Genomic DNA, 104,017 nt, shown 5'->3' with positions numbered 1-104,017 from the left:
GCTCATGTCACTGACCTCTTTGTGTCACTATTGACTAAAGCATCTACAGCACACTTTCTAGCATTAAAGATGCTATAAATAATCGTAGGAATAAGTAAAAAACATTGTCAGTTATAACAGCACCAGATTATGACCCTCTGGTTTCTTTTTGGTGTTTAGGAGAAATGTTTAGGGTTTCAAAAAAACAAGAGCTGTATGTTAGGAATGTTCCAATTTGGGCTTTAAAGGTAAATAATTATAAGATTTAAGACTTAGAATGGCTCTGTATAATGGCACTTGCTGCTTACTGTAGGAGTAAATAATGTTTTACACTGTTATAAACTAATATTTTTCATTTTAATTTGCACATTCACAAACTTCCAAATATTTAATGTGCACTGTGAAATCCATTCAAAAATTGTATAGGCTTTAAACCTTTATAGACTAAATTTATGTCATTGTACAACCATACAGTTTGGGTCTAACAGGACTTAATCAGTCATACACTGTCGTGCCCATTTAAAACAAAAGTACCACAGTCTCAATCATATGTCCAGTATGTGTAGGGTTACTGTAAGTCAGACATTTAGGTTACAGTCCAAGTCCAAATCAGCTTATTGGGACAACTGGGGTACCCAGGTACCCTCCACAGCAGATCCTAATTAGTATTGACAAGGATGCAGCCCAAACCTTCCTAATCCCAATGGATTGATGGTTCAGTTTAGGGAAAGCAGGGTTTATCTGAAAATCTTGATGAGGTCAGTTTTAATCTCTCCCGGTTTCTGACGATAGGCGTTTTCTTTTCTTTTCTTTTTTTGTTTGTGAGTCATCTGCTTCTCAATCTATTGTGGCAAAGTGGAGCAGGAAGAAGTGAACAGACCAAACCAGGACGGGGATGGAGCCAACGCCAAGACAAAAGCAGTCTGTAAACTTTTTTATTCTATTCCTTTTTAAGAATGGTAAATAATTGTAATGCTATGTATGTATGTTTGAACAGTGTCATCTTTTAATACTTCATTTTAAAAAGGGAAGCTAATTCAAATAAATTATTTTAGATTGTTGGAAATATGCTTTCTTGGGATTGACTGTTTTTTATTATCGCTATTAAAATGCCAATCCCAGATACAGTAAGTTGTAGTCGGAAAGGATGGTTTCCAGAAACAGATGGATGAGAAAGTTTCAACACTCAGTCAGTCGTATGCCTGGAATTCCGCTAGTTCTGAACTATTCGTGATTGGCAAAAGTTCACTACTAGCAGAACTCGGATATACAACTGAATTCTCAACGACAGCTCAAGATAGTAGCACGGTTTTGTCTCTCACGACCTGCCAATGGACAAGCGCTATTATCACGGTATTTAGCACTGAATGCTTATTTAACAATTATAAAGTTGAAATGGAAAAAATGGAATTATTCCATTAAATAGATGTCAATCTAACATGGGCAAACCTTTGCTTTGACTGCTCATTGTTTCGTTGACATCGTTTGTGGTTTAATTTCTACCAAGTTGATCTTGATTTGATTGTGTTAGGATGACACACTAATATCACATTCTCTCTCTGCCCTTTTTTATTGTTTTGGAAGTGAACAACCCATGAAATGAAATACATGAACAAGTAAAGGTGAGTAAGAATGCATGTGAGCAAAGACATTCAAATCAATTTTCCTTATTATTAGGTAATTAAGAAAATGTTCATGCAACCAATTTATGTATATATATATATATATATATATATATATATATATATATATATATAGTTGAAGTCCGAATTATTAGCCCCCCTTTGAATTTTTTTTTCTTTTTTAAATATTTCCCAAATTATGTTTAACAGAGCAAGGAAATTTTCACAGTATGTCTGATAATATTTTTTCTTCTGGAGAAAGTCTTATTTGTTTTATTTCGGCTAGAATAAAAGCAATTTTTAAATTTTTATGAACCATTTTAAGGCCAAAATTATTAGCCCCTTTAAGCTATATATTTTTTCGATAGTCTACAGAAAAAACCATCATTATACAATAATGCGTAATTATTGCCTAATTACCCTATCCTGCCTAGTTAACCTAATTAACCTAGTTAAACCTTTAAATGTCACTTTAAGCTGCATAGAAGTCTAAACAAAATATCTAGTCAAATATTATTTACTGTCATCATGGCAAAGATAAAATAAATCAGTTATTAGAAATGAGTTATTAAAACTATTATGTTTAGAAATGTGTTGAAAAAAATCATCTCTCCGTTAAACAGAAATTGGGGGGAAAAATAAACAGTCGAGCTAATAGTTCTGACTTCAACTGTGTGTATATATATATATATATATATATATATATATATATATATATATATATATATATATATATATATATATATATGTATGTATGTATATAAAAGAAATATGTTTGTGTGTGTAAATGTTGCTTTCTTTTCAGACTATCCCTTATTCAGATTTATTCAGGCCTCCAATGATATATATGTTGCTTTCTTTTCAGACTGGATATGCTACTCAGAACTGAAGAGCAATGGACTTCATCGTGATATGAGATACTTTCATGTTCTACTTGTTGTCCATTTGTAACAGGATGCAATAATTCATATATTTAATACAAACTATTGTACTGTGTGAGGCAACTCTGAATAATGTAACAACACAATTCTTTCTTTCTTTGCATTTATTGTACATTTTAATATGATAATAATGATCTACTCATTCTACATGTTCAGCAAGCCAAGACCAAGTTACAAAAATGTTGACATTAAAAGCAAAAACTTCTATAGGGTCTACGTTTTTTTATTTACAGTTGTAAAATCATTTGGTCACTGCTAGAGTGGTTCGGTCCGCAGAATGAGGTTACATGAAGAATGTGTTTATTTCTCTGGCGCAACAGAGGAGACCTGGGTGACCTGAGATGAAGAAGAAGCCTCATCTTCCTCAATATTCTTGTTGAAGACCATCTTCATCATACAGGAGCGGAACTGTTGTTTAAAAAAAAAAAGTCGTTAGCAAATGTTATGTGATTTTCTATGCTTAATAAACAAGCTATTTGATTCAGCTTAACATAGAGATGCCACAAATCACACTATACCTGTTTGTTCATTAAGACGTATATGACAGGATTGTACACGGTAGAGGCTTTACAAAGGCAGGAAGGAATGGTTGCCAGTCTCAGGTCAAAGGGTGCACCGCGGTTGGAAACCACCCAGATAGCAAAGAGAGCATATGGTCCCCAGCATAACAAGAAGCCAAACACCATTACCACCACCATCTTTGTCACCTCCTTCTCGGCCTTCTGGGTGGAGGCTGAATCAGCTTGAGCTTTGGCTGCCTGGTAGGACAAACAAGGGATTTTAGAGCAACTGGCAACGTGACTTCGCTAAGCCATATAATTAGTCTCCCTCTAGTGGATAGGGAGTGTATTCCATTGCATTAAAGAGAGAATGGCTGGACAATTTAATAAATAAATGATCAGTTGTGTTAGGGTTCTGAAATAAAATCAAAAGTCAAATAAAGAACGCGAATCAGCATAATACGCTAAATAATATGCCTTTGTGTTTTTGAACTAAACTTTGTAACGCTTTACACTAAGGTTACATTAGTTAATGTTAGTATATTTACTAATAATGAACTAAGTATTAATAATGCTAGTACAGCATTTATAAATCATAATCCAAATTCATGCATGTTAACATTAGTCAACGCATCATGTTAACATGAAGTAACAATAAACAACTTTATTGCCATTAATTAACATTAACACAGATGGATAAATACTTTATTAAATGATTTGTTCGTTGTTTGTTCATGTTAGTGAATACATTAACTTACATTATCTAATATAACCTTATTGTAAAGTGTTAGCCATTATTGTAAAATGTATAATTCCAAATATTAATATGTATAATAATAATAGCAGTTTTCCCAGTGATGGGTTGCGGTTGGAAGGGCATCCGCAGCGTAAAACATATGCTGGAGAAGTTGGCCAGATTAATAAAGGGACTAAGCCGAAAAGAAAATGAATGAATGAATGAATGAATGAATGAATAATTGCGGTTTTCAAGTGAAAATTGTACTCACTAATTTAAGAGTGATGAGCAGCTGACCATAACAGAATACAATAGTGCTGAAAGGAACAGCAAAGCAAAAGCAGAAGAGGAACATGACGTAGGATTCATTGTTGAATTTGTTGTTAGTTGTATACCAGTCAGGTCCACAAGAGCACTGCAAGCCCTCAGGTATATACCTGTAAAACAGATTTCAGTCATGGATTTAGCAAAACAAACAGGTGTTAAGCAACAGATGAAAATGTTGCATTGTCAGTGTGTTACGAGCAGTGGCTACTTAAGTTCCACTTCAGACATTCTGTTGACTACAATAGTCTGCTTAATATCTGCAAGCAATTTATTTTGATGGTCTCCAAACAGACATTTCAGTGACTATAAAGAACTCTGTCAGCTTATTCTTCTAACGCTTACCCTTGCTGTCGACTGATAGTTGCAAAGGCAACAGAAGGCCTATGGGACCATCAAAATAAAATGTAACCATGGGACTTACCGGCTCCAGCCCAAAAGTGGAGGGAGTCCAGCAGCCAATGCCATACACCAAGGAAGTATGCAGCCTGCAATGGCGTGAGGGGTCTTGAAGGTAAAGTTCCCAAGGGGTTTGCAAATGACCAGCCACCTTTCAAGCGCCACCACAGCAAGAGACCACAAACTCACCATTCCTGCAAAAACACAGAAAGACGTCTGTTGAAACCATCGTAGTCCAGTAGCAGAATGTGAGGGTTAGTTATAAACCACAGTGATCTAGTAAGCATTACAACAATGTATACAACACTATACCTCCAATTGTTGAAGTGAAGCCCTCAATTTTGCATCCTATTGGCCCAAAGACAAAGTACTTTTTGTAGAAGGCGTAGAACGCTACCGAGGAACCAAAAACGGACACCCACAAGTTGGAAACGGCAAGGTTCACAAGGATATAGTTCAGGTGAGATCTGAGTTTCTTGTATTGAATTGTGCAAACTATGGTAAGGACGTTGATGGCAGTTCCTGCGATAAAAAGGAAGAGCATAAAAGCGGACATGCCCATGAATACGCCACTGTGTCCCAGGTGGTCCTGAGGGACCAGGAAAGGGCTGTAAGCTGAGAGGTTGGCGACGTCTAAAGTGACGGGCATGTGGAAGTCTTCGAAAAATTCTGGCGTTGGCTGTTGTTGCTTCATCTTGCTTGTAATTGGTGCCCACTCCACAGAGAAATGCTGTAATAAATGGTTTGATTTCTTCTGCAGATTACTGCAGCATTCCTTGATTGATGTCAAATCTCTCTTCACTGGTCACGAGATGAAGACTCCCTCAAATTATTGGCATGCAATCCCTCTTATATAGAGATCCAAAAGATATCATTTTGCTCCTCCCAATTGGTCTTAAGTGCCGGATTTGAGGTTTGTTGTCATCAGCTACACACAAAGTTTCCTGAGCGCACACACACACACACACACATGCTACAGAACTACATCTGCACAGTGCAAGACACAATTCACCTAATCTCATTTCCAACACCAAAACCTGGCTAATTCGGATGATCCCTTTCACCCTTCAGTGTGGTTCTGTGTTAGCGATGGCATTTAATCTGCCGGCCAATGCAGATAAAGCAGCTAATCACTGGCAGTTAACTCCTCTTTAATCTGCTTCCCATCGTATTATCTCCAGCTTTGAGCCTGGAATCACGGCCTTCGTGAAGAGCCTTAAATACTTGAGAGTTGGATTGTCCTTGACATTCGTCTGTATAGACTGTTATTGTGTGAGAGCTGAGAAAGGTGCCGTTCGAAGGAGAAAGGCTTGAGAAAGTCCACAGTTTAGAGATGTCATATTTTTGTTCAAACAGCTAATAAGCATAACGATAACTTGGGGTTATTAAATGATGTTGTCATGCGATTTAATTTGTACTTTCAGAAAAAATTAGGTCAATCTTCAATAGTTTGAGAACAAATCACATTTAGCCATACAGCACATAATAATTACAAATTTCACAGACTTTACAGTTTAAGTGGAAATTTGATTGTACAGAAGATGTGTATTCATCTGCATGTTTTCAACACCGGAACTACATTTACAGAAAAGTCATGAATGTTATTGGTTCTGTGTTTTAATTGGACTGCCATGGAAAGCTATGTGAAAGTTGAAAAACTTATTATTATTATTTTACCAATTTAAGTACATTAAACATAAAACAATTACGTTGTCCAAAAAAAAAACCCCCAAGGATTGTGTTGTTTCAGCTCATTTTAAATAAGTGGTTTAAACAAATAACAAACATAATTTTTAAGTGTAGTTAATTGAATGTTAATTAAATTATTAAATCAACGACTAATTAAATAAAGACAAAAGCTCACCAATAAATAAATAAATAAAACACAGTAGCCCAAGAAGATGAAATTTCTCAATTTAACTTAGAAAAAAACTTTATGGGTGTCTGAATCTTCACTGAAGAGATTCTTATGTTTCTGGCTTCACTGAAAATAATGATTCATTGGATTCACTTTTTTTGCAAACAATTTACTGTTTATGGGCTGAATTTGAACAAACATTAAGCTGAACATTACTAAATTTAATATGTTTGTTTAGGTTCAGCCCATGTAAATTGTTTGCAACCACTTACCTTTAAAAAAATTTGTAAATCCAATGAATCTTTTTTTTTAGTGTTCTTAGACATTTGGCAACAACACTTTTACCCCAATTGATCCAACATGTTGCTTTTAAACAACCATGTCAGAAGAGGTATCCCATAGCATTTGTCTAGGATGATAATTAGATTAGATTAGATTCAATTTATTGTCATCACACATGTACAAGTACAAGGCAACGAAATGCAGGATAATGCCAAGTTTTGTTGGAAGAAGCCTTAATTTTCACACAAGGGTTGGCACCAATTGACATTAAAAATTCGGTCATCATTTTACTCACCCTTCACTTGTTCCAAACCTGTTTGATTTTTTTTTGAGGAAAGCTAGAAACCTGCAACCATCGACTAACACAATGTTTCCTACGATGGAAGTCTAAGGTTACAGCTTTCCAACATTCTTCAAAATATCTTCCTCTGTGTTCAACAGAATAAAGAAACTTAATACAGTACAACGTTTTAAACACACACCAAAACAAAATACAGAGCAAAACCTAGAAAGGAAATAAAGCTTGAGAATGAATGAATGAATGAATGAATGAATGAATGAATGAATGAATGAATGAATGGATGAGCGATTGGCAAAATATGATTAAACCATCCCAATATGGTACTGAACAGTCTGAAGAAGCTGGTTATTTCCCCAAACCAGGAGTGTAATAAATTTTATTACAACCAGGAGGCTGCCCAAAGTGCTTTACAGTATTAAAAACAAAATTAAACATTAAAACACAGTAAGAACATTACAACATGGTAAGAACACAAGTGTCAATAAAACAGCATTTGTACTAATGAATATCAAAAGAAAGTCTAAATAAATAGGTTTTAAGATAAGCTTTAAACAGTACCACGTCTGTAATGATGCGAAGTTCTAAAGGAAGTTTATTTCAGTTTTGGACCTGCCACTGAAAATGAACGATCACCCTATCGTTTATACAGTACCTGGATCTGGGGACCACCAGCAACAACTGGCCTGCTGATCGTAGGACCCTGTTTGGTTTGTGAACCTTTAAAACCTCACATAAATATGAAGGTGCAAGACCATTAACTGAATTAAAAACAAACAACAGTAGTTTAAAATCACAGGGAGCCAGTGAAGGGAGGAAAGGACAGGTGTGATGTGCTCATGTTTCCGACTATTCGTCAGCATGTGAGCAGCAGCATTTGGGCAGATGTAATAATTCTGTTCAAATTTTAAACAATTTAGACCCTCACCGTACAAAATATGATAACAATGTTATATATAATTTATAGGCATCATTTTTACTTATACAGTAGGTATTTATTTGGGGGCCCTCAGATTTCCTGGGGCCCTAAGCGGCCACTTACCTTGCTTGTTGGTTAAATCCGCCCCTGCACATAGGGCAGGTTTGAGTTGCCAAAAACAATACATTCTGTATTCACTCATTCATTCATTTTCTTTTTGGCTTAGTCCCTTTATTAATCCAGGGTCCCCACACCGGAATGAACCGCCAATCTGAAGGTGAGCCTAATGTTGCCCATGTGGAAAATGGTCAATTTGGCCCAAATGATGGAGGACAAATGTGGGCCACAGTTGGCAAAAATGTGGCATAGTGATTTAAGGGTAATCTGGGTCTAAACATAAAGTGGCTCACATGTGTAGGTGCAAATGTGGCCCAGTTATCTTAAGACATATGTGTGACATATGGGCAAATATTCGGCACAGTTAGCTCTGGCTAATGCGGCTGTTAGCCTATAGTGGGCCAGAAAAGATTTGGAAAATGTGGCCCAGTTATCTTAAAACATATGTGGGCTAATTTAGGCAAATATTTGGCATCATAAGCTATAGCCAATAAGGATTTGAGCCTATAATGGCCCAGAGAAGATATGGCAAATGTGGCCCAGTTATCCTAAAACAAATGTGTGCCAAATTTGCCAAATATTTGGCACAGATAGCTCTGGTTAATGTGGCTGTGAGCCTAAAGCGGCCTAGAGAAGATATAGCAAATGTGGCCCAGTTATCTTAAAACATACGTGGACCACATAGACTAAGGTCGCCATCATGAAGAAAAGTGTTTGCTTTAGTTGGGCTCAAAAAACAATAAAAGGAAGTGAGGCACAACCTGTGATGAAATAATATAATTCACTAATGTTAACCAATGTTTAATCCATTATTAAAAGTAACGTAATAACATGCTTGCACATGCCACAGAATTATGAAGGTTTATAAGCTGAAAACATTCAATGGTTCAACTTCTGCTGACAGAGATCAATAATCAGTATATGAACCTCAACAATGGTGACAATTAACAAAATGAATAAAACTTACAAACATCACAAACAGGACTAAAGGTGATAAAATCAACAACGTCGACATAAACAGCAGAATCAAAAGCAAATAATGAAAACTGTAGCATCAATAAGCTATACAATGCATTCATACTGCAATGCATGCTGGGATTTTTGTACTTTGCCACACCTAGCAAGTGCAGGTGTAGGCCAGATCTGGGCCAGAATAAAAGCAAATTGTGGCCCAGAATATGGTCAGTTCTGGTTCATTTGGTTGAATTCTGTCTGACATGTGGTATTGCTTTGGCTTATTTGGGGCCCAGATCTGACAAACAGGAGCGGACTGCCCTAGAGCCATCATTCCATTCAGTTTGTGGTCCAGATGGTGTTGTCTGGTGTGGGTCGAATCTGGACCAGAATAAAAGCAAACTGTGGCCCAGAATAGGGTCAGTTCTGGTTTATTTGGTTGAATTCTGGCTGATATGTGATATCGCTATGGCTTAATTGTGGCCCAGATCTGGCAAAAAGGAGCGAACCGCCCAAGTGCCATCATTCCATGCGGTATGTGGGCTGGATGTAAGTGTCTAGTGTGGGCCGGATTTGAGCCACGAGAATTTTGCTAGCTGGGTATAGAACCTTACTGAACCTTTTTTTTATTTTATTAAAGTGTGATTACACTTTTGCAACATTCTTCAAAATATATTCTTTAGAGTTCAACAGAATAAGGAAACTTAGTACAGTACAATTTTTTAAATACAACTCAAAAACAAAATATAGAGCAAAACCTAGGAAGGAAATAAGGCGTGAGATGAAATTTTAATTCAGAAATACTGAATGAGTGACAATATGAAACATATGAACAAAGAGAAGATATGCAATAATGTGAAATTATCTGCAGAACTAAATCCTTGCCAAATATCTTGGAATTTTAAAGCAAAAACTTAAAATACATTCAGTGTTTAAATATATAATTGCCAAGAGCAACTGAAATGTTTGAAGTATTTTCGGAACATTTACAAAAACCCCATTCTAAAAAAAACCCAATAATGTTTAATCAAGCACAGTCATCGCTTTAGAATTAAAGAGGGATTTAAATGAAAGTCTTCCGGCTCATAATACTGCATAAGACGCCTCGGCTAATCACTCTCTGAACAACAAACAGCAGATTTACATTAAAGACTTGCATCCTCCATCTTGTATTTAATGTTGACTCATTTTGCTTCAGTATTTGCCAAGCTTGCATGAAATACATTAGGAAGAATACGTCAGGATTTCCTCAGTAGCATAAACTTGACCAACAGAAAACAATGAATAGAAACAAATTGGAGTACTAGCATAGAAAATAAAATATCCTTATCATAAAATAATCTTAAGTTTCCTATCACCAAGATTACTGCAGATGACCCTCATTATCTGCCCTTTTATCACCGTATGTGGACAAAGCTCCATCCCCTCCTTCCTCTTCTGTTTTAATCTTTGGTCTTCCTCACTTGTATGACCCATATGATGATCTGTTTAGTGGCTTAGGACTAATTATTGGACTTGTGCTAAGACTCTTAACTACCACATTCAGTGTAGAGCAGTTAAGAGGGCTGTCTGAGGTAAAGACACCTGTAAGTGCGTCACATCACTATATCTCCGGCCTATTAACCTGCTTCAGTAAAGAGTTTGTGTCAGTATGCCTGCAGTCAACTTTAATAGTATATAATATAAAGTCTTGATATATATTTTATGTTTATTAGTCTTATTTACATGAAAAAGTGAAAGTAATGAACACAATATAAGTGAACATACTGTTCTGCATGTAAACGAATATGTTTCAAAAGCTTTTGATGAAATGATTTGCGATTAACGATTAAAGATTAAGGAAAGCATTTGTGAGCAAAAAAGTTAAAGTATCAGAGCAAAGCAAATCTTGAGAAAGAGAAGATGAAATGAGTTCTGCTGTACAATATTTCTGCATATAAGTTTAAAGTAAAGCTTTCCAATCAACATTATAACACTGAATATAAGATTGATTGAAGTATGAAATACAATCATTTATCTTGTATTTCATACCTAAATCAATCTTATATTCAGTGTTTTAATGTTGACGGCAAAGCTTTACTTTACACTACGGATACTAGATATCAATATTAGATTTTTTTGCTAAACCTTTCTAACTTTTTGTTTTATATCAGTTTAATGTGATTTTAAAATTAAATTGGATTAATTTGATTTAACTTGAAAAAAGTAAGGAAGCGTTTTTTTTATAGGAAGGGTTGGAGTATTATAAATAGAAATTACAGAGTTCTTCAATAAAAATGTAGGACAACACTTTAAAATAATGGTCTATTTATTAATGTGTGTTAATGTATATTCACTGACATTAACAAACAAAGAACAACACGTTTGTTAGAGTGTTTATTCATCTCAACATTAGCTAAAATAACTAATGTAATAACAAGCACTTTGGATTTTAATAATGCATTAGCAAATGTTAAACTCTTTTCATAAAGCCTACTCAAGGTTGTTCATACTAGTTCATGTTAAATATATTAACAAATGGAGTTTTATTTTAATGTGTTGCCAAATGTAAAGTCTTGCTAATTTGGGCTTGAAAATAAAGCAGTTCTAAAATAACACCGGATGAAAATAGCATTTACAGAAGGTTTTTCATCTCTTTTCCACCACAGTCTGTATCTGAGTGTGTGCTAAAGCAGTTGTTGCCAAAGTGGGGGTCGCAGGGCAATGAGGGGGAGGTTGCTTGGTGATTTCCAAAAATCTAATTCATTTTATTAAACTATTATAATTACCATATTTAACCATAACCTACAGAAAAAAAGAGTAGTTAATCGGTACATTAAAAAAACAACATACAAAGAAAAAGCCATCAGCCTTTCGATTTTTTGCGACCCCTGGAGTGATTATGTTATGTTAAAGACACTGCACATTGATTTTATGGCACCAGGTTAATCTTTCTGACACCTTTACCGCACTCACGTACATTAAAAATAAATACAGGCTACGACTGAACATAGAGAATGCTCTAAAATTGGCGTTTTTCAAAATTAAATGATGAGTAGACTTGGACCTATTGGTGTGTGTGCAAGGTTTATATATTTATAACCACCTCAGAGGTTATTGGGGATCACGAGTCATTGGCATTATTATTTTGGGGGTCGTGGGTTGAAAAGTTTGGGAACCCCTATATGCTAAAGCACCACATGATGTCTTAATAGGTTAATCTAATCAACACAAACACTTAATTTCACTGTTTCAGTTCAACAGATTCCATAATTTAAGTATAAACACATTTAGTTGAAAAAAAAAAAACCTTTTTGGTTTACATTAGTTAAGTAGTTGACAATAATAATAATCACTTCTTCTTTATTAATATATTTTAACCTCAAATTCTATATCTGTAAACATAAATCCGCTGTTTATCAGCTAACATTAAATTGCTTTACTGTAAGTTCATGTTAGCCAATGAATGAAATAATACATTAAGTAAAATAGGAAAGTTTGTTTCAATACAATATCAAATCTTTAACTGAGAAAGTTAAACTTAAAACTAGTGGACAGAGCTGTTTGACAGACCATCTTTGCTAGCAAAACTGCAAGTGTAAGAATGCAAAATGCAAAGGCAGAAGCTTACAATATTTAAAAACAATATTTACCAAACTATGCAATTTTCTACAAATCTTTTAAGTTTTTTTGTGTAAAAGTGTTTTTTTATTAAACGTAAATATGAAACATGCAATACAGATAGTTTTTAACATTTTATTATTATTTTTTTAGACAACAAACAAAAACAAAACTTATCGCAAATATACATTTAGCTTCCGTAAAAATATATGTATAATAAAACCTTTTTTATTAATTTTAACTGTAAACTGCTTACAGATAATGGCCTGCTTAGATTCTCTGAAAAATGCATCAGTAAAAATTGAATGAGCCTAAAATTGTCATCGTACACTGTAAAAAATGCAGGTTTCACATAATTCATTTATAATGTCCAAGCACAAATCGATTAAGTTAACTTAACAAAATTAAGTGGATTGAACATAAAACAATTAAGTTGTCTCAACAAAATCTCAAGAATTGTGTTAAGCTAATTTTACATAAGTAGTCTGAACAAGCAGCAAACAAATTTTTTTAAGTGTACACTGTAAAAAAATGCTAGGTTCCACACAATTCCTTCAAGTTGTCCCGACACAAATTTATTAAGTTAACTTAATGGTTTTTACAAATTTAACTATTATACATAAAACAATTAAAGTGTCCCTAATAAAACTCAAGATTTGTGTTGACTCATTTTAAATAAGTAGTTTGAACAAGCAGAAAAAAACTTTTTTTTTACGTGTAGGCAAACATCAAATTTTCCATGACTTGTGTAATGGATTTGTAAAAAAAATAAAGACAGGTCAAAGACAGACGGAAGGATCATAGTGATTAACAGGTCCGGAAGAGGGAGGAGACTAACACAAGTTAATAATCACACGCCTGTTTATAAGACATCAGAAACACAGTTGTATTTCCAGCACAGCCTTAAGTAATGCAAACACGGTGTACTGAATTGGGGTTGTGGTTATATTTTAACGGTAAAATAATAATAAAAAAGGAAACACTATGGTCTCAACTGTTCTGTCACTTCAAAGTTCTGTCAGAAGTGTTCCATTTTCTGCATTGAATTCAGGAAATATTTTGGATGAAAGATTAGTTTCAGAGCACATTTATTCTTCTGTGTGCTTGATCAGGTTTCATTCATCTTCAAATGTACTTCAGTAGAATTTGACTGGGATGCATACTTACAATTTGAGCTTATTTGCTGACATGTTAAGGATTGCAGATGTATTCTGAATCTGTTGCCTGTAGAAAGAAAAAGACACAAAAGAGATCACTTTAATATCTCAGTTAAGAAAAAGAATCGTTCACATTTACAGCAATGAGATTAAATATTTTAACTGCAGGGAAATTAGGTTAAGAACCAAGGAGAGACCAACAACTTCAGTGAAGACAAGGAGTCAAAGTCACAAACGGTGTATCAATTTGTAATATGTATTTATTTATGATCATTACATCAAATGTATATTTAATTAATGATATATTTAAATGCTTATTTGCCTATACTGCCTGATAATTAGATTTATTATTTCCCCTGTAAACAATAGTTCAGGGAAATTCAATAATATATAAGCTGGCATTAAATAAGACACATCTTCAGAATCACTGTAAAAAAATACTTTTCTGTATTTTGTGATTCTTTTCTTTCATTTATGTATGCGATGAATTGCATTATGGGAACTCAATTTTTCCTCTTTTCTCTGTTGTTGAAAAGTTTTTAAAGATTGACTATTTATTGAGTTTTAATAATTTGAACTGATACTATTGTCGGGTTGGTGCTGTTAATTATTGTACAAAAACCTGGTAATAAACTGCCAGTATTTTATGTTATTTTATTTTATATTATCTCTATATTATTTCTGTTACAACATATATCAGTTGAAGTATCAGTAAAGAGGTAAAAACACCAGTTCTGGTATCGACATTGCAGGAAAAGACTGAAGTATGCTACAGTGCCATCTAGCATGCAAGTCAGAAAGGACCCAGAGATAGAATCTAATGTAATGCAGTCACTGACTTGCTGGTGTAAACAGATTCATCAAAAATATAGAAATATACAAAATAATAAAGCATATTTTAGTCATCAGCAGTCTAACCAACTAAAATGAAACAAACAATAAATTAAATATAAGGGAATTATTCTGTACTGAATGCATGACATCAGGTATGTTTGAAATAAACATCATTTATGTTAAACATTCATTCATTTTCCTTCAGATTAGTCTCTATTTCAGAGGTCGCCACAGTGGAATGAACCGCCAACTATTCCAGCATGTTTTACACAGCGGATGTTCTTCCAGCTGCAACCCAGTACTGGGAAACACCCATAAGCACACACTATACAGACAATTTAGTTTATTCAGTTCACATATACCGCATGTCTTTGGACTGTGGGGGAAATCGGAGCACCTGGAGGAACCCCATGCGAACACGCGGAGAACATGTAAACTCCAGAAATGCCAACCCAGCTGGGACTCGAATCAGCAACCTTCTTGCTGTGATAATTTGCTGAGAGGCACCAGTGCTAACCACTGAGCCACTGTGCCGCCCCTTGTGGCAAAGGTATCATTGCAACAATTTCTATACTTACATTATTTTTAACAAGTACTAATATTGTAAATAAAGGTTTTATTTAATGCATGCAAAGACTTTTCAAGCAACAAATATACATCTTAATTTAATAATTAAGATTCCAATAATTAATTTAAAAAATGACATAAAATGATTATATACATTTACCATAACTTACAGAAGTCACCCACTGATATCATTTAGTTCCAATAAATCATTTGATGACGAATTAAAATCTTTTTTTTACTCTCAAACCCCTATTTTTTAACATTTTTCAGCAAAAAGATTTTATTAATTTCCAAAAGAATAAAATTCAGAATCACATTTTTTATTTCATTTATATATTTTAATAACTCCAGGTGAGTTTTTGGAGTGAACTATTCCTTTAATATGCTTTCTACATATATAAAACCACATTTCTACGTTTGATATATTGTTGACTGTAACATTTGTAATTACTGTTTGTTAAACTGTAAATAATCCTGACACATTTGTGCAATTTAAAAAAATGAACTTAATGATAAGTATATTTATGGCTTTCACATTAAAGGGAAGTTTGCAAAATTGTATCAATATAGCATAAAGCAAAACTATTTTGGATGGAACTATGTCTCTCAGAAAAGACAAATGTTTAAATTTGTTTTAATACATCTGACAATTTTCTCTTATTACAACTCTAAATCTTGCATTCAGTACATTGTTTTATTATTATTATTATTGATTTATCATTTTACAATAAAACGAACAGTACAATTGACAAAAAGAATATTCAGCATTAAGTAGCATCAGAGTATACAAATATAAAAACATGCACATCAACAAATCCAGTTTATGTTACTAATTAAAACAGGAATCAAATAACAGCTTGTGAATGGCCAGTGTGATAACAATGGGTATTACGTAGGCCCAGGTCAAAGGGTTCATAAAGGGTCCATAAAAATATTCCAGGTTTCTAAAAATATGTGTTTTGTTTTTTAAGCTATATGTTAAATATTCCAAATGCAGTGTCATTTATGAATAATTCCAATGCTGGAGGGAGTTCCGGGTTCCAGATTAACAGAATACATTTCCTAGATACATAAGAAATTAGACCTATCTTTTTGGAAAAAAAGGCTCTGTTACCTCATTCAAGTCCACCCCAAAATGATAAAATAAAGGAGTCTTGTGATATTTTTTTCTCAGGACCATCAAAGAGAACTCATGTACATAATCCCAAAACTCATTTAGTTTTTTACAGTTCCAAAAAACATAAAGGCATTGCACCGAGATGTTTCCAACTAAGGCTAACTGGGGTCAAATATATTCCTTTTTATAAATTTGTAGTTTTGTTCAATTATTTTGTTACTTGAAAATGAAAACGATATACATTTGTAATGTATACAACATCCCACTGATCATCATCAAAATTACAACCAAGGTCTTTTTCCCATACGTTTTTAAATTAGATTAAAGAAGAATCAGCTTGGTCTCTTAAGATTGCTTACATCTCAGATATCTTTCCCTTCAACATTGAAGTATTCTCTTAAATGTCTTATAATTTAGTTAATTCCAGTAAAATACGACCCTTTGCAAGGAAATCATTTATCAGGTGTCTAGGTTGTAGGTACATGTAAAAATATTTATTGTCAATATCAAATTCTCTTTTTATTACAGAAAAAAAGATTTTAGTGTGCCCTCTTTAAAAACATGCCTAAAAGAGACAACGCCTTGCGCTTTTCACTTAATGAATACTGTTCTTCATATAGAGGATGGTAAATCTGGATTATAAGACAGAGGTGACAAAATAGAAATTTTTGAATGCAAACTACAGAATCTTTTAATTTCTTGCCAGGTTTTTAGTATATTATAAATAACAAATGTATTTGTGCAGTTATTTACCTGCTTGATGTTATAAATGTAGGACAATGATGTTAATGATACTGGATAAATGCCCTGTTTCTCAATATCAGTCCATTGTGCATTTTCTTGAGGGTGTACCCAGCTTATAATATTTTTTGTTTGTGCTGCCCAATAGTATAATTGAAAATCTGGGAGTCTTAACCACCATTTTCTTTAGGTTTGCACAAAGTTTTAAGAGCAATCCTTGGTGGATGGTTATTCCACATAAAAGTGCTAATTTTCCTATTTACAGATTTGAAAAAATGATTTATTTAAATAGCAGGGAAGAGACTGAAATAAATAACTATAGTGTGGCAATACATTCAATTTGACCACATTTATTCTTCCCAGGAGAGTTATGGGAAGTAAAGACCAATATTCTAAATCATCCTTTATTTATTTATTTTTTATTTAATGGGAGATAATTATTGCTAAACAGATCCTCAAGGTCAGGAGATATCACCACTCCATCTGTCTCCAAGTGAAAGGTGATATTCAGTACATTGTTAATCTTTTTATTATAATTGGTAAGTTATTTTATTCACAAGTGTAAATTTTTGGAAAACACTCAAATTCTGAATAGTTTTAATTGACTATAAGTCATATATTTTGTCTTTAATGGGCATAAAAAAGCAAATAATATTTTAAAAGTCAAAACGGCTTTCAATGTATAACCTTGTATAATTTCCCCTCTGGTCTCTGTTTTTTATTTACTTTATTTAATTTATATGTTTTAATTTTCTCTCTCTCTCTTCTTTAAATGTATTATGCAGATTGTAACACCATCTCTGTATTTTTTCCAATGTTCTAAGATTCTGCAATCTCTTGTTAACTGTTTTGGAAACCAATATTAAAAAATAGAGTATTATTCAGCGTGAGGTTAAATTGCGGAGCGCCATCACTGGTAGAATTCCACTGATGTGGGCGTTACTTTGAGAAAACAGAAGCCCTGTGTGTTCATTCATCCATCCATTCATAGTCAACTTACAAATTCAGCTTTCCCACAAGAGCAATAATTATCAGCTCAGACTAATCTGTCGATTCCTTCCATGAAAATGTGTATCGGGTGAATAAAATAAAACAATAACGTTCGACTTAAGTCGCCATCTTTAGTGTGGGACAATACGCCCTAAACATATAACGCATAAAAACTGTTTCAAATGTAAAGATGCTTTCAAAACATCTTAAATAAATTCCAATATTGTATAGCAATCATAAAACTGACACTAAATAATTGCAGGACGGGTTATCTGAACGGAAATAGAGTTTGACAAAAAAATCCACAGAAAAAGGACGTGGTAAATCAGCCATATTTGTTGAGGGTGGCTGCAGGAGCGGCTGTACATTGTCAAGAACATGGCGGCTTCCAGGCAGGCATGAGAGTGGATACTTCTTAACAAATTTGGGTGATTCTGGGCAACCATCTCAAAAATAGACCAGCAAAACACTTCCCTGGATACCGCGACACGAATCTCGTAAGTATGACTCGTGGAGAAGAGTTCGCATGGAGCCGAAATGTGTATATTTGTACGGCGAACATAAACTTAGCCGCCATTTTTCTTGTGGGAGCTGCTAGTGGGCTGATTTGACGACAAGATGGCTGCGTACACCGGGGCGGCATGAATTAAATAAAAAATAAGCAATCTAAGAGTTCAGCTTGAAGAAGACTTCGGTGGACGTATTATCTGATAGTGTGTATTAAGATCTGTTTGTGTTCGCTTGTTTATTTGAAAAAACAAGGCTAGCTGTGTGTTTAGCTACGCTTCTAGCAACCGCATTCCGCTGCACGAATTAATGCACGCGCAAAAGTGTAATATAAATGCTCAGACTGCGTGGAAACTGCAGTAGTAGGTTGATGGTTAAAGTTTGTTTAGCATTAGAATGAAACGGTACAGTTAAAATGTAGTATTGTTGCTATTTTGAGTGGCTGACAAGATGGCGACTCCCAGAGAGGCATGAAAATAGCTTTCTGCAGCAAAAGGGGACTGGTTTCCTAGTGTTAGTTTCTGAATTTGAATGCTCCTGTGGTTCGGCTGGGTTTTGCCGAAGCGAATTTTATTGATTCTCATTTTTTCAATTCGTAGAGAGTTTGTTTACTCCTACTTGCTGTGAAGTTGACTGAAATTAATTGTTTTTATTTGCCGCTCCGCCATTTTTCAGACTGGCGGAGGCTTGTTTCAAGATGGCGACTTCCATGGATTGATACTCTTTCTGGATCGGGGACATTTAACTAGATAATGTAATTTTGCGGTGTGGCTTTTAACACTGTAACTTGGTATGATGTGCGATTTATTTAAGCGATTGTCGATGCTTAAGTAGCTGCGTGTGGTATTTCACACTAGTTGACCGGCTTTTTGGCTCATCTGCAAGCGCCAAAATGGCGGCACTCCTGAATTAATCAAACTTCTGAATATGCCATGTTGTATATAATTTTGTTGTACTGTTATAACACTAGCTACATTAAATCAAAACGATTTATTTAATATATAAAAGTGATTTCATGTATTATGTGCATTACTGTCGCTCACAAAAACAAGTTGTATTGTAACGTTACGTTAGCTAAGAGTCCCTAAAGTGCATTCCCTATTTTTTCAGTAAAAGGACATGACGTCCCCCGGTGTGCCTGGAACCACCGGAGCTCCGCTGCAGCCGCGATGGAAGCGGGTTCTGGGTTGGTCTGGTCCGGTACCTCGACCCAGACACGGGCACCGAGCCGTAGCCATCAAGGAACTGATGGTCGTTTTCGGCGGAGGAAACGAAGGAATCGTTGACGAGCTGCACGTTTATAACACTGGTGAGTATCATAAAAGTTTATACATGCTTACCAGCTAAGTAATATTTGCAGATAAATAAAAAATGGGTGTTTTCTTACAAGGTCTTTTATCTATTAACGCTTATCGATCTCGCCTAGTTCATTGAGGGAATTACAAATGCAATACAAACACCTGTAATATTATATTAGCTGGTTATGAAAGTGTTCGCTGTTTGTGTAAGTTGAGCGCCGCATCTCACTCTGCTCCGTCGACTGTTATGAGGGGGAAAAAGGCGCCAGAAAAACAAAAATGGACGTTGTCCTCCGGCGCCGCGTCACGCGCACGCCCCCTCCTGCACGTGCACCAATGCGCCTTTTTGTTGTTTATCTTTCTGGTCAAGTAAAATTGATATTAATGTTATGGGATATATTTGGCAGTACTAGACAATATCTTTCTTTACATGCACCTGTTTTCTTTGTAACATTGTTTCATTGCTCATGTCTTTTGTTTTTATTTAAGCTTTTACAGATTATCACTGAAATATTGAGTTTAACAATGGAATATCTTTTATGTCATTTTTCTCACAGCAACAAATCAGTGGTTCATACCAGCTGTTCGTGGGGACATCCCTCCAGGCTGTGCAGCTTATGGTTTTGTATGTGATGGCACACGTCTGTTAGTCTTTGGTGGAATGGTCGAATATGGAAAATACAGCAATGACCTTTATGAGTTACAGGTAAGAAAGTTCTTTAATATCATTTTTTTAGGCAAATAAAGGCTGAATACACTAAACAGTCAGTGGTAGCTGGATGCATGGATGGTCTGCTGATGTTTGGCCAGCTGAAGCTAATATTTCACAGTGCCTCTGTATTTTAGGCACAAACCTAAAAAAAAAAAATCTTGAACTAGGCATGGGCAGGTGTAAGATTTTGACGGTATGATAACGTTGGATAAAATATATTATGGTATGTGATTACTGCTATAAAATATGTCCTATTTTTTAATGTTGGGGAAAAAAAACACAACTTTTTTCCCCATTAAACACAATATATTTCATTTTAATAAAAAAAAAAGTAAAATATTTTTGAACAGTGAACATGTCAGGCTAAAGGCTGATACTTCTGCGTCAAACACATGCATATGCTCTGGCGCAGCCCACAGTTGGATGCATAGCCCTCGCCGTGGCCGTCGGCAACACTGACGCCTACCTAATACCTATCATAAATGTAACTACACGTCGCAACGACACGTAGCCCAAGCTCTGTGATTGGTCGGCTTGGCGCTGACCAATGGAGCGAGTGTTTACAAGTGTGGAGTCCCATGAAGGAGCTCTAGATAGAAACTGTTGTTTTGTGTCACCTTATGATTAAAGTTGTTGCATGTCCGCCGGTTCCCACCTCAAAATGAGTGTTTGACCCACTTGTACATTAAGGTAGCTTTCAGAAAAAACAAAACACCAGCAAAGAAACTCGAAACAGGAACATAAACACCTACTGCCAGCTAGCGTTTCGGAAGTGATATTGCAGAGCAACAGAAACAGCATGCAGAGGTATAAATGCACGGCAATGCGCAGGACGTGCCGTGGGTCATGCTGATAAGTAGTCATAAAAGTGCATTAAAAACTTAAAAATACCATAGGAATGATTTAACAGAATTTTGGCGGTTTTAAAACCTTGACTTCTCCAAACGGCGGTAAACCGGTTATCGTGCCATGCCTATTTCCAACCAGTTTTTTTTTTTTTCCCCTTCCCGATAATACTTCAAGTAAACTGGTGAGATGTTATTTCACACAAGATCAGACTAAAGCTTTTTTTTGTTTTGTTTAGATGTAGTTTTAGAAATTTGAACAGCTTGACAAAGCAAAATTTCTCTAAACTTTGCTGGGTTTGTCTCTTAGTATATAAGGGCTTCATCGTTTTACAAAGTCATCAGTATTGGTTCAGTTTGTTCCCCATTACGTCAGTATCGGACCTAGTTAAAACTACAGGCAGTCAGGCAGCATAATACAGAGAGTCAATCATTACTGACGTAATGGGGGCGGGTACTTTCTTTTTTCACTACTACAGCCTCTCTCCTCTGCTCGTGTTCAAACTAATATCGGCGTGGTGTTTCTTAGGGCAGGTTTTATCCTTCATACATGTTGAGAGATCAAGTTGATCGACTTGATAAGGGAATATGTGTTGACATAATCCACAAAGAAATGACTTAGTAAAGCGTGAAGTCATGTATCATTTTATTCTTGCATTAGTCGGAATGTAAATCCCCTCGTCAGGCAGCGCTGGAGCAGCATGAGAAAGTGGACCACAGCACATCAAACAAAAAGTATTAACAAAAGAAAAATACAAAACTTAAGACACTTAAATGCTTGTATTTGCAGAATCTCTGTGATGCTCGTCCACAACTTCATGCATTGGGTTAAATTAGGCTGTCCAGTCTCTGTGTTCAGTCAGTTACAATTATGGTTGAAACCCATACGGGCAGTCAGGCAGATTAATACAGAGAGTAGAGCAAAGCACATCAAATGATTGGTAAATAAAAGGGAAAAAAGAAAAATAGAATAAATATATATACTTTTATATTAGACAGACATCTGATGCTTGTATTTGCACCAGCTTCATGTCCACAACTTCACACATCCGGTTAAATTAGGCTGTTTAGTCTCCGTTTTCAGTCCATTACTTCCATTGTATCTGTTCAGCTGAGGGAACGGAACCAACCCTGTGACGTCAGACACAGCGACATTCCAGGATAGCGACGCCCTAGGTCTAAAATCTATAGTAAAACATGCCGTTTTTACATTAATTGAGTTTGTTTAATATGTTTTCGTTAAAGTGGAATCCAATGTACAAAATAAGGTAAACTTGACTGAGTGCTTCATTTCCCCTTTAAAACAATTATATTTGATTTACCAAAGTCACAAGTGCACAAGTGCCAATTTCACATCGGTCCCATACATAATGAAGCTTTTTCCTCATAAATGCAAAAATGTGAAATAAAATAACATCAATCATTTTTGTTCTATAGAGAGCAACCTCTTATCCTTTTGATTAGCATTTATGTATTTATATTATTTTGGGTTGTGCAGTTTAATTCACAGAATTTCTACAAAGTATGTTGTAGATTGTAAACTCGCAGACTTTTTTGGTTACATCCATGATGCATGTTTATTTTCCTCATTTATTTCCTCATAAAATAAAATTAAAAAATGTTTACAGGTTTTTTTCAGATCTCATAACTCTGTGGTTAGTTGTTTTGGGAAATATGAACAGATGTTTCAGTATAATGTTAACATATACTTTTTAACACATAGTTTTTACTTAAAATGTCTGGTCCATAATGCTGGAATTGCTCTTGTGTGCTTTTTTCAGGCTATTATTTGACTGTATCTGTGAAGAAATGTAATGATCTCGCGATGTTTACTGTTATCAGGCAAGCAGGTGGGAATGGAAAAAATTAAAGCCAAAAGCCCCTAAAAATGGAGTGCCACCATGTCCTCGTCTGGGCCACAGTTTTTCACTTGTGGGCAACAAGTGTTATCTTTTTGGAGGACTTGCCAATGACAGCGAAGACCCCAAGAACAACATTCCCAGGTATTCATACTATACAATAATCTGGTAATTAAAATATGCATTTAAATCATGTGCTTCATAATCTCACTCATGTGTGCTTCCAGATATTTGAATGATCTTTATACCCTTGAGCTGCGTCCGGGGTCCAGCGTTGCAGGGTGGGATGTACCGGTCACATATGGAGTATTGCCACCTCCAAGAGAGAGCCACACTGCTGTAATCTATACCGAAAAAGTTACTAAGAAGTCCCGTCTTGTTATATACGGAGGAATGAGTGGCTGTCGTTTGGGTGATCTTTGGACATTAGATATTGGTATGAAGATTATGCTGTTTGCACTGCTGTGTTTGTCACAAATCGGTCATTAATTCAACCAGACATGTAGGTTAAGCAATAATTAGGTCACTCTTTGCTTTACAGATACACTGACCTGGAACAAGCCTGCAATAAGCGGCGCTGCTCCCCTCCCCCGAAGCCTCCACTCGGCCACCACTATTACAAACAAGTGAGTTTTAGTTGCATCACTGCAGGCATTCCCTAAATGCACACAATGGCATTACTGACCTTTAATCTGTTGTATCTGTAGAATGTATGTTTTCGGTGGCTGGGTTCCTTTGGTGATGGATGACGTGAAGGTGGCCACACATGAAAAGGAGTGGAAGTGTACAAACACACTGGCCTGCCTGAACCTGGGTATGTTGTAGTCGAAAAATACATGTGATGTTTAAAAGTAAAGTAAATTTGATGCTTTTATTCACCAAAGACGAATCTGGTAAATAATTTTTTTTTTTTTTTTTTCGATTTATTATTCCTTTAAAAATGGTCTTTTATTCACTCCAAGGCTGGAATAATTATTGGAATAATGTTGACTTGATGTGGAACAATAAAACTAAATCTGTTTGGAACTTCTTTAAATGTAACGTAATTCAGGAATTCATCAGTTTTCAGTGCAATATGATATCTTATGCATTTTTGGTCAATTAAAAGTATAAATGTCTTAAAAAGAGACTGACCTTAAACATTTTAATACCAGTGTAACTGTAATGCTGAAGCAGAAAGCATTAGAATGATACTAGCGACTGAATATTCAGACCTCCTATTTTTTTATTTTTGCAATCCCACAAAATAATCATAAAAATGTAAATAATCTCATATAACATCCAATTCCAAACCATAAAATTAAATTATATTTATTTCAGTTTAAAATTAGTTGTTTTACATGAGTTCTGGACGTTACATTCCCAGCACACGTGATGTATTTGAGTGTCTCTCGAAAAAGGACATCTCACCTGCGCTCTCACAATCCTAACATTACGAGAGGGTGGGGGAGAATGTTTTGCAGCCTGTGCAGTAAGCGGACGCAGAGGAAGCGAGAGTGATTTATATGTGAAGTCAGTGCAAAGATTGGATTAGACATCCTGTGCGGCGAATTGGGCACTTTGTGTGTTTGATGCGCTTAAGACTGCAAAAAAAAGTTGGAGCTATCATCTAACAAATGGAGCAATGGAACAAACAGAGTAGCAAAGCAAGAGAACAAAGCAAGCAACTTACAATGATGGAGGTTGATTCAAGGATGACGGCCGCTGGACGTGACTAAAATGAAGGACATTATTTGTGCTTTACGTGTATGGCTGGTATTATGGTGTGCATAAAATCGATAAATGTTTAAATCGTTTAACTCTTTTCCTGCAGTTAACGAGAGAAACCGCTTTCTTGCCATTGACGGGTTTTACGGCAATCTGTGTTTTAGGTGTATTATGGTAGGGGAAGCCCGAACGCGTGTCCTGAGTAAGGTACATGTCAGATGCTCCGGGGAGTGAAATCTGAGAAGGAAGTAAGATCGTGGATAAAAATAAGAGTTATGCAACATTCCTTTGGCTTAATCGCTACTGTTTTAGGTCCTTTTTAGATCTTGACGAGACCAAAATAAAGCTTTATTTTTATGGACAAAAAAATGATGATTTATGATTGCACACCTAACATAGTAGGCTACTTAATATTGTGTTTATATATATATTTTTTTTTAATCACAAAATTGTCTGCAAATTTCTTGGAATTACCACACCAAAATCAGTTATTTTTATCACAAAAATCATGAAAAACTAGGGGTCTGAATATTACTGTTATATTAAATTTTGAAAAATTACATTGACGTGATGTATAAAAAAATATAATACCATAACAATCCTATTTGTGAAATGTCAGCTTTTTGGCTGAACCCAAGATGACTAATGCATATTTTTTATATTTTGCCATATCTTTTAAATTAAATACGAGCTTCTTTTTGTAGACACTTTAGCATGGGAGACTGTTTTGATGGACACTTTGGAGGACAACATCCCACGTGCTCGAGCAGGACATTGCGCTGTCGCTATTAACAACAGACTTTATATCTGGAGTGGACGCGATGGGTATCGCAAAGCTTGGAACAATCAAGTGTGCTGCAAAGACCTATGGTACCTTGAGACAGGTGAGGGCATCAGTAAAGAGGATACATTCAAACTTTTACACATCTAGCATTATCAGACAGTTGAATGCATTGCAGGATGCAGAATTGGTTATTAAAATTTTTGTTTCTTTCACAGAACGACCTAACCCACCTTCAAGGGTGCAGCTTGTCCGAGCCAACACAAATTCTTTGGAGGTTAGCTGGGGAGCGGTTTCTACAGCAGACACGTACCTGCTTCAGCTTCAGAAATATGATATCCCATCAGCCACTGCTGCCACATCACCAGCTCTCAATGCAGCTCCCTCCCTCCCTGGAAACTCTCCTAAGAGTCCAGCGCCGGCTGCAGCTGCTCCATCTGCTCAGAGTCTGCCGCATAGTGGCATCACTCAAGTACCCCAGGCTGCTTCTCCCACAGCCTCGATTTTACCTGGCACACCTGCAAGTCCTCTGGCTGCATCAATGGCACGTGGCCCAGGTACCGTTTAACAGTATTTACAATTTACTCCTTCATGGTTGTTATGGCTTTCATCACCTCCAGCAGGTCATTCTGACCACATCTACATGCTTGGATTATTTGCTGCAAAATGATAGGCAGATTAGATGTTTGCATTTATCAACAGTAGGGCTGTAAATCGAAACTCGTCATGATACTATATGATGTCAATACTCTTAAGCAGAAATATGTTTGTAATTCTTCACAAAATACTGTGATTCTATTCAGTGGAATATTGATGGATTTTGTTAAATTTACAGAACCAGTTACATTTTATATTTACTCACTATTGGAAGCAAACTATAATAATAACTTTAAACTGCACATTCTGTATAATACAAAAAAATGCACTTTGGGTGTTTTTTTTAATTATGTAGACAAGTTCTACATAAGTTATTTGTTTTTTGTTTTTTTTATTTAAGTTTAACATTGTACATAACATAACATTGTATGCTTATATTTCAGCTATTCTAAAAGTTGCAGCCCCTCAGTCAGGAACAGGGACATCGATTGTCACCGTACGCCAAGCGTCCCAGGTCGGAAAATCCCCAGTCACTGTGGCATCACTTCCTGCAGGTGTTCGCATGGTAGTGCCATCACAGACCGCTCAAGGAACGGTAAGAATTGAAAAGATAACATTGGCATCTACAATGTACGAGTAGACTACATAGAGGGTCATTGCACAAAAAGAGATGAATTTCTACTGACCCAAATTTAAAGGGCACCTATGATGAAAATCATCTTTTGGAAGCTGTTTAGACAGAACTGTGTATCCAGTAATATTGGAGTGATAGAAAACACAATAAGTCTTTTAAATTTCCTGATGTTAAAATAGGAGCCAAATCCCTCCTGTTTTGAGGTTGACTGTAACGTGACATAGGAGTGCGGTTTCCCAACCCACCGAATTAATCATATCGCGTATAATCATATCAACAAGCAACTGAGATTAAAAAGATCTGTTCAGCTCTCTGTCATCAATCATCATCATCATCATCATCATCATCATCAAATGTGATCAAGAATGAGTTTCACAAGTTTAAAACATTTTTAAAACAGTGCATGTTTGTAATGAATTACAGCTATATTTATTATCTTTACTTTATTACTGCAGCGGCATGTCAGTACAATTATTAAAGAAGATACTTCAATACAAGTTTGTGGACGTTAAATCAGGTGTATTTTCAATTTATTTTTTTGTATAGCGCTTTTACAATGTAGATTGTGTCAAAGCAGCTTCACATAGAAGATTATAGTGAATTGAAACAGTGTGAGTTCAGTTTCCAGAATTTAGCTTTAGTTCAGTTCTGTGTGTTTTAATATTCACTGTTGAGTGTCCAAAAACTGAAGAGTAATCCATTGATGCGAAGCTTTTTTATTTTGTACATTAACATAATAGATGTCCATACAGCAGTGGATATTAATGTGCATCCTGTTACATTTGCTGTGCAAAAACAGTGCAAAGTTAAATGCTCACTGTGTGTGCGCCTGTAAACATTGTAATGACATTGTGTGTGACTCATCGTTGCAGAAAGTCTTGAATTAACTCCACAACAAATATATCAATTAATAATCAGGAAAGTTCTTACTGTAGTATTTCTCACAAATGTGAGATCTGCTTCCTTTATGTCTGTCACTGTGCTGTTTATCTGACACAGCCAAAGATTGAGGCATACTCTGACAGGTACGTGGGAACGGTGGGCAGGGAGAACTAACATTAAAAGCACAGGCAACAGCTACATGTGTACAGCGCAGAAAATTCCAATATTCTGAAAGGTGTAATAATGTGATGGGTGCTTTGAACTAAAACTTTACAGACACATTCTGAAGACACAAAAGACTCATCTTAGATCTTGAAAAAGGGATAAAATGGTGCCCTTTAACAGAAAATTAATGTCAGACAAAAAACATCTACCAAGTAATCCAGAGTGATTGACCTAATCTGCATGTTTTTTTTCCCGTTTGGTTTGAACTCATTATAAACTGCAATTTTATTCCAATGCATTTTTTATTTCAGCCCATCGGCAGCAGCCCTCAGATGAGTGGAATGGCAGCTCTTGCTGCAGCTGCGGCAGCTACACAGAAAATCCCTCCATCCCCTGGAGCCACTGTTCTCAACATGCCAGCAGGGGCCACAATTGTCAAAACGGTAGCTGTGACTCCAGGGGCCTCCACACTCCCCACCACAGTTAAAGTGGCATCACCTCTCATGGTAATTATCTTAAAATTATTAACTGTGGCAGCATCCTGAAATGTAGGCAGTTAAATCATGACACTATGATGTTTTATTGCAGGTAAGCAACCCTGCCACTCGCATGTTGAAGACCGCTGCTGCCCAGGTGGGCACCCCGACAGTGTCCAGTCCCACTACAGGTGCTCGGCCCATCATCACGGTGCACAAATCGGGCACAGTTACCGTAGCCCAACAGGCTCAGGTTGTGACCACTGTTGTTGGTGGAGTCACAAAGACCATCACTCTTGTTAAGAGCCCACTTTCTATGGGAGGCAACTTGGTACAGTATATTAGAACTTCTGTCATAGGAAAAAATTTGTGAAAACTATTATTTAGTAATTATTTATTATCTTTATTCATTCTTTTTAGATATCCAACTTGGGCAAGGTAGTATCAGTGGTACAAAACAAACCAGTGCAGTCAGCCACCGTGACTGGACAGGCCTCTAACCCACTCGCACAGATTTTACAGGTTTGTTTAACATGTATTACTGGATTAAAAAGAATTGTAACGTAATTTATTTTGCATAAATTTAATTTCAACGTTGTTATGATTTTGTAGACAAAGGGTCCCCTTCCACCAGGCACCATTCTAAAGCTGGTAACATCTGCAGATGGAAAACCAACCACCATAATTACTACCAGTCAAGCAGGTGGCACAGGCAACAAGCCCACTATCTTGGGCATCAGTGGCATGTCCCCCACTTCCACCAGCAAACCAGGCACCACCACTATCATTAAAACAATCCCCATGTCTGCTGTTCAGCAAGGAGCTGCAGGTAAAGAATTTAGGAATATTGTCAAAAATTGTTCTTTTTTTATTTTATATATAATAATAATAATAATAATAATTTATTATTATATATAAATATAATTTACTATCATTAACCACAATAATAATTCTAATAGTTCGAGGTTGCTGTACAGTTTCTAGGTTGCTTTGCTTGGACTCAGTGAGTGTGTGTTTTCTCTTGTAGGTGTAACAAGTACTACAGGAGTAAAAAGCCCCATTACCATCATCACCACAAAGGTCATGACCTCTGGAACTCCTGGTAAAATCATCACAGCAATGCCTAAGATTGGTACTGCGGCAGGCCAACAGGGTCTAACACAGGTATTGGGCTTAAAAGAGTTGGTGTTATGAGGGAGCACTGTTTATTTTTCTTACCTTACTTAATTATCTTCTCATCAGGTTGTCCTAAAAGGAGCTCCTGGTCAACCGGGCACTATTCTCCGCACTGTGCCGATGGGAGGAGTACGCCTTGTGTCTCCAGTATCTGGGGTCAAGCCAACTGTAACCACCCTGGTTGTCAAAGGAACAACTGGTAAGTTGTTGAAGTCAGAAGTCAATGTTTTTTGTTGACTGTGTGAGTGTGTGTGCCAAATAACATTCAGCAACCTCTATTAGTAATGCTTTGAATGTTTCCCCTCTGTGTCTGTCCTCTTTCCAAGGAGTAACAACTCTTGGCACAGTCACAGGAACAGTTTCATCAAGCTTAGCTGGAGGAAGCCTAGCCAGTGCCAATGCCACCCTGGCAACCCCCATCACCACTCTGGGCACAATCGCCACCCTCGCCAGCCAGGTCATTAATGCCACCAATGTGACGGCTGCTCAGAGCAACCTGACCACTGTCACCTCCACCATGCAGGTTAGAAACAGATCTTCGATTCTGATAGTGTTGATTTTTTTCATATAAAGAATTTTTTTTTTTACCCTATGAGCCACCTTTTGTCTTGTCAACTGATATGATTGTAAAACAGGTTTGTGGCTATATACAGTTGAAGTCAGAATTATTAGCCCCCCTGAATTATTAGTTCATTTTTTTTCTCCAATTTCTGTTTAATAGAAAGATTTTTTCATCACATTTCTAAACATAATAGTTTTACTAACTCATCTCTAATAACTGATTTATTTTATCTTTGTCATGATGACAGTAAATAATATTTGACTAGATATTTTTCAAGACACTTCTTTACAGCTTAAAGTGACATTTAAAGGCTTAACTAGGTTAATTAGGTTAACTAGGCAGGTTAGGGTAATTAGGCAAGTTATTGTATAATGATGGTTCTGTAGACTATCGGAAAAAAATTGCTTAAAGGGGCTAATAACCCTAAAATGGATAAAAAAACTGCTTTTATTTTAGCCGAAATAAAACAAATAAGACTTTCTCCAGAAGAAAAAATATTATCAGACATACTGTGAAAATTGCCTTGCTCTGTTAAACATAATTTGGGAAATATTTAAAAAAGAAAAGAAAAAATTCATAGGGGGGGCTAATAATTCTGACTTCAACATATACACACACACACACATACACACAAATAAATAAATAAATACATTTATTTATTAATTCATTTATAATTACCAATGAAGTCAGTAATCTTGTCATCTTTTCTTCAGCCCACTCAGGTGACCCTCATAACTACGCCTAGTGGAGTGGAGGCTCAGCCTGGCCAAGATCTGCCTGTTTCATTTCTAGCATCTCCCACCTCCGAGCAGCCCACTTCTACTGATTCTGGCACAGGAGACGCTTCTGGCAGCGTTACTCTCGTATGCTCTAACCCACCCTGCGAGACGCATGAGACGGGCACTACTAACACGGCCACCACAGCGACCTCAAACATGGGCGCTGGGCCAGCTGGCACAGTACAGAGAGTCTGCTCAAACCCGCCATGCGAAACACATGAAACGGGTACAACAAACACTGCCACCACAGCATCTGCCAACATGGGCGCTGTTCAAAGGGTTTGCTCGAACCCACCATGTGAAACCCACGAAACGGGCACCACCAGCACGACAACCACTGCATCTTCAAATATGGGCACTGCCCCTACTGAGACAGTGCAGAGGATTTGCTCAAACCCACCCTGTGAAACACACGAGACGGGCACCACAAACACAGCAACCACAGCTTCATCAAACATGGGTGGAAACCAGCCTGGAGCAGTGCAAAGGGTCTGTTCAAACCCACCTTGTGAGACCCACGAGACAGGCACCACCAACACAGCAACCACGGCTTCATCAAGTATGGGTGGAGGGCAAGAGGGAACAGTGCAGAGGGTTTGCTCAAACCCACCCTGCGAGACCCATGAGACGGGCACCACCAACACAGCAACCACATCCTCATCTAACATGGGTGGAGATCAAGCTGGAGCAGTGCAAAGGGTCTGCTCAAACCCACCCTGTGAGACTCACGAGACGGGCACCACCAACACGGCCACCACCGCCACCTGCAATATGGAGACCGATGAAGGAACAGGTACTGCTGTGTGCATGGTTTAACCGCGCTCACTCAAGACTTTAAGTATTCAAAAATGCAGCACTGCTAACATGAGCCATTCCACCATGTTTAACTTTTTTTCGTATTGAGAGGTAAAATTTTGATCTTCTGTTTCTTTCATACATTCATGTGATGTGAATCAGCAGGGCTGAAAATGTGACCTCCAGAGAACTGTAGCAGGCTCCGAAATGAGACGCAGATTCAGAGTTGTAAAAATCTACAATAAGCTGGTTTTTATTAACGAATGTTACAACTTGCATGTGTCTAGTTGTCGAAGGAGGGGCCTGGTGGGGAAAAAAATGCTTCCGTTATTTTGAATTTGGGCTACAATACCATGTTCAACCACTAGGTCAATCCTGCATGCTACACCTTTAAACTGCTATGCAGTGAAATATTCTTGCCTTTTAAGTCAAGTGTCAGACTCATTGCAGTTATGATGCGATTTCAGTTGTCTTATTTATTGCAAAATTTATTAACGCCACATTTTATTAGAATTAGGTTTTATTGTTATGGAGCTTAAAGGGATGGTTCATCTAAAGATTAATCTGGAAATGCCTTTGATCATTTTGTCCCAATACAAGTTATTCGAATGTGGTCAAGCAGAAAGTTTCTGATTACATCAATTTAAATAAAAAAATACTACAATTTAAAATAGACATTTCAGTGTTGAGATAATATTATATATTATGCATACAATAATTGATTTTATATAATATATATTTTAAGATGAAATATATCTCTTTTTGTATATTTAGCCCAACAGAGCAGTGAAGCATCAGAATCGAGCACAAGCACAGAGAGCCTGCCGTCGACTGCAGCGGCCCAAAGCAGAGCCATTACCACAGTCACACAAGCCACACCGCTGCCAGGACCTGCTGTTCCAGTGAGTGACATGTATTCTAATAAATATCCTCAAAAACATCCGTAATTCTGCACTAAATATTAAGATAACAGCCATCCACATTCAGCTCATTATTCACTTGAATATAAGTTGTGGCACTTTTATGTATCTTTTTATGCCATTGTAGAGGTTTGCACAAACTCTTCAATTCTGAGGAGCTTGCATATAAATATCAAATACTTAGATTTTCTTTTTGACTAAGCCTTACTAGACTTTTTCTGATATATTAAGTTTTTATATAATTATTACTATGGTTTATTTTTCATTTAATTGTGTGTATTTTGAGTGTTTTATCTGCAATCTTTTTAAGACTGTTTAAGTTTATAGCCATCGCTGCTGACTTGGTGTTAAATCTTAAATCAATTCTACATGCTTTGCTAATCAATCTAGAAAGTTTGGGAAAGTTTCTATATTCTAAGTTTCTTATTGAGGTACATATTGAATTAAAGACCGTTTCAATGTGGTCATGTCCATTGGCCTATGAACATTTCCTGCTTGTTATCAAACTATTTCTTGACTGTAACTAAAGGCAATTCAATTATAATTTGATGTTAAAACCGCTATCATAACATTTGTCAATATGTGGGTCTTTTTATTCTCGAATGAAATTAAAAACCTAAAACAGTAAATACACTGAGACCATTGTTGTTGTTTACATCCCTCAAAATGGTCTAGTTAAATGAGAGCATGGAAATAAAGTGCTTTCCTTTTGTTCTTCAGTCTATTTCTTCAATCACGGAGTCGTCCTCAGAGGCAGGAGCTGAGCCGGTGGTGATGGAGAGTTCAGAGGCAGAGTCTTTACAGACCGAAGGCCAGGCTGAAGCAGAGGCCGTCGCCATGCAGGCAGAGTTTCAGACAGAGGCAGGAGCTGTCGCTTTACCCACTGACTTCCAGGAGGACGCAGCCGCCTTGCCAGCTGATTTCCAGGGAGAAGCGGTGGCAGTGGCCATGCAGGCGGAGAGCCAGGCGGATCCAGTGCCCATGGAGCAGGATGTTTCTGGCATGGCAGAGGGAGAAGCCGCTCAAGAACAGCTTCCAACTTCAGAGGTACAATAATATTTTTGATTTGATGTATTTTTGCTAATTAAGACCAATTTTACTTTATAAGATTTGTGTTGATTTATTTTAGGAGTTATTTGTAAAATGAAAAAATAATAATTTATCAAGGAGATAAATTGTAGGGTTTTTTAGCAGATAATTTGTCATCATCATGATTAGTAGAAATTGTTATTTAATAACTAATTAATGTGTGGTAACTGAAAATTTTTAGCTGTATTTACTCATTTAACATTGTCCTAAACGTTTAGTTTAGTGGTCATGAGTGACTGGAGTTAGATTACTGGCTAAAGGAATGCCAATCCTGTTCCCCTTTATTATTACCCCATGCTTTCCATTTCTGTTCACTTTCCTATCAAAATCATAGGTGTAAACCCCCCTAAAACATAACTTTTTAAACAATTAAATGATGTTTGATTTAAATCTTGATGTCAAGTTTAAGTAACTAACATATTATTTAACTTAAACTTTTATATTGTATTTTATTTAAACATAATACCTGTATATGTTAAGAGAATTTTCAATGAATTTGATTTAATTTCTTTGTTAGGAGATATAAATATATTATGAGTTAAGATTTTTAAAGAAATAAGGTGCGTCCCAAATCGCATACTTATGCAGTACTCTATGCCGTTTTGTAGTATAAATAGTGTAAGTAGCGCATTCACATAGAAAACTCTAGGAAGAATAAGTGCACTTTAAATACCTGGATGTTGCACCTATTCAACTGTTAAAATGAAGTGTGCAATGTTGCACACTTCACGCACTCAACAGCTGCTGCTTTGCTCACATAGAGGAAGGGGTGGAGCTTTCAGGCAGATGCTGGATTGCTTTATTTATTTTGCATTGTGAAAGCAAAGTTTTCCAGTGATAGTAATTATACCACCTCCTGGAGGTGAATGCGGTTATACTCATTGATGGGTATTTGGTAGTTTGGTCATTCATTTCACAAATTTTCCAACCGTCAAACTTTATCTGGAAAACGGTTTGAATTTCCACTTAGTAAAAGCCATTAGTGTTCCATTTGGTTTGACACTACATTCATATACTATGCTGTTGAGTGTGTAAGTGCTTAATGTATAGTGTGCCATTTGGGATGCAGCTAATGTCATTATTTGTTGAGTCGCTTGAAAATTGCACAAAATCTAAGATATTTGATAGTTTTTAGAACATATCAATTTAAACCCCTTATTGTCTAATTGGGTGACTATTGTCCTCTTTCTTTTGGTAGATGGAAGATGTAGATGCAGCGTCAGCATCACAGGCTGCAGTGCTGGCTTTGCCACCAGAGCTGATGTCGGATGGTCAGTCCACAACGCTGATGGTGACTGGTCTGACTCCAGAAGAGCTGGCTGTCACTGCAGCTGCAGAGGCAGCGGCACAAGCAGCAGCCACAGAGGAGGCTCAGGCCCTCGCCATCCAGGCCGTACTACAAGCAGCACAGCAGGCCGTCATGAGTGAGTCACCATCATTAATCCACAAAAACACAACCCACGTCCTGCATATCTTCAAACAGAGTCTAAAATGTGGTTTTCTTTGAAGGTGATTCGGGAGGAGGCGACCAGCAGACCCACACCATACCCATCGTTCTGACCCAGCAGGAGCTCGCAGCTTTGGTTCAGCAGCAGCAGCAGCTCCAGGCAGCACAACAGCAGGCTGCAGCTCAGGCTGCGCTGCCCACAGAGGGCCTGGCACCAGCCGACAGCCTCAATGATCCCTTATCTGAAAGCAACGGGCACAACGAGATGGCAGCCGCTGCCACAAGTGCAGTAGTCACGCTGCTGCCTCGCACCACTGCAGAAAGTATGTGTGAAGCGTTGACTTTGTTGGATTTTTAAAATCATTTTAAAAGTGTAGCAATACGTTTGTTGACTTTTTTTCAATTGTGTTCCATGTGTTTTGGTAATGAAGGCCACTTGGCCACTTAAAAACTTTACACTCAAATTAAGTCTGATTAAATATTTAGGTTTTTTCCCAAATGAAGGCAAGGCAAGTTTATTTTTATAGCACATTTCATACACAATGATAATCCAAAGAGCTTTACATAAACAGGAATAAAAGAAATATGTATAAAAAAAAAAATAAAAACAACATTATAAAAATGATTAAAAACAGAATAAAATGTGTTCGAACAGGTTTTAAAGGACTGGAAAAGAAAAGGCATAATAGTGCGATCTGTCGGACGTTGCACAGTGATCATTCAGTAAAGGCACAGCTAAACAGATGTGTTAAGTCTGGATTTGAGCGTGCCTGATGTTGGAGCATTTGTGGAAGCTGATTCCAGCAGTGAGGGTGTAGTAGCTGATAATAAATTTAAAGTGCTAATTATGTTGGCATCCACACAAATGTACAAAAACATGTTATCATGAATACAAACCATATTTATGACACATTGCTGGTTCAAATACTCAAGCTCTTTAAAGCAGAATGGATTCTGATTGGCTGTTAATGGTAAATGTTAACAGTAGGCTGAAATGGAAAAAAATATGTGTTTAAAAAGCATTTCCAACAGTATCATAGGGCTGAGAGATTAATCAAAATGAAATTACAAACACAAATGAGCAAAGATGTGATCGTCATGCACGTCTTGTTAGGAAAAAATGCAAAAAAAAAAAAAAGTCAAAAATTTCACAAAGAAGAAACCCAGGAAATCCCCTTACTCTTGCATTATAAATCAGATTTAACCGCCTTCTGTGATCCAGCGCAACGTATAAATACATGATTTCAGAATCATCTCACAGAAGGATCTGGAGTAAAAACTCGACTATAGATATGAAGCAAGTCTGGATTAAAAACATGTTATTGCATGTGGCATTTACTACACAGAGCAGTAGTTCAGTGCAAACATCTGTCATTATCACAGAATGATTTTTATCGGATAACATTGACATTGATTTTGATTGTGATTTTTGCAAAGCTCATCTGAAAGCTTGTGCTGTAGGTTTATGTGAACCAGCTTTTCTGTATGTTTTTATCAGAAAGTTATATGTATATATGCCATTAATCGTTTTATTTTATTTTCACAGCCTTGGCTCCATCCAGCACATTAGCACCTATAGTAGTAGCCAGTCCAGCAAAGATGCAGGCAGCGGCTGCTCTCACTGAAGTGGCCAATGGCATTGAGGCTGGGGTGAGTTTTATGGGACAACCGCCATGGACACCGACAATGGCCATGGATCATAAGAATGGTTTTTAAATCCTGTTTTCTTTTTCTCCACAGAAACAAAATCCTCCCACTGTTACTGTCAAGCCTCAAGTGAAGAAAGAGAACCAGTGGTTTGATGTTGGCATTGTTAAAGTGACCAATATGGTGGTAACTCATTTCTACATGCCCACAGACGACTCTGCTTATGTTGAGGTTTGCCACAATGAGATTCTTCGGTTTCAAATATTGTGTGGCGTTGCTTGATTGTGGAAATAAGTAATGCTGACAAAGCTTATGTGTTATGTTGCAGAATGATTCTGGCACAGCCCCAGACTACAGCCAGATGAAGAGGGTGGAGCTTCAGCCTGGCACCGCCTACAAGTTCCGTGTGGCGGGTATAAATACATGTGGCCGAGGAACCTTTTCTGAAATATCTGCATTTAAGACGTGTTTACCAGGCTTCCCAGGTGCACCGTGTGCCATAAAGATCAGCAAGGTAGCTTTCACAAGGGTTGCTTGTGTATGTGTATCTGTCTGTCTGCATCTGACCTGATCCAGATCGTCACTTTAATAATTCTAATTCTTTGTTTTAAGCATGATGATAAGTCAGCGTGGATTGTTCGTTATTAACAGCAGTAATACGCTAATCTTAGACTGTTTTAAATGAGCATTTAATTATAAAAGTTTGTCTTTTGTTGACAACATTTTCAAATAGATACACAAGGTAAAATTAAGAACTTTTTAACTTTTACAGATACAGGAAAAAGATAACAAAAGGTGCCACTTCAGCTTAAACACCAGCTATGTTATGCTTTCGATTCAGCACACATAATGTTTCATAGTTGAGGTACCAGTCTTGTGGCTTTCATATATATACAGCGCTTCACAGTCGTTGCATATTACATTCCCAGTACGTGATTCATCCTTGTTAACCATTTTACTAAAACGCTTCCACACAGCACTTAAGTTTCTCTCAGATCTATTTCGCCTTCATTTCTGCTTTAACAAATAGACCTTTACCACATGTATTTTTAAAAATGTATTTCCTTTTTTTAGTTCGTGTTCTGCAATTAATCATTATGTATTTTTTATTTACCTGACCGACGGATATAACCGCCATCTGCGCATAACTAGCATGTATCTGTTTATTTATTTATACTTTTATCTATTTCTTATTTTTTGTTATTTAATTTTGATCATTTGTTTAATTATGAATTTATTTCATTTATTTGAAATCATTTATAAATTATAATTTATATGTGCCGATTATTATATCCATTGATTTCCTTTTTTTATTAGGAATTTTGCCTTTTGTGTCTTAATTTTCCCCGTAACAATAAAACAACACTTTAAAATGTATATATATTTTTTTTACATATTGTTTTATGTAAGGAGAATTTAAATTGATATAAAGTCCTTCATAACAATAAAATTGGATCAGCAGAAAAAGTAATAAATGCCACATGGAAAAAAATGAGTATCACGCATATATAAGATCCTGTTTTCTGCTTGCTTGCTTCAGAGTCCAGATGGTGCTCATCTGACATGGGAGCCTCCGTCTGTAACATCAGGAAAGATCACAGAGTACTCTGTGTATTTGGCCATCCAGAGCAGTCAGACCACCGAAGCCAAGCCCTCAGCTCCAGCTCAGCTGGCCTTCATGCGGGTTTACTGTGGACCAAACCCCTCGTGCCTGGTCCAGTCCTCCAGCCTGTCCAACGCTCACATTGACTACACCACCAAACCCGCCATTATCTTCCGCATCGCCGCTCGCAACGAAAAGGGCTACGGCCCCGCCACACAAGTGCGATGGCTGCAAGGTAAACCTCATCTTTAGTGGGAAGTTTTTGTTTTGGGCTGTGACAAGGTGGACTTTACAATTGCTTTTTTGGTTTGCAGAGTCTAGCAAAGATGGCCTCTCTGCAAAGCCTGCCCCGAAAAGAGCAGTTTCATCACCAGATACGTGAGTGCTCAAGTCTCCATTGTTACAGAAGTGCAGTTTGTAAAAAAAAAAGTAATGCTGTTAAAAAAAAAGAGAGAGAAGTTATGATTTTAAGTAGCCCAAGTTTTTTTGTGTTATGTTTTATGTTGTAATGTATTTATGTGAAGGGCTGTATTTTTATCAGCAATTTCCAGTGTTACATAACACAATGCTTAAAATCATTTTTATATGAAGTTTACTTTATTATTAAAATTGTTACAAATATTGATATAGAGCTCAAGTTTCAAAATTACAAATAAGAATATCAACATTTAGAGCAGTAATTTGCTGAAAATTGGTCAATATAAAATTTGTTCATGTTTTTCGACCTTAAATGTGGAAAAAGGTATAATATATAAAATGTAACTGTTAATTATCACACACTTTGCCAGGCATTCTGTAATCACATTCTCGCATCGTGTCCTAACAACACTCAGTGCAGCGCTGTGATATGATAAAAGCATCTTTTCCAGGTTAAAAGGAGTTTTGTCTTAACCCAGGAGTGTCCAAACTCAGTCCTGGAGGACCAGTGTCCTGCTGAGTTTAGCTTCAACTTGCTTCAACACACTTGCCAGGAATAAATCTATTAAGAGCTTTATTAGCTGGTTTATGTGTGTTTGATTAGGGTTAGGGCTAAACTCTCCAGGACCGAGTTTGGACACTCGTGATGTGCCATGCTTAGATTCTACTTGATAAACTTTTCTATTTCTGCGACACCATGGCTGAACAACAGCAGAGACCGCTGACAATGATCAGTCTGGAGCCCATAATGTGCTTTATTCTGTGTTAAATGTTACCAGTGGTATTCCAAATACCATTTTACATCACATTTACTGCCACACTGAAAGTGCCAGCAGACAGAGAACACTCAGATCTTGAAAATAAAACAATTAGCATATATATAGTTTACACATGAAGGATGAAACTGTGCAGACCAACATCACTCACTCAGCGAGCAACACTTTCAAACAATTGTTAATAAGGTTTAATATTTATAAACTGTGTAGTAAGTCTGTCCATATTAATTGGGAGTGCAGTGCATTTATTCTGCTCTTCTAAATGGCTCCGATATTTAAATGTTTCTGTCATGTTGCGTCTCGTGCGTTCAGGCAAATTGTGTCTGGAATTTTTTTTTCCTGTCACTTGTTGTTTGGACAACTGTTTCAAGTGCCAATCCAAAACAATGAATCTAAAGCTTCATACAGACTAAATTTATCTTAACACTCCAAGTTTTTGGAGGTACATTATGAAATGCCCATCTTTATCTGCACAGCATATCAGTATATTTCAATATCAGGCTAATGTTTACATTGTGCTCTAATCTTTTACCATGAAGAATTTTAGGTTATTAAATATTGAATTAAAAAAAAACATTTAATTTAATTATACTGCGTAGGTCTCAAACTCAAGTCCTGGAGGGCTGCAGCTCAGCACAGTTTTGCTCCAACCCTATCAAAAACAGCTGAAACAAATAATTGAGGTGTTCAGAGTCATGAACGCCTTCATTAGTTGGGTCAGCTGTGTTTGATCAGGGTTAGAGCAAAACTGTACAGAGCTGCGGCCCTCCAGGAATTGAGTTTGAGACCTATGGTTTACAGTTTTTGTAATTTATTTGTTGATTTTTGAAACGGTTTATCATTTACTTGTTTATTGTTTCGGTCATCAGTAGGGTTGGGTATCGTTTGGGGTTATTTAGATACCGGTGCTAAATCGATTCTTTTAAAATAGCACTGGTGCCTAACCCGATATTTTGAGCCACAAATTTATGGTGGATGACTCTAGAAACATCTTTTATTTGTTGATTTTTGAAACGGTGTATGTTTTTATTGTTTTGGTTTTTTCTTTATTTATATATTTGTTTGTATATCATACAAATATGACATTGTTCTTGTCATGAAATGTTTTGTATATTTATCTTGCCAAGAAATACCCATGAGCTGCTGATATGGCAATAAATCTAAAGCTTAAGCATTAAAGCACTTTTCTGTTATTACAGGAAAGGGATTGGTCAGAAGAAAGCAAGAATGGACCAGTAACCTGTTCTCTGCATTTATCCTCCAAAACCATCCAGACTTTCACTACTCCTACTGCTCCATCCGGATTTAACCCAACTCTGACTGTAACCCTCCATCAAAACAGCACAAAAAAGAGGAAATCCAGTTTCTAGCTTTTTGTTAATAGTATGAATGGAGAAAAGCACATTGCGAGTATTTTTCAACATACTTGGAGTGGGAGGGGAAAACAAAAACAAGCTTTTTCCATTGTAGTGTCTTCCTTTCTGCTCTCCCCACATTTCTTTCATGTATTTTTGCTTCAGTAATTCAAAAGCAGTTTTAAGATATTTGTAACGTTTGTTCTGTCAGCTGGGTTCTATGAAGTTTTGTTTTTTGCAATGGACTTCTGGGTGAAGTTTGAGTTCATGTTTAATATGTGGACAATGTGAGATGAGTGATAATGGGAGACAGAAAACAAACAAACATACAGAAATGGGGAAAACAAACCAAGCACTTGTCCTCCGACATGAGGGGATATTTTTCAGCTCTGCGTGAGGATTGGTTCTGGACTCTGTGCACTTTGGCATTGAGCAGAAATAAAAGCAGAACTGCGGATTAAGAAACGGCCATGGAAGAAAGTACATTACCAGCAGAGACTTTGCTAGAACTGAGATTTGCCATACAAACAAACAAAAAAAAGTAAACAAAAACAACCAAAAAAAAGAGAAAAAATGCAAAACTTTCCAAAAAATTAGCGAGCGACGACGGAGAACTTTTGTGTAGTTTATTTTTGTATTTTAAAGCTTTTCTCCTGTGTGTATGTCTGTGTGCTTTTTTTTTTAACTCACTACTTTTATTTTAAGTTTTTTGTTTTAATAATTCTTGGCCATTCCCATTGGTTTAAGGATTTGTGGTAAGAAGGGCTTTTGAAGACGAGGAAATGCGTTGTGTTTGTGCTCAAGCCGAGTGTTGATGTAAACAAGTAGTAACATCTGAAGGGCTTTTACTTTGTTTACGGTGTGTGTCCACTTTGTGTTTGTGTATGCCAAACCTCGAGATGTAAAAATCGTAATTTTATTATTATTTTTACTTGATTCTTCACCTTACCAATTCGTCACTTATAATTAGTAAACACTTTTTCCCCTTCCTCTGCCTCGTCCTCTTAACTTTTTCACAAGATAACTTTGTAGAAATTTTCTCTGGCCTAGTTTGTGAAGGAAGTTGTCCATGTGAAGATGAATTTCTACTTCCTTTTTTTTTTTTTTGATTATCTGAAAGGTATGCAGAGTAAATGTTCAGTGTATACCTGTGTGTCTCCATGTGGCGAGAATGGCTTGTCATTCTTGATGATTCGAGCCAAGTTCGGATTCGATTGTAATATAGTTCATTCATACTGCAGGAATTGAAGATGATACCCTGGCCTTTTATATATTTACCTGTACAACGTTTTTACATGTTGGTCATCTCCTGATTGCCTTTTTTTGTCTTGACTTATAAAAGAAACAGAAATATCTAAGTCGGCTCCTTCATTAATTGATTTATTTTCTCTTTTGATGCAGCATATACTGAGAGCGCATTTCACCACACATTGTGAATTGGAGGAGCTTAGTTTGATCAAATGTTTCTCAGAAAGCTGAATGGATTAAAGATGGTTAACTCGTTTGTATTAACCATGTAGATATTTCTGCTGAAGTGAAAAAAGGATGGTAAACCAGTGTAGTATTTATATGAAGTAGCTCGTTTTTTTACATGTTTATGAAGCTAAATCAATATATTTAAGAAATTTCTTTGTTTTTAATACTTAAGATCTTCTCACAAATCTTGACTTAGTTTTTTATCACCATTTTTTCTTATACAAAAACAGTTTGAATACAACAGCTAGCTTTTCTTTTAATAGCATTTTAGTCATTTTAGTGTTAACATTTTACGCAATCGTTTAAACATGAATAAATAGTACTAATATAAATATCAAGTCTTTCGAAAACCTGTATTGTAAAAAAGTTATGTCATTAAGGGTACTCAGAAGCAAATAATAATAATAAAAATGATACAATTGTTATGTGGTGTACTTTATAGTTAGTGACCAATTTAACTGTCGCTATTATGCAAACATTCCCCTCAGTTTCATTATCGCTAATTTAATAAAACTTTGCTCGTACACATTTTGTTCACAAAATTATTAATGCTATAATCGTCAGCTATAAACTACATAACACCAACAAACAATAACTGTTGTGTACATTATAATATCACAATACAGTTCTGTCACTTTAAATGCTCAAGCTTGGTGGATTCTGATTCTGGCTGTTTGTATGTTTGTTACTTTCCAGCTGGGATAAACTCCAGCGCTTTAGATAATCTGTCGGTTTATTTGATATTGATGTCTTCTGGCTATTCTCTTCAATTGTTGTAATACTGTTAGTAGAGAACAGTAGTGCAGGAGTTGTTGCTTCAACAATAGCATTTTTTAGTTCTTGGCTTCTTGTCCTGTTGTGTGTGTGTAATCTGGACGTCTCCTCCATTCTCCACATGGTGACTTTTAAGCTGTAAAGAGAAGTAAAACAAACAAAATCATTCTGCTTTTTTGCTCAGATTTTCAGTTTCAAATCCAGAATTTAAAGTAATGCCAAATTAAGGCCTGTTCATACCAAGAATCAGAACTATAAATGTAATTGTGGGGTTTAGTAGTGCCACATACATGTTTTTTATCTTTTGTGTTTAGTGATGCTAAATTCAGAAGTATTTTTCCTAAGACTTTTTTTCAAGACAATCTAAAATTTGATGCATTATTATTATTATTATTATTATGTTCAGGAAAAACAAAAATAATCTCTAAATCTCATAATACACATACAAAGCAAGTTATAATAAACAGGGCAAAAAAGTGATCTAATCTACAGACCATACCTGAAGAAAAAAACATGCCAAAATATTAAAACTTTTACATGTTTTTTTTTCTTTTTAAATGTACCATTTTGATACCTTGCCTACAAAATGGAAGACTTTTAACAAAGCAGGTATGACTCTTTGCTTAAACAGCACTGGCTGGAAATCTTGTTTAAATGGGGACGTTTTTCTCCTGAAGGACCTGAGAAGAAATAAAATTTTGTACCTACACTCAGAAATAAAGGTACGTGAGTTGTCACTGGGGTGGTACCTTTTCAAAAGGTACAAATTTGTACCTAAAAGGTCCATATTAATACCTCAAGAGTACATATTAGTACCTAAAAAGTACAAAAGTGTTCCTCTTATAATTTGTAGGTACTAATATGTACCAATATGGACCCTTCAAGTACAAATGTGTATCTTTTGAAAAGGTACCACCCCAGTGACAACTCGTGTACCCTTATTTTTTGACAGTGTAGTGTAAAAATCTTGTGACTTATGAAAGAAATTAATTACTTAATATTCAAATGTCTATATAAATACACCTTTTTTTGTCAAAATGAATGTCGTTTTGATTAACAACAAATAACCACAAAAAATGTTACAAACCAACCAATCATTCCCACATGAAAAAAATACTATAGTAATTTCTATAGTCTTTGATACTGCGGTAAAGTGTATTGTACTGTATATAATATAGTATTTCTATTATAGTAAGTCTTTGTTAAAGAATGCTACAGCATATATATATATATATTAACTATAGTGAACTGACAAACTGTATTAAATACTCTACTATAATTTAGTTTTTACTACATTAAACTGTGTTGTATTGTAGAATAATATACCCTATAGTTGTAGAAAACTACAGTATTGGGTAATTTGCTTATAATACTAACAGATTCATTCTTTACTATAATATATATCAGTGTTTCCCAACCCTGTTCCTGAAGGCACACTAACAGTACACATTTTCAACCTCTCCCTAATCAAATACACCTAAATCAACTTATCAGAACATCAGAAGAGACTCCAACACCTGAAGTTAATGGGTTAGAAAAGGGAGACATCCAAAATATGTACTGTTGGTGTGCCTCCAGGAACAGGGTTGATATATATAGTACTGATATATATATAGTACGGTTCAAAAAGACTGTAGTATTAGGGTACTATAGTATTATTTCCATATGGGTTGTACAAAACATTATTTTACAACTTAATTATTTGCTCAAAGAACTTTACGAAAAGTTGGACAAAATGAGTTTTACTTGGCTTTAATGAGAGAAGAGTTCAGAATGAAAGAGTTCAGATGCAAAAGCCTCAAAGTGCCGTCTGTAATTTTCTTCTAGAATAAGCATTTTTCTCAGCCTCGTATGCTTATGTTCTGTTTTTTCACTTTAAAGACAATGAAAAGAACCTGTTCATCACTATATAAGAAAGATTACACACAGGAGACTAAGAAAAACATGCTATTTTTAAAAGAAGTGTCAATTTCGTCTGACATCAGCTGTTTTTTTTTCATTATCATAGTTCTCATCCTTGGTCAACAGGCCTTATGCAGTACAATCAGCTTGAACTCACATACTGCAGGGCTGCCCGTGCTGCGCTGTGGAAGGTTTTATCCACACCAATGTCTTCCTTGGCGCTGCTTTCAAAATATTCAGCTCCGATTTCACCACACCACTTCTGAGCTTTGTTTGTTGACACCTGTCAATCGATTCAGCCATGAGCAAAGTGACAAATGAGCATGACAAAACCAGTCTTGTGTTGGACTGGTGCTGCTATAATTTAGTTAATAACCAAAAACACATTGTATGGATCAAAATAATCTTATTTTGGTTTTGTTTTTTGGCCAAAAATCATTAGGATATTAAGTAAAAAAGCATTCATTCATTCATTTTCTTTTCAGCTTAGTCCCTTTATTAATCTGGGGTCGCCACAGCAGAATAAATGCCCTTCCAACTGCAACCCATCACTGGAAAAACATCCATACACACTCATTCACTACGGACAATTTAGCCTACCCAATTCACCTATAGCACATGTCTTTGGACTTGTGGGGGAAACGGAGCACCTGGAGGAAACCCACATGAATACAGGGAGAACATGCAAACTCCACACAGAAACCAAGGCTTGAACCAGTGACCTTCTTTCTGTGAGGCGAACGTGCTACCCACTGTGCCACTGTGCAGCCCAGCGTGAAGCAATTTCCATGAATATATGCATACATTTCCTTCCGTAAATGTATCAAAACATCATTTGAGATTAGTAATGTGCTTTGCTAAGAAAGCAGTTTCCTCAATATTTTGATTTTCTTTAGTCCTCAGATTCTAGATTTTCATATCTTAGCCAAATATTGTCTAACAAACCATAAATCAATGTAAAGCTTATTTATTCTGATTTCAGATGATGTAAGAATTGACATTTGGTTTGTGATCCTGGGTCACATGTTAGCTTACAATTCAATCTAACCTGACGATGATCCAAGTCGATTTTATTGCCAAGCACAATGAAAGGGAACGCAGCCGGGTCTGAAGGACATGCCTGCACCAGGAACTCTTTCTTCCAAACATCCAGTGCTTCAAACGACGCGGACGAGGTCACATCAAACACTAGGAGGCAGCAGTGAGCTCCGCGGTATAGTGAACTACCCAGGGAATGAAACCTCTCTGTGCCTGCAGTGTCCCAGATCTGCTGCGAAAACAGCGGAGCGTTGCATGACTTGGTTGTTTCTGAAGTTTCAGTAAGTTGAGATGGACTTAACCTCAAAATTAAAATGTATCATTCATTCACCCTGCATATTTACCAATTAGTTTGATTTTCTTTCTTCTGCTGAACACAAAAGTGGATATTTTGGTAATACTTTACATTAAGGTTGTATTAGCTAATGTATTTGCTAGCATAAACAAACAATGAACAATACATTTATTACAGTATTTATTCATATTTGTTAACATAATGAAAATATAGGTAGTTTATGTTAACTCACGGTGTGTTAACTAATGTTAATAAAAGCATGGACTGTGATTAATAAATGCTACTAGTGTTGTTCATTATTAATTCATGATGGTAAAAACATGAAGTAACATTCTTCAAAACATCTTACTTTGTGTACAACAGAAAAAAAGAAACTCGTGAAGGTTTAGAATTAGTTTGAGGGTGATAAAAATATAATGTATATTTTGTAAATGTATATTTTTTAGATGAGCTGTTTATTTAAATGTGGCTTTGAAATGAGCATAAATGTTTCTCACTTGAAGAATCACTGGTCTTTTATCAATAGTGATTTCTTTAGTTAGGAAATCTACCCCAATTGTGGCACGATACAAATTAGTAAAGCGATGGTCAACGAATCGGGTCATGAATGAAGATTTTCCCACTCTGTTCAGACAAGAAAAATTAGGAAAAATTAATTACAAGAGAATTACCTTGTAAATAATGCTGTTAACAATATGAGAAAGCAGTAGTATTGAATGCACTCAAACTTTTAGAAACACAAACAGCTGTTGAGGTTTGATAAGCACTGAGAAGAATTTGGGAATTTTCACTTGATAATTGGTCTATTAGTTTTATTTGTTTGTAATTAAACTTCCTACAGTAGGCTGAAACCGACTTCATAGGTTGTCTGTAAACTGAAAACAAACACTAAAGTAATGTTTAATATGATGTGTCATTAAGAGAAATTGATTAATTCAAACTGTAATATTACAGAGCTGGATTTTTAGTCTCAAAGCTTCTGCAAACATATGCCTATTACAATCAGATGCTTTCTTTTCTTAACTGTTATGTACAACTTTTTATGAACATTATTGAGCATGACTGGGGTAAGATGAAGGAGGCATTGAAGATGAATCCAAAGAATCTTGATGAACTCTGGGAGTCCTACAAGAACGCTTTCTTTGCCATTCCAGATGACTTTATTAATGTTATTTGAGTCATTGCAGAGATGTATGGATGCAGTCGTCCAAGCTCATGGGAGTCATACACAATATTAATTCTTTTCCACTGCACTACAACTTTATATTCATTACATTAAATAATTTCTGTTAAGTGACAAGACTTTTGTCTAAGCAAAGTCAGACCTTACTGTCCTAAATAAATAATTAAAAATTATTTATCAAGGTATGATCATATTTTATTTTGGTGAAATAAGCATAATCTAGAGCCCTTTGCGTTTCATATAAGCCACTTCTGATACCAAATGATCAACTAGAAGGCAAGTTACTATTTGTTGTTGCTAAAACTTAGATAGGCACTTTGGTACTTAAAAAGCTTACAGACACAACCTACTAAAACACAACTCTTAATTAGAAAATAAAATATGAACAGTATTTTTAAATAATTGAATAAAAGTGTCACATTTTTTATGAAACATATTTTTTTATTAAAACGTATTGGTGTCATTAATGTATTGCAAATGCAATGTGCAAAAACTCATGCAGATGTGGCTACTGTGATATAGAGAAAAAAACATTTATGTAAAATGCATGCAGGTCCACATGTACAAGCTTCACTAAAAAAGTTTAAGACAAAACTCACCCAGAGTTTCCGATAAGAATCAGTTTCAAGTGTGGTGTGTTCCACTCTGTCATGATAAAAATAACCAAAGCTGTCTTCAGAAAAAGGAGCTCATCTCAATCAACACTTCTCCTTGCTGCATTTCAGCCTCCAATGTCCTGTTCGTATCACTCAACTATAGGAAAACACGACTAAATAGCTAATGGTTAACCATCTTGCAGTGTAAGGTAAATAAACGCCTTGCTAAACAGGTGGCGAAGGCTTAAAAAACGTGTGACGTGTTTTAAATACCATGATCTGGTATTTAAGAACGTATGGTCAACATAATAGCATCTACTCTTCATTCTCTGCTCTTCATTCTCTTACAGTAGGCCAAAAGTGACAAAGTTTGGAAATATTATTTCAGCAATATCAAGTCCATTAGTATCAACTATAAACTTCTTGCAGCTAACAACCTGATGCAGCTAACAAGTTCTATTATGATTATGTCTGGCGTCAAGACATATCGATTTATGATAATGGAAGATTTTGAAAACATGGCTGGCTGTCTGCTGGCTGGCTGAAAACTGGTCTTTTGAACTTTGTCTTCGTATTGTTTTCTTATTAGTCAAAGCACTCACATATAACCATTATACAACTAATGGAACGAATGGTTGAAAAATGTGTGCATGTCCAGAGAGCTTGAAATGTCACAATAACAAAAACAGTAAAAAAAACACCAGTTTTTAAATGTCCTGTGAAGTGCTTTAAAGTGTGCAGTTTTGTTCAATGTTTGACGTAATCTCAAATGAGGGTGGGACATGGTGTAGCCCCTCCCATTTTTGAGCTCAACGCATCAAATAATAAGCAAATGATAAGGTCTTGAAGGGGGCAGGGCATGTCAGGTATTAGCATTTGATTGGCCAAGATTTAATGACAAACTCGAGTTACATAGGCAAAAGTGAAAAAATGTATGCTTTAGATGTTTATATCTTCTAAACGCGACTATTGTCACTGTGTTGGCACACTAGCAATATATATTAACATACTGATACTAACATCTGAAAAACAATATTTTAATTTCACAAGACCTTTAATACACCAGTTTTAAAATGGAAACATAATGAAAATGCAGCCTCAAAAATAAGATATAGTAACTAAAGAATAAGTACTATTAATTAATGGAAAATTAAATATTGGCTTGCCATGTTCAGGTACAACACACAAAAACCTTCTCAAACATTTTATATTGGTTGAATTTTCAAACTGTGGCAATTAAGAACTTTTATTTGATCACAATAATCTCCTTATAATTCTTTTAAATATGTAAATAATTTAGTTTCATGCAATTGACAATAATTCAGTACCATAAATATGCCTATGTCACTGTACCCATATGAAAAAGTTTACAGCACTGTTTTGGCAGAGCAGCTTTTCATGATTGCTTTTATATTCAGAATATACAATGAAATACAAAATATGAAGGCAAAGTATTGGGCAGAAGCGTTGATTCAATGTCCTCATATGGGAGGCGTCTTGTGTGTCAGTTAAGGGTGTGGAGGCCAAAACTGTAAGTTGTAACAGTGAACATTAAGAGCAAGTCTTCTCAACTGAAGCGTGGTTTTGACCAACTTACATCGCAAAAACACAGACAAACTTAGCCAGTACCTTTGAGTCACACTGTATTACTTATGGGAGCTGTGGCTTTGAGGTCAGGTACACATCCTCTTCAAGTCTTCAATTTCACCTTTGTGCAAACTTTCATTTTATGCATCAGACTGTCTATGAATTCAACCAATGTTTGGGTTAAAGATGTTTCAGTCATCAGGTTAAACAGCAATCAAAATTGTCACATTCCACTTGTTCTAAAGCTGTTTGAATGTCTTTCATCTGTAGAAAAACACAGGAAGATATTCTGAAGAATGTTGCCATTGATTTCCATAGTATTTTTGTTCCTGCTATGGATGTCAATGGCTGCTTGTTTGCATCATTTAGAATATATTGTTTTGAGTTCAACTTGAATGTAAGTAAATGGTAAGTAAATTTTAATTTTGGGGTGAACTGTCCCTTTAGGCATATTTTAATTGGTATTTATACACATAGAAAGCCTATTGAGAGCAAATAAAATAATTTGGGTCAAATATATTGTTTTGTTATTCAGCATAACAGACCGTGTTATTTCAAAAAGCTTTTTAACACTACAACACTTTAATTTAATTTAATTTAATTTAATTTAATTTAATTTAATTTTATTTTATTTTATTTTATTTTATTTTATTTTATTTTATTTTATTTTATTTTATTTTATTTTATTTTATTTTGATTTATTTCACTCACTCGCTCCTTCCAGCTAAAATAAACCTCTCTAACACTTCAGTTGAAAATAGTCATTTTACAAGCAATCTACTCTATTTGTTACAATATTTTTTGAAAACGGAGGTATGATTATTTAGAATGTGTGTTTTTCAGTGTAGATCACAGTGTTTGTGTGAGAGCATCAGAACTGAGGATTCACCACCCTTCCAAATATGGTCAAAACTAAGCTTTTAATTTGTTCATTCATTTTCTTTCGGCTTAGTCCCTTATTTATCAGAGGTCACCACAGCAGAATGAATTGCCAACTACTTCAGCATAGGTTTTACACAGCTGATGCCCTTCCAGCTGCAACCCAGTACTGGGAAACACCCATAAACTCTCACATTCACACACTCATACACTAGGCCAATTTAGTTCACTTAGTTTATGAATAATTTAGATTATTTAATTCACTTATAGAATGTCATGTCTTTGGTCTGTGAGAAAAACCGGAGCACCCGGAGGAAACCCACGCTAACACAGGGAGAACATGCAAACTTCACACAGAAAAGCCAACTGGCCCAGCCGTGACTCAAACCAGCGACCTTCTTGCTGTGAGGTTTCAGTGCTAACCACTGAGCCACCATGTCGCCCCAATTTTTTCATTCTAGGGTAATTCCTGTGGTTGTAAATGAGTATATAAAACTGTTTCTGGAGAATTCTTGAATGAACCTAAGCCACAAACCTACTGAGTAGATATCAGAGAATATCTCTGATTATCATATTTAATCGGTGCAGCTCTAGCACCTTTAAAATCAAAAGGCAGTTCTAACATTAACAAATGCTATTTTCACTATTGATGTTAGTTAATAGATTATTTACGTTTATATTGCGACCTTACTGTAAAGTCTCCCCTATTCAACTTCATCGTAATTTTGTAATTAAATTAGTATGAAATATTTGTTTACTCCAGTTCTATAAATATACACAAATGTTGTTCTATCTGTCATTATAGCTTGTTAAAGTAGCTTTTTTTAATCTTGTGTCAATAGCGTGATAACACAAAAGCTTCAACAATTATTGCAACCAGACAAATGTATATTGTCATATGAGTGAACAGTTTTATTTAACATGTATTCACTAAATATACCAGTAGTGGGAGGAGAAACAGTCTGACAATTATTTCAGCCCGATATACATAAGGCATCTTACAGTCTGCAACCCATAGACAAGAAGTATTCAGTGTTCCCTCACTCACACTTATCTTCGGGATAAGACCTTTGACTGGAAATGATTTTACAGTTTTGAGGATGAGATGCGCAATTATTTGGGAATAAAGCTAAAATAATTACTAGCTATCACACTGTTATGTGGACAACCTGAAACAAATTCATCGCACCTTTGGAAATTAAACAGAATAATCCATCAAGGCGGACAGAAAGGCGGTTCTTTGAGCTGTTCGCTTATGACACCATGTGCTCAGCTGTGCGAGGGAAAGATAAGAGCCTGTGTTCATGGAAGTGTCTTTCTCTGGAATCGGAGCACTGCCCCAAAAAACCCACAACTGCCCCAATTTAAAGCCTTTCTGCCACCCTGACCAGTAACTGGCCCTAAAAGCGCTCTTGTGAAACTTTCTGGATCCACTCAGGCATTGCGTATTTGTCAGTCGGATTCCTGGTTGGGATGTTATTATACTATGAGAAGTGTACTGTCATTGTTGACACCCACTTGAATTAAGCTCTGGATTGCAATTAAACAGAATAATGAGTGTGTTACATGCATTTATATGCTTATATTTGTGCCAAATTAACTGTATGGAGAGAACAATGTAATTTAATCAGTCGAATTGAATTTACCAAAGTATTTTACATGCATTGAAAGTATTTTATATGCTTAATGAAGGAATTAAAGGGAAATAAAGCTGGATTAAGTGTGTGCACTTTGGTGCCTGAAACCCTTTTCTGCCTTTATCTTTATATTAGTGCATTACAAACTGTAATTGGTACTAAAAATATATATATTATGAGAATTGTAGTCATTACATGAATTAAAAACAGTATTCTGGCTGTTTTGGGATTTAAAAAAATATTATTTGTGATCCGATTTGTTTCTGTAATGGGATTATTATGAAATAATACATGTTTTTTTATGAACTGAAGGGTGTTTATGAGGCAATCAACATCAAATATTTCTTTTTATCACGAACACATTATTTTAAAATGAAAAACTAAAAACATATTCATTTGTTTATCCAAATGTTAATATGCCAGTATGTGAATATTCATAACACGTATTACACATATTACGTTTTTACAGCTAATTTAAGAGGAGAACTGAAGTATACACATGTACAGCTATACTGAGTGAATCATTTGTAATAATGCTAAATATACACAAAAAAACTATTCTGATTATTTTGATCATTTTAATACATACAGTTTATGTCATTAAGATGACTGTAGGCTGAGGCTACAACAACTTTGGACTTGGGCTGCACAATATATTATTGGAGCAGCGATATCGCAATGTGTGTCCGCAATAGTCACATCGCAAGATATGCAATGTTGAGTTGGGATTATAGATGTCCAGGAACCACAGGTCAAAACACATGAGATTTGTGGAGACTCTGCAGAATTTACGCACTGTAGCGTGAAAGTTAATTATCTGCATGTCTTAAGGCCTGTGACTATGTAAGCATTTAAAGAGAGTCCAAAGTATTTTAATAGAGCATAAAGACGTTTAATAAAAATTCACTTTAGTGAACAATTTCTATTTCTAAAAGACTGCATTGTTAATTTACATTTGATTATTCAGTTTCTGTAACCGAATACTGTTAGACTCTCCCCAAAAAACATAAATCACTTCGGTTTATTTCACTTTAATATCTGCTCCATTGTGTTTGTTTATGACTGTATTTTATTTATTATATGTATATAATAAATGACAGAAAAATGCGTTTATATTTTAGTCCCCTATAAAATCATCCCAAGCAATCTAAAGTCTTTGCGAAAAAGAGTGTTTTTAAGTTATATAGAGATTCTCTCTCTCTCTCTCTCTCTCTCTCTCTCTCTCTCTCTCTCTCTCTCTCTCTCTCTCTCTCTCTCTCTCTCTCTCTCTATATATATATATATATATATATATATCACAGAGAAAAAAATATCGCAATGTGAAATTTTCCAATATCGTGCAGCCCTACTTTGGACCATAAAAAAGGTCAAATATAACCAAAACAAATTTTGTATCTAATATTCCTCTATATTTGTTTTATGTTTAACGTAGAATAATAAAAATCCAGATAGAAACCATATATATATATATATATATATATATATATATATATATATATATATATATATATATATGAATGAATATAAAGCTGAGTAAATAAGGATAGAATTTTAATCTTTAATAAGTCATTGTACAATTTATTCATTTGACTTGTTCAAAAGCTGATTCATTTCCAATATCATTAGAAATTAAACTGCTGTCTTTATGAATGACCTAATAAACCTTTAGTTACGTGATTGGAATCAAAACCCCACTGTGTGTTGATCAGATATCCTATGTGTGAATGCTGAAAAGCACAGGCAGGTTTTAATCCACCATGCCATTCCTTCTAGAAAGTACACATTAGTAATGGTTTTCATTTTCAGCATTATAATGACCACAAATACATTTCTAATTCAGTGAAATCGTATTTGGAGAACAAAACGACTGATTCATGAAATGGCCTACACAGAGTCCAGACCTGAATATTATAGAGATGGTGCAGTATCACTTGAGATCATAGGATCAGACAAATAAAATAGCTTAAATCTAAAGAAGCACTATGGGAAATGCTGAAAAGCTTGATATTACATAGCACATTATTTGAAATGAAACTTCAGGACAGCATACAGAACAGTTCAAGTGTACAGTATACAGTAAAACCAAATACTGACAAGTAATTTTATTCTGAAAACTGTGTGCTCTTTTCTAATTTGGATCAAACCTGTAAATACATACAGAAGACCCAAAAAGTCGGCTAAATATGGATAAATATGCCATCGCTTTGACGGCCTTAGACTTTTGCACAGTACTTATATGCATTCATAATTAGCTACACATGACAATACGAAAGTAAATCATAATTTAGATGAGCTAAGTGAACTATGAGCTGTGAAAAAACACACCATTGTGTGACAAGCAGTGGGGGTGTCACTGTAGCTGTGAATTTGTTCATGTAGTGTCATTGCTAGTTATACGATCCCCAACCTCCCACTCCAATCTAGATAACCTCTTATCACAGTTCAGCAGCAGCGCACACACACAGAAACACACACACAGCCACATCCCTCAAAACTGGTCTTTGGAGACTGCTTTCTCTTTGACCGTTTAGTTTTTGTAGGCATAATTAAGCTGCTCCATACTATAAAATGTGAGTAAATGGACGCCATAGATGTATAAGTGAATGAACACATAAATAAAAAGATGAATATTGTCTTAAATTTGGGTCTGATGCTCACATAAGAATATCATATAGCTTCAAAAAACATGAACTTGTATTGTAAACATGAATAGTATTTTAAACATGTGACACACTGTAAAAAAAAAGGATTACTGCCTTAAAGAAAATTAACTTTATCGAACAATTAATTGTATTAATATATTACAGTATGCTCAATAATACACAAGAAACTGCAGCTTCATATTTTAAAATGTTTTAATGTATGCAATTTTTTATTCAGTAACAGACAGAAAAATTATGATATTATTATGATACAAACACATTTATTTGTATGTTTATTCATTTATATAGTTCATTTATATATTCATTTATATGTACATTTATTAATACCATTATATATATGTATGTATGTATGTATGTATCTATGGTATGTATATATATATATATATATATATATATATATATATATATATATATATATATATATATATATATATATATATATATATACACATATGTACACACACACACACACACACACACACACACACGTGTCTTCAGCTTTATGTAAATGCTGAAAGTCAACAAATTGAAATGAATTAAGCATTTCAGTAACATAAAATGTATTGTAGGTTTTGTCTTTATTGATATAAATGTGCGATGCATTTCAAGCCATATATAGTTTATGCATTATGTTGTATTGTACCAATATAAGTAATATTTAATATACTGTATCATATTATCCAGTATATTTGAGTATTTAAATATCGAAGTTTAGAATCCTAATGTGACAATACATATATAGTATGTTTAAGTTCTAAAATGGAACCTTATGTAAATCAATAACCTGGCGCTTGGTGAAGGATTTGCTTCTCTGGATCTCATCCCAGTTTCCCTGAAAATTATAAATGCACAATGGTGGAGGGAAGTTGAAAGTGTTTTGCCTGTCAAATGAGAGTGACAGTCTAAGTCCTGTGCTCTGGCAGGCCGTTCTGCGTCCGTATCTCTCACCATGATTGCAGCATTTGAGTTTATTTGCATTACTGTTCTTTGCTGAGCTGCACCAGGGAAAAGTGCTTTTGCATTTTCATTCGCTTTGTTCACAGTCACCGTTTCCATCCCAAGTGCTCTTTGTTAACACTTTGCACACCATTTTAATTGCCAAATGTATTAGGCAAGAGCATATGCTTAATTCTTTTAAACAATGAAACTTAATCAATGATGTGCTTGAATCGTAGGTACTATACGTTTATGGTTGTTGTAAAATAAGGTTTCTCAGGCTGTCTGTGGGATTTTCCCAGCGCTGTTGGATTTGCCTCTTTATCTGTATTTATAAGTGAAGCCATTTTATATAATCTCTGGTGAGAGAGTATTTTATTTATACTAGAAATTAAATACAAGTGTTTTTTGTCCTGTTTCAATGGTATTATTACTTTTTTTTACATTAATTTACTGAAGATGCCTGATAAAATAATAATTAGTCATTTAGTATAATAAATTAAATACCAAAACATCATTAGGTACATTTAGAATAGCAATCATGCGAAGACATAATAAAAGACTTAACACTTTGACTGCCCATACCAAATGGTTGACCATTTTTGACTTTTAAACAATGGTTTCCACAGCTCATTGTTGGTTTACAAAAAAGTCAAACATAATCCTGTTGCACTACTCTTGATTTTGGTTTTATTGTAAAAAAAAAAAACAAGAAAGCATGTTAAATGAGAATCTGAAATATTTTTATGGCGTACTTCAAAAAATCAAGGTGATTTAGTATTCATAAATGTTTTATTTTGAATATTTTTTTAAATGAATTGATCTTACACTTCATATTTTCAGATTTTTCATAGTATGTGTATTAAATCAGGTTCTTTTATCATAAACCGACATATCAACCACTTGGTAGAGGCTGATATTTTAGAAATTATGAGATGGTGAACTAGTGAAATTAGGAGTTAAGAAATGCAATGCTAAATTTTTTATTGGTCGGACAGTTAAAGGGTTAATAAGTGACTAATTAATCGTCAATTTAAATTGCTATAATTTGCTACTCTCTCAAACCAATAGGTTTCCACCATTGTTCAGCAAAACATTATTCATCATTTTCAATTTAATATATTTTAATATGATCACTTATACTGTAATATATATTGCTCAAAACAAATAATAGAAACATTTGGAGTTACAATGTGTTGTTTAAGTGTTCCCTTTATTTTTTTGAGAAGATTTTAAAAAGTGAGAATAAATATGAAGTTTTTGTTTTACATAAGCATATGAGGCACTGAATGATGATGAAACAGTTCTTTCATTCTGGGAATTTTATTTTTACTTACCTATTTGAAAAATTAGACACTTAACGCGGTTTTAATATGATTTCTATATAAATAAAATTACTTTTATACATTTAATTTGATGTACACTGTAAAAAATCCTTATGGGTTCATTGAACTTATTTTATGTTAAACTGACCTAAAACTGCATGCATAACTTTTAAAATTAAGTTAGAACATGATTAACTAAGTTTAAAAAGCTATAATGAACTAAAAACTGTCATGACTAATTGTTCATATATATTTTTTTACAGTGTAGATACCAAAATGGAACATCCAGTCTTTGTGTATAAGGTCATATAGGCTACAATCTAATTAAACATTTAAATACGAAATAACATTTTTGTTTCCTATTATTTCTATTTTAATTTCCAAACATTTTCTCAGTGAAACAAATTTCAGTTTTGATTCTTTCACTATATATGACTTATTATAAAAAATTATTTGTGTTCAAAATCAAAAAAATATTTACACAATCCTCCATTATTCAACTCACTTGCTGTGTCAGCCAGAGATCTGCCATATAATATTCAAAATGGTAAGCGTGGCCACCCGTATGGTAGGAGTGTCCAAAAAAGTACCCCAACCCCACCCATTGGTGCCCTACAATTTCAAATGAACCTACTAGTTCCCAAAGACTGAAGGAGATAAGCAAGCGAACAGACGACTAGTTCACTCCATGATCTGAGCATCTCCTGACCTGATAAACGACATCTTCAATACTACACTTGCAGGTAAGTTCATCTATATGGCGCCAGTAAAAAGTGTCTAACAACACATGAGCTGGCTTTATACTCACTCAGTTATTATTATTTTTATGTTAATTACTGGAATAATTATTTGTTTATCTGTAATTTCTACGTCCCTAAAATTTGCTAAATATGTGATACACTTGATTCAATCTACTTTTAAACCTTGCAGTATGTTTAATACACTTATATTTACATAAAAACGTTAAGTACAAGTAAATTGCTTCTAAATCCTGCAACAATGATGAAATTTTAAACGTTTCTTCAAATGTCATGTGAAATAATTGCAATTATGTATTCCCTAACTGTATATATGCTATTAATTTTATGTTCTTTGTGTTATTAACCGTATATATATGCAAATTTACACCAAAAAAAAGTATGCTGAATTTTTCAGTCTGCATTGATATTAACGGTTCAATACATATTAGCAACCAAACATATGCTTTGGTTTAAAACATTGCACAGAATTAGCACAGAATTAAGCTAATATGCACTTTAATGAATTAAATGTTGTCTCCCACTTGCAATGTGTGAAATCATTAAATAGCCTGTAGTAGATTAAGCAAACCACAGTTATGAATATGTGATAGGATTCATAATCACTCAAATAGATGGAGTGCAGTGTTTTCTATTCAACATGTGATAACACGACGGACTGAGGGGAAACGGCAAGAAAAAATATGCTATTTTCACTATTATATTAAACATTATTTATGTAATTCATCTATAAATACTATTATGTTTTGATAAAGATGGCTGGGTAAATATTTGGTTAAACTATTTTATGGGCAAGTTACGATATCTGAGGTTTGCAGTTCAACTTTAATTAAATATAGACCTCAGATTAGACTCTACAGCCACAAGCAAATAAAACTAATTGAATAATTCAAAATAAAAATTAAATAAGTGCGAACAAACACCATGAATTCATTTTCTAATAATATAACTCTTAATAATATCTGTAACGATATTTATTTGAGCTTAACTACGCTATATATATGGAATAAACAACTTGTTTCGAGACTGAATTTTTCTGTACAGACATATTAATATCAATATTGATCTTGCTCAAAAGTTGTTCTGGTTTTTTTACAATATGTTTTTCTGTTACTCTTTTAATAGTCAATTCCCCTAAGGGACTGAATGTTGTTGTGAGCTAATGCTAACTGTTATGAACGCTTGTGAGAAATTCAGACAAGCCGATGTATTTTTAGTGTTGACTTTTTGCCACAGTCAAATGAGGACCTTTTAAAGGGAAGTGTGACAGGCCGTACTGTCTAGATACCTTCATAAACCATTATATGTATTAATAAGCAGATCTCCAATACATGTTGATATCAGTCATCATTTCATTGACGCCAGTTGCTCTGAATGTTTGCATGTGCATTTTAGAATCTATTCAAACTCTTTCCAATCATTCCAGTTATGTCTGAGAATAATTGTTCCCTTTTTGCCAGATGGAGAACTCCTCTGAGCCTTCTCGTTGGGTGTCCCCCAGTCTGCTCAGTCCAGACCCATTGGCAAACTACACAACAGACGCTGGTTTACTGCCACCCGTGGATGAAGATGAGCCTTTCTACTCAAGCTCTGAGACTGACCTACTGCCATCGTATTATTCCACCAGCGTCCAGAGCCGAGCCACGTCGTCATACAGACACAGTCCAGGTGAGATCCTCAATAAAGCTCTGTGAGGTCCAAATAGGTCATTTCTGCATCACCAACCAGTATTGAAAAGGTGATGATAGATAGAAGCTGTCTAAGACATGCACTCACTGCTCTACTGCATTGAAAATTATTGAAATAATGTGTTAATAGTATTGTAAACAGTATTTTCTTTAAAAGGAACATTTTTAGCTTACTGTGGTTTAGCATGAATCTAATAATTAATCAATTTTGCTGCCTTACAACGGATGCAGCAGGCCCAATGATATTATGCAGCACCTGAAAACAGTCCCCAGCTAGGTAACAGCAATGTGTAATATCATTGCACCTGCTGCAGCCATGGTAGGGCAGCAAAAACGAAAGACGATTTTTTTCAACACATCTCTAAACAATAGTTTTAATAACTCATTTCTAATAACTGATTTATTTTATCTTTGCCATGATGACAGTAAATAATATTTTACAAGACACTTCTATACAGCTTTAAGTAACATTTAAAGGCTTAACTAGGTTAATTAGGTTAACTAGGCAGGAAATTAGGGTAATTAGGCAAGATATTGTATAAAGATGGTTTGTTCTGTAGATTATCGAAAAAAATTAGCTTAAAGGGGCTAATAATTTTGACCTTAAAATGTTTTTAAAAAAATTAAAAACTGCTTTTATTCTAGCCTAAATAAAACAAATAAAACTTTCTCTAGAAGAAAAAATATTATCAGATATACTGTGAAAATTTCCTTGCTCTGTTAAACATATTTATATTTAAAAATATTTAAAAAAGAAAAAACTTTCAAAGGGGGTTTAATAATTCTGACTGCAACTGTGACTACAGAAGAATCAAGCTTTAAAAAGGAATATTATTACAACTTTTGACATTTTTGAGGCAGATGCTAATGGTCTAATCTGATACAATGATATATGCTAAGCTAAACTAAAAGTGCTCCAGCTTAACCCGGAGAAAACTGTTTAACTCTAGAGTACTTCCTAAATGAGCCTAAAAATAACATTCACACTGAAATTGCTGGGTGGAGCATGTTTACATGACAATTGTGTACTAAAAATTGAAACCTTTTTTGTATTTTTAATACAATTATATTTTATTCCAGGCCAGTAGGTGGCCTTTTCACTTTGTAAAGAAACACATCTTTGCACATAGGATTTTATTGTCTGCTATAAAAGTTTTTTTATTGTCGTGAAGTACTCAAGCATGCCTAAAGACTGAAAATAAAATGTAGATAAATTCATAATTTTCAGAAAATCATGTTTAAATTGATACATGATGATAAAGGTTTTGTTTTCACAAAGGTTGAAGTCAGTTTTCAAAATTGTGCATTTTAGGCCACCAAATTAGTGTGTGGTTTTTGTATTTTAGGTCAAAAGCTTATTTTTTGTTGATACAATGATAGTCAATCAGGTCTGAAGCAATATTGCCTCATGACATAGCTAAAAAAATCTTCTGTTTCCTCTATTAAACACAAAACAAGATAATATGAAGAATGTTATACAAATGGATACATTTACATCCATAATAACATAAAATACTATGCAAGTCAAAGGCTGTTTTTTCCAACATTCCTCAGTATATCTCTTTTGTGTTCAACAAACAGGGTTGGGAAAAGTGAAGGATGAGTAAACGAGACAGTATTTTTATATTTGGGTGAACTATCCCTTTAAGTCAATATTGTTGTCCATTTATATTCACAAACTGTTCATTCTGTTATATCTCATTGAAACAGTTCGCCAAGTCTATTCATCTCAGTCAATTCTGGGAAACATCCAATGGCTGGACAACTCAGCAGGTCACTCTCTAAACTCTCCCTACAACCCCACATCCACCGTCTGGTCCAGTAGCCCTTTCGCAAAAACACCTCTCCACTCTCACACCTCCACGTCCATCTACCAGAACACCGCCACTCCATCTTTCACCTCCCCCAAAGAGGGCTTCCCTTCCCCGAGTCGTGATGGAAAAGATAGTCCCAGGCTCCAGGAAGTCCTGAAAGCCGAGCGCTTGAGTCCCATGGGTGGAGGTGGAAGCAGCTTTCTCAATCTGAGTTCAGCCACTGGAGGAGTTTACGGCCCTTCTCCACACATGCTGAGTCCATATGGATCCTACATGAGCACATCTCAGGACTACAGTTCAGCAGCGCTCTATTCTTCTGCGGGACCCTGGATGAGCCCTTCATCGTACTCACCCAAACTGCGCAACAAGATGAGACTTTCGCCACCTGGTATGTTGTGTTCTAGTCTAATTGATTTAAATTATGTGTGATTTCCTTTTAAGAATTTGTGAATTTGACAGAGGCTCGTGAATGTGTGAATTGTGGTGCCACCGCCACCCCTCTGTGGCGTCGAGATGGGACAGGCCACTACCTCTGTAATGCTTGTGGACTGTACCATAAGATGAACGGCCAGAACAGACCCCTCATCAGACCAAAAAAGAGGCTGGTATGTTAAATAATTACAAAACTTAATGTTAAGCTAAGTTAAATATAGTTATATAGCACTTTTCACAATACAGATTATTTCAAAACAGTTTATGATATCTGAAGAACTTGATGTGTGATGAAGCAGTTGCTATATATAATATATATATTACCCACTGTGAATATACTGCATGTGCATTATTATATAGTAATAAAATATAAAAATAACAATATTAAATAATGAATTATTGGATAAGTAGATTGATGATAAGTTCCATGTCTAACTAAATGAGAAATCATGCAAAAATTTTCTTTTATTATAGTCATAGTTGTCATGAAATAATATATAAGCAGACAGCGATTTCTTATATATAAAAATGTCTATCTATGTATATATTATATTATCTATGTTATACAAATATTATTAGCCCGTTTATTTTTTTTTTCCAATTTCTGTTTAACGGAGAGCAGATTTTGTCAACACATCTCTAAACATAATAGTTTTAATAACTCATTTCTAATAACTGATTTATTTTATATTTGCCATGATGACAGTAAATAATATTTTACTAGATATTTTTCAAGACACTTCTATACAGCTTTAAGTGACATTTAAAGGCTTAACTAGGTTAATTAGGTTAACTAGGCAGGTCAGAGTAATTAGTCAAGTTATTGTATAACGATAGTTTGTTCTGTAGACTATCGAAAAAAATATAGCTTAAAGGGGCTAATAATTTTGACCTTAAAATGGTTCTTAAAAAATTAAAAACTGCTTTTATTCTAGCTGAAATAAAACAAAAGACTTTTACCAGAAGAAAAAAATATTATCAGACATACTGTGAAAATTTCCTTGCTCTGTTAAACATCATTTGGGAAATATTTAAAAAAAGAAAAAAATCAAAGGGGCGCTAATAATTCTGACTTCAACTGTATATATATTTATATATATGTGCGCATGTATATTAGGGATGCACCGATCGATTGGCTGGAGACACAATCACATTTCAGGACTCGATCAGGGCAGCATGCCTAATATATATATATATATATATACATATATATATGTGTGTATATATATATATATATATATATATATATATATATATATATATATATATATATATATATATATATATATATATATATATATATATATATGTGTAAGGCATGCTGCCCCGATTCTTTGTCATGGTGATCGGTTATATATGCAGTTGGTTAGAATGAACAAAGTAATTATACAAAAAAATTGTCTCCTACATCAGATTGTCAGCAAACGTGCTGGAACGCAGTGCGCCAACTGCCACACTAGCACTACGACACTATGGAGACGCAATGCCAGCGGCGAGCCTGTGTGCAACGCCTGCGGCCTCTATTTTAAACTGCACAATGTGAGTATACACAATTACAATACATTTACCAGAAGGAAAAATGAGCAACCATCAAAACCTCAAATGTACCACTTTTTGCAGGTCAACAGGCCTTTGACAATGAAAAAGGATGGCATACAAACACGAAACCGCAAGGTTTCAAACAGAAACAAGAAGGGCAAAAAGAATGCAACTTCAGAGATTTATCCTGACATGTCTCACATGGCACCTCCAGATGAGCATGTAGGAGCGTACTCTTTGAACCCAGGACCCCTCCTGTCCTACAGTCACCCAGCTCATCTAATGCCACCTTCCACCTTACACTCCTCTACCAGTTTGCCCTACACCCACCACCCAAACTCTGGCATGATGCCCACACTAGTGTGAAGGAAACATCCACTGGACCATAATGAGGCTTGTAAATGATGTTGTACACACTTTTTGTTTCCCTCCATAAATGCATCCCACCCTTTTTTTAATGAAAGAGATGCATTAAAGCTGCTCCATATCCGCTGCAGTCAAACAGCTTGTCAGTGATATTTGAACCTGTTGTGTAGTTGAATAGTATAACATGGCTGAAACTGTGAGCTATATCATTTAAATGTAAATATTGATGATTGTATGGCTTATTTGTGCTTTAATCATACTATTACGACTTCTTTTGAGACGTTCAATAAATGTCTTGTACTTAAAGAGCCCCTATTATGCATTATAAAAGGTCATGTTTTGATTTTGGGGTCTCCAACAACCGGCTGATATGCACACAATGTCAAAAAACACTTTCATTGTCTTATAATATGCATTTATTTTTACATAACTATCCTGAAGATTCCCATATGGTTTATTCAGTGATTCATTTATTCCAAAACCCCTCTTAAGCGTGAAGCTAATTTGTGGTGATTGGTCCGATGACCCAGTCTGTTGTGATTGGTCGACTGTGTTTAGCTTGAGACAGTGAGAAACACCGACAACGGCTATGAAGTAGCAGAGTATGTGAGAGCCCAATGCAGGAATGTAATAAACCAATGCAGTTAAACACCAGCATGTTACGCTACTCTTAAAAAAAACATTAAACAAAAGTTGACCTTTTTGGAAAATTGACCACGCTGCGCGTGTAGGAAAAGTTGAGGGTGGCTATAGCAAAGGCAAACGGCAGAGGATCATAAGCACAAAATGCATTTAAATCGGTAAAGGAAGAAGCACACGTCGTGTTTTCAACATGGTCTTGGATGCAATAAGTAAATATCCCCATACAGATTTAACCTGAGTGATAAAATACAAGCACTGATCTATAATAGATACGTGACCACAAGCCGCACGAAGCAATTACAACTTACAACACACGATTAAACACAAATTTTGCAAACTACACAAAATGAGGCAACCATTTTAATCACACTTACAGGTTTATGATCCGGAGGAGGAAGAAACTGGTCCATATGAACTGTAACAGTTACTGACAAAGTCCCATACAAAATAGTCTCTACTGCTCCTTCCTTTAATAGCAAATGGCAGACCAACCCTGCGTTACAGCATAGGTTATTGTATCAAAAATCTGAAAAATGACAGGAACATACACAGCACACGGTTGGCTATCCTGTGGTGTTTACTAGAACCGTTTATTCCTCACAGCCGAATCTCCATCCGTCAGTGATTGTCATTTTCGTGTCATGATCAGTCCAGTGATCCCCTGTGCTTCGCTAGTGTCTGAAGGGAAAGGCATGTTCACGTTTTACCGGAACCGCACTTCATATTTGGAGATTTACCATATCAACGACGATGCAAAATATCCGAACCCAACTTGATTAATTTATTCGACTCTGAGTCAACTATTTCGTTAAAGAATTAAGTTTTAAACACGGTGCACTTTCAGATTTAAACCTCAGTTGGATGCTTTCATTCACTTAGAGCTTTGTTACACACTGCATGGAAGCTCAATTTTTAAAAACCCTTAATAGGGGCTCTTTAAAAGTTTTGAGGTTGAAATATTACAAGTTACATACTGACAGTACTGATACTACAGTATGTTTTTAAAATTAAACGCACTTCAAAATCAGTTCTTGGAGTCAAAACTAATCATTTGTTTTCATATCTAAAAGAAACCCAATATATTGTGGAATAACGTTTTTATAAAAATTCGTACAATGCCTAAAAACTTTTGATGGATATGCTGTAAAATTGGTAGGTAACGGTGCGTTTAACCTTAACTTTCATAGGTGACCACTTTCAGTACGATGATATTTAAATGTTGCTAACTGTTTTAGACTTTGTGGTTTGACGCTCACTATTTGGACTTCGTGTCACTGCAGCTATGCAATAATAGTGTCTTTGTCCATTCATCCACTTTGCAGAGGCTTTGACAATTGATCTGCTTTTGGAGCATGAACATGCAAATGAAACACTTTCCATAAAGCTGGCGGAGGGCGACAAAGCATTTAACCCAGGTTCCACTTGTGCCAGGCTCTAAATTTAGCTCAGACGGAAAAACTGAATATCTGTATACAGCCAGGGTTCACGCGCCACAACTGAAGGTAAACAAAGGCACCTGAAAGATGTCCATACTTAAAGACAATTAACAGCTGTGTTAATGAAGCATCTCATCGACTGCATGGGTTTAATACAAATGCATTTCCTGATATACCATGTAGACATGCTTACAGCTTTCATGACCAACACATGACAAAAGGTAATTAACTCGGCTCTTGTCTTACAGCACTGGAAAACTACTTCTTCTTTAATTTAAGGGGATGGTATTGTTTATTATTAGTTAAATGTAATCCCGTCAACAACACACAAACTCTCGTCTGCAGTAGGCCTAGCTGAAATCACAATAAAATGTCCATCTTCATCAGGATCAGCTTATAATCTGGAAATGCTTAATAGCTCACAATTTTTTTTTAATATAATTAGTTGGTTGGTTTTAACATAAAAACTACATTTTCCTCATGGCAAAAATGTTAATGTAAAACAAGCACCTGCAATTTGTGTTACTCAGCAAGGTCTTAAAATACACCATACTTTATAGAGAGAGTCCAGAAATACATAATTTGCATGATCACATAAACTGAGGTGAAATCATTGCATGATTGATCATTAGTCACGTGCAATGGTGAAAAACAGATCACTTCTCACGGGTTACTGTGAACATCTGTGGACATGACCTAATCCTGACCTCTGGATGACTCAAAAATGTGAAACTTAAAATGAAATGCACTGGTATGCATGAATTTGACATTGAATCAGAAAAATACTTGATATGTTAATCAGAAATATCTCTCATCTCAAACTTTTTGTGTCACACCACTCATGTTTAAATCCTGCAAACACCTAAAATATCCAAAAACATTGTTTTTGATAAAATGGTGTGTCCATAAATGTTGTTTAAAACGTTGAACCAGCATGCTTTGAGTGGCAGGTGGGTGTCTATTTTTAATTTTTGCCCTCCCTGAGTTTATCTGCTGGGACGGCCAGTCATATATTGGGGAAATGGTGACAAATGACTGTAAGAGATTAGCAACCACAAGACCAGCAGAGCAAATTCAAAATGACATCCGTTAGTCCTTCTCAGTCTCTTCTCCCTTAATAATACTGGTTATCAAAAACCTTTCGACAGAATTACACTGAATTATTGCATTTTCCACATTTTAGGAGCCCAAACTGCAACATATGGACACATTTTAAGGAATACTTCAATAAATGCTATGAAATTGTATTACAAATTTGGTGTAATACTTCTTAAATTTGGTGTAATACTTCTTAAAGCATGCTAGGATTGTAATAACATTTTAGTGCTAAGACTATAAACAGTCTAAAAGCTAACATGACCATTAACATGTAGATGAACAGGAAGTGTTTTAGTTTATTTGGAAAAATGGAGCTGCCATGTTCATGTAATGTAAATTCAGATTTGTATTTATGAATGACAGTGACCTCTAAAGGCACTGTAGTGTCAATACAGATAGTCCAGATTGGTCACTTTACAACTGTAATAACGTCCTACTAAAAGACCCCAAAATAACAAAGACTGTTTATTTGCTGGGATACTAATAACAACATAAGACTTAGCTTTATATAATGTTTCCAAAAATAAAAACTAAGCACAATCAAATACTCAAGCTCAAATAATATTCCACCACTTCCATCACAACGCATTAAATAGTGGTCTGAACTGCCAATTATATTTTCATAAAGTAAACTAACTAAACTAAGTGACAAGGACATGTACTGAAAGGATCAGAAACGTAATTAACGTTAATTATGTAACTGAACTAAGCATTTCTGGTTAAAAAAAAAACATTCAAGAACTTGATGGTAAATTACACAGTCTTTTTATTTGAATCAAGAAAAAAAAACAATAGACCTATCAATTCTGTTACAATTCCAACAAGTGAATGATTAAATACAGAGAACAGTTTACAAAAAAGAAGAAAGAAAAAACACCATGGACTATGGATCAATTGGAAAAAAAAAGGATACAGTATATTAGTTTTTCTGCTCATTGACAGCAGAAGTGTTTAAGAGTAAACAGTACTTTCAGTAAAGGTGTAACTCCTCTGGCTTTTTTACTCAGTTCATGTAATAATGTTCAAATGTCAGCCAAAGGTGAGGTAAAAGGTCTGACCTACTAATCTGAGCATGGAGAGTTAGAGAGAAAGGTGAGAATCGCCACAAGCCATCATCTACCAAGCAACCCCACCTTCTTCCCCTTCACTTCGAATCGTCCCGCAGGTATGTAGTGGCTCTCTTCAGATGACATATTGCCTGACCAAGTTGCTTCGTCAGGACTGGAACTAGAAACAGAGCCATCTACAACTTTTGGCCCAACTCCGGGAGAACTTCTGCTTGCCCTGACATCCCTTTCACAATGGAAGCTCTCTCGTAGCAATGCCCCTTTTGTCTGGGACTGAACTGTCGAAGGCCTTGACGCTGGAGTGTGTTGATTGACATTTTCATTAGGTATCACTTCCGGCTCTGAATCACTGTCAGAGTCGATGGCAATGGGTTCTGAGGAGGATCCAGGGCATGTCATGAAGGCACAGTTGCTTTGACTACTTTGTCCAGTGTTTAATGGCTGCTTTGTCCCTATGAAGTCTGCTGGGAAACCAATGGGAGACTTCAGCCTAAACGTTGAGGTCCTTGAGTATCCACTTTTTTCATCATCAAAGACTTCGAACAGACAGCTGTCATCAAAGGTCATGTCATGCTTGATTTGGCTCAACAACCGCATGTTAAAGCCCAGTAACACCACTGGTTTGCGGGAGGTAAAGTCCCGGTCACATAAGCGGCGATGGTTGCCAAAATGGCTTGCAACATCAGACTTCCACAACCAGAGGCTTGCAGCAAGTTTCTCAACCTCCCGTTGGGAGGGGTAAGGATGTCGATTGAAATATGCGGTGAGGAAAGCTTTACGCACTTCGTAGGATTTATCACCATAACCTTTTGGATCCAAGGCCAATACGATTGGCTCTTCTAGCTTTTCAGCAAAGCCTGTAGGGTAAAACCTAGACTGGTCTACCATCTTTCTTCTCTTGGGGTCAGATGGATCGGGGGTAACTAACTCACGCTTCAGAGACCCAGCTCCAGGGGACCGTAGCCCAGTTGTGATGGGCTTGGAGCCTTTCGGAGTCTGGCAAACACCCCGGCAGTGCACCAAATGGAGAGTAATGGTGGAAGCTGTCATGTTGCTTGTGTACACCCCCAGGCAATGAATGCACTTGTAGGTTAACTTTTTCTCTACAGGGTGTAAAGTTTGGAGAACCTGGTGACTATCACGTAAATGCTGGGCAAGGGCATCTGAGATGGGCCCTTTTAGAATAGTGAAGCACAGTGGGCAGAGTGTTTTTCCAACCTCTTTCTTTTGTGACACCGGTGACTGGGACATGTTTCGCACCAATGAATCGCTTTGGGTATCCGGCTGTCTTACAGACACCTTCGCAGGCTTGGGCATGCCGCTGTTTTGTGACAGTTGATCGGCAGCTGCGGCGGCAGAGGCAGCGGCAGCTTCAGGTGTCTCCTTCATATTGTAGGTGGTTACTAAAAGCTGGACATTTTTGAGATTTCCTTGCTGAAGCGTGAGATCGAATGTGAGAGAACCAGTTGGCTGATCCCCTTGCTCATTGGGGTGCGCCAGGCGCTTGTGTGCTACAATTTTCTCAACCTCATGAAATGTGGAATGACAATGTGGGCATGATAGCCCATGCACTAGCATATGGTTCAACAAAGAGTCACTTGGAAGGTAACGGTTACAGTACAGACACTTGCTTGTGAAATTGTGGATCTTCATGATGTATTTAGCCATCGCCCTCACCTTCTCTGCCTGATGTTCCTTTTCAAAGTGAGCACTATATGCACTTTCGGGGAAAAGTTCATTGCAGATGGTACAGATCTTCCACTTTTGTGTTTGTGAGGTGTTCAAAGCATTGGCTGAAGCTTTCTTGGCCTGCAGTGATGTCAATGTGGCAGTAGCAGCATGCACGGATGAAGAGAGAGGTAGGCTCTTCAGTGAGGGGGAGAAAGAAGCTGACTGAGCATTAAGATGTGCAGCACCATGGACTCCAAAGCCGCCCAGGTGTTTTCCCGAGTGAGACTGAGACACTGCACCAGACACAAAAGCTTTATCAGGTAGTGTAACGCGCACTGGTTGACCAGGCACAGAGTTGCCAGCAAGGCTTTGCTTAAAATGGTTTCCAACAGGTAACCCCACCACTTTGGGCATACTGAAGCGATTCATTTGAGGTGTTTGTGGACGCACACCAGGAGTGATAGCAACACCTCTTTGCATTGGATTCGTCTGGAGCCTCGGGACTATGACATTTGTGTGCCCTATCATAGCAGTGACTTGATGGCCAATGCGCTCATGGAACTCAATGACGTGCTGCACCAGAGCTTCATAAGAACGAGGTGTAAAGTGGCAGCTCTTGCAGTGAATCCCATGACTGTTGGCTTGGGCCGCTACACTGTTTTCTTGCTTCTCTGAGTTTTTTCCCAGGTAAGGTGTTGCCACATGCTGGAAGTGTTCCCTGTAGATGTGCCGGCGCACCACGTTGTACAGTCGATCTCGATAGGTGCACTTCTTGCAGTAGTACACCGGGAGCTCCTTTCGATCACCCAGCAAGGGTTTGTCCACCCGCATGCCATCCTTAACTCCTACTGGAGCTCCATGAGGGCCAACGACACCCTGACGCATCACATTGTGAGGCATATGGAAGAGCCTGACGTGGGTTTCCAGAGTCCTCTTGTTCCCACTGTATGTGCAATAGGAGCAGTTAAGAAGTATTCTGCTTTCAAAGTCTTCCCTGTGAACATTGCGGAAGTGGTTTTTGTAGGCTGAGAAATATTTGGAGGCAAATGGGCAATCTGAGCAGCAAAACTGCTTTGTTCTGTAGTCCTGCAACATTTGAGAAACAAAGCAAAAGGTTAATGCAGTGTATGTTATTCTTGCTTTTCTTTTCTGTTGCGGCAGATGTGGCTGACATACCTGAGACTTTGTCCAGGTTGGATCCCATGTACAAAGGTCAAGGTAAGACTGATTTGAGTCATCAGAATCATCGGGGTCCACCTCTTTGTAGTCCTACAGAGGAAATGGACAGAAAATAGCATCAATAAAGCTCAAGTGATCAATTAGTCTGATATGCTGAATGCATTAGCAGAACAGATGTCTCAGTTTTGTTTTGTTTTTAATTTGATGTTCAATATGTTCAATGAGGAAAACAATAACAAATAAAACACTCCATTCAAAAGCAATCACCTCAACATGCTCTTTGCAGTAGTCAAGGCCAATGTCACTTAGCAATCTCTTGACTTTCTTCCTGGCCTTCCTCAACCGGGTGAGGTTATTCACTGGAAGCTGAAACATCTCTTCTATAAAAAACATTAAGAAAAAGGGATTTTAGTTGAGCTCTCAGTTGTTAAAAAGGTGCACTCCGCAATTTCAATTGTTATTGTGCAGACCAGTTGCACTTAATGGTATGAACGCAGTAAAAGTTTTTTCTGTAAAAATGTAATTGCAAAAACATATTTGGAGGAAGCCATGCTTAACTTTTTAAGTCTTTAAGAAAAGGATTTTTATCCACTTAAAACACGGCTGTTTCTGTAATTTTGATGTGCTTTAGAAATGCGCGTTTTAGTAGCTTCAAATTTATTTGTGAACTGATTATCAAAAAATATAAAAAATATATGATAAAAGTATGTGTTTGTAATGACAAGTAGATGACAATTAATATATTTTTAATCAATCTTAAAACAGTTGTGCTTCACTTTTAATGCACACACAATTAGCTTGTTTTAAATAATAAATAAGATTTGCTTCTATACCACTCTATGCATGTTAAACATTCATATAAACACCTTTAAACGTTTCATATTAACGTATATCATTTGTGTCAAGGCCTCATACTAATAAAAAAAAACTGACAAAGCACGCATGTAAATATGCATTAAGTGCCACAAAAAATAAACCCTGTTTGCTGAGACCATCACATTCTAGCAGAAAATATACAATTCTGCAAGCATTTATTTATACACACCATTTAAAAAGGCTCTTCTGCATTTCACAATTGCCCTTAAAACTTTACATTGAGCAGTGTAAAATTATAATTTTAAAAGTAACGCTGTTAAATAGTTTGAAGACCTAACAGCTTTGTATTTGTGCATTAAACATGATGTTTTTTGCAGAATGTAAACAAACCATTCCGATTTTAAACTGACTCCTGGTGCACAATGTACGCACGCATGCAGCTGCACATATGAATGCTTCTCCACAAGACAATACAGGCCACAGCGGCCTTTTCATGGACTCAGCAAATTAAACCCCGTTTATTTTAACGTTACTCTAGCCTTGCAGTCGCCGAAATTTACCAACTTAACAATGTCAGTAATTTAAGATTTTCTTCAAAAGCAAACTTAGTTTAGCGATTGCCGATCTATTCACATATATGCAGTTAGCATGTTAGCTTAGCCGCGGGATGTTTCATGTGCACACTGAACTCCACACAAAAGCACTGATGCCAGAGACAGAAAACATTCTTTTATAATAACATATTACCTGCTTTTCTTCGCGGTCTCGCATGGAATTCCCTTTAAGGGCTTGGTTTTCGGCTCAAATTAAAGATAAAGACGAGATGACAGAGACAAGTTTGCGGTTTATTCGGCCCGGGCAGATGCTGCAGTCTTTCGCGCCGCTGCTGCTGCCGGTGGATTTCGGCAACTCATCCTGAGAATCCGCACCATGTGCCTTCAGTTTGATTTACACAAACCACCGGGCGGTTTCTGTCGAGCCCATGAACCTGTTCACGATTTGCGCGGTTTAGATTGGAAGTTGTGTGAATTCGGATGAGATACGGGGCAGAGAAGGGACTTTTTCCCTCGTCGAGGCTGTTCCAGATACCAGCCCAGCCTGTTCAAAATGGCGGACGCTCGCAAACGGAAATGACATATTTTTGTGAAGTTCAAAAGGGGCCACGCTGATGTCTGAGGCCTTTCATCGACAACATCACACAAGTAGGTTTTAGTATGTACAAGAGAATATCACAATGGGTTCTTGTAATAGTTTGCTTTTTTGCTTCAGCCTTAAAATTGTAACATGTTTTTCACAAACAAACAAGCAAAAACAGTGTTTTTTGTTGTAGTAATGGTAGTTAAGCCTGTTTTGCTACATAAACCAAAGTTTAAGCTTTGGAATTAACAGGAAACTGGGGGTAGTTATACATAGAATAAACCCAGTCTGCATTTTTGCATCCTCCCTGCCAGATATTATTTGGACCAGGTTGGGATGTCTATATAAGCATTTACTGTAATAAAACTGGTCAAAGGGGGTGTGTTCTGTTAAACTGTAACTTACAATAAAATGCACAACATTATTGTGATATCACTGAGTTTCTCCCAAATTTCTGTTGTATATTGTTGTTTTGAGCTGCCAGTCAAGTAGGCTATAACTGGTTGAATGTCATCAACTTTGAATTTGGTGATTTCCATGATCAATATTAACAAATGTTAATGATTGTGCATCTTTTATTCTTATTAATAAATAGTTGTGAGCAATTCCAGCATTATGGATGTGACTAATGCTGTAAAAGCTATGAAGATACATTCACATAGAAAGTATGTTAACATTATATTGAAATATCAGTTTATATTTTCTTAAACAACTAACCGCAGAGTTTTGCATTTATGACGAAAACGCTTTGTTATGAATGTGACAGATGTGAAATTGCCACTTGTGTGATTTTGTAAATGAAATATAATTGTACAAATGAAATTACTGTAAAATACAAGCCTACACAAAAAAACTTAAAATGGGTTTCGCTATTTTGGTGAAAACTTAATTTTTTATGGCAAGGTTGACATTTGCATGGAATTGCTCTTGTATAAAATTTATTTCCGCATAAACTACTTATTTACTATGTTTCTGAGTACAACACAGTGCTCTCATTCACACATATTCAGAACTGAACTTTTATTTAAAAAAAACAACAACAACAATTCTGCAGGAATACTTAGATTTTGGCTCTATGTGCAGAGATCCTGCAGGAATCCTGTAGGACTGTATAAAATCCTACAGGACAGGGTGCACTCCTACTGGAGTCCTGGAAGGTTATTTCCTATATGACTGTATGATGTCCTACAGGAAAGTAACATTTCTGCAGAACTTTTATGTACATTGCTGTAGGTTTGTCCACGAATGTCTTGTTTATGTAACATCCTACAGAAATAAGATACAGGATCTAAATTTCATAGTGTTGCTGCAATGTTCATGTCTATGTCTGAAGGATGTCATGGACCTCAGAATTCAACTTGCTGAAATACAATTTCCAAATTCCAACATGCATACAAAAAAAAAATCCAAAATATAATTATTGCAATACAAGGTTAGTACCTTTTAGCTTTAATTGTGTGGAAAACTGGATCATTTTGGGCTTTTGTCAGCTAATTTTATCTCCTGGGTTTATTTGGGGAGCAGGGGTGTAGCGGACATTTTAAAAGTGGGGGGACAGCTGTATGAGATCATACGTTCATATAATTATTAATCACCTGTTTCTAAATGGTCTGTCTGTAAAAGTGAGGGGGACAGATGCACATATGAATGCTACTCCACTAGACAATACAGGCCACAGTGGCCTTTTCATGGACTCGGCAAAATAAAACCCCGTTTTACAAAGGATTTTACAACTGTGTAGAAAGGATTTTTGTCTGGAGAGCCACAAGAATCTTTGGTTGCTTAGACAAGGAGAAGCATGAAGAGGCACATGGAAGACTTTAAAACAAGATCCCTGCATGATCCCTGGAATATTTACGCAACCTTACAGAGTGTGTAAGTCTTGAAATATTAACTGGTGACTTGATTGCAAGTAGTCATTTGTCAATGGTGAATATCGCTCTTCCCAAATACCATGATATTTGGTATTTGGATCTCTGTATGATATTTTGAAACAAACCATAAACTTGTTAATTGCTGACTGACAGTACAATGCCATACAAGTAGTCATAAGCAAATTCAAAAATATTGAAAAACATTAAGAGCAATAAAGGGTGTGGCCCTTTGACTCCATTAACATGCACGTCCATTTTGAATTGTGTTTTAAACTGTTCCCTGATATGCGTTTGTTGAAACATGCATAAAATGTCATACAATTAAAAATTAAACATCCATTATGCCTCTTCAGGGTGGAGCTGAATAAAAGTATAATCCGTAAATCCTGCATAGTAAACACTCTGCGTCTCCCGTTTTCAAAATAAAAGTCCCACAATGCAGTCTCTTGTGCTGTCTATTCCAACCCTTAACCCTGCCGGTAATCTGGAGGATTTTATACATGTGCGAACACAGCAGCACAGATAAAGGCGATGTCTCTCAATGGTAAACTGATGGTAATGAACTCCACTGATAAAGTTCATCAATTCTCGCACAGCTCTCCTGACAAAAATGCTTGCTGCAAATCAACAGCTTTGATGTATCGGCCCAGACAGCATCGCTGGGAAAAACATGCAACAAATTATAGAAGTAAAAGATATGGACAAAGTATCCATAGAAGCTACCAGTAGGCGTGACCAACTGTCGCCATTTTGTTCGCGCCTCATCGCACCGCCCTGGAAACACCAAACAAGGGCAAAGAGGTAGCTACATGAGCGTAGCTACAGACGCCTCCTAGCATTTTGCTTAATACTTTATTACCTGCAACTCGTTTGTGTTCTGACCACATGTGCTTGGTTGTATACTTTATCTATATATAAGATTTAGTATACAATTATATATGAGTGCTTAAAAAAACACTTGTAATACACTGAGCCACTAAGCATTGCTCTTATGACGTTTTTCTACAGGAGGAAAATGCAAATTACTTCCAAGTACTTTAAATATAGTCTGTGTTAGTAAATGCAAGGCTATTTGTGAAATCCAGGCATAACACTGCCTGACTGTTCTAGAGCCTACAGCTAATCAATCTGTCAGATTCTGGAGTGCATTCAAGTTCTAAAGAAAAATATAAATGATAAATGATCTTAAATAAAACAAATACATTTATAGAGTTAGTATAAATATATAATTTCACTCACCTGAGAAATGGAGGCCATGTAAATGGTTTGTGAGCCCAATAAAGTGCACACAGCATGCCATAGCATCTGATAATTGTAAGAAATAATTCCATAAAGCAACTGACTGTAAAAGCCACATAAAATAAAACAAATGCGATGTATAGGCTGAGTTCAGTGGCGAATCAGCCGGAATCAGCTGAGGTAAAGTGACGGCGACCAGCGAGACCTAGTTGTCACTCAAGTGGCCACGCCCTTAATTATGCAGACTTAATATAAATGAAACAGACGAGTTATAAAAAATTCACCCCCTTACAATTGTCATGAAGGGTAATATTAGCTATATGAACCAAAATTCTTCTTTGTACCAGGCTGCAAACACCTTTTTTTCTATTTTAAATTGGCCATTTTAATAGGGGTGAATAGAAATTTGCTCTTATGGAGCCAGGACTAGCAGAATTCGGATGAATTGTAGCTTCAGTTACATACGTATTTCCTTCACGAGGGAGAGCGGGAGGTTGCCGCTTGAACAAACCAGTGGATCATGGAAACAAACACATACGACCTCTGTCTCACACAGTCATTGGGTCTCCCAGCTTGGCAGGTCTGCTTAGCCTTCGGAAAGCACATGCTCTCATGAATAATTAAGAAACGGGGTCTTCTAGGATAAGAAAACTCCGCTATGAATAATAATGAGAAACCGGTGCATCGTCACTTCACTAGCAGTTTTGCACTACATCACCGATTTTGATCCTGCCCCAAAAATTATTTAAAACCCGGAACAAGAAATTAGCTCAAAAGCTCAAAATTATCCAGTTTTCCCCACAATTAAAGCTGACAGGTGCTAACAGTGTCTTAACTGATGCTCAACATACACAAATCTGTCAACATCTCAAAAAAAGTACTCCAGGGTTTCTTGAACCTTTAATGATCCTGTTTCTGTTTGCAATATTTCAGTCTAAGTTTTGACTAGTGATCTGATGATGCAGCTGCTCGTCATCCCCAGATTATACAGAAGCTAAAGTACATGCAAATGCTAAGGGTGTGCCCAGTGAGTCACGCAACAGTCTGTTTTGGTTTTCTGATTGTCCTTTTGTCCACTTGGGTTTGACACTTGTGTAAATAAAAGATGAAATCGTGATGTCTGAGGCTCATGGTATGCCCATTTCCATAAACTGATCTATTATTATTCAACTATACTTGGTATACCCAGATTTTATTTATAGGGCACCTTTAATTAATTCATTAATTCATTAAATGCTGGCTGTGGGTGCGTGGTCTTGCATCTCTTGTTGCCACACATACACCTGAAGCCATTTTCTTTCAGAACTATTTATGTCTTCTGATAACACCAGATGCTTTCATGTTCACCATTAAAATGTTTAGTGTTTTGGACAGAGCAGCAAGCATCTGAGTCACATACAGACAAGATTGAACACATGCGTCTCTTTGTCCTTTGTGCTTCACTGTTCTGCTCTAACTGAATGCACACATCAACAAAATACTGCAAAAAGGAATTCATTTAAGGCTTAGAAGCACTAAACTACAAACCAGCCAGAAGCACATACTTCTCATATTTGGGGGAAGTTCATTAATTACTTCTTGGATTGGCCAGATGTGAAAAGGAGAGGACTTTAAAATAGGGACACTATTAACATTCCATGTAAGTGAAAGGCTAAATTCGTTTGAATCATTAAGGGGACCTACTGATTTATACATGTCACCATCAAATCTGTGTTGATCACGTTTGGCTCATTTTAATGCTGCTGCAAATGCTGAATCTGATTTCTTTTCTTCCAGTTTTATTTCATGAAAATGTCAGCAGATTTAATAAGAGAGATACTATCCCTAAGTTCAGAACCACACGAATCACAATTTACTGTAATTATCACTAAAGTATTGATGATTTGTGGGTCACATGTACACAATTTCAATTGAACTACAATTAAATTCCTTTAAGAATGTGCAAAGTCTATCTGGTGCTCTATTGGTTCGTTCTGGGCAATGTCAATTAATTAGGTCTATTAAGACACTGAGAGCAGATGATGTTGCGGTGTGCATAAGAGCATAGCATAAAATTGTCAGTTGTGATTCTTCATTACTGATCTCAGCAGTAAGATTTAAATATGGCACCTTACAGGATTCTGTACAAATGTAGCCTTGGATATTATCACCTTTTTCTTTAAATAAGAATTTTAGTGTGTGTTGCACAGGTTGACATCTCCTGAAAATACATAGCAAATGATGTGTTAGACTGGGCACAGCATGGTCTGTCATGATTAGGGATTTAGCTGTAGCTTTTTTGGAAGTAGTGTGTTAGCAAAAAAATGGAAATGCAAACAAAGTATTTCTTTTTTTTTTAAGGAATCATGTTACCTGCAGATTTCCTGTAGGAGCCCTTCTTGTTCCCTGTATGATTCCTGCAGCATGAGAGTATGTTTCCTGTAGAACTCCTGTAGGATTTCTGCTGCATTGCCACACGTTCCCTGTAGGATTTATACTCTTTCCATATAGGATTCCTGCAGCAATGCTGCTTGTTCCTTGTCGGATTTCTGCAGGAGCCCTCCATGTTCCTTATAGGCGTTCTGCAGGATTCCTGTTTCTGTTTTTATGGCTTGGAATAGCCGTTTTTGTGTACTTAAAATACAAAATACTGAAACAATGCTACAGTACATAAGTAAAGTGATGTAGCTCAGTTGTGTTTTCATTTGCATTAGAATATAGCCACATATGCAGAATAAAAATTCCAAGCAGGCAACTTCATCAAGATGACTGCACTGAGGATTTCTTTATTTTAAGTCTCAAAAATGTTATTTTATTTTTTGTTGGTACATTGAATTTATGTGGCATATTCAAGAAAAAAATAATGCATATAAATGTCCTCCACCTTGTACAATTTATTGTAAATCTAATATATAAATAATTTAAATTTCACTTATACTGAATTAATCCAGTGATTCCATCACTTCCAAAGTAACAACACGGGGTCCAGTCATCACCAGCCTCGAGAGAGTACGATAGTCCAGATAAAGCACGCTACGTCCATTTACTCGACACACAAACTGCCGTACCTAAGCAAAAAAAAGAAATAAAAAAAGTTATATAATAACAATTAGAGAGCAGCTAATGGTGGATTCTAAATTTTTATTGCACTAGTAATTGTTTACGTGTTATGATCACCTTAACTCCTGCTGTCGCAGCAGGACCTCCAGGATCCACAGCCTGAACATAACAAGGTGATTTTCCGCGTACTACAAAGCCCCAGCCGAGGGCATCACCGAGGATCTTTAATGATAAAACTCACATAAACACACTGCTTAGTTTTAATTTGTGGCCAGTTGAGCATGACGTATAAAAGACTTACCGTTAGAACTCTTTTTACATAAGGAGTGTCAGGTGATAACAGCTCCTCACAGGTTACATGTCTTTTCAGCACTGTCAGTAATAATAAAATATATTCATTTAGTGCTCAGTGACAGATTATTGATTAATATGAATAGACAAAACAAAATTTGAATACTTAGAAATAAAACAATGAGTATAGATTCCTTTAACCTGATGTAGGATTGCATCGTACTGCAGCATTTAGAGAAGCAGGGTAACCTCCACATGGGCTGTGTTGCTGGTGGGTCACACTTCCACACCGTACGTTTCTAGACAAACTTGAATCCTTATTTGGTTGAACTAAAATTAAAAATAAGAATTGGAAATTGGAAAAATGTAAAAGTATTTAGAAAATGTATTGGGGAAAATGTATATTAGGTTAAAGAAAAAAATGTGTTCACATTTAACCTTTTTTTTTTAATACCATACCATAGATTTCTTACTATAGCTGCCCAAAAACTAATCATGAGTAATCACATCTAAAATAAAAGTTTGTTTTGACATAATTTAAGTATGTGAACTGTGTAATTGTATATTTTTTATATATATATATATGTATATGTGTGTGTGTGTGTATGTATATGTATGTATATATATATATATATATATATATATATATATATATATATATATATATATATATATATATATATATATATATATATATATATATATATATATATATATATATATATATTTATTTATTAACTCCAAATATTTGAATACTTGAAAATAAGCTATTTAATTAAATGTATTCTTATATATTTGGATGCATTTCAGTAATTTTCACACATCGCTATGTTGACCTACAAAGCCCAGTATTAGATTTTATGATGTGTCAGGGGGTCCATGAATAGTTTAGGCTTATGAAAAGGGGCCTTTGGTGTAAAATAAAATGATGAGAAACCCTAGGTTAAGAAGCTGGGGTGCTGACACAAGGCTTGCATGTATGGATGTGCATGGAAATAGAGAATTACTGATCTCATTACGCTGTGATATCTCAGCTGTGCCTTTGAGCGAGGCACTTAACATCATATTGCAGTATTTCTCCAGAGGGGCTGACCTTGCAATTAGTGTGTGGAAAAAAATTGGGCCACTTGCCTAAAACCATCTCTCAAGTTCTAACAAAGCATGGAAACACATTTGAAAAGGTTTTCTATCATTTTACAACCTCATAAGAAGTCGCCGTTGCCCTCAGATGGAGGAGTTTTGTGCAATGTAAAGGGACTGCAATGTGTTACATTAATTTCATGGTGTCCATTGTCTTTTTTTATTCCTGCCATGGCAAAATGACATTTTCAGAAATATTCTAATATGCCGATTTGGTGCTCAGAAAACATATTTTAATAGTACTGATGTTGAAATCTGTTGTACTTCTATATATTTGCAGCGAACCTATGATTTTTCCCTCAGAATTCTTTGACAAAAAACTTGTATAAAAATATATATAAACATATTATTTGGATAAATTTGATTGCATCTTTGCTGGATAAATTCACTTTAAAATGTTTTTAAGAAACATAAAAAAATGAACAATAGTATATTTTAATATTTATTAATAATTTTACACACTCACCGACCACTTTGTTAGGTAAACCGTACTTGCACCGGGTTGGACCCCCTTTTGCCTTCAGTACTGCCTTAATCCTTCATAGCATAGATTTTGGTCCACATTGACATATCACACAGTTGCTGCAGATGTCGGCTGCACATCCATGATGTGAATCTCCCATTCCACCACATCCAAAAGGTGCTCTACTGGATTGGGATCTGGTGACTGTGGAGGCCAGCTGAGTACAGTGAACTTATTGTCATGTTCAAGAAACCAGTCTGATAATTCGCGCTTTTTGACATGGCAGGTTAATCTGCTGGAAGTAGCCATCAGAAGATGGGTACAATGCAGTCATAAAGGGATGCACATGGTCAGCAACAATACTCAGGTGCTCTGTGGCATTGACACAATGCTCAGTTAGTACTAATGGGCCCAAAGTGTGCCAAGAAAAGATCCCCTACACCATTACACCACCACCACCAGCCTGAACCCTTGATAGAAGGCAGGATGGATCCTTGCTTTCATGTTGTTGATGCCAAATTCTGAGTCTACCATCTGAATGTCGCAGCAGAAATCGAGACTCATCAGGACCAGGCAACCTTTTTCCAATCTTCTATTGTCCAATTTTGGTCAGCCTGTGCAAATAGTAGCCTCAGTTTCCTATTCTTAGCTGACAGGAGTGGCACCTGGTGTGGTGTTCTGCTGCTGCAGCCCATCTGCCTGAAGGTTGCATGTGTTGTGCATTCAGAGATGCTCTTCTCCATCTCGATTGTAATAAGTGGTTATTTGAGTTACTGTTGCCTTTCTATCAATTCTAACTAGTCTGGCCATTCTCCTCTGACCTCTGGCATCAACAAGGCATTTGTGCCTAGAGAACTGCCACTCACTGGATATTTTCTCTTTTTTGCATCCTTCTCTGTAAACCCTAGAGATAGTTGTGCGTGAAAATCCCAGTAGATCAGCAGTTTCTGAAATACTCAGACCAGCCTGTCTGGCACCAACAATCATGCCATGTTCAAAGTCACTCAAATCACTTTTCTTCCCCATTCTGATGCTCGGTTTGAACTGCAGCAGATCGTCTTGACCATGTATACATGCCTAAATGCATTGTTGCTGCCATGTGATTGGCTGATTAGAAATTTGCTTTAACAAGCAGTTGGACAGGTGTACCTAATAAAGTGGCCAGTGAATGTATTGCTTTATCTTTAGATATTTATTTTATAATTTACATTACTTATATTTACATGACACACTTTTCATATTTTATATTTTTATTCTGTTGTGTGGAATAAAATTGGGCCATTTGTCTAAAAACCCTTTCAAAGCATAGAGATGTATTTATACAGTTTTCCTCAATTGTACTACCACATAAGAAGTCACTGTTGCCCTCAGATGGTGGGGATTTGCGCAGTGTGAATGGACTGTCAGGTTGGTCTTCTTGTGTTTGATGTGTTGCACATTCAACCTCTTCATTCTCTGTCTCATGCAACAGTTCAGAAAGACGGCGCCGTCTGCGAAAGTTAATGCAGAACTGATACAGCAGCCCGCTGTCGAAGAAATGGTGCTTCTGAGAGACTGAAATGAAGAGGCGAAGGCAAACATGAAGAGGTGATCACTTTATATGGAGGTATGTTGCATTAGATTATCTTGCCTGATGGTGAATAGTGAGAGTTCTAGTTGTTACCGTGCTGAATGATGTCATGCTCTAGCAGGGCCTTGCAGAGATCGAGTCCCTGCCGTCGACTCTCGATTTCACTGTTCTGTAGCAGCCAATCAATTAACATGTAACCAGGAAATGAGCGTTCATAAGCCACACCCTCTTCTTGTCTCACCTGTGAGATGGAGTCTTTGCTGGAAATCACCCTATAAGAAGCAAATTGATAAATACTACTAATAAAGTAATGAAAATATTTATTACCAAATGCATTTTTCAAAGTAACAGCAACAGTTGTAATAAACAGAGTCAGGTTTATTAGACAAGGATAATTTAATAGCTGTTAATTTTTACATTTGCTAACACTTATATTCAAACATTTGAAGTCATTTAAAGCCTGGTATTTTGTGAATCACTATTGACCATTATTGACCATAATTATAAACCTTTTACAGCCAAAAATCAACTACATCTTGGCCTAAAGGTGAGCAAATCAACAAATTTTCTTTCTTTTTTTTGTGGTGACTAAAGGGATAGTTCACCCAAATATTGATATTTACTCACCAAATGTTGGTAGCCATTGAGTTTTATAGTAGGAAAAACAACTGCTATTGAAGTCAGTAGACCCTTTTTACATTTCATAGAATAGTGGGATTTTTTGCATTACAAATTGCTCAAATGCAATGATCACAGAATTTTATTTTTGATTAAACTAGCCCTTTAACTAATATTTATCAATTTAAAATAATGTTAAAATAAAGCTTTTAAAAAGATAAAGATTTCAAGTCAGATCAATTTTTGAAAAACATAATGAATGTAATAACATGTCATTTTTACTCAGTGAGTTTTAAAATATATATTTTGCTTCAGGCAAATCTATATTTATTTGCTCAGGAATACAATTAAAATATGTATTTTAATAATAATATTACATTTTAGCTACATTTTCAGAAACCAAAAATGGAAAAAATTAGGTGCTCATGAAACGTGCCTCTGATATTTATAGACAATTACAATTTTGATAATAAGCCATGATCATTTTTATAATTATTCTGTTATACATAGAAAATTAAAATAGCATTTATTTTTAATGTAATAATTTGTAATGTATTCACAGACTTTTGATTAGTTTAATGCATCCTAATTGATATAAAACTGTTTTATATTCATATATATCCTATATAGATTATCTTTAACCCACAGTAGATTATAAATACAGTTCATTGTGAGGTCATGGCACTTAATGTCTTAAAAGGACACTTTTTTTTTTTTTTTGAAAATGGACAAACCGGTTGTTTTGCTTTATAAGTCCTCAATGCATTGACTGAAGCCATGGGTATTAATCTTGTTTTGCCTATATGTTTTTTTCACTCTCAAAGTGACCGTGGCAGCTAATTTGCATTTTATAAATCACCAAGGACCACAATTGGGCTAAAAATCTTTTATAGCAGAAAATCACACACATCTTGAATGTGAGCAAATCATCAAATATTCTTTTTTGAGTGAAATATCTTCAATTTAAAGGAATAGTTCACCCAAATATTGAAATGTACTCACCAATTACTTGTCCTCAAGTGGTTCCAAACATTTAGCCGTTAATTTATTATTAAACACAAAAGAGGGTATTTTAAAGAATGCCATTGACTTCCATAGTAGGAAAAACAACCACTATGGAGGTCAATAGACCCTTTTCACATTATAGTTGGATCATAGTTAGGTAAACTTAGTGAGCAGTAAAGGGGAGAGTAGGACAAATAATTTGTTTTGCATTCCAAATTGCTTAAATATCCCCCAATAACTTAATTGTTTTAAATGTACATGCATTTTTAAATCAAAACATTTGAAACATGCAAAATTTTAAGATGCTGATGAACGTTGAGACACACGTCAACGAAATCTTGTGAAAAGGGTCAACGGCTACCAGTTTCTAACATTTATCAAAATATCTTCTTTTGTATTGAGTTCAATTTATCTTTATTTGTATAGCGCTTTCACAATGTAGATTGTGTCAAAGCAGCTTCACATTGAAGAATATAGTAAATTGAAACAGTGTCAGTCCAGTTTTCAGTGTTGAAGTTCAGTTTAGTTTAGTTCAGTTCAGTGTGGTTTAATATTGCTGAGAGTTCAAACACTGAAGAGCAAATCCATTGTAAATTGTACTTCAAGAAGAAGTACAATAAGTAAGCAATGAAAGAATCTTTGGTTAAACTAGCCCTTTAACCCTTTATTATTAAATAAAGAATAATGTTAAAATAAAGCATTAAAGGATAAAGATTCCAAGTCAGATCTGTTTTTGATAAACATAATGAATGTAATGAAATGTCATGAGATGAGAAAATGCGCTCCAGAAATTAAAATCATATTAACTTTTGAAACATTTTATTTTCTTCCATTAAAAAAGTCTTACTGTTCATAAAGCCTTTGTCCACGCATGAAGATCTTAACCTCTATGTTGAAAGGAAATGTGCCGTCGTCCTTTCTGAATCTGTACAAGTATTTAGCGTCTCTGAACACGGGCCACTTATCACACACTATAAAGGGAAAAAAAAATCACACGTTATAAAAACAACAACAATATACATGTACTTTTGAACCTGTTCATTCAAACATGAAGAGATAAATACAGAGAAGCAGAATAATTGTAAATGTATTCTTTTATTCTGATATTTTGCATATTAACTACATTTTTCAACTAAAAGTTTTATTTGTCCACCAAATGCGCATGCTGAAGAAACAATTAAATGCTTTAGAGGTTTTGACAATACACAGTATGATATGTATAAAATAGAGTGTCATAATTTGAAACGTTTGTGTATTGATAATAATATTTGGTGTAAATAATGTTGTACCATGATGAATGATGTCATGATCCATGAGGTGTTGCATGAGCCGGACGGCAGTGTCTCGATCAGACGCTTCTTTATGAGCAATCAGCCAATCAATGAGCTCCTGAGCCACAAAACAGTTCGGGTACGTCCGCAAATGGTGTCTGCGGTCCTTGATCAGTTTGCTATCATGTAGTCGCAGTCTTCAACACAAATTAGTTTCATAATAATCACTACTGCATTGTAAAAAAATAAATATTGCTGCCTTCAATTTTTTACTTTAATAAATTAAGTTTTTTAGTCATCTCAGTTTACATTAAACAAACTGGCTAAAACATCCAGTTTAATAACTTATAATAACTTAACTATTATTATTATTATTATTATTATAAAATTATGTTTAAGTAACGTAAAGCATTTGTTGTCATGACTTTTTAACATTTTTACAGTGTTCAATGCAAAGATACTTCACTTTAGGCCTAACAGAACCAATTTTTAATTACCAACAAGGCAGTTGTGAGGTGGTGACATTTATAACCATGACATGCTGTGTAAATGTCCTTATGAGACTGTAAGTTTCAGTTAATAAAGCTTACCTTAGCTGTTCTCCTGCAATCATGACCTCGGCTTTTAGGTTTCTTGTCATCATCGTGCATTGAAAGTTTTTCTGTAAATGTTCTGTCAAGGCTCTGCGTTCGTGCACTTGTTTCCTTGGCTTTATTATTGCTTTTGTGTTGACTAAATATCAAGTGAACCAAGGCTCCAGTTATTCAGTGCTGTGAACTGTTGTGTATACAAATATATTTTGTTTCTGCTTCGTTCTTTACATCCTTGTCGCAAGTACTTTTAAAGGTTTACTCAAGTTTAAGGTGATTTTACAGTCAGTGCACTACAAACAAATCTGATTAAAAGCAGGTTTGCCAGTTTAAACAGGTCATTTTTAAATGTCAAAAATATGTAATCAGATATTGGAAAGCATTTACGTAGTTTTACATAATGACCACATGGTGTCACTAAAAGAGTTGTACATACAACGTAGGCTAAAGCTGGTTTACAGTAGACAGGGGTGGCCAAAGTTCCTATAACAGGCCTGTAGCCAGGGGGGGTTCTGGCAAAGATCCAGAATTTGTCCCATACATTAGCTCATTTGTCCTGTTTTGACTGCTATGCCATAATAAATTGTGAAAATAAGCCATTGAAGAAGGCTTTAACACCAAGCGGAATCCTTTGTTGGCTGTCACTTCAGCGTGACTGAGGAAAGTTAAATGTGCTGGTCAGTTTATTTAAATTAATTATATTTAAATGTCAAGAGGCTACCGTTTTTAATTTAAAACTTTAACAGATTCCTTTTTTTTCTAATCAAATATAGTGTAATAATTTTGTATTTAAAAATAGAGTTTCGTATTGTTCTCTTATTTCTTTATTCTAAATCTTTAGCAAATGTTTTTGGTTCATCAAATTATGTGGTTGTGATGACCATCCAACAAGCTAATCCAGCAAAAAATAGTGCTTAAAGTGGCACTAAAATGCAACCTGTTTAAACCTCATAATTAAATAGAAATTGAGGTGAATAACTGCAAAATGGTCCACATTTTGAGAAAAAAGACCCACCCCTTTCACCAGGCTGGCTACAGGCCTGTATAAAGGGCCAAAAACCAAACTGGATTGATAGCTGTGGGCCAAATATATACCAAACTGTATTACAATAAAATTGCCAAGGGGAATTTCCTAAAAAATGTTACTATAAATCATATTAACTACCTAATCGTATTAAATCGTATTAACTATAACACAATGGAGTTTGTTGCTGAATACACTTGAGCTGCTTCTGCCTTCACCTTGATTTGCTCACAGATGACTTGTGTGTTGTTCTCTATCTGTGAAGTCACAGTATTTACATTTTAAAAGTCTGATTCATTTACAACATTTAATTAAATCATTTAATTTCAGGTCTTTTTTTTAACAAAAGGTTAAAGCATTTGCTCTACTTTGGGCATCTCTGGTATAAGATAATCCATTAAAAATGTAATTTGGTGTAACAATATGTACACTGTAAGAAATGCTGGGTTAGTTAAACCCAAATTGCGTAATATGTGGATTAGCCTAAAACATTGGGTTAAATTTGGTCCCATTCATTTAAATAAAAAAATAAACCAGCAGTTTGGTTTAGGCTGTATTACACCCAGAATTGGGTTGAAATAACCCAACATTTTTTAGAGTGTATTTCTAATATTTAATACATTTTGGTGAATAAAACATTCTTGTCTGGCATAGGTAGAACAAGAACCATTTTATAAAAATCTCTATTTTATTTAATTCTATATTTAGAGTATAAAAACTTTATTCATTTATCATATTAAATTGTTATACTTTCTCACTATTCTTCAAACCACTGGGTTTTTACATGTTTTAAAATTTTTGGCAGCAATTTTTTTAGCATTTACAATTTAAAGCAGTACATTACCCGCCCCTACCTGAACCACGACATTGAAAAAAATAAATAAATAAAACGGCATCACGGTGGCGCAGTGGGTAGCACAATTGCCTCACAGCAAGTAGGTCACTGGTTCAAGCCCCAGCTGGGTCAGTTGGCATTTCTATGTGGAGTTTGTGTGTTTTCCCCGTGTTCGAGTGGGTTTCCTCCGGGTGCTCCAGTTTTCCCCACAAGTCCAAAGACATGAGATATAGGTGAACTGAATAAGCTGAATTGACCGTAGTGTATCTGTGTGAATGAGAGTGTATGGGTGTTTCCCAGTATTGCGTTGCAGCTGGAAGGGCATCCGCTGTGCAAAACATATGCTGAATAATTTGGCGGTTCATTCCGCTGTGAAGACCCCTAATTATAAAGGGTATAAGCCGAAAAGAAAATGAATGAATGAATAAATAAAAATAAAATGTATATCGTTCTAGTGAGAAAATAGTGTACCATATTTGTTCAGTCCATATGTTATCATTTAACTTGAGAGGCTTGGCAACATCTAAAAGAAGGAATATACAAAAAGCTGCATCTTAATACAAAAAAGAAATAAAATAATGGGTCATATCATCTTGAATCACAAAAACTTTCCAGACATATCAAAGTCAACAGTGAGGGATTACATTATGTCATATTCTTTAGTCAATATGCTATCATTTGACATGAAGGGCTTGGTAAAATTCAAAGAGTACAAAATATAAATAATGTAGATAGAAAAAATAAATAAATAAAAATAAGTAAATAAATAAAAATAAATACATTTATTCTAAAGGCCAGGGAGTTCTTCAAAGTATTTAAGAAAGGGTGACCGTTTGTCTAGGAACTTGTTTCGAGCCTCGAATCATATGTTTAATCTTTTCCAATTGAATGCAAGACATCACTTCCAGCATTTGTTGGTGGGTCTGCTCTTTTCCACTTGAACATTATTAAACATCTTGCTAGTAGTGTAGTGAAAGCACTAACCGGATGTATATGTTTGCTAAGATCTATATTTATTTGTCAGCATTTAATATAAATAGTACAGTTGTCAACAATTAAAATGTACTAAAATTGAGTCTCTTACCTTTTACTTCATATTTTTAGAAATTGGAGCTCATAATAATCATGTTTCTTATTTTCTACAAAAATCTGTTACACTGAGTAATGTTGTGATATTTGTTGGTTATGTCACCCATATTTCTACTGATGCTATTCGAAACGCACTTGCCCTTTAATATGCTTTTTATAACCCACACTTTTGTAAATTAAACTACATGGGTACATTAAAATGGTACATCCTGTCTTTAACCCATGTACATTGGTGTCTTTATATTACGTTTATCTAGCTATATTTATATAAGTTACATTTTTTATTGCATTTTATGTTATTTAGTTAATGTGTCTATAGCTTTATTATAGTGTCATGTTACCCTGATGGTCTTGTGCTGCACGAGGCTGTGCTCTGTCTTTATTATTGTTGGTCACAGTTGCTGGAGAAGCTGACTTTAAGTGTTCGTATATGGCCGTACATTGCACCACCTGAGAGTCAGTACATTTTAAAGTTCACATCATTTACTCACCATTCACTTGTCACAAACCTGTTTGAGTTTTTTTGATTTGAAGTGCTGAACACTTTTTACCATTGACTTATTCCACAGTATTTGTTTTTCCTAGATGGAAGTCGAGAGTTATACATTTCTAACATTTTTTCTAAATAACTTATTTTGTGTTCAACAGTAAAAAAGAAACTCGGTACAGTTTAACCATTTGATGGAGAGTAAATGGGAAGTAAATTTAAATTAGGGGAGAAATAATTTTAGACAACCAGATTATAATAGCTCAAATGTGGATATTAATTTAATTCATTCATTCATTCATTCATTCATTCATTCATTTTCCTTGAGCTTAGTCACTCTTCAGAGGTCACTACAGCGGAATGAACTGCTAACTATTCAAGCGTATGTTTTACACAGCGGATTCTCTTCCAGCTGCAACCCATCACTGGGAAACATCCATATACACTCATTCACGCACATGCACTATGGACAATTTAGCTTACCCAATTCACCTAAACCACGTTTTTGGACTTGTGGGGGAAACTGGAGCACCCAGAAGTAACCCACACAAACACGGGGAGAACATGCAAACTCCACACAGAAATGCCAACTGACTAGCCAGGGCTCGAACCAGCGACCTTCTTGCTGTACTATGGCCAAATTAATTAACTAGTTCATTTTCTTTTCGGCTTAGTCCCTTTATTAATCCGGTGTCGCCACAGCAGAATGAACCGGCAACTTATCCAGCATATGTTTTACGCAGCGGATGCCCTTCCAACCGCAACCATCATTGGGAAACACCCATACACACTCTTGTATTCACACACATACACTACGAACAATTTAGCCTACCCAATTCACCAATACCACATGTCTTTGAACTTGTGGGGGAAATCGGAGCACCCAGAGGAAACTCACGCGAACACGGGGAGAACATGCACACTCCACACAGAAACGCCAACTGACCCAGCCGAAGCTCGAACGTGCTGTGAGGCAAACGTGCTACCCACTGCGCCACCGTGTCGCCTATGGCCAAATTAGCTTATTCAGGCCGGAACATGCAAACTCTACACAGAAATGACCCAGCCTGGACTGGAACCAGCGACCTTCTTGCTGTGTGGCGACAGTGCTAACCACTGAGCCACCGTGCCGCTTTAATAAATGTCATTTATTAAAGAACATGTGGAAATACATGGAAATATACTGTCACCAAAACGAATCCTGTAATGCTTGTCACTGAAGAAATACAGTTTTAAATGGCCTTAGAGTTGATCAATTATCAGCGATTGTTCATTTTTTATTCTTAAAAACATACACATTTGGCTAGATAAAACAGACAAATTTTTCATTTTTAAATATGAATGTACTTAATATAAGATTATTATTATTATTATTACTGGATATCAGAAACGGGTTATATTCTCGTTATTCAAACTCGAACTAGTTTTCTTTGGAGTTGTAGATTTGTGACTTGAAGTGTGTTTTGGTGCGACTGACAGCTGTGATAGGGCGGAGGGCGTGGCCTCACTGCGCGGCTGCTTTTAAAGCAGCGTGATTTACTTTCTTTTCAACATACATCCTGCGCTTGTCACCGAGAGACCACCCGAAGCTAAAAAGCGACGACAAACAGGCTAATAGTTTAAAAGGGAGGTTGAAAGAGCACACACAGCTTGATTCAAAACTGGTGGAATTGTGTTTGCCCCCCTGAACTTTAATGCCAACAAGCACTAAGTTGTTTACTTGATCGAAACATCAGCAGAAATCATGTCGGCGGAGCAGCACGGTCTTCTGGACCTGGCAAAAAATCAGCTGAATTTGGACTACGGTGACTTTGACATGAGGTTTGATGTAAAGAAGGAGGCTGCAGCTTTGGGACCGGAGCGCTCTTTTATCCAGCAGTGCGGCGTGCACGTCCCGGGCTCGGTGTCCAGCACCCCCATGAGCACACCGTGCAGCTCCGTGCCTTCCTCGCCGAGCTTCAGCCCGAGCGGACAGAGGACCGAAGATCTCTACTGGACCCTGAGCAGCACGGGCGCGTACCCGCAGCACGCAGACCCACACTGCCTTGAGCTGACACACGAGGACGTCCGGGAAGCTTTAAGCTCTAATCTCATGCATGCACACCCGCCTCAGCTGCACCAGGCAGAGATGGAGGGATACAGGAGCATCGGTCAGTTCCAACAGCCGGGTATGCATCAGTATCACCACCATCAGCAGCAGCAGCAACAGCAGTACACAGATCTTCACAACCCCGAGTTTGCGCACGGTAAAAGCGTGGAGCAGTTAATGCAGCAGCTCGACTGCTCTCCGCAAGGCGCGGCGCACTTGAAGCCGCTTCAGCAGACGCACCACCGGCGCAGCGAGCGCGCTGAAAGCCGCTTCTCCGACCAGCAGCTCGTGTCCATGTCCGTGCGCGAGCTCAACCGACACCTCCGCGGGATGAGCAAGGACGATATTATCCGCCTCAAGCAGAAACGCCGTACCTTGAAAAACCGCGGCTACGCGCAGTCGTGTCGGCATAAACGCGTCCAGCAGAAGCACTTGCTGGAGCACGAGAAGACGAGCCTGGCGACGCAGGTGGAGCAGCTGAAGCACGAGCTCAGCCGGTTGGTGCGCGAGAGAGACGCATACAAACTCAAGTGCGAAAGACTGGTGGTCGGAATGAGCTGCCAGAGCAATAATGGACCCACTTGTGAAAACCCATCATCGCCCGATTATTTGCGATAGTTCTCTGCGTACTTAGAAGTTCTCTTAAATATATATAAAAACAGCATAAGATTGTTTGCTGGTCAGACCAGTTGAAGAATGATCTGCAAGTCCAACAAACTTTTGTAGACTGATTTTAGGTGTTTGTTTTCTTTTTGTCAGCAGGGGAAAAGTTTTTTTTCTGTTATCTAGTATTTTATATTTTCACTCAACTTTATCTCTGACATGTCAAGCTGGTTTTGATAATGTATCTTTTATCTTCTGGTTTTCGCCATCTCAGCTATGCAAATGACATTTGACCCTTTTGGCAATAGATGCATTGCACTGTTTGTTTGTTTGTTTGTTTGTTTGAATGAACATTTTGTATATCTTTTATTTGTTTCACAAATCAGTTGTAACATTTTCAAGAATTGTCATCAAAACTCTTTAGAAAGGGAAATTATTTTTGATTTGCATTTAATTTTTACCTCCAAAATAAATTTTGTTGAAAGAAAACTATTTTTTGTGTTTCCTAATATTTTCTTTGTGTTATGTTTTTGCACCGCTGCCTTAAAAGAGCAACTTTTTGGTTCCACAAAGAGCCTTTCAGTGAACAGTTTCAAATGTAAAGAACAGTTTTTGTTTAATCTAAATATCTTTTTCATCAAAAATAATTGTTTAAAGATTCCCGCAATGCTAAAGATTTTTCATAAAACATTGATGCCAAAAAAATCAAGTTTCTAAACAGTATTTTTAACAATATCAAAGAAGAACCATTTTTAAATGTTAAATATCTCTTAAATAATTTTGTAAAATAATATCACTCCATTATTTAAAAAAAAATGTTTGTGCAATTCAACATTGCACAAAAAATGATTGTTCCTCAAACACTAACGCCAATGCAAAATACGTTCTAAGTGTAAGCTGTAAACAATCAATGTAAAAACACGGCTCATAAAATGTTGACACAGATTGATCTGAAACCCACGAGAACATAAAAAAAAAATCCCAGTACACAGGTATGTCTACTCTCAACAACCTTTGACCTCACGCAGCGGCTGTTTCCTGAGACAACTGTGTTTCTAATGACTCCAGAGACTCAGAGAAGAGCTGCACGCCACTGATTGTACCAGCGTGGAAATAAGTTTAGCCCTCTGCCCTCTCCTTCAGAGGAAAGCAAAGACCATCCATCTGAACTGTTGTTTTATTCCTCTTGAAAGTAATTGTTGTACTACGAACTCCAATAACACTGAAAGTTTTGCTGGAAGGCCTGCCCCTTTATGACAAGCTTTACGAGAAAAATGAGTAATCCAAACTCTAAATGCACGGACAATGTGTAGCGTTGGAATATTTTGCTACAACGCAAATCTAAAAGTACAAATTGGACACTAAATTAAATGCGTATGACTGGAATGCTGATGCACTTTCACAACTCTTGACAAAAATAGATGCTCAAACACTGGTTGTTATTTTTGGCTTACACAACTCTCATTTTCTCGAGATCCAAACAACATGTGTGGCAAAACAGCCTTTAACCCCCGACCTTGTTGTCAACTGCTGCTTAACAGTTAGTGCAAGACTGACCCCTCCATAATGACGTGCCACCTGTGCAATACAGGGTCACAGGTGCAGATGCAGTTTTTCACCAAGCTATACAGCTTTATGGTCACTTTCTATTCCGAGCAGCTTGCCATTTATAAGTAAAGATGACTTTGTGTAAGCATTGTGGAATGTAATCAATACAAACTGAACTAAGGTCAGAAAGTAAATTTCCTAGATGAAATCAAGTCAAATCTGCATAATCAAGTTGCGTGGAAGTCACATTGTTGAGTAAATTCTGCTTAATCTGTGGTCAACTTTGTTTCGAAGGATATTTTACTCATTCTTTGTTTAACTTGAACTCTATAACCTCGATTTAAGTCATGTTTTTTAAATGTATGTTTTACTTGTAAACATTTAAGTAAACAGCACAGTAGATTAGATAGACACCCAAGTGAACACAGAGACCTCAATAATAGATGCAGAACACACAATGACAGTAACAATGTTTTTTTGAGGAAATGTTTTTTTTTCTTCCATTTTGAGTGGAAAATTTAAATACATTAAGCTGCTGGAACGATATCAGAATAATTTTACTACTCTATTTATTTAAAGGATTGTTTTAGACATATTTAACAATGCCAACTAAAATATACTTTAAATTCAAGCTTTTTGATGTCTACAAACTGCTTGACAAGAGCCAATGCTGTTTGTTTTCACACATCAAGCAAACTATTCAGCTTCTTATAAATTCATCAGAGAAATTACTTTAAAAGTTCACCTAAAAGTCTAATGAAATGTCCAATTATTGTTTTTGTTCTATTTTATGGACTTGTTTTATGCGCTTCATAGATTTGATTTTTGTCCCTTTGACATGTCATGACAGAGGTTTTAACCAAACCTCTAACAAAATTAACTGTTTACTAAAAGAGGGTTTAATACAATGACCCAACAATATCCTTTCTCATTTTTAGGTACAGCTTTTACTTTTAAGATTTATTTTCTGTATTTTTGTCTTTGTTTGTTTGTTGTTTGTTTGCTTTTCTTGTTTGTTTTTGTCGTGATTACGAAAGGGACATTAAACTGAACAGTAAGTGACGATTCATTAACATAATATAAATAAATGTTTATTTAACATTAAATTTGTAGATTTAATCTAACATTAAATTTAGTTTTATTTTATATTACAGAAATTCATTGAAAGTGCCACAAATATTTAAAGGATTGGATATTGTTTATATATACTGAATAATACCAGTGAATTACACTAGAGGTCAAAAGTTTGGGGTCAGTAGGATTTTTAAATGTTTTAAAATAAGTTTCTCCTGCTCACCAAGGCTGCATTTATTTAATCAAAAATACAGTTCACACTGTAAAATTGTGAAATGTTTTTGCACTATACAATAACTGTTCAAAAGTAGTTTATAATAAATGAAGTAGTTAAAGTAGATTTATAACTTATTCCGGTTATTTAAAAATGAATTTTCAGCTTCATTTCTCCAGTCATCAGTCACATGATCCTTCAAAAATTAATACTCTAATATTAAGTATTATTATTATTATTATTATTATTATTATTATTATTATTAGTAGTAGTAGTAGTAGTAGTAGTAGTAGTAGTGGTAGTAGTGTTGTTGTTGTTGTTGTTGTTGTTGTTATTATTATTATTATTATTATTATTATTAGTAGTAGTAGTAGTAGTAGTAGTAGTATTGTTGTTGTTATTATTATTAGTGTTGTTGTTGTTGTTGTTATTATTATTATTATTATTATTATTATTATTATTATTATTAATGGTATTAGGAATAAAATCAATAATGACTGGAATTTCATTTGAAACTACAAACAATAAGAAAGCAGTTATTTAATTTTTATTTATAAATATTTAACCTTTTAACAGGTTTTTTACATTTAATAAATGCCGACTTATTGAACAGAATAATTTTGACTAGTAGTATATATTAAAACCTTTATATATTATATTACATTTCTATCGATGGAAGTAGGAAAGAGAGGGTGAGGTGTTGAATCGGGAAAGATCAGTGAACCAGGACCCAAAAGCTCAAAGTGCAATGGCACTACATTATATGTTGGCGCACTGCCTACAAGGCTATTTGCCATGAGAGGTTACTTTTTTCTTTTTACTTCATTGTGAAGAAATTGTAAAAGTGGAATGCAGTGCTGTTTATTTTAACTTAAGGATCTTTTTAAGCTATCGTTTACATTGACATACAGTAAGTAATGTTTTCACTTTCAGGATTTGTTCTGTCACTGAAATAATAATAACTTAATAATAATCTAATAATTTTCGAGTGATTAAAAACATTTTTGAAGAAGATTTAGCCCCATATCTAACACACCTTTGACACTTTATATTGTTAATAAATATTATTATACGCTTATTGCAGCTTGAATCACTGATACTTTGGTAACACTTTTCAATATTGAACAAGTAGTTAATGGTAATGTATTCACTAACATGAACAAACAATGAACAATTTAATTTAATATTTAATTTAATCATTTAAAACAGTGGGTGACATGGCGGCTTAGTGGTTAGCAATGTGGCCTCACAGCAAGAAGATTGCTAGTTCGAATCCTGACTGATCTAGTTGACATTTCTGTGTAGAGTTTGCATGTTCTCCTCGTGTTGGTGTGGGTTTCCTCCAGGTGCTCTGGTGTCCCCCACTGTCCAAAGACATGCGCTATAGGTTAATTGAATAAACTAAATTGTCTGTAGTGTATGTGTGTGTGTGTCTGAACGAGTGTGTATGGGTGTTTTCCAATACTGATTTGTAGCTTGAAAGGCATCCGCTGTGTAATTCCAATGTGGCGACCTCTGAAATAGACAAAGCCGAATTAATTAATTTATTGCAATATTAATTTAGGGTTGTTAATGTTAGTTATTTGAAATACAGTTGTTCATCGGTAGCTTTTGTTTACTCACAGTGCATTAACTAATGTTAACAAGCACAGGAATTTAATAACGCATTAGTAAATGTTGAACTAAAATTAATAGATGCTGTACAAGCGTTGTTGATTATTAGACCATTATATAACTAACATTGACTGCGTGCCATGTTATAAAGTGTTGAAAGTGTTAAATCATGAATGTTTATGAAAGTAATGTGAAAACTCTCATATAATATTTAATTGTAATATTTAGTTGTTTTGTTAGTAATAAACAATGTCTGAGTGATAATATGAAGACACGGGAGACTGTAAATGACTGTATTAAGCAGATGTTCTCAATGTTTATTGGTTTTCGAGCATATGCGGTGCTAATAAAAGTCTTTCTTTCTCTCTCTCTCTCTCTCTCTCTCTCTCTCTCTCTCTCTCTCTCTCTCTCTCTCTCTCTCTTTCTCTCCCCCCCCCCCCCCCCCCCTCTCTCCTTCCCCCTCTCCTCTGTGCCTGTGCATTGAGTCAGCAGTTCAGCTCTCTGACCAAGGTGCCATCACACGCTCACCCAGACCCGCAGAAACTGAGAAAAGGCTCAAGCAATACAAATAGGGGACTTTACACTCTGAATGAATTCTGGATGGAAAATGAGCAACCGTGACTCTAGATAGGATTCTGAGTATTTATTATGACCATTAATGTTGAGTAATCAATTTATTATATTGGTCTACAACAGAAAATTTTATTATTTGGCTGATAATTGTGTTTATTGGTTATTATTGCATCATGATTGTATTATTTATATTACTTTAATTAATAATTTATTGATATATCTACATTTACATGACCTTTTATTTAAAATAAAAATAATAAACTGTATTCATGTAGAATTTTTAAATAATTAGTTTTCTATAGACTCAAATACAGTATATTTTTAATAATAAGTTATTACATTCAAAATAATACATATTTATTTATTTTTATATATACATATATACATTGAACTTTTGTGGTGACTGAAAAGGTCTAACATGCAGAACTACACATTTAAAAAAACTTAAATTCTTAATTCATACTATTTAATTTAGTTAATATGAATGAATATAAATGTATATTTATATAACAATGCATTTGTGGATTTAATGTAACATTTTTTTTGTCTCATTTTATATTACAAAAGTCATTGAGAGTGCGACAAATATTGAATGAACTGAATATTGTTTATACATTACATACTGAATAATATCAATTAATTATATTAAAATATTAATATATGTACAATATTAATAGTATTGATGATAATAATATAAAGTGATATTAAAAAATGTAACTTATAATATAATTAATAATATTTAATAGTACTCATTAATTTATTACTTTGCGCCATGCAAATATAAACCTTCAATTTAGAATGAGCAGCATTTATGTTATTTAATTTAATTTATAATTATGCAAATATGTCTTTCTTATTGGTACTTGTTATATACATTATATTTAGACCTAATATGCGACTATATTTGCATCCATAATTGGATTATATTACTCATTATATTCCACACTCGTACTCGTCAAACTCATCATGCATATACATATTTATAAATTATTAAATAAACATACACAGAATTGAGAAAATACTACTACATATATATATATATATACAGTTAAAGTTAGAATTATTAGCCTCCCTTTGAATTAGTTTTTTTCTTTTTTCAATATTTCCCAAATTATGTTTAACAGAGCAAGGAAATTTTCACAGTATGTCTAATAATATTTTTTCTTCTGGAGAAAGTCTTATTTGTGGCTAGAATAGAATAAATAGCCCCTTTAAGCTATATATTTGTTAGATAGTCTACGGAACAAACCATTGTTATACAATAACTTGCCTAATTACCCTATCCTGTCTAGTTAACCTAATTAACCTAGTTAAACCTTTAAATGTCACTTTAAGCTGTATAGAAGTGTCTTGAAAAATATCTAGTCAAATATTATTTACTGTCATCATGGCAAAGATGAAATAAATCAGTTATTAGAAATAAGTTATTAAAACTATTCTGTTTAAAAAAGGGTTGAATAAATCCTCTTTCCGTTAAACAGAAATTGGGGTAAAAAATAAACAGGGGGGTTTGTAATTCAGGGGGGGGCAATAACTCTGACTTCAACCACATATTTATAAATTATTAAAAAAAACATTCACAATACTATATATATATATATATATATATATATATATATATATATATATATATATATATATATATATATATATATATATTACAATATTTAAATGGCTACTTTGCACCATGTAGACATTTAAAATTGTACTATTTTCTTAATTAATAAATTTGCCAGTCGTGCACAGTGTCTGCTATAGTAACCCGAGCAACTCCAGTTCAGTTTGACCACTAAACTGAGTCAAAAGTGTCTGATCTCTGAAGCAGAACTCGGCTGGTCAGAACTGGTCTGTTCCTGCTTCTCAGGCTGTTTTCTAGTGTGGATAATACCAGTGTCCTCTGTCTCTCTCAGCCTTCACGTGAACAGCAGCGGCCGTGTGGCAGTGAGGATGGATGGGGATATATGGAGCTTCCTCTTTCACTTCCTAAATAGGGGTCTGGTCAAGTGACTCTGGTGGAGAGTGAGGGGAGATGAAGTGAAGGAATGCAATGCGGCCGCAGGCTTTGTGGTTTCCGTTCAGGATGTCCACTTGTTTCTGTGTTTCGAGCTCTGACAGCTTGTGGGGGTGTTTGTGATTCATTTGTGATTTACTGTTTCACAAGAACATTCAATCAATGAACCGACTCAGTTTGAGTAAGATCTGCCACTGCTTTTAATATGATGCTATGAGGTGATGTAGAGCTGCATTCGATGAAAAAAAAAACAACAACAACAAAAAATCTCATGTTGCACAAGAAAATAAATGGTTTTAAGTTAATGTAACACAGGGCATTTCTTTGTGATTACAACCAGGCATTGGCCGATGTAAGATTCTGACTTTATAATAACCTTGGATAAAACATCACGGTTTCATGGTATTGTGATTACTGCTGTAAAATATATTCTTTTTTAAATGTCTGGGTAAAAAACAACAACCTTTTCTCCCTTGAACACAATATATTTTATTTTGAGAAACATTTAAATATTTTGGAGCAGTAAACATGTCAGGCTAAATAATTACAAATAATAATTGACAGATTTCTTGTTTTTCTGGAGAGTTTCTGGAGATACTGTTGTCCTAAAAAACAAACAAAAAATTGCAAATGCCATAGGAATTACAGAAATGTATACCTTGAAAACGGTTATCGTCCCAGTGCAAACTTGTTGATTATACACTGTAAAAATGACCATTTACTACATTTTCTGTTTTATGGGTGTTTTTTTTAAATCTTATTTATGTTTTTATATTGCATTGTGACATTGATCTCAGTCAAATTTAATGTTGAAAAGTAAATTTTATTGATATTTTTAGTAGATTCAAATGATATATTGACAGTTAGTGGGGCAGGGCTGCACCTGGTCACAACCTGGATGGGAGACCTCAAGGGAAAGCTAGGTTGCTGCTGGAAGTGGTGTTAGTGAGGCCAGTAGGGGTATATTGATGGGGACTCTATAACAGGGGTTTTCGAACTTTTAGGACACAGCCCCCCCCAAAGTTTTAGGACACAGCCCCCTCAATATCCACACTCGGCTGTCAGTAAAGGACCGCACGGCGCATGCACGCAGACACACACACACACACATGCGCACATGATTAAATTCCATAACACTCTCCAGTCTTTACTCCCTACTTGCGTCTAATATCCCAGTTTGTCACGGGGGGCATGAATGAAATGTTAATGAGTGAAGGTGAAACTGCCGAACTGCAGTTAAAGTCACACAAAACTCTTACATGAAAGCACTTCACGTAAACACCTTAATTATATTATTGTATATTAGGGCAAATAACTACATTACTTATGTCCATGTAAATGTAGTCAGTATGTCTTCAAAGTTAGTGAAAGATCCAGAAGGGCATCCTGCTGATTTGATTCAGAAGGGCACTTTTTTGTCAGATGGCTCACCGGTTTGACTTTCATTCACTGTCATTCATTTTAAAAAGCACCTGCTCCATTTTATTTGCATATATTTTACTTGAACGCATTATACTCTTTATGTGCCTGCTGGCGCGCCCCACAGTTTGAAAACCCCTGCTCTATACTGCTCAGTGAGCGCCGTCTTTCAGATTAGACATTAAACTGAGGTTCTGACACTCTGTGGTTGTTGAAAAACCTAGGATGTCCTTCGAAAAAAAGTAGGGGTTTAACCCCGACATTCTGGCAAAATTTGCCCACTGGCCTCTGTCCATCATGGCCTCATAACCCTCCCCATATCATAATTGGCTTCATCACTCTGTCTCCTCTCCACCAATCAGCTGGTGTGTGATCTGGTGCAATATGGCTGCCGTCGCATCATCCAGGTGGATGTTGCACACTGGTGGTGGATGAGGAGATTCTCCCAATGTGTAAAGTGATTTGAGTTTCCAGAAAAGCGCTAAATAAATGTAAGGAATTATTATTATTTGTTAAATAATTTATAGTGTAAAAAATTAAATTATTCTGTTATTTTACATATATTTTTTTCTGTATACATAATTTAAAATTTTTATATATTATTTCAAGGGTGTCACGGGGGCGCAGTGGGTAGTACAATCACCTCACAGCAAGAAGGTCACTGGTTCAAGGCTCAGCTAGGTCAGTTGGCATTTCTGAGTGGAGTTTGCATGTTCTTCTCGTGTTGGCGTGGGTTTTCTCTGGTTGCTCCGGTTCCCCCCACAGTCCAAAGACATGCACTATAGGTGAATTGGGTAAGCTAAATTGGTTGTAGTGTATGTGTGAATGAGTGTGTACGGATGTTTCCCAGAGATGGGTTGCAGCTGGAAGGGCATTCGCTGTGTAAAACATATGCTGGATAAGTTGGTGGTTCATTCCGCTGTGGCGATCCCAGAAAATGAATGAATGAATGAATGAATGAATATTGTTTCAAATAATGAAATATTAAAAAATGTCCCTTTGTTGTAGAACAGGGTCTGATGTGAATCACAAAATACAAGAAATTGTTACATAATTTTAAATAGAGTACAGGGATTGTTTGCACAAACCTTACTTAGGACTTTCTTATGTCAAAAATGAAGTTACTCAGCAGGTACCTTGATCTCAAAACAACATTAAAAACATGTCAAAAAAGTCGATTTGATGCCAAAACGTTGATGTCTATTTGACATCCACACATTGATGCACTTTTGACCACTGAAATAACGACACACATTTATAACATCAGAAAAGTTTTATTCATCTGAAAGCTTCAATTTAAAATTACAAATATACTCTGGATACTTTTCTATCCTTATGTAAACTACCTACAGTAGATGTTGAAACGACATTAGCTTGACATCTAACATTGGCCTCAAAAAACAATTAAAGGACAGCCATGTAATCATTTTTGAGGTCAATGTCTAGATGTCAGTTTGATGTCATTTTAACATCAAATCAATTAGCATTTTTGACATGATTTCTGATGTTGTTTCGACATCAAGGTACCCACTGGGCATTTAAAAATGTCTTTGTTTTGTCCATAAAATAAAAACCTGTTGTTTTAGATTCTTAAATTTCATGTTAAAGAAATCTTCACAAAAAAGACACATTTAAAACAACATCCATGAGTAGGAAATAGCAGATTTTTTTGTTGTTGCTGCACAAACTATTGCACTCTTTTTTGTATTTTGCAGTTTCCTACAAATCCCTCTTGCAAAAGTTCAAGTTTAGGTGTGTGTCAGCTTTGTATAATTTCTAGAAGAAAACCTCAGATAAGCAGATGCTGGTTTGTCTGTTGTGCGTCAGAACTGATGACAGCACTTCATGAGCACACAACACACACACATGACCGACTAAGGAGAATTCAGGCTTCCTCCCACACTGTCACTTCCTCCTCCCGCACAGACCTCTGCCACTGATACACTTGCCTTTTAGCCTGGCTAAAGTACAGGATTTAACCGGCCGTAAAAACTCACTGGGTCATGCTTTTGTTGAAACCTCATGTGCACTCTTTTATTTTAAAACCAAAAACTTACAGCACTGAGTTGACAAAAAGTCATGACTCTGGAGCCACAATGGCTGCATCCTGAATGTATCACCCAGCAACCTGTGTCCTGCTGATGTCTTCTGAAGAAGAAGAAGATTAATTTCTAAATCTGGAGACATAGATTCATCCTTTTTCTTTCCATAAGATGTGAGCGATTAAACGTCTTTGTTAGAGTTTCTGATATTTTTTAATCCTCGCAACCAATCACTCATTAGTGCAGACTTCTGGGTGTTTTAAGGTTTTCAGTAGTTTGTTGTTGTCCCATCTCCATTTCTTCTCTGATTGTGAAATAACGGCTTGGTTCAGTACTGTCATCTTGTGGAAAAACAACCAGAAGCACTCCTGCAAGCTATATTTTCATTCATACTCCTTCAGCTTAGTCCCTGATTTATTAAGGGTCGCCACAGTGGAATGAACTGCCAATTATTCTGGGATATGTTTTACACAGCAGATGCCCTTCCAGCTGCAACCCAGGAAACATGCTAGGAGACATGACTGTTGTATGCATGGTTAAAGTTAGTGTGAAATCAAAGATTTACAATGTTTATTTTTCCAGCTCAGACGTTGTTATTCTTTAGGTGAGCAATTTATCTGTGCACTAAATAAAAATAGTTTGTTTTGGTAATTTTCAGTTAAAGTTGGACTATTTGCTCCCGCGTTTGATGGTTTCAGCTACAATATTCTTAACCACGCACCTCTTACCGTTAGTTTGCTATGAGAGATTTTTTTATTTTAATATGCACAGTTTGAGTGGTCAAGGCAGCTGTTTTGCATATTTTTTTAGTATATAGGAACACAATTTGACGTTTGCAACTTTATACCAGTAAAGCAATACCCTTCCTAAAAAAATAAATTGACATCTGATATCTATATACATCCCAATAACATTTTTTACAGGCTGGTCACATTATTCAGCCTGATCTCTTGAGGAAACATAACTATTTTACGTTTTGTGAGTTTAGTGATTAGTTCAGTCATATGAAAATGTGCGATTTTAAAAGGAGACATGGCACCAAACCCTATCACTAAACCTAACCATCATTGTGGGATTGGCAAATTGTACAAAAATATGCAAAAGAAATTATACAAATTCATATCAATTAGCCGCTAAATCAAAAAGTTATGAATTGCCATGAGATGCCGTTGCAGTGTTGGGGGTAACACATTACAAGTAATGCAAGTTATGTTATAAAATTACTTTTCTAAGTAACAAGTAAAGTAACGCATTACTTAAATAAGTAATAATATTTGAAAATGTAATGCTAGTTACTTTTCTGTTTAATTAATGAGTTTTTAAAAAATAGATTGCTGAATTAAAATTAAAGTAGTCACAAAGAAACATGCAGTCAATGACAGAATGTGTTCACATTG

General features: G+C 35.8%; 7 protein-coding genes across 13 annotated transcripts; 3 read left to right on the top strand and 4 right to left on the bottom strand.

Moving 5' to 3' along the window:
- Positions 1-2,657: 2,657 nt before the first annotated feature.
- Positions 2,658-5,195, bottom strand: opn1sw2 (opsin 1 (cone pigments), short-wave-sensitive 2). Its single transcript, XM_056468073.1, has 5 exons — positions 4,814-5,195; positions 4,527-4,695; positions 4,050-4,215; positions 3,061-3,300; positions 2,658-2,950 (listed from the first exon to the last, which is right to left on the bottom strand). Exons 1-5 carry the CDS (start codon positions 5,193-5,195, stop codon positions 2,843-2,845), a joined length of 1,065 nt encoding a protein of 354 aa, XP_056324048.1. The 3' UTR covers positions 2,658-2,842.
- Positions 5,196-18,303: 13,108 nt separating this feature from the next.
- Positions 18,304-42,322, top strand: hcfc1a (host cell factor C1a). Of its 3 annotated transcripts, none has more exons than XM_056468792.1 (28): positions 18,304-18,432; positions 19,553-19,751; positions 20,298-20,446; positions 23,140-23,300; positions 23,384-23,592; positions 23,698-23,782; positions 23,864-23,970; positions 25,568-25,747; positions 25,863-26,201; positions 26,685-26,836; positions 28,234-28,428; positions 28,511-28,729; positions 28,819-28,920; positions 29,011-29,227; positions 29,426-29,562; positions 29,641-29,773; positions 29,901-30,097; positions 30,850-31,708; positions 32,485-32,612; positions 33,351-33,677; positions 34,918-35,143; positions 35,229-35,489; positions 36,713-36,816; positions 36,907-37,044; positions 37,142-37,327; positions 38,354-38,651; positions 38,731-38,794; positions 40,809-42,322. In XM_056468792.1, the coding sequence occupies exons 2-28, from the start codon at positions 19,562-19,564 to the stop codon at positions 40,846-40,848; spliced, it is 5,403 nt and encodes a 1,800-aa protein (XP_056324767.1). In that variant the 5' UTR covers positions 18,304-18,432; positions 19,553-19,561; the 3' UTR covers positions 40,849-42,322. The 3 variants fall into 3 exon arrangements, with proteins under 3 accessions (XP_056324767.1, XP_056324768.1, XP_056324769.1); XM_056468793.1 differs by lacking the exon at positions 18,304-18,432 and adding an exon at positions 18,549-18,648; XM_056468794.1 differs by lacking the exon at positions 18,304-18,432 and adding an exon at positions 19,123-19,196.
- A 328-nt stretch (positions 42,323-42,650) lies between these two features.
- Positions 42,651-48,375, bottom strand: si:dkey-13a21.4 (uncharacterized protein LOC494576 homolog). 4 transcript variants are annotated; one of them, XM_056468795.1, is made up of 5 exons: positions 48,232-48,375; positions 46,947-47,073; positions 46,165-46,386; positions 45,278-45,399; positions 42,651-43,350 (listed from the first exon to the last, which is right to left on the bottom strand). In XM_056468795.1, exons 1-5 carry the CDS (start codon positions 48,282-48,284, stop codon positions 43,077-43,079), a joined length of 798 nt encoding a protein of 265 aa, XP_056324770.1. In that variant the 5' UTR covers positions 48,285-48,375; the 3' UTR covers positions 42,651-43,076. The 4 variants fall into 4 exon arrangements, with proteins under 4 accessions (XP_056324770.1, XP_056324771.1, XP_056324772.1 ...); XM_056468796.1 differs by having other exon boundaries at positions 42,653-43,350; positions 46,165-46,383; XM_056468797.1 differs by having other exon boundaries at positions 43,158-43,350; positions 45,274-45,399.
- Positions 48,376-57,902: 9,527 nt separating this feature from the next.
- gata1a (GATA binding protein 1a) lies at positions 57,903-65,521 on the top strand. Of its 2 annotated transcripts, none has more exons than XM_056468183.1 (6): positions 57,903-57,998; positions 59,474-59,681; positions 61,412-61,903; positions 62,029-62,120; positions 63,361-63,486; positions 63,568-65,521. In XM_056468183.1, exons 2-6 carry the CDS (start codon positions 59,474-59,476, stop codon positions 63,850-63,852), a joined length of 1,203 nt encoding a protein of 400 aa, XP_056324158.1. In that variant the 5' UTR covers positions 57,903-57,998; the 3' UTR covers positions 63,853-65,521. The 2 variants fall into 2 exon arrangements, with proteins under 2 accessions (XP_056324158.1, XP_056324157.1); XM_056468182.1 differs by having other exon boundaries at positions 61,975-62,120.
- Positions 65,522-67,777: 2,256 nt separating this feature from the next.
- Positions 67,778-72,869, bottom strand: adnpa (activity-dependent neuroprotector homeobox a). The gene is made up of 4 exons (XM_056468143.1): positions 72,509-72,869; positions 71,213-71,325; positions 70,943-71,035; positions 67,778-70,852 (listed from the first exon to the last, which is right to left on the bottom strand). Exons 2-4 carry the CDS (start codon positions 71,318-71,320, stop codon positions 68,141-68,143), a joined length of 2,913 nt encoding a protein of 970 aa, XP_056324118.1. The 5' UTR covers positions 71,321-71,325; positions 72,509-72,869; the 3' UTR covers positions 67,778-68,140.
- Positions 72,870-78,932: 6,063 nt separating this feature from the next.
- On the bottom strand, positions 78,933-86,051 carry si:dkeyp-97e7.9 (DEP domain-containing mTOR-interacting protein). Its single transcript, XM_056468647.1, has 9 exons — positions 85,999-86,051; positions 85,427-85,605; positions 84,985-85,108; positions 82,608-82,786; positions 82,289-82,498; positions 79,543-79,671; positions 79,352-79,422; positions 79,168-79,272; positions 78,933-79,058 (listed from the first exon to the last, which is right to left on the bottom strand). The coding sequence occupies exons 1-9, from the start codon at positions 86,049-86,051 to the stop codon at positions 78,933-78,935; spliced, it is 1,176 nt and encodes a 391-aa protein (XP_056324622.1).
- A 4,947-nt stretch (positions 86,052-90,998) lies between these two features.
- Positions 90,999-92,617, top strand: mafbb (v-maf avian musculoaponeurotic fibrosarcoma oncogene homolog Bb). Its single transcript, XM_056468112.1, has one exon. It carries the CDS (start codon positions 91,178-91,180, stop codon positions 92,138-92,140), a length of 963 nt encoding a protein of 320 aa, XP_056324087.1. The 5' UTR covers positions 90,999-91,177; the 3' UTR covers positions 92,141-92,617.
- The last annotated feature ends 11,400 nt before the right edge of the window (positions 92,618-104,017 follow it).

The sequence above is a fragment of the Danio aesculapii genome, chromosome 11 (genome assembly GCF_903798145.1).
Source record: "Danio aesculapii chromosome 11, fDanAes4.1, whole genome shotgun sequence".
Classification (NCBI taxonomy): domain Eukaryota; kingdom Metazoa; phylum Chordata; class Actinopteri; order Cypriniformes; family Danionidae; genus Danio; species Danio aesculapii.
The sequence above is the reverse complement of the archived record's forward strand: the minus strand, read 5'-3'. Positions and strand labels throughout refer to the sequence as shown.

What these genes read in the sequence shown, in the direction of transcription:
- gata1a (XM_056468182.1), top strand. Translation starts at nt 59,474, where the DNA reads ATGGAGAACTCCTCTGAGCCTTCTCGTTGGGTGTCCCCCAGTCTGCTC. An exon ending in GTCATACAGACACAGTCCAG is followed by an intron (nt 59,682 to 61,411) that starts GTGAGATCCTCA and finishes TCATTGAAACAG; the next exon opens with TTCGCCAAGTCTATTCATCT. An exon ending in GATGAGACTTTCGCCACCTG is followed by an intron (nt 61,904 to 61,974) that starts GTATGTTGTGTT and finishes TGAATTTGACAG; the next exon opens with AGGCTCGTGAATGTGTGAAT.
- si:dkeyp-97e7.9 (XM_056468647.1), bottom strand. Translation starts at nt 86,051, where the DNA reads ATGATGACAAGAAACCTAAAAGCCGAGGTCATGATTGCAGGAGAACAG. An exon ending in ATTGCAGGAGAACAGCTAAG is followed by an intron (nt 85,606 to 85,998) that starts GTAAGCTTTATT and finishes TTTGTGTTGAAG; the next exon opens with ACTGCGACTACATGATAGCA. An exon ending in ATGTAAAAAGAGTTCTAACG is followed by an intron (nt 79,273 to 79,351) that starts GTAAGTCTTTTA and finishes TTATCATTAAAG; the next exon opens with ATCCTCGGTGATGCCCTCGG.
- si:dkey-13a21.4 (XM_056468795.1), bottom strand. Translation starts at nt 48,284, where the DNA reads ATGACAGAGTGGAACACACCACACTTGAAACTGATTCTTATCGGAAAC. An exon ending in AAAGACCAGTGATTCTTCAA is followed by an intron (nt 46,387 to 46,946) that starts GTGAGAAACATT and finishes CTGTTTTCGCAG; the next exon opens with CAGATCTGGGACACTGCAGG. An exon ending in GCAGCACGGGCAGCCCTGCA is followed by an intron (nt 43,351 to 45,277) that starts GTATGTGAGTTC and finishes TTCTCTTTACAG; the next exon opens with CTTAAAAGTCACCATGTGGA.
- mafbb (XM_056468112.1), top strand. Translation starts at nt 91,178, where the DNA reads ATGTCGGCGGAGCAGCACGGTCTTCTGGACCTGGCAAAAAATCAGCTG.
- opn1sw2 (XM_056468073.1), bottom strand. Translation starts at nt 5,195, where the DNA reads ATGAAGCAACAACAGCCAACGCCAGAATTTTTCGAAGACTTCCACATG. An exon ending in CCACTTTTGGGCTGGAGCCG is followed by an intron (nt 4,216 to 4,526) that starts GTAAGTCCCATG and finishes TCTGTTTTACAG; the next exon opens with GTATATACCTGAGGGCTTGC. An exon ending in TGCTCATCACTCTTAAATTA is followed by an intron (nt 3,301 to 4,049) that starts GTGAGTACAATT and finishes TTGTCCTACCAG; the next exon opens with GCAGCCAAAGCTCAAGCTGA.
- adnpa (XM_056468143.1), bottom strand. Translation starts at nt 71,320, where the DNA reads ATGTTTCAGCTTCCAGTGAATAACCTCACCCGGTTGAGGAAGGCCAGG. An exon ending in ACTGCAAAGAGCATGTTGAG is followed by an intron (nt 71,036 to 71,212) that starts GTGATTGCTTTT and finishes TTTCCTCTGTAG; the next exon opens with GACTACAAAGAGGTGGACCC. An exon ending in CAACCTGGACAAAGTCTCAG is followed by an intron (nt 70,853 to 70,942) that starts GTATGTCAGCCA and finishes CAAATGTTGCAG; the next exon opens with GACTACAGAACAAAGCAGTT.
- hcfc1a (XM_056468792.1), top strand. Translation starts at nt 19,562, where the DNA reads ATGACGTCCCCCGGTGTGCCTGGAACCACCGGAGCTCCGCTGCAGCCG. An exon ending in AAGTGGCATCACCTCTCATG is followed by an intron (nt 28,429 to 28,510) that starts GTAATTATCTTA and finishes GTTTTATTGCAG; the next exon opens with GTAAGCAACCCTGCCACTCG. An exon ending in GGTTGTCAAAGGAACAACTG is followed by an intron (nt 29,774 to 29,900) that starts GTAAGTTGTTGA and finishes CCTCTTTCCAAG; the next exon opens with GAGTAACAACTCTTGGCACA.